Source organism: Rousettus aegyptiacus, unplaced genomic scaffold (genome assembly GCF_014176215.1).
Source record: "Rousettus aegyptiacus isolate mRouAeg1 unplaced genomic scaffold, mRouAeg1.p scaffold_m13_p_14, whole genome shotgun sequence".
Classification (NCBI taxonomy): Eukaryota; Metazoa; Chordata; class Mammalia; order Chiroptera; family Pteropodidae; genus Rousettus; species Rousettus aegyptiacus.
The window spans coordinates 26,405,958-26,547,452 of NW_023416289.1; the positions used below are offsets into that span (position 1 = coordinate 26,405,958).

General features: G+C 49.3%; 4 protein-coding genes across 11 annotated transcripts in view; 2 read left to right on the forward strand and 2 right to left on the reverse strand.

Moving 5' to 3' along the window:
- The first annotated feature begins 25,515 nt into the window (after positions 1-25,515).
- Positions 25,516-35,850, forward strand: OSGIN1 (oxidative stress induced growth inhibitor 1). The gene is made up of 6 exons (XM_016165935.2): positions 25,516-25,650; positions 29,244-29,348; positions 30,633-30,769; positions 31,620-31,811; positions 32,067-32,158; positions 34,541-35,850. The coding sequence occupies exons 2-6, from the start codon at positions 29,282-29,284 to the stop codon at positions 35,487-35,489; spliced, it is 1,437 nt and encodes a 478-aa protein (XP_016021421.2). The 5' UTR covers positions 25,516-25,650; positions 29,244-29,281; the 3' UTR covers positions 35,490-35,850.
- A 1,313-nt stretch (positions 35,851-37,163) lies between these two features.
- On the forward strand, positions 37,164-66,320 carry NECAB2 (N-terminal EF-hand calcium binding protein 2). 7 transcript variants are annotated; one of them, XM_016165956.2, is made up of 13 exons: positions 37,164-37,388; positions 39,979-40,003; positions 44,949-45,057; positions 47,145-47,170; positions 47,327-47,424; positions 54,954-55,096; positions 57,558-57,676; positions 57,890-57,960; positions 60,925-60,978; positions 61,620-61,732; positions 64,399-64,476; positions 65,021-65,112; positions 65,766-66,320. In XM_016165956.2, the coding sequence occupies exons 1-13, from the start codon at positions 37,164-37,166 to the stop codon at positions 65,792-65,794; spliced, it is 1,182 nt and encodes a 393-aa protein (XP_016021442.2). In that variant the 3' UTR covers positions 65,795-66,320. The 7 variants fall into 7 exon arrangements, with proteins under 7 accessions (XP_016021442.2, XP_036087411.1, XP_036087409.1 ...); XM_036231518.1 differs by lacking the exon at positions 65,766-66,320 and adding an exon at positions 58,403-58,462 and having other exon boundaries at positions 65,021-65,266; XM_036231519.1 differs by lacking the exon at positions 37,164-37,388 and adding an exon at positions 58,403-58,462 and having other exon boundaries at positions 38,412-40,003.
- On the reverse strand, positions 64,044-91,143 carry SLC38A8 (solute carrier family 38 member 8). Its single transcript, XM_016165954.2, has 15 exons — positions 90,882-91,143; positions 90,267-90,461; positions 87,989-88,187; positions 84,781-84,922; positions 83,840-83,941; positions 80,681-80,738; positions 76,727-76,841; positions 75,193-75,340; positions 74,573-74,781; positions 73,247-73,298; positions 70,805-71,876; positions 69,637-69,757; positions 68,903-69,004; positions 65,000-65,138; positions 64,044-64,579 (listed from the first exon to the last, which is right to left on the reverse strand). The coding sequence occupies exons 2-11, from the start codon at positions 90,447-90,449 to the stop codon at positions 71,783-71,785; spliced, it is 1,302 nt and encodes a 433-aa protein (XP_016021440.2). The 5' UTR covers positions 90,450-90,461; positions 90,882-91,143; the 3' UTR covers positions 64,044-64,579; positions 65,000-65,138; positions 68,903-69,004; positions 69,637-69,757; positions 70,805-71,782.
- An 8,595-nt stretch (positions 91,144-99,738) lies between these two features.
- The window catches only part of MBTPS1 (membrane bound transcription factor peptidase, site 1), a 49,667-nt gene continuing 7,910 nt past the window's right edge, over positions 99,739-141,495 (reverse strand). Inside the window, exons 2-23 of one of the 2 annotated variants that reach the window (XM_016165930.2) lie at positions 138,879-139,362; positions 137,939-138,196; positions 134,896-135,099; positions 133,187-133,297; positions 132,615-132,724; positions 131,171-131,287; positions 130,635-130,702; positions 126,744-126,846; positions 124,929-125,080; positions 122,187-122,348; positions 118,046-118,190; positions 115,192-115,377; positions 114,487-114,659; positions 113,017-113,132; positions 112,307-112,463; positions 111,442-111,566; positions 110,637-110,714; positions 108,692-108,832; positions 106,629-106,760; positions 105,271-105,397; positions 102,044-102,174; positions 99,739-100,630 (exon numbers count right to left, since the gene is read on the reverse strand). In XM_016165930.2, coding sequence (XP_016021416.1) covers positions 100,434-100,630; positions 102,044-102,174; positions 105,271-105,397; positions 106,629-106,760; positions 108,692-108,832; positions 110,637-110,714; positions 111,442-111,566; positions 112,307-112,463; positions 113,017-113,132; positions 114,487-114,659; positions 115,192-115,377; positions 118,046-118,190; positions 122,187-122,348; positions 124,929-125,080; positions 126,744-126,846; positions 130,635-130,702; positions 131,171-131,287; positions 132,615-132,724; positions 133,187-133,297; positions 134,896-135,099; positions 137,939-138,196; positions 138,879-139,047 — 3,162 coding nt within the window. In that variant the 5' untranslated portion in view covers positions 139,048-139,362 and the 3' untranslated portion in view covers positions 99,739-100,433. Of the gene's footprint in view, positions 100,631-102,043; positions 102,175-105,270; positions 105,398-106,628; positions 106,761-108,691; positions 108,833-110,636; positions 110,715-111,441; positions 111,567-112,306; positions 112,464-113,016; positions 113,133-114,486; positions 114,660-115,191; positions 115,378-118,045; positions 118,191-122,186; positions 122,349-124,928; positions 125,081-126,743; positions 126,847-130,634; positions 130,703-131,170; positions 131,288-132,614; positions 132,725-133,186; positions 133,298-134,895; positions 135,139-137,938; positions 138,197-138,878; positions 139,363-141,495 lie in introns of those variants that run through there. The other variant, XM_016165933.2, reaches the window with a different exon arrangement.

Sequence of the window (141,495 nt, forward strand, 5' to 3'; positions counted from 1 at the left end):
ATTTTCAGACACCAGAACCATAAGCAGTAAATTTCTGCTATTTATAAGCCACCCATCCTGTGGTATTTTATTATACCAGCCAGAATGGACATGGATGAATGGACAAGCATGGATAGATAAGGATGGACGGGGCTCTCTTTTCCATGCCTCAGTCCAAATCACTGAAGGAAAAGAGCTGATGAGGCCCCTTTGTACTGCTCTTGAGCCAAAACCCCCCTTGCGTCGTGAATGTCACAGGAAACCCCTCATTGCTTACTTCTCATCTGACAGCTCCTAGAAGGCAGAAGGTGGCTGAAATGGCCCGGCTTCCCACTTCCTCTGAGGGATGATCAGAACGCCCAGTGTACATATGTTGTCCTTCGCACAATGACCATGGCAGAGCAGGACGCAAAAGCAGGCAGCAGCTGGGTTTAGAGGTGACAAAAAGTTATTCTCTGGATAGCGTGAATTTACATTCTACGGGAGAGCTACCTGCTGCCCAGGTGATGTCACTGCAAAGGGGAGGCTATGGCTCTGCCTCCCAGGCCTGGTTTACATTCTCCTTGCTCCTAGGGGACCCTGGCAACCACTCTGACCACAGTATCATCCTCTGGAAAGTGCCCCGCAATGTGGCAGGCTTCCAGTAGGTGCTCAGTAAATTGTCATCGTCAGTAGTCAGTTCACATAGCGCCCCAGACTCAAGGCTGAAGCTATTCTCTACCCCCCTCATGGAGCCAGCTCCTCGGTCCCCCCAAGCGCACCGCCTCCCCAACACACACACACACCATGACTGTTCTCATCTCTCACAGCTTTGCTGTCTGTGATTCAGGCAAACCTCAGATCTTTTCATGCCATTCAAAAGAGTTTCACCGGAGGCTCAGTCTTGGGCTCTGCTGGAATTTAGAATAATCCTGATTTAAGAGCGGCTAATGGACCTGGGGCTAACCTGCTCCGACTCGTTCATGGGCCCCTTTTTGTTCTGGAAGGCAATGCGTGGCATGAATGGTTGAGGCTACCGGCTTTGGCTCCAGCCACTTCCCAGCTGGCTGTCCTGTAGCAACCCACCTGCCCCCACTTTGCCTCAGTTTTCCCATCTGTAAATGGAGTTAACCACAGCACCTACCTCAGGGGCTGCTGAGAGGCTCAAAGGAGATGAAGTATGTAAGGCACTTAAAGCACACTAGTTATCATCTTTATTACAAATGTTCCTGCATTTGGACTTTGACTGGGGAGCACTGCTGAGCTTACCTTAAGGTAGGTTCTGGAATCGATCATATCCTTATTTGGCGATTACGGTGTTCGGCAGTTTCCTGGCTTCTGCTCGCAATTTCTACAAGGTGACTAGGTGGAGTAATTTTTTCCCAGAAATTTCTACTTTGAGTACTGTGTGAATGCTTGAGGCATCCTCTCCACCTAAGCAGCACCCCTCTTCCATTTGAGGAGCCCTAGGCTCAGCAGCATGGCCCAAGGTCTCCCAACGCCCAGAACCAGCTCTGCCTTGCTGGCTGGAGTCACTCTGATTCCCGCCTTCTCCCTCTTCCCCGCCTTCCTTCCCTTTCTGAGGGCTGGGTCTTCACTGCCTCCAGATCTAGAGCTACTATAGCTACTATAGCTCTGCCCTCTTTTGGTCATTTGAGGGCATAACACTCCTGCAACGGGGCCACTTTTTCCTCGTTCTGTGCTTGAAAGGGGTGGGGGTATGGCTCTCTTAACATTTTGCAAGCATCAGCTTATTCTGGGCTTTGATATTAAGCCTAAGGAGCATTTAAGACTTAAACGGAGTGAACTTCTCTTTCTGATTTTTAATTCTAAGACATTCATTAGAATATGAAATTCTTTTTGATCTATTCTTAGAAACAAAAGCCACTGGATGGTTTCTATTCACCACAGAAAGTTTCTGCATTATTTGCACCTTAGCAAAATCAATTGAGGTGAACACAGGTCTCTTTCTTGCCTTTGATTTTTTTTTCTGAATTACATTTGCATTTCTTAAATAGCTAATACTTAATCATCAAGGAAAGGAGAAAGAAACCGCATTTATCTCTGCTCTGGGCCAGATGTTCCCCCACTAACGCCTGAGGGAGGCTTCAGTTTATTTTTCATTGGCACATGAGGAAACTGAGGCTCTGAGAGGGCTGAGCAGCTGGTGAGGTTGGAGCTGGGACAGGAGCCCAGGCCTAACCAGCATCAGAGCCTGTGCTTTGCCACCACACTGACCTGGGTCCCGACAAGACAGTCCAACAACGCTGCAGAGAGGAGGAGCCCAGAGAGGCTGGCTCGGGAACTCCTGCTCTCACAGCACTGCTGTGTGACCCAAGACCTATCGGGGACATTCCCTTGAAACCCAAAGAGGGAAATTAAAAAGCCATGTTTCTCTTCAATGTGGTCCCACTCCCACCTCTCCTGAGCTAGACAGTGTCCCCAAATCCCCCTGAGGTTAAGTGGGGCTGCCCGCCCGGCTGTGAATGCTTGTCTGCATGTCACTGCCCTGCCCAGAATGCTAACATCAGTGGCCCTCTCCTGGGGCTATGAGAGGAGAATCCAGGAGAGTCCGGCATGGTGCCCACTGCACAGCAAGGTCTTATGTGTGGTGGCTCCTTGGGTGGTGACAATGCTGTGACTGGAAAGGCAAGAAGCCCATCAATCTGCCTGCTGTCTCAGGCCACCATCACATGGGATCAGAGAGACTCATTCTGATGCAAAAAATAGTTCTGAGCCTGGAACAACTGCATCCGAATCAGGGGCCGTCGTGGGTGCTATGCACCCCATTTGCCACTAGATAGCAGTGTTGCCTCTCCTTTACCTGAACTTGGAGTTTAACCTAAATTCTTAGCAAGAACAAACCCACCCTCATGTTAAACCTGTACCCAGATCCTGAACATCGGGCTCCCCGTTCTCTCACAGGAGCTAGATAACAATATGCAGAGCCTGCAGGGGCCTGGGGCTGCCCAAGTCTGCTGCTCTCCCGGCTTTCACATAATTTTCCCGCCCCCCCCCCCCGCCCCCCAGCCAGAGCTCACAGAATCAAAAAATCCTTAAAAGTCTTTTGAAAGAACAAGAATTAGAAAAGGATGAAATGAAATTATCACTTTGTCCAAGAACCACCAGATTAGCACACATCTCACATGGTAAACACTTTGAAGGATCCTGTCTCTGGACACACAGAGCAAACTTTTCCCTTGGGCTTTTAAGGCACTCTCTTCAGATACATTCTGGAGAACCCATCTGGCCAGAGGAACTCCCCTCCGTGGCCAGGAGGTGGCTCCACAGTGTGGCCTGGTGACTGCTTGACACAGTGAAGTTGGCCGACCGGCCAGGCTCTGTGGGCCTTCTGGAGCTCCAAAGATAAATTGTATTTGTAATTACTTTTAACTGCAAAAAAAAAAAAAAAAAACAAAAAAAACAAAAAACAAAAAACCTATTCATAACTGTGATATAGCGAATATTAGCGCAATGGCGCCACCTTCCTGTCAGTTTGTGGTGCAAGTTAATCTCAACTTCATTAAGCTCTCAGAATACCCCTGCTTCTCCCAAAATCTGTTGAGTTGAAGCACACACTGAGAGAACTGTCTAAAACTATGATAATCCACAGCGTTTTATCTGCGTGACTCAGAGCTCTCTCTCAGTCCTATATAACCACAGACACAGATCAGCTCGTCGAAACAAGCACTGGACATCCCAAACCCCTCGCTTCCAATTTTTGCTATTCTCAAAACAGCCTCGCTCCTGAAAGTTAAGATTTTTACCCAAGACCTCAGGATTGTGCAACCACCACCCTCCAAGGAAGCAGCTGAGAGCTGGAGTTCTGAAGAGGAATGTGATGTATTAAAAACAACCATGATAATAGTACTGGCCTCAGACCCAGGCAGGAGGGGGCCTGCACGTGCAAACACACGCGTGAGAAAACGACTAACGACCACGTGGCACCTACGTCCCTCCATACTAAACACGCCCCTCCATACTAAACCTCTACTTGGGCACTGACGTCAGTCGAGCCCAGAGGAACGCTCTCCACATCTTTCGTTTTAGGTCCTTGAATCAAGGCCAGTGTGTCCAGATGCGGGGGAGGTGGCGGGTGGTGCTGCCCCCATCAGACAGGGCCACCACTGCAGAGCGGAGGGAGGATTTGAGCACAGGACGAGGTCAGGTCAGGGGGAAGACGTATCCATTCAGTTGTCAGATCCAAGGGATTTCTTGCAGGACAAAACATTATTTCCCACAGAGCCTGTACAGTTTATGAATTATATCTGCCTGTACTTTATTACTCGTCCAAACTCACCAGCCCATCCACAGAACCCCCAGCTATGACTGGATGCAGTGACCTTTGTTATATTGATGACCTTCGGACATATAGGAACCGTTACACAGTTGTTTTCAATTTTGTCATTACAAAGGACTGCTTGTGACAATAGAGGCTAGAACATATTCTAACACAAATATGGGTCTTAATCCTGGCATCCTCGCTTATGAGATGTGTGGCCATTACTGAACTTACAATAAGTAATATATCCATTCTAATTTATAAAACAGGTGTAAACCAGTAAAACAACTTTTTAATTTAGAATTAATTGTTCATGTTGCTATTCCAACTGAGATTTTTGGTTTTTTATTAAAAGCTTCTGTGGCTGCTGGGGGGCGGGAGTTAGTCTGGAGTATTGGACGAGATGATTTGCAGGCCCTTCTGAATGGCAGTGGGCAGCTTCCTCCCCAGCTGATCCGTTGTCACTTCTGTCTTTTGGAGGCAGCTGCTTGGTGGTGGCCATGCTTCTGGGATCAACTGGCTCTGCCTCTTTCTGGAGTGCGCTGTGACCTTTGGCAGCTCCATCCAGAAAGCTCCAGTAAATAGAGAAGGGCACCTGCCCCATCACAGATGTGGAGGGCGGCCTGTCTGAGACGCCAAGGATGCCCACAGGCCTGGCCTCTGGGTGCGCCTCCACAGACAGAGGAGGGGACTGAGTCTTGCAGAGGTTCAGACCTTGGCCCCAGGCCAGGCTGCAAGCAGGTGGCGGCACTGCCTGGCCCACCTGACCGCTATAGCACCTGCCCCCAGATCAGAGTTCTGAAGCATTCAATGGCAGGGTCTCTACTCAGCAACTTCAGCCTCAGGCTCACCTGGGCAAGACGTGCTCATTTTCAAGGTGCCCCACTGAGGCTATGGGTGCTCCGGTGGAGGCAGTCCAGAAGGGGGGAGATAGGCCCAGCCAGGTCCCCCGGGCAGAGCCTCTCTGAGCCTTCCCTCCACTGACCCCCAGCCAGCCCAGGGCAGGACTTTGTGATGCGACAGACAGGCCGGCCCGGCCTCTTATCCTCCCACTTTTCTGTTGTCACATCCAAGTCTGTGGGGGTTTTCCCCCGGGGGAGGGCCAGCGCCACTGCGCCTGCTCCGTCACACTGGTCGCCCGTCAGCCCCACAGCACCCAGCCTGCTTGTCATCAGGTAAGGAGGAGGCCAGCGGCAGGAGTGGCCGGGCCTTTTGGGGGCAGCCGTGAGTCTGGTGTGGGGCCTGACCAGGCCAGAGAGGAGGAAGGAGTCCAGGGAGGTGGCCCTCTGGCCTGCTGGCCCTGGAGAACGGAGGGTCAAGCATGTGGGCTGCAGAGTCAGGGGGTGCAAGTGGGAACCCTAGTGCCGCACTTGCCGTCCTGAGAAATTGGCCAAGTGCCATGACCCCTGGGCCTCAGTCTCCCCAGCAGTGAAATGGGCTAACTGTGGTCCCCCACACCGGGCTGCTGGAGGCCCGGGGGAGTGCCTCTGGGCAGCCCAAGCACACACCCCCCGTGCAGAAGGAGCTCAAACACACCCTGGTTATTGTCATCAGGCCACATAAATGATGCTACCGACGACCTACCGTCTCAGATAGAAGCGGGGGCTTTCAGAGCTCCGGGCCCAATACCCCACTCACTGCCACACTGAGGCCAGGGAGAGAGGCTAGTACCCACCTTGGCTCTGCCAGGCCGACCAAGGCAGGCCATGGGTTTTCCGACTCAGAGGCCCTGGGAGTCAGGCCAGAGCCTGACATACGGCGAATGAGCCCCCACCGCACTCCCTTCCCGCATGGCCCCTCTGTGCCCTAATTCCCCCCTCCTGCAACCACGTGCTTCGCAGTGTGGGTCTGGGGTCCTGCAAAGGAACCGCAGACCTGGCAGACTCCCAAGGCCCCATCCCACGTCCCCACCCTTCCCCTCGCAGGGGGACATGGCAGCCTTGCTGAGTTCTCAAAGGTTCATGCCTGACTTTTACTCATGCTATTTCCCCAGCCTGAGTTTCTCTGTCCAGTTCACCCTGTTCAAGGCTCAACCCAGACACTGCCCCGCTGCCCCGCCAGGGAGGGCAGGGCTCTGGTCTGAGTCTGGATTTCTCTGGAGCCACCACCACCCCTGGCTGCCCATGAGTCACCTGGGGAGCAGTGAACAAGCCTTAAACCCAGCTCCCACCCCGAGGCCGGAATCAGAGTCCTACCCAGCTCGTCATTCCAGTTCCGCCCCACAGGACACACTGTGTCCAGCCCTGGATTACCCTTGTCCCTGTGGGTTACAGTTAGCCTACTCCCACGCCTCCCAACCCTTGGCCTCTGTTCCACCCAGATCTTGACCTCGATGTCCCCTGAGCCCTTGGCCTCTGCTCCCCTCCCCTTAGCCCTTGATCTCTGTTTCACTCCTGGAGCCTTGACCTCTGCCCTCCCCACCCTGGGCCCTCGGCTTGGTCAGAAGCCCCTTGTATGCCTTCTTAGCTGCTCTGCCGACACTGGTCTCCCCAGGGTTCTAAGCCTAGCCCCCCCACCACTTACGAAGGGTGGGGGGTAACCCTGGGAAGGTCGTGTTGCCTCCGTTTCCTCACTAAGAAGGAAGCTGAAACGCCCCTGATGTAATGCAGGTGGCGTGCTAAGCTCTGCAGGCGTGGCGAATGCTCCGTAAATGGCGCCCCCCATTTCTCATCCTTGGCCTTTCGGTCCTCCCACCACCTTCCTAGGGAGCAGCATGCCTCCTTGTACTCAGGTTCAGGGTTCACCCTGGGAGCCCGGGACCTCTCCCAGGACTGGCGAAACGTCACTACCAATTAGTAGAACAATCTGTTTTCCTGCTTTAAGTGGCCTCCAAGGTTGACAGCAAATTCCCAGGGCTTCCAGGCTACAGCAACAGGTAGGTCAGGTCAGGCAAAGCCAGGCTACACCTCACACACTGCCTTGTGAACCTGGGACTCATATGACTCTGCCTTGGGCAAACTGGAAGCCCAGGCTCTGGGAGCAAGGAGGTGTGGGCACCGTGGCCACGCCCCGCAGAACCGCATTCTCCTGACTGGTGAAGCGCCCGCCCCCCAACTCTGAGGACAGGGTGCAGGGTGTGTGGCTGGGTGGAAACTGCACTTAAAGTGCAAACCTGAAACTTGGAAGGAAGGGTAATCCTAAATGAAATCCCCTTGCAGGCGGGTTTTGATCCCCTTGCAGTCCTTCCTGTATGAGTGTCCCAGGGCTATTGTAGCAAATGACCACAAACTGAGCAGCTTAAAACAACCAACTTTATTCTCTCACAGTTCTGGAGGCCAGAGGTCCTACATGGAGGTGTGGACAGGGCCGCCCTCCCTCCGGAGGCTCTAGGGGAGGGTTCTTCCTGCCTCTTCCAGCTCTGGTGGCCCCAGGCTTTCCTGGCTTATGACTGTGTGGCTCCGGTCTCTGCCTCCTTCCCTGTGTCTTGAATCTCCCTCTCTCTTAAGAACCCTTAACTTGTTAACATCTGCAAAGACCCCTTTTCCCAATAAGGTCACATTCACAGGTTCCTGGAATTAGGACGTTGACATATCTGTTGGGGGCCACAACGGCCTGTCTCTCTAAGATATGATGGTGTCAGGAAGAAGCCCAGCTCCATCCAGCCTCCTGCCTGCCACTCTAGAGTTCTCCTGGGGCTCTGACTAAGAGAGAGCCAGCATTTTAAAGGCATCATCTGACATAATGTCACCAGGGACAGAAAGGTCCGTCCTAGAGGAAGGAGCCCAGGAGGTCATGATCCTAGTGGTCTCTTGCTTAGGATATGCTTGCAATTCAATTCATGCAGTAGTATTTATTGAGCACATACTATGTGCCAGGCCCTGTAGGAGACTTGAGATCTACCAGGGAACAGAACAGTAAACAGCCTGCCCTGCGCTAACTTGCATTCCAGTATTGGGATCCACACAAACAAATGAACAAGTGAGCATGCAATAAGTAAAGTGTGGTGAGGCCATGTAGAAACGCAGGGGGCGAAGGAGGATAGAAGCTACTGTTTATAGCCGCTGAGAAGACATTTGAGCTCAGAGACCTGAATGAGTGAGGGCATGAGTCACGTGGCAGTCTGAGGGACATGCAGTCTAGGCTCGGGGAGGGAGGCAGCGAGGGGCCTAGAGGGCCAAGGTGGAAGGAGCCAGACAGGACTGGTTTACACCTGGGTGAGAGGGACATCCCTGCAGGGCCAGGGGTGCCACCTGGCTTCGCGGGGTATGATTATCCCAGCTGCTGGGTAAAGGGTGGGCTGTGGCGAGGAGGTCTTGTGGCTGTCCATGCTGACCAAAGGCACAGTGGGCATGGTGCCAAGTGGTCAAAGTCCAAATACCTTTACAAGTAAAGTTGGTAGAGTCTGCTGATGGGTTGGAATGCAAACAAACAAAGAGTCAAGGTTGAGTCTGAGCAGCTGGGAGGCAGGAAGAGTCATTCCAGGGGGCTGGCTTTGGCACCCCGACAGGAGCGGGCTTCCTGATGCAGGCTCTAGGCAAGTCCTACCTCTGAGTCTCCCTTTCTCCACTTGGCTGCACCTTCCCTCTGCCAGTCGCTGCCTGTCCTGAACCAGCAGGTCATGCCAGCGAGTAGGCACCGGCCCAGGGCCCAGCCCCACCCAGTACCTGCCAGAGCCCGGAGGATCATGCAGAGAGGCACCATGTCCCTGAGAATCAGAGAGGCCTCCACACTGCCTTCAGCCCCAGCACGGGCCCCGTGGTCCTGCAGCCAGCGCCCCATTGCCGCACAGCCCGGAGCCACTCTCCGGCTCCTTCCCATTTGGAGCAGGAGGCGGCAAGCCTGCAGGGCACCCACAGCTGAGCCCTCTTTCCAGGGATGTGGTCACAGTGTAAGAGACACAGAAGCTCCCAGTTAGGAGCCTGAACAGGATACAGACCCTGGGCTCCCGCCAGCTGCAGATTCTTCTCAACTGGGGTGTGTGCAGGAAGAGGTGGGAGGGAGTGGTCTGAATGGAGAAGACTCAGAACCCCGAGGCAGTTGACATAGTTTCTAGGCCTGGCTCTGTTTCCTGGGATCCGTCATTAATAATAATAATAATAATAATAATAATAATAGTAATAATAATGGCAGCTAGCATTCTGCAGAGCTCACCATGTGCCAGGTGCAGATCTCAGTGTGACGCACCATTCCTGACCCTCTGCAGTGGTTCCTATTTTCACCCCCATTTTACCCACGAGGAAACAGGCACAGCTGAGAAGTGGCCTCTGAGGCCAGTTCCTGACCACACTCAAGGTCCTGTGTGGTCAGCCCTCTGCCCACCTTTCCAAAATCCCCTGTTTCTTACCCCAAAGTTTAGAACCTTTGTCCCACCGCCCCCATCACACACACCGGCCCTTCCAGCCCCAGAGCCTTTGCCCAGTCTGTCCTCCATGCTCTTCCCGTGGCTGGCTCCTCATACATTCTTCAGGTCTCAGTGGAAATGTCACTTCTTCAGAGAGGCCTCCCTGACCACACCACACCCAAGTCTAGACCTATTCTTTCTCCTCCCATGCCACATGCACCCAGTGAAGCCCTCCTGGGCTGGGAATGCACCAGTGACCAGAGAACAGGGCTGCTCCTCATCGCCTGCCCAGGGAAGCGAGCTCCACCCGCATCCCATTTTCAGATGCGATCATGGAGAACCTTTCATACCATTGCACAAAAAACGGTTGCAAAATATTCCATTGTAAGAATGTGCCAGAACCTAGTTAATGAGTCTCTTAATGATTGATACTTGGTTTGTGTCCATTTGCAGCTCTTCTAAACAATATTGTAATGAATAACTTTTGACAGACATCATTTCACAGGGGGCTGAGTCTGTCTCTGAGCAAACACCTCTCAAGCCATTGCCAGGTCCAAGGACATGTGCATTGTTATCATGACAGACATGGCAACATTGCCTCCCAAGAAAGCAATCCAACTGCTATGCCCTCTGACCATGCCTGCGGGATGCAGTCACTTTTACTGAGTACCTTTCTGTCCTAGAGAGCTTGCCATGTCCTCACAGGTTTCTGGTTTCTAGTCTTAGAATCATTTCTTTCAATGGCATCTTATGCGGAAGGTCAATAAGTAAAAGAAATGGACATGAGGCTGGGGTTTAAGAAGGGGCAGGCATCTTCTCAGTTGTCCCCCACCCCCAGGATGCACCTTTGGGGTACCCAACAAAGAGGCAAGGAGAGCCATTAAGGCACCCTGAAATAGCAGAGCAGGAAGCCAGTTCTGCCCCAAGCCGAAGAGACAAGGGGAGAGAGTGTCACTGGAGCCAAGCGAGAGTCAGACCAGGTGGAGGAATCACAGGGCTGGAGTGGGCCACAGAGGTCCTCCAGACAGGCATAACCAAGGGGTGCCGCCTGCCCCAGGAGTGTGCCCCAACAGGCTCATTGAAGTTTCAGGAATTTTGTGAGCCAGTCGTTAAACACATTCTTTATTAAAAATTAAATTATGTAAACTTGTGATTAATACATTGTATTCGGAACAAAGATAATACATATTCAAAACACATCACCCCCCCCCCCCAATGATTTTGCTACATTTCACTACTAGCTATGGTCATGAGGTTATCCAAATCTATGCATCTATGTGGCGGAAATACTCCTGGAAATCTCTTTACACCACAGAATTGAGCAAACTGCAAATTAGGGCTTTCCACGACACCTTCCCGAAGCCGGCTGTTAAACGTTTGCCAGCACACCACTGTCCTGATCACTCTGTCTTCCTGATCTCTGACCTCATTTCCTCTGACTTCCTGCACCCTGATCTCCTGCCACCATTTCCCATTGATCAAACCCAATTGAAAGCCTGCTGTCCAGGGCACCAGCCTCCCATGGCTGAGCGGGGCAGAGAGGGCAGGAATGGATCTGAGAGAAGTCAGTGGAAAGTAATGGGCATGCCAGGCCACGACTCTCAGGGAGCTAGGACACACCCTGTGGTCCACATCTCCCTCCATGTGGGGCAGGCATTTACGCTGGGTCTAAACACTCATCAGCGCTGACGCAGGCAGCCAGCTGAGAACTAGCTGGTGCATACCGGCGGGCTCGGGCTGGAGCTCTGATTGCTATCAGACCGCATCAGCCTCGCATACAGGACCCCTCTGCATTTTTTAGAGCGATGATAACATACTTCTACTCAAAGAAAGTGACGTTCCCATTTTGATTGAACGTTCATCACCAACACGTTCCCGTGCTGTAAGTCAGTGGTTCTCACACTTGAGCTGCATTAGAACACCTGGAGGGTTTATGGGAACACAGATTGCCAGGTGCGAACCCCCGAGTTTCTGAGTCAGTGAGTGTGATACTGTGGTAGAATAAGAAATACGTATTTTGGTGATCATCGCCAGCTCCCCACCGGAGCTCCTTAAGCCTTTGTGATTTCCTAAATGATGACAGTGCTTGGCACATCTTTTATTCTAATAGTTGATCTTTGACCCCAGGTCCTGACACAGAGCTCCTAAACCCCTTAAGCTTTCCTGGGTGATAGGAGCATCTTTCGTTCTCATGAGGTGACTCAGTGGTTCCCACAAAGCTTCAGGATGGGGGTTCATCACCAGAAAACTGGGATTAAAAGCTTAGATGTTTCAATTCCATCCCCAATCCCCCTGGGAAGGGAGAGAGCTGGAGACTGAGTAATAATTGATCATATCTACATGACGAAGCTGCCATAAAACCCCTCAAGTACGAGGTTCCAGGTTGGTGAACACATAGAGGTGCTGGGCGGGTAATGCACCCCAGCTCCGCAGGGACAGAGCTCTTGAGCTCAGGACCCTTGCAGACCTCACCCTATGTATCTCCTCATCTGGCTGTTCGTTTGTATCTGTTAAAATAACCTTTGTAATGAATCGGCAATAATAAGTAACTTTTCCTGGATTCTGAGAGCTGCTCTAGCCAATTAATGAATCAGAGGAGGGGTTCATGGGAACCTCGGATTTAAAGCCAGATCAGACAGAAGTGTGGGTAACCTGAGGACGCACTACTTGTGATTGGCATCTGAAGTGGGGACGGTCTTGTGGGACTGAGTCCCCAACGTGTGGGGTCTGTGCCAACTCTGATTAGTGTTGAATTGAATTGAATTGGAGGACACCCCGCTAGTGTCTGAGAATCATTCAGAGTGGAAAAACACCCCACATCTGTTGTCAGAAGTGCTGTAAGTGTGAGAGTAGAGTGAAGAAATAGTTTTTCCTAGACAGACAGTGAGTCTCGAGTGAAATCCAAGAACTTGCATTTCTAAGATCCCAGGTGGTGCTGATGCTGCTGGCCTGGAGACCCCATTTTGAGAATTCATTACTTGGGGTTGGCTGGCCTGTAAGACCCTCCTCTGACAAATATAGAGTGCCTCACTGCATTATCACACCAACAAGCCTGGAGGTGCGGCCAGGTGGACCAAGGGGCCATGTGGACCAGATTTTGCAGTGATTGAAAGGCCAGGTGTTTGCAAAGAGGGAACAGAGCGAGGCACGGGAAACAGGGAGGCCTAGACAAAGTGCTGGGGAGTCGTCTGTGAGTGAGACCAAGGCAGTGCCATAGCTCAGGCCCCTGAATTTCAAAAATAACTGGATAACAGGAAGAAGTGGCCTCACCCATTCAGGACTCAGGAACTTGCCTATAAAGCCTATACCCAGGCTGAGGATGGAAACAAGAAGTGAGAAGAGAAATCTCGAGAGAGAGAGGGTAACACGCAACATAGAGGCTGCTAAAGACGCCGGCCACCGAGGCAGAGGGGTTCGGGCCCAGAGAGTGCTTCTCCGAGCAGGAGTCTGGAGCAAGCGGAGGAAGGTGGGTACAAGAGAGAGCATTTCTGTAATACCTTTCGTAGAAAGTTCAAGATCGGGCAACACTAATCTATGGGGACGAAAATCATACAGAGAGCTGGGCATGTTTCAAGTCTGGACCTGGTGATGGTCACACAGGCATGCGCGCCTGCAACAACTCACCAGGCTGCACACTTAAGAAAAGTGTGCCTTACCAGACGGAAGTCACACCTCTGCATGTGTCCACCGGACCCGGCCTCACTGATTCATTTATTGCACATCTGCCAAGGCTTCCTGTATGCCGGGCATCCTGCTAGGCTGTGAGGACACGGTCGGGAGGAAAAAGCCACCATTCCTTCCCTGCTCGTATGGCATCTCCACCACAGTGCAAGCCAGGTGTGCTCAGAAGGTGGCCAGAAGAGGGTGGCGGATGCTGGCCAAAGGGCATAGATCAGGACCTGGGAAATGTCAGCAGCTCATCAAGATGCTCCAGTGAAGTCTTAGAAGACAAGGAGGCTGTCCCCAGGAGGGCGCTGCTGGAAGGATGTGTGCTCCAGGCAGAAAGGATAGTTCATGCAGGACAGAAATGATGTGTGTTCAGCTGTGGGCCTCAATATGGCTGGCGTGTGAGGTTCAAGGTGAAAGAAAGCCAGGGATATGGTTGAGAGATAAGCAGGGATGGGGTGGAGGGCTGGGCGGTACTGCTGGGCTTCAAATCCAGTGGGGCCAGCCAGGAGGAGGCGGCTGCAGGAACCCACACGCCCCTCTGGAAAGCCGTGGGCCGTTTCTCACAAACTCACAGATTCGCCTTCTCTGTGACCTGGTGGTCCAATCTCTAGGCATTTACTCCAAATAAATGATAGCAGCTGTGCACGCTGCTATCAGCCAAGTGCTTGGGAAACAGATAAACAAGCTGTGGTGCTGGCGGACGGTGCGACTCTGCTCAGTAAGACGAGGGAGGGACCACCGACCCACACCTCGGCGTGGCGACCCTGGAGTCACAATGTCGAGCAAAAGATCCAGACACGAGGGAGAACGTTCTGAGTGATGCCATTGATGTCAAGATCAAGAGCAGGAACACTAACGTATGGGGACGAAAGCCAGAAAAGGGGGCCTCCAGGGGCGGGTAAGTTCCACGTTTCTGCCTGGGCGTGGTCACATGGCCGGCACATCTGCCACCTTAAGAGGCGTGTACTGTGCTGTGCGTGAGTTCCAGGTTATACCTCATTGATAAAGCGATGATGTTAATGCAGGCGAGGGATGAAGGGGACTGAGGGGGGAGGCAGATGGAGGGGTGTGGAGGGTGAGGAAACAACAGGACTTCATGCCCCATTGTGTGGGGGTCTCCTCCTGGGGAACAACGCGTTCAGCCATCGAGCCTCACGCACATGGACCGGACCACGCTAGGGGAGGTGCCCAGCAGAGTGCTCTGGGCTGGGCAGGTGCTGGGAGGCCAGGTGAGGAGGGGTCGTGGAAACCTGGGATGTGCGGTGCTCGTCCAAGGCCAGCACAGAGTTGGCACCGATGGATCTCCAATCTCATGGCCTCAACGGAACTTAGTGCTTAGCAGGAGTTCAGAACCTGATCATGGCATAAACAGATGAGTGGATAAGGCGATGAATGAATGAGAGAAGGAGGCCAGGGCCAGACTCCTGGTCAGTTCTTTCGCTGTGAGGCATTTCTCACCCCGAAAATGATGCTGGCGGGCTCACTCCCATCCTCTAAATGGGCCCCGGCCGAGGCGTTCTCAGAAGGGCCCCGTGCTGGATTTGACGCTCTGCCATCGCCGTCTTGTCATTCTTAATAATTGTTGACCAAGGGGCACCGCGCTTTCGCTTTGCACTGGGCCTGCATGTTCTGGGCCTGTCCTGGTTCTGGCCGAGAGAGAAGGGTCTCTGGGCAGTTTGAGGCAGGGTAGAGGATGCCAAGACTGAGCCAGAATGGCCGTGGGGGAAATTTGGGGCTCCCAGACACACACAGCCAGACAACACTGCTGGAGACAGTGGGGAGGTTCAAGGTACAGTTATGTAGATGTCAGGGTAGGAGACCCACAAGGACCAGATCCTGCCAGAACCCGAGCTACTCTCCTCTGCATGAGGTCCCTGAGGAGGTGCCAGCACAGGAGCAAAGGGACACTTGCTATCAGTGGGCACTCCACCTACTTCACCCCACCCCGAGACCCAGGCCTTAATGCCCCTGAAGCCACACATGCCAGTTCCGGAAGAAGGAAGAGGGAGCTCATGGGGGTGGCTGCCCTGGCCCAGGATGGGCCACATAGACTGGGGGCAGAGCAAACCTTAGGGCCTTGGGAAAGAGGTGAGGCCACACCTATGTACCCTTGACTTTTATCCCCACGGCAAGCTTCATCCATTGCAACTGTGATCTCTCTGATCTGCTCTTCACATACTGCAACACACACACACACACACACACACACACACACACACACACACTCATACACATACACAGACATGCGCACGCGCGCGCGCACACACACACACACATGCACACAGAGCATCCTGGAATCTGGCCTGTCCCAGTGGAGCATCCTCCTGGGCATAGGAAACGACCATGGCCTTGATGCCTCCTTAGGACAGCTGCCGCAGCTCCTGACCCACGCTTGCCCTCATTCTCCCCACCATCTTCTCAAAATGCAGGTCCGATCCTGTCGCCCTCCTCTGGCGTATTCTCTTTGCTCTTAGGAGAAAGACAAACTCCTTCCACAGCCACCAAGTCCTAGGTGATTTGGCTGCTGTCAGCCTCTCCAGCCTCAACTGATACCCTCAAATGATACACACCCCTTTCCATTTCTCAAAGACTCTGTCCAACCTCAGGGCCTTTGTACCTGCCATTGGCCTCACCTGAAAGGCCTTTTCTAAGCAAATCAGTCCTTATCCACTTTCCTTTTGGAGCCCAGGTGTCCCTCTCAGGGTGGCTTTTCCGGACGTGGACAGGCTGGTCAGTTAGCAACAGTACATTATTCACATGCTTATTCGTTCACTTCCCTCCTGGATCATCATCCCCTTAAGGGCAAGACCTGTGTCTTTTCCTCCACCATCTTATGCCCACCTCTGAGCACAACAAGGGACATAAATTCCTACTGATTGAGTCATTGAAGGGGGGAGGAGCAGGGGGCCAAATTCCAAGGCACATTCCTATGTGTGACCCTGGATGAACCACTCCCTCTCTCTGGACCTCAGCATCTACACTGGGAAATGGGGCATTGGTCTCCTGGGACAGCCCCTCTCAAGCACAGACATCCTGTACCCAGGATTCTGTGCTGACTGTTCAGGAGATGGCTAGGCTCTCTCCCCATGGGCCACAGAGACCCCAGAGTGAGGGAGGGCACAGGAGCAGGGGGAGATCTGACCCTGCCCCTGGCTGGGGAGACAGGGACCACCCACTAGCGGGTAGGGGTCGGGGGTGGGGTACCAGAAGAGAAAGAAGGCCACAGTGGCATCGAGTCAGGTCTGGAACATTTGACAGACAGATGTGGACAAGCCTATCTTTGCACAGACTTGTGAGGAGAGTGGAGCCAGGCCCAGCTTGATGATGTTTTGCCCTCGGATTCCACCATTCGAGCATCATTGTCTATAGTGCAGGAATTGTTTTGAGATGGGGGAGGCTGGGGATCCCTGCTCATGAAGGAGACATTTTAGCAACTCTTCCCTCCACGCCCAGAAAGCCAGGTTGCTCCTGCATCTCCACCTGTGCCCCAAACACACAGAGCCTCCAAGGCCCTGCCTGGACCTGACCGTGCCCGCTGGCGGCACCCCCGCGCTGCAGAGGGCAGGCCACAGTGGGGGTCAGATGGCAGGCTGCCCAGCCTGCTGGAGAGAAGTCAGCCCAGAGGGCCCGGGGCCTGTCAGGTCCTGCTGGGTGCGGCCCTGTGAGCGAGGCGGGGCTCTGGCCTATTCAGACAGGCATCCCCTCGTCCCAGCTGTCCTCACAGTGCCTCAGTGCCACCATCACACTGCCCTGCTCTTAAAATGCACAAGCAGTGTTTGGTCATGGCAGAAAACTTGGAAATACAGATAAAGAACAATCCCCTGTTATCCTGCTATCCGGCGATGCTGATGGCGAAGGTAACGGTGATGGTGATGATGAGGATAATGGTGGAAAGCCGACAATGGTGACTGGCCAGAAGCCAGCTGTGGTTCAGTCTGGCCTCGACTCAGGGAGGTATCAAGGGGGACCAGACAGGTCTCGTTTCCTCAGAAACCAAAACCACTCACAAAGGAGGCTCCGTCTTGTGTTGGGGAAGGAACTAGGTGAAATCGCGGAGAGAGGCTGCCATCGGACTGCCTGGCTCCGCCCATTGCTGTCCCTTTGTTTACCCATCCGTAGATGTGCTAATAACACTACCTGCAGTGGGGGGTGATGTGAAGATTAATTTTACACAAAGCTCTGAGCACCGGCCTGGCATCTGGTGAGGATGTAATAAGTCATAGCTTTCATGATTATCATTTTATCCCAGTTTCTCTATTCTCTCTGGCTCGCCCGCTCTCTGCCTGTGGTCCCAGTCCTCCCTTCCTGTCTGGATTGACCTGTAACCTTGACCCCGAGCCAGTAGGGCCTCTAAGCTGCTTTGCAAGGTCCTCGCAGGGTTTGCCTATAGTCCATGAGGCTCCAGAGTCACAGCCAGAAGCGGGCAGTCACCCACCCTGTGAAGATGCATCCGCTTAACACTGCTGAGCTCCAAGAAGGAGCAAGCCTGCTTCCTCACGGGCCAGGGGGTGCGAGCAGCTAAACAGGCTGGTAGGATGAAGCCATTCCTCTCGGCTCCATTTTGGCCTCTGCTCCATCTGCCTCCCCTTCCTCCTCTGATCCCCAGGCTTTTAGCATCAACTCTTTGCTAATAGCACCCACACTTACACCCCAACCAAGATCCGTTGGACCCCATGTTCCAACCTCTGTACCTAGCTGGAGAAGTCTACAGGCATCTCAGCATGGAAGGACAACTCTTGGTCCACGTGCACCCAGCCTCTCCCCCTCCAAATCTTCTCCACCAGTAGATGCCTCTCCTCACCCACTGCACTGCTCAGGCCAGAGGAATGGCTGACATTCTTGCTTCTTCCCTCCCCTCTCGCTCACCCCCTGTGGCGGCTGGAGCAGGCTTAACGTGGTGAGAGTCAGCTGTGCACATCTCTTCCCAACTCTGCACATCACATTGGTGTTGAAATATGGCATGGCAGGAATATTTACATCACAGGAATTGGCAGATGCTACAAACCGAGCTCCAATTTTGGAAGAATCAGTTGTTTCGCATTTAGCAAGCCACACCGCTCATTCTCCAGTTTCAGTCCATCACCAAGTCTCACTGACACTTGCTCCAAAATGGGTCAAGAAACCACCCATTCTCTGCCTAAACCTCCAGCATCCTGGTGCAAGGCCCTGCCAACTCACACTGAACAGCCGCCATGCCTTCCACATGCTCACTACTTCACTCTGCCGGGTCCTGCCACTCCCCAGCCTGAAGCCGTGCCGGGCTCCCAGTGCAGCCCCAATAACAGCCAAGGTTGTCTCTCTGGCCTCCAAGGCTCTGCATGGCCTGGCCTGGCTTTGGCCTTGGCCAGCCCCTCAGGGCTCCTCCCGCCTAGCTCCAGTTCCTTAAGGAACTAACCCCATTCCTGCCCTCGGGTTTCTGCCTATGAGTCTCTGCCCTGCCTTTCCTCACCTTGCTTCCCAATTCTCTAGGGACCAAGCCTACCTCAACTGAAGTGCCACCTCTTCAGAGGGGCTTCCGTGACACTCACCGCTCCCCCCCCCCCCCGCACTCTTATTTTTTTCACTCTAACTTGGGACACTTGGCTGTCAAGCGGTTGTTGGCTTGTCTGCTCTGGTTCATGGGAGCAGGGACCCCCATCCATTAACAGAAGATCATTCTTATAAAGTCCTTAGTATAAACCCAGCACACCGTAGGGCTCAGGAAATGCAGGCTCCAGGTAACTCCACTTTGTCTGAGCAGCAGAGAATTGGAGATGAATCTAGAGAGATCTGCCCAGAAGCAGCAGAAAGCAAGCAAGGCAGGACATCGCAGGCTGAGCAGGGAGGCAGCAGGTGAGGACCGCATCGTGCGAATGGGCTCCTGGAGGAGGCTAGTGAGAGGCAGGTGAGAAAGGCCCTTCCAGCTCATCTCCTGCTGGCTGTCAGCAGGCCACCAGGTCCATGAGGATGGGGTGGGCCTAAGGGCAGAGGGAGCCCCTGTAGGTGGTCTAGACCTTGCTGCCCAGGGCAATAGGACCCGAAGCCCTTCCAAAGCCCTCTTCCTGGGACTTCCAGGACTTCACTGCTGGGCAAAAGTGCTCTTCTGCACTGGGGTTATTCTTCAGTCCTGTTGCTGGGGAAAGGTCTAGCTCGCATGGCACTGAAGTAGCGCACTTAGGCCCTGACCACCCCTGCCGGAGACAGCAAGGCTCAAAGGGTTTACGGAGCCTGGTAACAGTGGCAAACAGGGAATTTTAGCAGTGTATAGGGCAAAACAAACCAAGAAAGTGATGCCTTTGCCCACAGAGCCAAAGGGCAACGGACAAGTGCCAAAGAGAGAGAACAGGTTGGGCAGCCCCGGGGCTGCTTCCAACCTCTCTGTTGAGGGCAACGAACTTGAACCAAATACCTCCTAGGAGGTTCCTGGAAGCAGGGGCTGATTGGGCAGCCCCTGGAAGCTTGGAGTCTACAGGTCTCCTCATGCTGCAAAACCACGTCTCAGAACGCTGAGGGGCCTGGGAGAAGCCCTTAGAGGAATCAAAGGTCCAGGAAAGGTCTCCAGTGGTGTGACATAGGGCTCTGTGTTCAACTCTGGCCAATTCAAAAAATTGTCATCAAAGATTTAAATGTATGGAAGGCATGCCAATCCATATGCACATGATACAAAAGCTAAGAGAAGCCATTCATGCTCAAAAATGTTTCAAGAATCTATCAGGAAAGTCTCAAAGCAACGAGAGTCCTATTCACTCATTTGATTAATATTTGTTGAGCTATTAGTGTGTTCCAGGCCCTGGGCTAAACTTTTGCAATACATCAGCGAACAAAACACAACGCAGAAAACCCTCGTCTCAAATTACATGTACTTATGATTATTATTGATTGTTATATAGATAATAGAAGTTAGAATTTTAAAAATCCATCTAAGATTCCTTAGCCCTGGCACTCATTCTACCTTCCTTATCTTTTTTTCCTGATCCCTTTCCAGTTTCTGCCCATAGGCTCACACTTCAAGCACAGCATCTCCCGTAATTTCGTTTATATGTAGAGTTGCCACACTGCCTCCTAGCTCTGTAACCATTTCCAAAGGCTACAGAATAGTCCTTCCTCTCTGACCATTTACTGAACGGTTCTCAGTAGTCAGCACGGAAGTTGCAGAAGTTGAACCAAGTCAGGGAAACTAAGTAGCAGTAAATGAGCAAGGTGACATTGAGGTTCACCCAGTTGGCCCAGTCAATGGTTCTTTGTCATGAGGCCCTGGTGGTCTGGCTCTTCTGCAGACATATTTTTTCTTTAGACCTCATGACTTTCTGTGACAGCATCAAGAATGTGTCTTACAAAAAGGCAGGCTAGTAGGGTGGAAGGAGGTCTAACGTGCTGACCACCTCTGTAGGTCACGTGGTTTCCACACTGTATCTCAGCTCACCCTCCGACAGCAGCAGGGACAGAGACGCCCAGCCCCACAGCACGTAGGAATCGCCAGTGAAAATCCCCATCGTCCAGCTATACTGCAGCCCAGTGATGTCAGAATCTCTGAGATGGGGGCCCGGGTGTTAGTGTATCTTAAAATTCTCCCCCAAGTGGTTCTGATATGCAGCAGGAACGATGACCCCTGAGCCATGAACCAAGCCCCGGCAGCTCAGATCAGTGTCTTGGGGCAGCACGCACAGGCTGTGCCACGAGGCAGACTGAAGTCTGAATCTCTGTTTTCCGTCATTGCCTGTGGCCTTGGCCAAGTCCCTCTGGGTTTCTTCATCTGTAAACTAAACTCGTTATCTAAAACATTTGCCCACCTCTCTGGTTGTCCGGAAGATAAATGAGATAAGGCGGATGACAAGGCTCTGTCAACAAGGCACAGAGCAAATATTACTTCTCCTGCCATGTACTGCAGGGCCTAGCCTTGTCATACCAGGACGCTGGGCAGCGCCTAGTTACGACCCCAGCTCAGCCACTCACCATGACTTGGGGCTGCATCTGGCATTCTCAGGGACTCAGTCTCCTCCCTTGTAGAGCAGGAGGATAATCACACCATGCTGTTTTCACTGGATGTGTACGGATCAAATGTATGGGTCCATGAGACACCTTACAGTGCAGACACCTCATAAAGAGGGTGGCCAAGGGGGATGGGTGGGCCATTCAGGAGAGTCCCTGGGCCATGTCTTTGCACCTGAGACAGGAAGGAGCTTTGTTCCTTCATTAGTTCTTTGTCTTTTCCCTGGAGGTTCCCAGACTCTACAATAGTGACCCTGGGTTCGAACTCCAGCACTGCTGCTTATGCTATGGACCTCAGGGTCCAGTTTGGCCTCTCTGAGCCTCGGCTGTATGTAAAGAACCTTGTGTCCACAGTGCCCATCTCCTGGAAGGGCCCAGCAAGTGGCAGAGCTGTGGGAGCCGCTACAGGGGAGAAGGGATGAGGAAGAACAGAAGGGAGGAGGGAGAAGGAAGAGCCAGGAGCCATTCCTTTGAATGCTTCTGCGATTTCTTAAGGAGGGAGGAATGGTGGTTTTGATATGGGGGCAGAAGGGACCCATTTCAATACCAGGACCCCCAAGAAAGCACCCCGAGTCTACCCTACTGTTTCTTCCACTGGTTTCCAGCTCCTGAGCACCTGCAGGAGCTGGGGGAGGCCTGGCGGGTGGGGCTAGAGGGCCCCCATACCACGCAGGACAGACTGCTACATTTGAGCTCCCCCTCTGTGCCAGGCCCCTTCCCTCAGCTGCACTAATCAGCCGTCACCATCTTGCGAGCTTCACGTTGGCAAAACCAGTGCACAAACGGGGAAACTGAGGCTCCGAAGGGCAGCGTCTCTCCCATGTCGCACTGTCCAGCCCTTGCAATGCTTCTGGGTGACCAACCATCCTGGTTTACTCAGGACAGAGGGGGTCCTGGACCACAGTGAGGGCTGCCTTTCGGTGCTAACCCCGGGAATGTGCCAGTTTGCGTGAGCAGCAAGCAGCCGGTGCCAACATCCGGTAGAAACTCAATGCGGGCGGAATGTGTAACTAAGTGTTCCAGTAGCCACATTAAACGAAAAGAAACAGGTGGCATTGATTTTAATAGTATATCTTATTAAACCCCAGACATCCAAAGTATTTTCATTTTCATTTTAACATGCAATCCATGTAGAAATTATTGACATTTTATTTTATTTTATTTTATTTTATTTTATTTTATTTTATTTTGTACTAACCCATCAAATCTAGTGTGTATTTAACACTTAGAGCTAGATTGCCAAATGAAATACAGGCTGCCTAGGTAACTTTGAATAGCAGATAAACAATGAAACACTTTTTTTTTTTTTTAGTATAAGTATATCCCAAATGTTGCATGGGATATACTTATACCAAAAGTTTATTTCTTATTTATCTGAAATTCCAAGTTACCTGGGCAGCCTGTATTTTTATTTGCTCCATCCACAGCCCTCCTTACAGAATATCTGAACTTGGAGGCTCACGTTTCAGGTACTTAATAGCCACTTGGACTCACAGAGTCTTGAGAAGGGGACAGGGCAGGTAGAGAGGACCTCAGTCACCCAGTGAAGTCCAAGAGCACAGGTCCCCCGAAGGCAACTTACAAAGGATCCGCCTTGCTCCTTCTCCCTCAGTGGCCCACCTAACCGCTGCCTCTTTATCTGCCTGGGACTTTATCCATCAAGCTTTCTGGAAGGAACTCAACACATTCTATTTCCGACAATCTCCTGGCAGGTGAACGAGTGACAAGAAAGTTTCCCATCTCACCCACAATTCTCCATATCAGCAAATTTTCAAAATCCAGATAAAGGGTCAAGGCTAGCAGGTCAGGGAGGAATAACAGGCGAGGCCCAGGAGATGGGGGTCTCAGAAGCCTCCTCCTTCCTGGGTTCTCTCCTCTGGGACCCCCTCCTCAGGCCTCCCTGAACCTTAGCCACACCCTCTGGATGGGGTCTCTGACTTTAGGGTGTCTCTCTCTGCCTCAGTTTACACATCTAAAACCCTGGGAAGTTGCAGACCAGAGCCCTGGAATGGGGAAGTGGAGTCGGCGAGGCCACTGCTGGGGAAAGATGCAGCTTGCACAAGAGGTACGTCATGTCCCCAGAAGCTGCACTCCCTGGCCCTCACGGGGCCCTCCGTGTGGTCGAAATTCCCACTGGGTCCTGGTGAGAGGCACCTTTCCCCAGGCTCCACCCCCTGGCCCCCAAAGAGCCCTGCAGTCACACAGCACCCCTGCAGCAGAGCTGAGGCCTGGAGCAGTGAGCTTCCCTCTGCCCCACCCCCTACACAATGCGTATGTGACCTGGAGGGAGGTGGTTACTGCTGCTGGGAGTCCCCAAAAGAAAGGACTATGAGTATTATTTTACCCTAGGTGTCATAAGGCTCCAAGGGTGCAGCACCTCACCCAGCCCATAGGGCTGAGTCCAGAGACCAGTTCTCACCTGCCACACCAGGACACACCACTGGGTGGTGCCCAGCCTGAACCAGTCATGTGATTTGTGGAGGCCAGGGCAAAATAAAAATGGAGGATTGCTTATCCAGAATTCATAAAGAATTATAAGGTGGCGACAATAAAGCATTAAACCAAGTGCAGGGCCTTTCTGAGGGTGGGGTCCTGGGCACAAGGCACATGCCCGGGAGCCCCCAGGGAGCAGGGCGGATGGGAGGGCAGGACCCAGGTCAGGCCTGGCTCTGTGCTGGGCACCCTCCTTGGCCCTTGGCCCCAGCCCCTGAGACCTTTGGCCATGGACTCAACGGTGCCTGACCTCTTCCCTAAGCCCAGGACCTCCCTTCTCACCCCAGTAGTTTATGGTGCCCCCAAATCCTCACTGCACTCACCACCAGCCACCAGTCCTTCCCTGCACCAGCTTCCCCCTCCTCTCTCTCTCTCTCTCTCTCTCTCTCTCTCTCTCTCTCTCTCTCTCACTTTGCAGGTCCCAACAGGTCTCTGCATCCTTAGAGGCATCTTTCACCAGGCCCCCACCCCCTGTCCCCCAAAGAGCCCTGCAGTCAGACCTGGTCCCCGATGACCACCAGGGCCGGGACGAGGATGGCTACATGCAAGTGGCACCAAAGCCCTCCAATAATCAAGGCTCGTAGTGCGTTCATGCAACATTTTTAAAAATCAGAAGTAATGCCCAAATCCAGGATAAATAAAACAGCAAAATAAATAAATAAATAAGTTTTAAATAAAGACAGAATCAGTATTCTGATTTTTTGACCTCAGGCTTCAGTGTACGGCTTAGCGTGGCACTGCTACAGATCCTGTCTTTCTTTGAAATTTTAAAGTTTTGTTTATCCTGGATAATTTGCATTAATTTGGATTTTTTAAAATTGCGTTAAGATATTTTCTTGAGCTCTTAGTGTTTTGGGCACACTCTTAAGTTTTACATGCAAGGTGCATGCCTCACTTGCTACCCACAGGCCTTCCAGTCACAGGGTGGGGCTGGCAAGAGAGGACACACGACAGGGACAATCACAGTGCTGATGAAAAATAACAGCTAAGATGCACACTGAGGTCTACAGGCCAAATGCATTCCCAGCTCCATCCCTTCCTTCCTTCCTTCCTTCCTTGCTTCCTGAGCATGTGTTATTATGCGCTAAGTACTATTCGAGACAGGATAAAGCAGACACAATTACACTTCCCTACCCACACAGAACCCACATCCTGATTTGGAGAGAGTGACAATAAAATAGTAAAATAAATAAGAACCAGCAAAACGTGAGGTGTGCAATGCTACATGCTAAGGAGAAAAACTAACAAAGGAAAAAGATAGGAACCAGGAAGCGAGCTTCATGTTCTTGGTGTGGTAACCATGGCGGAGGTTACGTAAAAGCCGCACCCACCCCCAGAGAGGGAGTCTGTTACTTGGCCCCATTTTTCAGTTGAGGAAACTGAGGCAGGTTGCCCAGGAAGTGTCAGTGCTGAATTCTCAGCTTGGGCAGGCTGGTGCCAGAGGGCTTTTTACGGAGGGGAGAGGGGCTGCGGAGTGGAGGCACTGTGAAGAACCAGGTGGAATGAGGGAACGGGACTCTTTCTCCACTTAAAGGGGCCTCTTCTTAAGATGGGCAAAGCTATCTCCACCTCCCTAGGGGAAAAGGCCAGGTTGGATTATTCAGAGGTCCTCAGTTCCTTCATTTACTGACGGAGCCCCAGGAGTGGAGGCCAACTCGTCACCCTCCAGTCCCTCTGCTACAAGGACTGCCCTGCGGGGGCAGGGGGCGGTCCTTTAAGGCCAGCCCTGGGGCAGGCAACGTGATCGGGGATCGCCAAGTTCATTCATCCTGGGGCTCCTGCTGACTCACGCTTATGAAAGTGATTTTTCTGACCCCGCCTGCTGCCCGCCTCTTCCCAACTCTTGAAATACCCTCGCTTGCCTTAGCTTCTCACAGTCTCTTGGATCCCCACGGGGTAATGGGAGTCCTGCTCCTTTGTCAGGCACCTTGATTTCCTGGCTTTCCTAGTGTCCAATCAGGCCAGGCTCACCGGTCTCCGTTAACCCCCTGCCAGTCAGGTGAGTGGCCCGGGCAAGGCATGGGGAGGGTGGGAGACCACAGGACATCTTGGGCAGGGGTGGCCCACAGGGCCCGGGAGCCAGGCAGGGGGACACCCAGGTGATCCAGAGAGAAGGCCTACCTGGCTTCCCGGGGACGAGAACAATTCTCCCTCACATCCAGGTTCCTCCTCCACCCCTCTGGCCATGTGCATCTCCAGGTGCCTGGCGCCCTTATCCCTCCCAGCAGCTGCCCTGCCCAGCAGTGGAGCACACCTTGGTCATGTGACACAGCTCTAGGCAGGAAAGTAAGAGAGGTGTGGCCAGTCCGGGCGTGCTGCCTGGAGTTGGAGGAGGCTCCTGGGTCCCGCAGCCGGGCTGGTGCTTCCCTTAGAGCCTCCCTGTCCCCCGCCCCCAGTCATCCTGTTCAAGTTGGGCATAGCCCCCAAGGTCCCAGGGACTTACTTGGCTTCTCACAGAAGGCTGGGGTGCTGAGAATTGGAGCATCTGGGGAACCTCAGAACTCTCAGGGCTCCAGGTGGGGAGGCTCGGTTGACAGAATGCCTCTTCATCCTCACCTTGCCACAGCCTCATGTCGCTTTCTTGATGGCACTGTTATCGTGCTGTTTTACTCAGACGGGGCTCACCTGCCCTCACACAGGTACCAAGGGGGAAGATTTGCGCTTGTGAGCGTGGTCTCAGACATTCCTGGGCCACCCAGGCAAGCCACCTCCCTGTCCTGACCGCCTTCCTGTCTCTGTGCAAAGGGGATAAGAAAACCCACCTCCAGGGGCTGCCATCGGTCGAAGTCACATGAGCAAAGAGCCACCAGAGGTGCTCAATAAATGCAGCCATGCAGGTTCCCAAACACTTAGGGCCATTTGAAACATAATGACCTCAGATGTTCCAATGCTACAAGCATAAGAGGAACAGCATCTGAAGGTGTAATTATTTCCGTTTTTTATGCTTATCTGCTTTTGTGAATCAGTTTTTAATGTTAACTTTTTTCAGTTGACATTTGCCTCTTCAACCAAAAGGACTTAAAATGTTAACATTAAAAATGGACCATTTGATCTCCACAAAACAAAACGCAAAAAGCATAAAAGAAGTGGAATTATAACTTTCAAGCTATCTGTTGTAAATTGGCAGCTTCTGTTTCTCTGAGGTAATGAGAGCTTTAAGCTACTCAGGACTTTGAGACATCTGTATAGATATACAGGGAGTGACCTATCAGGTCGGCCCTGGGTGGTGACCTCATGTGTGTGGCATCCAGAAGCTTCTGGAAGAGAGCACTGGATTTGGAGTCCAAAAGCCCTGGTGCCCTGTGCTCCCCATGAAACAGTATAAGGGGCCATCGGTTCTGATTTCTCATCTTTCGGTGAGGGATCCTGCAAGTACCTTCCTACTGAGAAGTGGGAGGATTCGAAGGGACAAGGGAGATGAAGGAAATGGCCTGAGGTGGCCTAGGGTAGGTGTGCTGGGGGAGCTCAGAGCAAAATCTAGATGGTCTCAGCCCATGGGGCTCAAACTCTAGTTCTATCACCAGCTAGCTCTGTGGCCTCGGGGACATGGCCTCACCTCTCCAAGCCTCTTTTCTTTTCTGTAAAGTGGGTTACTATGCGGATTAAAGGAGCATTTAACCAGGACATCACGTGCATCCCCTTCGCTGTTATTCCTGGGGTCAGTGATGGCAAGGAGTAGGCACCCTGGGGCTGTTCGAAGGTACAGAGAGGAAGGGGGTGAAAGAGCTCTGGGAACTACAGCCCTATTCCCCAGGGCCTCTAGGCACACCCAGCACCGGGTAGTTAGTGAGAAACTGTCCCTACCCAGTTGGGAACATCATCCCCTGGCCTCCCTCCCCACCACCAGCTCTGAGACAGAGCAGCAGGGAGAGCGGGGACAGATGTGCATGCGCGTGCTATACCTTCAGCATGGCCAGGAAAGGCCTCTGGAAGGAGCCGTCACATCCTGTCACACTGCATTCTGGAACAGGGTGCCCTGGGCTCAATCCACCTCGGCCCATGCAAGCTGGGGCAAACTCCTCACACACTGCACAGGGCCGTGAGAAGCGACCTGGATCTCAAGTTTCTCCATCTGTAATGTGGGAGTGATTGTAGGAGCACTTATAATAACCCAGCTAAATGAAGATTGAATTAGTTAATATGCACGAATGTTTAAAACATGCCTGGCGCCTAGCCAACTCTGCAGATGAACAGAAACTTTAGGTGGCTGTTGTCATGAATGGTAGTAGTGTCACCCCAAAATCCTGTCCCCAGACAGACAGCACAGGCCCTGAAAGGAATCAGGCATGGAGAAGACCATGCATCTTGATGTCAGCTGGATGTCACCTTTCGTCTCCCCAGGGAGATGCTACGGGACACGGAGCTCACCCAGACAAGAGGGGAAGGCTGTCCCGGGCCCCAAGTCCCAGCCGAGGCGAGCAGCCCCAGGTCTCACCAGGCGACAGGCCGAGTGGCATGGTCATAGTCAAAGCCTTGACACCAGTCAGCTCTGGGTTTAAAAGTCTGCTGCATGACAGACAGCAACTTGTAGCGACTCTCTGAGCCCCAGTTTATACATCTGCAAAGTGGGGTAGTTGCATTGATAGTACTTTCTGCACAGAGTCTATATGAGGACTTGAGAAAAGGTATGTCAAACACCCGGTAGATAGCAACGGCTAAATGCCCACCTGCTTTGCACACACTCACATAGATGTTGCCTTGTGGCTCTCATGACTAAGGCTTCTGGACAGTGGGTGAGGCAGGGGCCCTGTTAGAGAGCTTGAGGGATATGGAGAAGTTGAGTCTGAAATCTCCAAGAAATCTACAGCCCTAAGATTTCTTTGGGTCCCTTTGAGTGATTTGGGCCTATGACCAGAAGGGAGCGCTGGTGCTCCAGACATAAGCAAGTTTACAGGCATTTCTCCTAAACTAAATTACTCCAGGCTTCCAGTTTCCCCAGGTCGGAATGTTCCAGCCTAGACCCTGCGGCAGGCAATGAGCTCTGGTCTTTTCCCAGTGGCAGATTTGCTGCAGGCAGGCACTTTACATATGTGACCTCATTGTGTCACCAATAGCCCTGCAGGGTAGAGACTTTATTCCCATTTCATAGTTGAGGAAGCTGAGACCCAGAGAGGCCCAGAAACAGGCCCATGGTAACCAGCTATAAAGCACCTCCCTAGGGCCAGGTGATGGCTTCAAAGTCCAGCAGGCTACACCCAAGACCTGAGTGCTAGATTTCAGGCTGGGGGCTGTGGCCAGCACAGAAGTGCTGGGCAGGCCTTGTCCTGAAGCTTAAGCAGAGGAGGCCTCATGGAAGATAAGTAATAGACTTTGAGTCTTGTTGCCACCTCACTGGTGAGATAAGGAAAGTGGAGCGAAGCTCAGAGAGATGAAGGTGACCAGGCTGGGGAAGGGACCTTACATAACTGGGAGAGGAAAGATGACTCGACTGGAATGGAGCAGGTATGGGGAGGGGAGAAGGGAGAGCTGAATACCATTCTGATATGCCTCAGGGGGGACCTTGGATTCAACCTTGAGGGCCACAGAAAGACACTCTACATGTGGGAAGGAACCTTGTGACACCCAGTGGCCCTTCCTCCTCTGTGCCCCTAGGTCAGCTGCCGGTCCCCAACCCCCCGCCAGCGACAGCCATGAGCAACTGGAGGAAGGACCACCTTGGTGCCAGTAGTTCAGAGCCTCTCAAGGTCATCATCATCGGTGAGTGCTACCCTGGGCTGGAGAAAGGCTGAACTGAGCCCTCCAGGTGTCCCCAGCATCAGAGGTCAGGAGCCAGGCAGGGCCAGGCTTGGCCTTTCTTTACAATTGTTGTCTTTAAAATTGGCCACTGAATGGTCAGTGTGTGCCCAGTGCTATGCTTAGCAATTTATACAATATGATTCCACATAATCTTTCTAAGAACCTGCAAAGCAAAAACAGCGAAGATATAGGGGCCTGATCATAAGCCCATGTGGTCCTGTGTTCATGCTGTGCCTGGCACCATGCTGGGTGCCTACGTGGCAGGGGGCAGGGGGCAGGGGGTAGACAGCCAAAGCATGTGGTCCTGTCCTCAGGTCTGCATAAATGGGAGGCAGATGGTCCCTCCTCTATGCAAGTATCAGGTGGAGCCATATGAAATGTCCATTTTCGCAAGTCAAAAACAGTTGAACATCAGCAATTTCCTGTGGCTCATCCTAATAGTCATCTACATCTGGGTGATATTCTGTACAATAAACGATGAAGAGGGGAAAAGACAGATAAGAATAGAAGGAATGTCATGAGGTTAATTACCCAAGAAATGCCACGGGTAAGTGGTGTGATTTGTTTAGACTTGGGGGCAGGAGGCCCACAAGCGGCTCAGTACCCCTCTCGAGCCCCAAGCTCACCCCGCCAGAGCACATAGCAATCTGTCCTATAATATTTCACTTGTCCATCTTACCTACCAGGCTGTTAGTTCTGGGAAGACAGGACTAGCTCCTTAGTGATCTCTGAATCTCGGTCATGTTACTGTGTGACCACAGGCAAGTTACTTAACCTCTCTGTGCCCCCAGCTTCCTCTAGTATAAAAGGAGGAAAAGAGTAGCATGTACCTCGCTAAAGTCATAGGGAGAGCTCAATGGGATAATGCAGGCACTTCAGGGCTTTATATGGGGCCTAGAACAGCAGCAGCATGTCAGTTTATTATTATTTGTTATTACTTAAATTCCTTGACACAAAGCTTGACACATAGTAAGCACTCAGATATCAGTGGTTATTACCACAACTTTATTGTTATTCAAGTAGTATAGTAGCTGGCACCTAGTAGGCTCTCAACAATTGTTTATTACTTTGTTAGTGATTGTTCTTATGCACGGTGCCTGACACATGCTAAGAGTTTGATAAATGTTTTATTTTTATGAATGAAGAGCAAATCAATGAACGAGTCGGATCAAGACCAAAGCTGTCAGCTGTGGTGGTCTCTTGAACCCAAAAGTGCTCCCCTCTGACCCCACCCTCTCTCCCCAGGCAATGGTCCCTCCGGCATCTGCTTGTCCTACCTGCTCTCTGGCTACACCCCCTATGTGAAGCCAGACTCCGTCCACCCACACCCCCTGCTGCACAGGAAGCTCACTGAGGTGCCAGGGGTCTCCATCCTGGACCAGGTAGGCCAGAGCTCCGGGAGGGACACACCCCTCTGGGGAAACTCTCTCAGCTTTCCCAGGGCAAAACCAAAGTATGCATTTGTTAGACACAAAACCAAACACAAGAGAGGCCATGAAATCAGCCACGGGAACTGTGAGAGAGAAACCAGGGCCGTCTTTTGAGACCTACAGATGCCACATCAGCATGTCTCCCCTCCTTTAGACCAGTGGTTCTAAACCTAGGGACAACTTTGCTCTCCAGGGACACTCGGCAATTCCTGGAGATAATGTCAGTTGTCACGGTTAGAGGGGTGGTACTATTGGCTTGAAAGTGGTGACCAGGAATATTGTTAAACATCCTACAATGCACAGGACAGCACCCCCCACAAAGAATGGTCTGGCCCAGATGTCAAGAGAGCCGAAGTTGCAAAACACTGCCCTAGGCGCTGCGGTTCCACTGCTCCCTGCCCCAGAGGGCTCACAGATTCCCTCCTCTGTGCCCCTTCAGGCAGCATCTATCCTCCCAGTCACCAGCCGCCCCACCCACCCCCCTCAAGCTGGTGCATGAGGAAGTAAGCTGACATTTGGTCTCGACCAGCATTTTTCAAAATGCCATCTACATGACACCAGTTCCTTGGCATAATATGAAAAGAAAATGTTCCTACTTTAGTAAGTCTGAGACACTGGGTTTAGCTAATTAAACAGGTAAATGACAGCTGCAGGACTTGTCAGAGCCTTTAATACGCCATTGTAGATTGTCTCCTGAGAGGCAGCGTTTCCCAGCTTCTCTAACCACCTGATATTAGGGTGGGAATCGTAGGACCAGGCATCCTTCCTCTGGTGGCCCCTCTGACCTGCGCACCCTCTCCAGGACCTGAGCTACCTGTCTGAAGGCCTCGAAGGCCGATGCGAAAGCCCGGTGGCCCTGCTCTTTGATGCCCTCCTGCGCCCAGACACAGACTTTGGGGGAAACATGGAGTCCGTCCTCATGTGGAAGCACCAGAAGGAGCGAGCCATCCCCCATGTGGTCCTGGGCCGAAACCTGCCCGGGGGAGCCTGGCATGTAAGTGGGGCCAGGAGGGGTGCAAGGGGATTTGGGCCAAATCTACGTGGCCTTCTGGAGAGTTCCTCCCTAACTCGAGGTTAGGGCTGTTCCACTTCCTACCTTTCCCTATTCGCCAGACTCCCCTGCCTCCCTCTCCTCTCACTCCCCTCCCCCTCCCTTTTCTCTGAGTGAGCCCAGGCCTCCAGCGCCCTCCAGCCCAAGCAGGTTGGGGGCTAGCAAAGGCCTGAACCAGAAGACACCTTTTCCGCACAGTCCATTGAAGGCTCCATGGTGACCCTGAGTCAAGGCCAGTGGATGGGGCTCCCGGACCTGCAGGTCAAGGACTGGATGCGCAGGAAGAGAAGGTGAGGCAGCCCTAGAGAGCCCAGGGTGGGACACTGAGCCCAGGAGCTGGAAGTAAAGGGGCTTTGGGGACCATCTAGCCTGGCTTCCTCTTACTCCAGGAGGGGAAACTGAGGCTTGGATGGGGAAGAGACTTGCACAGGACCACAAAGAGTGCGAACGGCAGAGCCTCCTTATCCAGTGCTCCCTCCTCTGCCATATGACCCCTGACTTGGCCTTCACATAGCACCCCAGTCTCCAAGGAGGAAGTGACAGCTGACCTCTGGTTCTATGACCTCCCTGCTGCCCCTCCTACAATGCTGAGCCTGGCCTGGAACAATCTCTTTCCTTCTAGGTCAGCTAAATAGAGTGCACTTCCTTTTTTTCCTTTTAATGCTCTTGCATTAAAAACATAACCACACTATAGGAAATTGAAAATTGAGAAAAGGAAGACAACTCACCCCACACTTCTACCTATGGCGGTCACATCTTGGGGTATTTTCTCCCCATCTTTTTTTTTTCCTCGCCATCGCGTTTCCATCTCTTTAATGACCACACTGCATACTTCTGAGCGCCTTGGAGAAACAGATCACCAAATGAACGAATTCCAGCCCCTGCTCATCCTGGAGCACGAGGCATAAGTTGCCCAGTGCTCCGAGCAGAGGGTAGCCCCCTCCCTGCGTGGTGTCTGCTCCCCACTCCCCCCCACCCCCGCCCTCAGTGCTGTGACACAGCACCTTCGTGCCCACCCAGCAGGCACTCAGCCTCTCCCGGCAACTTAGTTTCTGCCTCTCCAGGGTTCACCATCTGTTTCTTTGACACAAAAGATTTTTTGTACCTGCAGATTCTGTAGGAAGGCATCCAACACATAGTGATGTATTAACAGACAGACAGGAACTTAAATTTCACTTGTAGACATATCTTTTACATCCTACTTTTAAAACTTAACATTATGTCATAGCATTCATTTCACGTGGTGATTACGCAGAGTTGGCAACCATCCTTTTACATGGCCACAAAGTATTTCCCAGGGAAGGTGATCTCTGCATTGAAAATATCCCACGTGCAGGTCCTTGGGCCTAGATGTTGGAGCCAAAAGCCAGACAGATGTGCTCCCTGACCTTGAAGGGCTGTCACAGCTCCGAAACCACTGCCTAGTTCTGGAGCTTCCGTTCTTTCCAATGTGCCACTTCTCCAAGTAACCCCCTGTGTGGCATCTTAAAACGATCCTTTAAAACAATTTTTACTAAAATAGAGAAGGGGAAATGGGAAACCCACAGAAATAAGTTCCAGAGTTCCAGTTTCAGTAGCAGACTAACAAGCTGGGTTGGACGGAGTAGCCTGGCGGGATGTGGTCTGAGCTCACACTGTAGCCGGTCGTGTTGACATGCCACTTAGGTTTCCCACTGAGTTCACCCCTAACAATGTGTCCACAGTTGGAGAAAGCAACTCACCTAAGGTCACATCGCCAGATACGGGGAGGAGCCCAAAGGGAGCCAAGGCCTGTACCTCAGCCACCAGCAACACTGGCCCTCAGTCATTGTCCCAGAAAGGGTGGTGAACATAGTAATAACAATAATAATAATAATAATAGTAATAGTAATAATAATAAAATAGCTCCTGCTGTTACCGTGTATGCTAAGGACTATGCTAAGTGCTTTACATGAGTTATTTTTCATCAACTTCTTTACTGAAATATATCATATGTATAGAAAAGTCCACAACTCATGTGTGTACAAGTGGACAAAATTTATCAAAATGGACACAGCTGTGTTCAGTCACCCAGACTCGAGACATAGATCCCCTGTCCTCAGAAGCCCCCTTAGACCCTGCCCAATCCCCTCTCCCTACTTCTCCCCAGAGGCAGCCACGCTCTTGACGTCCAACTCCATGGGTTAATTATGTCTGTCTCTGAACTTTATAAAAATGAAATCCTACCATATTTATGTATGATATTACTGAGTCCTTTGAGGTAATATTAATAGTGGCTGACCTTTATGTGTCACTTACCACCTCAGGTTTTATTCTAAGCTCTTCATTTATATCATCATCTAATCCTCTCAACAATCACATGAAATAGGTACTATCACCATCGTCATCCTCACTTTGCAAATTAAGAAACTGAGGCAGAGTTTCAGGAAATAGCTCGCCAATGGCATAGTCTAGATTTAAACCCAGGCCATCTGCCTCTGGAGGACACATTCTCAACCCCACCCTAATAAGATACTCTATCAGCTTCAGAAGAGGGACTGAGGCTCTGAGAAGTTAAACAGCTTGGACAAGTTTTACAGCTAGTGGGTGGCGCAGCCACAGTTGGCTCCAACCTGGTCATCCTCTGTTTTCCCTGATAGTCCCCCACCCCACTCCATTATCTGACACCCACCCTTTTGCATCATTCCCCCCAGAGGTCTTCGTAACAGCCGGGCCACAGCCGGGGACATTGCTCACTACTACAGGGACTATGTGACCAAGAAGGGTCTGGGCCACAACTTCGTGTCTGGTGCAGTGGTCACAGCTGTGGAGTGGGGGACATCTGAACCCAGTGGCTCTGAGGTCCAGAGCCCCAGACCCCTCTTCCAGGTGAGCGGCTTCCTGACCTCTAAGGACCAGAGCCAGCGGCCCTTTTCCCTGTGTGCCCACAATGTGGTCCTGGCCACTGGCACATCCGACAGCCCGACCCAGCTGGGCATCCCCGGGGAGACGCTGCCTTTCGTCTACCACGAGCTGTCAGCCCTGGAGGCCGCCAGGAGAGCAGGCACAGTGACGCCGACCTCGGACCCCGTCCTCATCATCGGCGCAGGGCTGTCCGCGGCCGACGCAGTCCTCTACGCCCGCCACTACAACATCCCTGTGATCCATGCCTTCCGCCGGACTGTGGATGACCCTGGCCTGGTCTTTAACCAGCTGCCTAAGATGCTGTACCCCGAGTACCACAAGGTGCACCAGATGATGCGGGAGCAGTCCATCCTCTCACCCAGCCCCTACGAGGGCTACCGCAGCCTCCCTGAGCACCAGCCACTCCTCTTCAAGGAGGACCACCAGGCTGTGTTCCGAGACCCCAAGGGCCTCCAGAAGGTCTTTGGCATCTCCCTGGTGCTGGTCCTCATCGGCTCCCACCCAGACCTCTCCTTCCTCCCGGGGGCAGGCGCTGACCTCGCCATGGACCCCAACCAGCCACTGAGTGCCAAGAGGAACCCCATTGATGTGGAGCCCTTCACCTACCAGAGCACACAGCAGGAGGGCCTGTATGCTGTGGGGCCACTGGCTGGGGACAACTTTGTTCGGTTTGTGCAGGGTGGGGCCCTGGCCGTGGCCAGCTCCCTGCTGAGGAAGGAGGCCAGGAAGCCACCCTAGCCCTTGGCCTGACATCCTCGCACCCGTGCCCTAAAGAGGAAGGGAGATCACCACAGCCCTGTTGGACACGAGATGCCTCAGTGAGGGAAGCTGGCCTCTCCTAACAGGAGACAGGAGCAGGCATGAGCCCATGCAACAGGCTTCTCAGGTGAAGGGTAGTGGGAAACCCAGGCTGCCTGAACTCAGACCAGTGCCCAGGGAAGAGTGGCTGCAGGTCAGCAGAGGCCCAGACCTGTGATTTGGGGCAAATGCTGCCATTATGAGCGGGGATCACCAGAGCCAATTGAGCGCTGAGCCAGGAGGAATCCAGGCCCCGTTCCTTCCAGAATCAAGTCCCAAATAAAATCAGCACCTGCCTCCACCTGTGTATCTGAGTATTATGTGCTTGGGGAGGGGTGGGGTGCCCAGGAGCCTGCTCTGGGTTTGTGGAGGGCGTGCGGGGAAAGGGGGTGTGGTGCGGGGGTCAGGGGGCGGTAAAGCACAGGGTCAAGTGAGAGGCAGTCCTTGGGCTGGGGTTTGGGAAACAAGGGATAGTGCCCCAAGTGCGGCAGATGAGAGGGTAACTATGTTAGAGAAGTGAGGGGAGGGTGCGTGCGTGTGGAATGGGGTGCTGGGGAGGCTTTCCAAGCGCCCTCCCACCCTCCCTCGCAGCACACACCAGCCCCTCATGCTCACCACCCTTCACCTGCTGCAGGGCCTTTGTACATGCAGGTCTCTAGCCCACTTTCCTCTCTTTAACTCTTCCTCTTCCTCCCACTCCTCTCTTAGCATAAGAATCACTTCCTCTAGGACACACCTTTTGCCACAGACCCCTCCAAGGGCACTAGGGCAAGTTACCAACTCATGACCCAAGATGACACCTCTTCATAGCAGTTTGGTTTTAATGATTCATTTATTTGTGTAATCTGTCCAGTCAGTATCTGGGCTTCGCCCACTTGGATGTAAGCTCCAGGAGGTAAAGGACCCCCATTCGTATTGCCTATTTTTGAGACGCAGGGCCTAGCTAGCACCTCGCGGTGCTCCTTAACTGAGGGGAAGAGGGTGTTCTGGGCGTTGCGTAATAGTTGGGAAGGTCTGAGAGGGCCTCATGCCCGAGGGAGGGAAGGATGGGTGTCGGTGGAGTGGTGGTGGAAGCCCAGAGTAAGAGCATCGGTCCCGGGAGCTGGAACCAGCAGAGGGCGCTCCGGACTCGCTGGACACCACGCTTCGGCCCTGCAGAGGCGCCACGGGTCAAGTGGGGGGACATTGGGGAAGGCAGCGAGAGACTTTTGGGGGGATACCCCAGGGACGCCCCCGCCGTGGCCAGACCCCTACCAAACTCGCGCCTACTGGACAGCCCCCTCCCTGGCCTGGCCGAGGTCCAGCCCCCAGATCAGCGCCCCAGCGGACAGCCCCTGACGCCGCGCCCCGCCGCGGAGAAAGGGGCGGGGGGTGGGTCGGTGGACACTGGGCACGTGGCTCGGGGTCCGGGCGGAGCGCACCCACCCCCCGCCGCGCGCCCGGTCCCTGGCGCCGGCTAGTCCCCGCGGCGGCCGCGGCCGCGGGGGCAGAGGGAGGGCGGGGCGGCGGCACCAGGGAGGGGGTCGCGCGGGGGCGGGCCGCGGGCGGGCGGGGGTCGGCGGGCTTCCGGGCGGCGGCGGCGGCGGCGGCGGCGGCGACGGCGGGCGCGGCGCGATGTGCGAGCGGGCGGCGCGCCTGTGCAGGGCCGGCGCGCACAGGCTGCTCCGGGAGCCGCCGCCGCAGGGCCGGGCGTTGGGCGGGCTGCTGCGCTGGGTGGGCGCCAGGATGGGCGAGCCCCGGGCACCGCTGGCCCCCGACGCCCCCGACGCCCCCGCCGTGGACTCGAGCCCCTGCCCCGGCCCCGCCTCGCCGCGCGGGGGCACCGCTGTCATCCTGGACGTGAGTACGCGCCGGCCGGGACCCCGAGCCCCCCACTCCTACGGGGAGACCCCGACGCCGCCCTACCCGGTCCCGGCCGGGACCTGCGAGATCCCTTCTTCCCTGAGCAGGGAACCCGGGGGCTCGTCGCCCTCGGCAGCTCGGAGCCGGACCCGCACCCGGCCCCTCTGAGTCCCGGCGCGCGAGCCCCCAGCCCCTCCACGTCCCGGCAGGTCTCCATCCCAGCTTCATCCTTGAACCAAGACGACACCCTCTCCTGTCCTCTCCCTCAGTTTCCCGGGATCCCCACCTTCTTGGAGCCAGGACCGTGGAGCCCCCTTGGCTCGGCCACCGCCCCGCACGTTTGTTCTGGCCAAACCCTCATCTTTCCCCAGCCCTGCTTCTCACCCTTTACCCTCGTGCCTTCCCAGGACGGGAGTCCCTGAGCGCCTGCAGACCCTTTCTCTTCCCCATACCGGGTACCCGCCCTAGTAGCTACTTTTCTGACACCACCTTTCTCTTCCTCGCTAGACCCTGAGCCCTTGTATTCCCATCCCTAATCGCCCTGCCACCCCCTCTTTGAAAGTGAAGTTTCCTCCCCACCTCTGTCTTCCCCTTTCCTAGAGCTGGACCAGCCCCCATCCGCCCTGAGCTGGACCCCTGTGGGGTCCCCCATCACCACCCCCACTCCACTCTGAGCCCCCTCTGTCTTCTGCTCACTCGCCACCCCCTCTCTTTACCCCTCCCCCATCTTCTCTGGAACCCACACTGCCTGGCCTCTGGGAAGCCCACCTCCTCCACCCATTCCCCGAGTGGGAGGGAGATTCCAGGGTGCCGATGGCAAGAGATGGGGGGCTTCCCCTGTGGAGTGCCAGGAGAAGGTGGAGGGGCTTGATCCTCACCGCCCCCCATCCTGGTGACAGCATGGAGGTGGGATGTTAATATCCCAGGGAGGGTCCTGTGTGGTGGGTGGCAGGGGGATGGGGGTGCTTCATGATGGGTTTCTGGGAGGGATGTGTGTGTGTGTGTGTGTGTGTGTGTGTGTGTGTGTGTGTACATGTACCTGAGTACCTCACATCCCTGTGAGTGTGGGTGAGCATGGATTTCTTCTTTCCTTCCTTCTCTCCTGGAACCCATAGCTGGCTCTGGGCAAAGAGAGCTGGGCAGGGCAGGGAAGGTGGACGTGTGCCGGGAGGGTTTGTGGTGCTGGTGTCCCAGACACACATATACGCAGCCCAACACACTGGACCCGCTCTCTCAAGACCACAGCAGAGTTCAGGGCTGAAAGCCCTGGGCGGGTGGGCCTGCAGACCTACGCCTGCCTTTATACTGCCTTTATACAGAAGAAAGGAAGCGCTGTCCAGACCCCTCTTGAGGTCGGCTCCAGGGTCCTAGAGTGCCACGTGAGGGCTCTGAGCCCCCATTTCCTCATCTCTGAAAAGGGGTGATGCAAGGAGATCGGGGCCCACAGTGCTCGTCCAGACTCCTGGAGCTACATCATATGGTCGTGTCATTCACTAGGCTAACACCTGAGGGTGGGACCCCAGCCTCAAGGAACCTTGCAGTCAGGAGCAGGGGTGTGGAGTGCCCAGGCTGAGGCTTTGAGGAGGGTCTGGGGCACTTCAGTAACTGCTCCGTTTCCTGCCCCGGCCATGGTGGCTCTTGCCCAGTACCCCAGACTCAGGGTTCAGCTAAGGAGGAGGGTAATATCTGAGAAGTCCTCTGAGCTGCTGCTTGAGTTCGTCACAGCCCCAGGCACCCAAAGATGGATGCCTGCCTGCCCCATTGCTTAGAGGAACGGGAGGGCATCTGTCCTTTTCCCCAGGGAAGGACCAAAGGTGGGATGGTGAGAGGGGGTGGTGCCTCCCCTCCTCTTCCACTAGTGTGGCTTACCTGGTCCCAGAATACCAGGAGGAGGAGTGATCTGGTCTCTAAGCTCCGGCTGGGGGTGGGGAGTAGGGGCTGGGGCTGTCTCCTCCTCATCCCTGCCTGATGCAGCAACTGGTTTTTTTAGCTTCTGGTGACCTGCTTCTACCTACTCCCTCACCCCCCAGAAACCTAGTCCTGCCCGCTGCTGGTCCAGTTGCCAAGCCTTGAGGTTCCCTTAGCAGATAACTCTGTTTGGACTTAACTCAACCTCCCTATAGAAAACTGGGGCCCTCAGAGGGTTCTTGGAGGGGTGCAATGGTCTAAGACATGTGGCCGCATCCATGGGACACAAATTCTGAGTGTGCGACAGTGGGTGGAGCTGCGTGGAGCGATGGCCCTGGGAACGCACCCCCAAGCATGTGGATGGGTGTGAGCGAGAGTGTCCACACACGTGTGCATGTGTCTGTCAGTGTGGCCGTGGGCAGGCTGTGGCACAGAAGGGAGAGTGTGGGTGGCTGCTTCCGTGAGGGCGGCTGGGAGGGCCTCTGCCTGGAATATCCCTCGCCTGCCCCTGGATCCCAGCCAGGCGGAGGTCTCCTCCCTGGAGGGGAAGGGAGGGGCGGGGCTCAGTTTCCCAGGCCCACCTGGGAAGGAGTGGGATCTCAGTACCAGGTCAGGAGCCGCAGGAAGGCACCTGCTCCCCTTCCCCAGGGCTGACTTGACCGACCTCTCTTCTCTGCAGATTTTCCGCCGTGCGGACAAAAATGGTGAGTTTCCATCCCAGGCTCTCCCTGAAGAGGACCTGGCTCTTTCTATCCTGATGCTTCAGGGGGAAGGGATGGAGAGCAAGGGGAGTAGAGTCTGGACAACCTTGAACCAGAAGGTTAAGAGTGCAGGTCTCTGAAGTCTGAAGTCCAAATCTTGGCTCTTCCCTCTGCCTCAGTTCCCCTCTGAACAATGGGGCTCCCATAGTTCCCGTGGAGTGGGGATGTCGTGAGGATTCAGTGAGTCGATGCCTGTGATGCCAGGATGTCTTGCTGATGGTAAATGCTTGATGTGCTTTAACTCTCATGCCCCCGGGCCGGATCAGGGCGGTCCAGGCAGAAGCCCCACTTCACTCTGGGCCTTCCCAGTCCCTGGCACACGTCCTCCTCACAGCAACCCGATGTGCTGTAGCCCCTGTTCTGTCAACTCTGCAGTGGCCCAGAGGGGTTACGTGACTTGCCCAGAGTAGCACAGCTGTGTCAAGGCAGTCAAGGCTCTGCCGCAGACCCCAGCCTTTTCCCCATGTCACACAGACTCCCTAACCATGTGAGCAACACGTGGTTTGGCCAGAGAACTCTTTACGCTCCACTTCTGACTGCTTGGAGGGTCTCTGTCCCATATGAGGAAGGCTAGAGGCCGAAGATAACCAAGTTTCCGAAAGCCCGTCTGAGCCTTGCGGGAGTAGCAGAGCAGCACGACTTCCTGTAAATACCGTAGTCATCATTCTCTGGCCCAAAGCAACCCCACGTGGACTTTAATTAAGGCACATTTCCTATCCAGCCCTCAGTTTCCCCACCTGTAAAGCAAGGTGATAACCTGTCTACTTTCCTGGGCTGTTGGGAATATCCAGGGGGGAGATGTGGGGATAGATGTTTTTAAAGAGAATTAAGCAGTGCGCAGTGTTTATTTGTTCATTCGTGGAAAAATGCTGATTGTGTATCAAGGCCTGTGCTGAGGGAAAAGTGGGGAACAGACGGTGCTTGTCATGGGCCTGATACCCGGCACACAGTAGGTCCTCAGTAAATGCCTGTAAACTTCAGGTAAAGGATTTATTCATGGATGAGAGTGAGGCCGTGTGGCACTGGGGCGTGGCGGTGTGTCTGGCCGTGGTCTCCCGCGTCCTGCAGGGGGTATGTGCGTGTGTGTATCTGCACGAGTTTGTGTCTCTAACTGTTGCTGTGCGTTCTCAAGTCTGTGTGTGCATGTTTCTGAGTGTGTGCTCTGTAGAGACCTTTGCAGTGTGTGGGTGGTGAGTGGCACCCTGGTCTCCATTCAGACATAGATGGGGTTTTGTCTTCCTTACTTATTCCCCATCGGAGGCCATGTTCCCACCCCCTGAGCATAGCTGCAGGGACCCTCAACTCCTGTGGCCCCCACAGAGGCTGAACCTACTCCTGTTCTTGGGGTGGTAAGCCTTCCCAGCCACCACTGAGTGACTGTGGGGGGTTGTCACCAGGGTTAATGTGTGTGCGGGATGTGGAGCCTGTGGAGGGGAGGTGGGGTTCCTCCTCTGTCACAGAGACTGCCTCGGCTTGAGCCCTCGGTCAGCCACTTCCCAGGTTCGTGACCTTAGGCCAGTCACCAAACTCTCGTAGCTCAGTTTCCCCACCTACAAGTGGGGATAATGAAACTAGTTCCCAGCTCGGAGGGCTGTCATGAGGATGGGGAGTGGAGCTCCGGCCCACTGTGAGGAATCAGCCCTGTCCCAGCTGCCGAGTATTGAGCACCTTGGAAAAAAGGCCTTGGTTTGTCAGCAGGCGTCTGGTCTCCTCCCTGTGGCGTCTGCTGGCTGGTGGAGGCTGCCAGCGGCCAGCGAGCATCAGTTAGACACTAAGACTTTCGTGGACCTTCTGATTTAGTCTTCACACTGCTCCCACAGAGAGGAAGCACCATCCTCCTTACTACAGATGACAAAAGCAAGGCTCAGAGAGGACCAGTGACAGACTGCAGTGGGGAGGGGGCAGCCGGGCTCAGATTCATCCCAGCACAGTTTGAAAACATAACGTGGGTGGGGGATGGGAGTGCCCTGGACATAAGGATGAGTATGGGTGTAGACACAGAGACACACACGGGCACAAGCACACACTTGTTCAACACCAGTGGGTCCCGGCCCTGCCCAGGTGACCATGGGAGTGAGGTTCCTGGGGCTGGAAGATGGGCATGTGGTCTCAGGCCCTGGGCTGAGGTTGGAGGGGAAGAGGTCCTCGGGATCTCAGGAGCAGGGTCTCGCGCTGGCCCGTCCTCGTGGCTCCTAGGACGGAGACTTCTTCACGCAGATGGAGACCGGGCACGGCTGCAGAGGGGCAGCTGAGAGGCAGGCCTGCCTAACAGCCTGGGTTACAAAACCCGGCGGGTGGTAGGTGGCGGCCGGTGGAGGGCTAAGTGCCGATTGCATTTCTCTCTGGGGATCCAGACGCTAGCAGACTCCTGGCATTTGAAAGGTCACTGCGACAGAGGCTGAGCTCATGCTAATTAGGGAAGACACCCACAAATGGCCCACTCGGGGTCCTTCCCGGACATGGAGATGCTAGGCCTACTGGTCTAATTGTGCAAGGGCCTGGGTAGGAGAGGTCGCTTTCCTCATTAGCTGCTTTGGGTTCATTAGGGCTGTGGTGGACATTTAAGGTAAATGTCAGCCAGGAAGCCTTTGTGCTCAGGGGGCCTGGCGAGCCTCTCTCTGCCTGCTCTCCCTAGTACAGACTGGGCAGAGGTGCCCAGACAGGCAGGAGCAAATGGGGGCAGGGAGACACCCCAGCTGTGCCCATGGCAGGCATGACTAATCAATCATAGCACGCTTCCACTGAGTCCGGACTTGGCCTCAGCTTTTCCATGTAGCCCTGTGGCTGGAGGTGTCGCCATAAGACCCCACCCTGGGTTGGGTTGAGAGCATGGACTTGGGAGCCAGATGGCCTGCATTCAAGCTCCAGCTGTGGGGCCTGGGCAAGTCCGTTAACCGCTCTGCCTCGGTTTACTGCTCTGTAAGATGGGGGTCAAGGCACTACATGTGCCATGGGGTGTGGTGGACACGCAGTAAGAGCCGCAAGTGTCTCCCCTGGTTCTGCACTGTGGTTCCTGATTTTTATCACCAAACTTGCCGAAGGGAGCTTGGAAAGTCTCCTCCTGCACAGAACGCAGAGCCGCGACCTAGACTTTATGTATTTCATAGCCGGTATCATGTACTGTTCAGGGTTGGTTTCTGGGTCATGTGTGTGTATGTGTGTGTGTATTGGGGGGACGCGTGGTTTTTTTGGAAGTTACAAATTCATTCTCCCTCTGTGACCTTGAAGCCTGGGCTAGGGTGCTGGAAGCATCCCGGGACGCCTCCCCTAGCCCCCGTGCGCATGCCTGTGCGCATGCCTGTGCGCACATATCAGTGTGCTCCCGCCCTCCCAGCCGCTGGTACTTTGTGCTTGATGAGGTCCGAGTGAAGGTGGGTAGAGGGAAGTCATGGCAGGTGTGAGGGTCTCCCTCCCCTGAGCTCGTCCTTTTGCCTCCTTCGAGTCCCCCCGCAGAGCTGCTGGGAGCAGATGTAGAAGCTGCAGAGCCTTTAGAATGTAAGAGTGACATCCGCTCTGGACTCAAGTAGGTCTGCCAAGTATGGCTGGGCTACTTGTGCGTGCACAGGGCCACCTACCTGAGGGAGCTGAGGGCTTCAGCTCCAGTGTGCACTCTGCTCCCAGCCCATGTGCCCTGAGGCTCGGTTACATCCCCCCCTCCCCCGCCCCGCAAAGGGGCAGCTCTTTGTAACCCACACAGAGGGATCATGTAGGCTGGCAGGAGCTTGGATTACAGACTGGTAGGAAGTAATGGAAGGGAGTCTGTGTAGAGGGTCTGGGGGCTGTGAAATGTCCCAGGCTTGCCCTTCTCCCTGACCTCCACTGCCTCCCACAGGTGTGGCTCCTTTAAGGAGGAGCACGAATGGGTCTGAGATCATTGAGGAGGGGGTGGTGGCTGCAAAGGGCTGGAGATAAGCTGGCAGGAGTTTGCTCAGCAGGTGTGCCCAGGTGGGAGGAGCTGAGGATGGAAGCTTGGGGATTGTTTCTCCAGGAGTTCGTGGTGTTTTATTGTGAGCCCCTCCCTCAGTGGCCCCTCTGCCCCTAACCCACAACAGCTTCCCAGCAGATGCTGGTGCCAGGGCGACTACAGAGGGAGAAGAGGTGAGGCAAAGAGAGGGAAGCGGATGGGACAGGTGGCGCGCATCAGCTGTGGTGGCCCCTCGTACAGAGCCCCGCCCCGCCCCCATCCCAGAAGCACAGCCTCCAGCCCCGAGCGCTCCGGCCAGTGCTGGGGCCGGCACCTCCTTTCCTTGTGGTTTGGCATCTTTATGGCCACATCTGTGGCATGCTGAGAACTCCGTGCCAACTGTTGGCAGCCGACTCACGTCAGACCAAAGGTTTGGACCCGAAGTTTGCCAAGTGGATGGGGCAGGGTAGAAAGGGGTGCTGGCTTTGGACATGCTATGAGTGTGAAGAGACTATCTGGACATTTGGAAGCAAGAGAAAGTGGTCATCAGACTGCCCGGCTTCAGACCTCCCTCTTCCAGGTGCGGTGCTAATGAAAATGGTGCCGACCCCAGGTAGCCAGGCCAATCAGGTGAGAGGAGGCTGCCTGTCAGGGAGCCCGTGCTCTGTTAACTGCGTGCAGAGTGAGCCCCAGCAGACCAGCTACTACTTGTTATATTTGTCGGTTTGGGGATTATCTCTAAATAGGTGTTGGTCTGTTGGTTTGGGAATTTGCTGGATGAGTCAGTGATTTTCTGCAAACCGAACCGGAGTTTATCCTTAGTTTGGGAATTAGCTGGGCGGGCAGGGCTTAGTTTGGGAATTAGCTGGGCGAGCAGGGATTAGCTGACCGGACTTTATCTGTTAGTTTGGGAATCATCTGGATTTGGGCATGTCCTATCACTCAGACACCAGCTGCTCTCCCTCCTTCCTCTCTTCCTTGCAGACGATGGGAAGTTGTCCTTGGAGGAATTCCAGCTCTTCTTTGCAGATGGCGTTCTCAACGAGAAAGAACTGGAGGATCTCTTCCACACAATCGACTCCGACAACACCAAGTGAGTTGAGTCCTGGTCGCTGGAGCAGGGCCCGCTGGGTCTGGGAGGAAGCACCTTCCTGCTCCCCCGGGGGCCAGCCTCCACTGTCCACTCCCCTGGAGGGACAGGGCCCCTGAAATCCCCCAACTCGCTAATCCAAGTCAGAGGCCCCACCCGCGGGGTGACTTGGGGAGTGGGCAGATGGACATTGCATTGGCAAGTTGGTCTTTTCAGAGCACACGTGGCTAAGCAGAGCGAGAGCCTGGGTTTTGCAGAATGTACACAGGGTAAAGAAGTTGGCGCTGATAGCCCAGCTCAGTCCTGGCCTGGTACCTTGTGCGGATTCCCGGTCCCAGCATTTACTCTGTCATCTTGATCCTCACCGGCTCCCATCTTAAACCAAACAAACCAAATACTAATCCTAACTCTACTTAACCCTAACCCTACTTCTAACTCTGTACCTAACTAAACCTTTTCTCCAACTTACTCATAACTCTAACCTGCATCTCAGAATCAACCCAAAACTCTGGCCTCAACCTTATCTCCACCCCTTCCCTTTCCCTGAGGTTCCCCAAGCAGGACGAGCCCCCTTCTCCACCCTACACCTTCCTCAGGTCCACTCCGGTGATGAGGACCAGAGTTCCTGGGGGACTGCTTGGAGCAGATTTGATAAGTTGGGGATCCCCTGAGACAGGCATGAGATGGCCTAGACAAGGAGCTACCACCAGGCCCTTTTGCAAGGTGCGCAGCTGAGTGGTGGCGTGGACCAGAGATTGGGTTTGAGAGTGTCCTAGGAGGCACGGGCTGGGCACCAGGGTGGGGCCTGGTGGAACAGGCCTCGTTCTGGGGAAGTCCACTTGAAAGAAAAGGCTTCCTGCCACCGGCTCCAGTGAGGGGCTTTGTATCTGGAGCCAGATGGAGGATTCTGAGAGAGAGGTTCCTGCAGCCCCGCGGAGCTCTGAAAGGGCTGTCGCAGGTGTCCATTGATTATTCATTCTCATCTGATGCCTTTTGTGTTGGGCCAGCTGGGTGGGGGGAGATGCAGGAGCTGGTATGAGAGTTTAACCACGAGGGAATGTGAGCCGGGAGCAAGGTACACTCACTATTGTAGAAAGTCAAGACTCTAAGAACCTTTAGGATTATTTTCTCCAACATTCCTCAGTGCAGGAGCTGTAAACATGCGCTCCTGGGCATACTGAATAGGCTTTCTGCCCAAAACAATTCACACGGGTCAGAGAGACTGCTGAAATGCTAGTTTAAGCCCAACTAAACAGGTTTCCTTCCTGCAGGACTTGTCAGAACTTTTGCTATGTGACGCAGATTAGGGGAACCTCCAAGACCGAGCTCGCAAAGCCTCTGAACCCAGGTTTAATTGGCCACGGGAGCCTTTTCTCAGAAACGTCTCACCGAACCCGGGTTGTGAGGAGCCCACTATTCTAGGCCAGCCCCTCCTCTCTCAGTGAGGAAACTGGGTCCCAGAAAGGGAAGGTTTCAGAACGTGCCCAGACGCTCAGGTCCCACGGCGTCCCCGCTGGCGCACTGCACCGCCTGCGCCTTCGCCCCGGGCAGCTGGCGTCCTCGTGCGCAGCCTCCTCCGAGGAAGGACAGGATGCTTCTCTATCTGCGCTGTAGGGATGGGGGTGCAGACCGTGGGGCTAGGGTGGGAACACGAGGGCCATCCCAGGGCCTGGGTCCCACCACCCTGCAAATAGGAATGCCCAGAGGCAGTGTGTCACATGAGAGTTTTGTTTCAGCCTATAATAGTCATGCCCTTGCCTTCATCCCTTTTCCCTTTTTTTCTAGGCCACTGCCTTGGCCCCATCTGCTCACGCAGTCGGTAGACTTGGCAAGGAGATAGAGTGGGTGGCGTGGCGATGGGGTCAGACAGGTGCAGACATGGATGCCTGCTTGGTTCTTAAGAGGGGGTAGTGCCATTTACCTGCTGCAATCTCACCTGTGCAGTGGGGTCGTGGTGCCAGAGCAGAGCGCCGAGAGAGAAGGCGCAGCAGGTGTTTACCCAGCTGCACGGGGCTGTGCATGCTGCAGGGGTTGGGGGGGGGGCAGGGCAGGCTGGCTTCTGAGTCCCCCTCTCCCTTTTCTCTCTGCAGCCATGTGGACACCAAGGAGCTATGTGGTAGGTGCCCAGCTCTGTGGTTCAGGAGTGGGGTGTGGTGGCGGGAGATGAGACTAGGGACGGCAGTCGGGGACACAAGGTGGGATTGGTGGGAGGGCCCAGGGGCAGGGGCAGAATCCTCCTGTGACCCCTGACTTTTGTTTCCCCCTCCCCCAGATTACTTTGTGGACCATATGGGGGACTATGAGGACGTCTTGGCCTCCCTGGAGACCTTGAATCACTCTGTCCTAAAGGCCATGGGCTACACTAAGAAGGTCAGTGAGTGCGGATGGCCCCTGGGGAAATGGGGTTCAAGGCCTGAGTGCTGGTTTGGTTACAGATTTTCTCCTAGGCATCCTTACCCAAGGGTGCCTGGATTCGTGATGACAAGTTTGGATGGGCTCTGGGGTGGGCTTTGCGTGGGGCTCCCAGAGGGAGCCGAGATAGACTGGGAAGTGAGTAGAGTGGCTCTATGAATGGCCCTATCCATCCAGTGTCTGGTGTCTGGTTTGGAGGGTGAGACCCTTTCCCAGAATCGGGCATGGTCCCGGGATAGAGTTCTGGAAAAGGAACAGCAGGCATCCCAAGCCCTCTGGGATCCTTGGCAAACGTCTACCTGATGATCTCATGCCCTTCTACAACAGGGTTACCAGATGGGAAGGGGAGGGAGAGGGGCAGGTTCACGCATCTGACCTAGACCGAGGAGTTAGATGGTGTCTTGTATGAGAACGCAAGTTCAGGCAGGGAGCTGTGTGCGGGGCATTGGAACCATCAGGAATGTTGGGAGGCGCCAAGAGCAGGGACCGCCCCCCACACATGTGTGTCCTGCAGGGAGGCCTCTGATGTGGCTCCAGAGTTTCTGCCCACAGTCCTGTCACTTCCTTGTTTGTATTTGTGGCCTAGAGGTGGACAGAAGGCAGAGAGATGGAGCCAGGTCGTGCGATGGATGTCATTGTACCGTCTTCATTGTAGCTTGGATGGGCTTATTTCCCACCTCTGAGTCTGTACCCCCACTGGGTCAGCAGTTTCCAGAGGAGACAGGTGGAATGTGTTCTTTCTCTGCATCCACAGAGAAGACGCACAGTAAATTTTCTGAGGGCATATGATGGCCAGGATTAAATGTTCAGTTTAATCCTCACAGCAACCCTGTGTGTGGCTACTCTCACTTCCCCCATCACATAGATGTGGAAACAGAGGCTCAGAAGGGTAAATCCTGCAGAGTCATAGCTATACAGCTGGCTGAAACGAGATGGGAAGTTGAGTCAGGGACCTGCGAGGAGGTATGAAGCACAGTGTGGGACTCTAGGCCGGCTCAGGGGCGAGTGGAGTGTCAGTCAGCCAGGAGTAAGGGCAACTACTTCGGCACACTGACCAAGGCACACGGGGAGGAAGCTGGGAGTGGGTCATGCTGTGAGGGTCACCTAGGCACTCAAGAGCTTGCAGCCTATCGGCGACCTTGAGCGACCTGAAAAGACCAGCCCTGTCTGTGTGGGTGAGGCCAAGGAGCCTAACTGATAAAGTCAGCCAGACCTGGCGGAAGGACCCCAAACCAATCACTTCTCCTTTTGAGGCTCAATTTCTCCATCTGTAGAATGGGAGCCTTCACCTTACAGGGTTCTTATGAGGATAGAATGAAGTAAGGTCTATAAAGTGCTTAGCGCAGGACCTGGCACAGAGCAAGCGTGACGACTAGTTTTTATACTGATAAAACTAAGCTTCTGTCTGTTTTTTCAAATGCTAGTCATTTACTCCTCTTTGGCACATTTGGAGCCTCTTTCTTCCCGTATCCAGAAATAGCCAGGACTAACCCTGAGCTTCCACTGCTCACATTCTCATTTCTGTCCCAGCGTCATGCTGTTTTGAGTCTTGGTGTTTTAAAGTCTGTTTTAATAACGTGGAAACCCGGTTCCCTTTCATTGTTTATCCTTGTAGACTATTTAATATTTGAAACTGTCAGAGCAGATGGTGGATTAGAATGGAGCATGGGAAGACCCCAGACTCCAGACTCCGAGTCACCCAGACAAGGGTGTCAGCCCCAGCTCTGCATCTAACAGGCTGTGGGAGGCGTGAATGGGACTCCTCGCTATTGAAACCACCTCCTTCAGCCTCAGTTTTCTCATCTTTGAATGGGGCCACTTCTCAGCAATGTTGTCACGAGCCGTTGACAGCATCCGTAGTTGCTTCTTGGCCTTCGGTTATAACTGTTCAGAGATGCGACCTAATTCTCCATCCACGAAAGGATTTTAACATCTAACCCTACAACTTGGACCAGTTTTGGAAATCTTGCTCTCAGAAATTACGCATATGTGATGTTGAGTGTGGCCTTTGGTGTGTTTTTAGTGGTGGTGGCGGTGATGGTAGGTGGTTGCTGGCATTTCTTTGTCTTGCACAGTTTCCAACCAATTTTTGTTTGTAGAAATGCAGCTCATTGATGATTTCAAATGCATCTCTTGCATCCATTGGTATTAGTTGACTCAGTTGCCTTTGTCGACGTGCAGTCATAGCAACAGCAGTAGTTATCGTCTTCATTTCTGGTATGTGTTCTTCCTATTTCTCTGTTGTGTCCTGCTGCATCTCCCCCAAGCCCTGAACATCGCAGTGATTCTAAGTCAGGCATCCTTGTTTGGCTCCTGATTTCCAAGTGCATCTCTCGAGTATTTCTCCAATAATTACAATATTAATACCACCTCTTATTTTAGAATCCTCTGCAGCCTGTTAAAAAAAAATTATTTTTGCATTCCCTTCATTAAATTTTGTCTTCGGAGGTGGTAGTGAATTTTTTCACATACCGTTTTGGTCCTTTTTAAATGTTCATATGATTTTTTTCATAAGCTATTGATGGGGTGGATTCTATTATTAGATTCTCTTCGATTGAACAATCCTTAGCTTCCTGTGGTAAACCCTAATTGATGCATTATTCTTTTATTACATTGCTGAATTCTGTCACTAGCTGAGCATTTTATCTCTGTCTTAATCGGGAATTGAGAATTGATGTTAGTTTGGGAATTAATTGTAGGTGGTTTTGAATATTTTCTGTGTGTGAATCAGTTTTTCTAACAGAATTATTTTTCTATTCAAAAATAGAAAGAATTTATAAGGCTTGGGTTGAGGTACTAAACGAGCTTGGATTATTTTTGATAGTTATTTTAAGGTCAGTCCTAATTTTAGTTAAGTTTTTCATTTTGTCCATTTTGGTATAGTTTAAAACAAAACTGTAATAGCCATGATCAGTTTTATGATTCATTATGCATAATATGTTATGCTTTTTTAAAAAATCTAAAACATTAACACAAAGCAGGCACCGAATATAGATTAAGTTCAATGAAACATCTGTTACAGTTCAATTCTTGTGTCAGTTTCGTCCTATTTTGCTTCATTTTAAAAACGTATACTTGACAGTTTTGCCTGTTTTAATTTGTTGTTTCTAATGACCAGACCTTTACACGTTTAAATTTCATGATACATTTTCTACTGTATTTACAGTTTTTACCATTATCATTGTCTTCCTCCTAGTTCCTGATGTGTGTTGCTGTTGCTCTTCTTTTTCGTATGGTAAATAGAATGCTTAAATTTTTTTGAAAATAAAGTTTGGAGTTTTACTTTTGATTATTTTCACTGCAGCTATAGATCGATAACGTAGTATATTCTCTCACAGTCTTCTCTAACAGCCTATGTTGTCATTCATTTCTCATTTCATGGTGTTTGGGTGAAACCAAATGACCGATAAGGTTTCCACTGTCTTTTTAGTGTGTTGTAATTTCTCCATTACTTATTATTTAATTTGCTTTTACAATTATCTCATGGATGCTTGAGAAGATATGGGTCATACTTTCAGAAAGTAAAATTTGGAAATAGCTATCATTTCTTTGTTATGGATTCTGTGCTGTTACAACTTTGTAAAAAGGTAAAATCATGTCTTTTATATGAAATGTATAAAAATACAAAATGCACACACAGCAAAGATCTTATTTAACTCATTCATTAATGTGAGAACAGTAGGATGTTACAACTGCCTCAAAGGAAACTTTAAGGAACACACGCCATGTATATAGGCAACCAGGAATCCTAAAATGAATTTGTGAGTAAATACAAAATTGGTCACTGCCCACAGGGCAACGGCCAGTGGCATTCTACCAGGCGAAATTCATATGCGTTTCTCTGCATGAGGATTATTAGCATTATAATTTTTTTTATATCTTAGAGTTCTAAAAGTAGGTCCAACGCAAAGAAAGACCTATATAAACCAGAAGGGTATGCTAGACAAGAAACCCAGTGATTATTTTTGCCCATTTTAAAGATTTTCATGTTTTCTTTTTTTTCCCCCAACAATGCCTTTTGCATCCCTATTTATTATTATGGCCTGGTGCCCACTATCCTTTGAGCCAATGATGAGCTAATTTCTCACACCAACCTTTAACCTTTAACCTTTACATCTTTATGTTTTTTTCTTTCCATATTTTTAGCCATGTTGTTTGCTACCTATAGAATATTTTTATTATGTAAATAGTACATATTCCATATGAAATATTTAGGAAGTAGAGAAAAGTATAAAGAAAAATTTCAAATCACTTCTAATTCCCACTATCCCTAAATATTAACATTTTAGTTTATTACTTTTCTTTCCATCTGTATTTCTTTAAAATATTTAATATCATCCTGTGTACAAAAGTTTGCCTGAACCAGTAAGATTTCAAGAAACACTTTTCCCATGTTCTTAAAACTGTTCAGAAGCATCAATTTAAATATTCTTATTTAAATTTACTTACTATTCCTCTGCTGTTGGTCATATTAGACTATTTCCAGGTTTTTGCTATTATGAATAATGTTGGGACATAAATATTTGTCCACATTTTGCATTATTTCTTAAGGATAGATTATCAAAAGTGGAGAATTGCTGGGTCAAAGAGTATAAGCAGTGTAAGGCTCTTGTTATAAGGCAAAATTGCTTTCTAAAGTGGCTGTGGCCATCTGAACCCCCGTAGTCATGTTTAGCAATATCCTCTCCCACTGCACGAAGATTTAATAAATGTTTCATCCTTGTTATGCATCTTGCCTTTTGCCATTATGTTCTTATCCTTTTTGTGTAATACTTTCTCACCGATAGTCTACCTTGATAGTGATATTGCAGCTTATCCTGTCCATTCGATCAAATTTGGTTACAGAATCTTTGCATACTTTGTAAGTCCTTTGGTGCTGCTTTGGCTTCTGAGCGCATCTACCTGGATCTCATTTAATCATATCCAGGACTATGTCTTTACATGGGGGAAGTTCGGCTGCTTTTCTTTATTGTTCCGATGTATCTGGTTTGACCTCTGTCATTATTTGTGCTTCTCACGTTTTTATGCTTTTTTGTCTCTTTGACATTTTATCTTCTGATGGTTTCTTTTGTTTACTGAATCGATTATGATTTTAAAAAGTGAACATTCTAGTTTTCATTTCACTAGTGATTTCTAAAACATACACTGTTAATGTTCATAATCCTATTTTTAGATTAGCTAATAAAAACACTTCCTATTTTGGGGGGCGGGGAGAGTGGAGAGAATTATAGGAATTTTTAGATTTTGGGCTCTTTTTCTCATACTCTCACACTCCTCATTGACTTCATCCAGTGTAATTAAAATTTAATGATTGGTGATTAATATTTTTAATTCCTGACTTCTATAACCTTAATGCTTAATCTGGGTAATCACCATTATTTCACAACTTCCCTATTCAAGAATTCTCTCTGACTCAACCCTAGGTGGTTTGGGAGAAATTCCTAGGCATTCTTTGCAGTAAAAGTGCTCATCTGGTAAAATTTCATAGATCTGAAGATTTCTAAGTATCTCCCTATTATTCAGCAAACAAGTAATTTGTCCACACAATGCAAAATTCCTAGATCTCATCCTTTTCCTCTGAAATATGTGGAGCTGCCTCTCGGCTGAGGCATTGATTGTGGCAGAGAAAAAAATGTGAAAAAGCTCCATTTTTACTCCTTTGAAAATAACTCGTCTTTTTGAAATTCAACTAATCAGTTACACTATTGACCCCTGACCAGACATACATCCCCAGTCACTGATCTGGGTACTTTTAACATACTTACTTCAGCTCAATTTTCTGCATAATGGCTCCTAGCAGCCTTTCTCTTTGTGTTTACATTTTTTTTTTTTTACCACATTATATCTTCTTGTTTGTTTTTGGCCATTTGTTTGTCCAGAGCCCACTGATCACTGGATTGTGTGTGAGTTCAGTTGTCTGCTAGGAAGGATAATCGATAATTGCAATGCATTAGGCTACCAGAAACTCACATACTTTTTGCCACTAATTTATTCTGTGTCAGGGCCCCTCTCCAGCAGGCCTGGTCTGGTGTTGGGCACAGAATGTCCACTTCCACTACACCCCATCTGTGAATGCCCCTGCTTTTGGCCTCTCCCCTCCCCTTCCTTATTCCTCTCCCCCTCCTCCCCATTCCTGCCTCTGTTTCTCAGTCTGTCTCTAGCCATGTTTCCAATTGCGCAATTATTGCTAATTAATTCCTAGTCAGCATGATGGATGGTTTAATATGCTTTCCTTGAGAGCTCTGTTTTCCCTTGCCTTGCCAGAGACTGGGCAGAATTCCAAGATTCCCTAGAGCAGGTGGCTCTGTAAGATCAAGTCTTGGAGGAAGAGGCCAGGATAGCAGCACAGGGTCTGTGGGATCAGCCTCTCCCAACACAGTGTCATCTTGGTGGTTAGCACCCTTGAGCAACCTGGCTAAACCAGGCCTCTGCCTTCCACTAGAAAGTCTTCTGCAGCCAAAACAAACTCAAGGATCCAGAAACCTTAAGAAACGTCTTTGCTGCTGTCTCTTGACAAAAGGGGGAAACTCTGTCTCCCATCACAGGGCAAAACTTGTAGAAAACCCTCTATCTGTCCTCTCCTTGTGCCCTCTAAGTCTCTTCCTCAGTTTTCCCCCAGATTCCCCTCTCGCCCCTTCCTCCGAGGACTGAGTCTTAGGCACTTTCCTTGGGGAGCCAGTTTAAGTTCTGGCTGCTTTTAATTCTTGTCTTTAATTTCTCTAAGTAGCAGCATGAAGGCCCAGGGGGCCAAAGAATCCTCCTTGGAAGAAGAAAGGAGCAGAGGAGGTTGTGAATTTTTCTTTCCTCATACTTCATCCCTGTCACCAACAATATCAGGAAAACACCACTAATCACCATATCACCACCACTGTCTTCTTCACCATCATCGTCACCACCACCATCTTCTTCATCATCCTCTTCACTATCACCACCACTACCATCTTCTTCACCATCATCTTCACCACCACCATCATCACCATCATCACTGCCATCTTCAACACCTCATCACCACCATCATATCATCACTATAAGTACCATCACCACTGTCATCACCGCCACCGTCATCACCACTGTCATTACCACCATATTCGCTGTCATCTTTATCATAGCAGCTACTGTTTATCGAGTATTTGCTATGTGACAGGCACTGTGCTGAGTGTTTTATATGCATTTTCTCATTTAATCCTGACTATGACCTTGTAAGGTAGATATGACAGTGACTCCTGGTATGGCCATAGAGATCACTTAGCTAGTAAGTGGTGAAGCCAGGATTCAAACCTTGATCTCTGAGTCCACAGCCCCCACCTCGATCCAGGAGATTTATAGCCTCCAAGATGCAGAAGGCAGTGGAGTGGGGTCCCCCCTTCCCACTGCAAGGCAAAGACACCAACTCCAGGTGTCCCTCAGTTCTGTGCCAGATCTATACTCTGTGCCAGGCTCGCTCCCCAGCCCCTTTCCCCTTCGTTCCCCTTCCCTTCCCTGCACAGGTATACGAGGGCGAGGGCGGGAGCAACGTGGACCAGTTCGTGACCCGCTTCCTCCTGAAGGAGACAGCCAACCAGATCCAGTCACTGCTGAGCTCCGTGGAGAGTGCGGTGGAGGCCATTGAAGAGCAGACCAGCCAGATCCGGTATGTCCAGGGGACCTTGCACGGTCACATGGGGGTATGCCACACACCTGCACGTGCCAACTTGCCGCTCGGTCAGGACATTTGTACACTTGAGAGCTGGGTGACCTTGGGCAAGCTGCTGCACCCTTCTGCACCTCTATTTCCTGAACTGTAAAATGGGGATGATTATCTGTCTACTTCGGTGATTGTGAGGCTTGAACGAGATCATCCATGCTTAGAAGAATACCTTGTGTACGTGAACTAAATACACACAATGCATACATACATAATACATACAGGTACGACCGTCTCCAAATCAGTTCTCCCACATCCCCTCTCACATTATTGTTTACCAAAGACTATTCTATTACTTGACTCGTTTTTGAAAACCGGAAATAAATTTAGGAAACCGTATGTGGTTACCACAACTGGAAAATAATAATCATATGCCATAAATGAAGTAAAACTAAGCACCTGTTGTTGCCAGGTGGGATCCCGAGGCCTGTTAGGGACGGGGAGGGGAGATCATAGAGAAGCATTGAAGACAGATTAGCCCCAAAGCAGAGCTTCCCAGGAGGATTGATTGAAGCAGAAGTGAAATAGTTATTTTCTCACCATGTTATTTAGTATTATTTAAGGCCTCGTTTGCATGTCCTTGGAGCCATGGGAAAGTATCTGGAGTCCCCCCGCTTTGCTGGGGGGCGCGGTGAGCCTGGTGTCTAGAGGGGAGCAGTCCTCCTGGCTTGGTGCCAGTTCTGGAGGGCATCACGAGCCCTCTCATTTACTGCCCCAAGTTGAGACAAACTCTCCTTTGCGTATTCTTTCCCGAACAGTTGATGTGCCTGGTATAAAGGAGGAATAAAGAAATACAGATAGATAGGAGCAAGAGCCCACTGTCTGGGCCTGAGCATTACTGAGCCTTGAATTTCTGTTTGTGGCCACAGGTTTCCCAGACAGAGGCCTGGCATGGCAGGGCATTGGTGGCTGTGGGGTGGGACTTTGAGTGTGTATTTTAGTTGCCGAGGGGCTGGTTTTAGTCAGATGTGACTGCAAAGCCGCTCGATGATACTGTTCCCAAAACGGTTCATTCTGAGCACCTGCAGCCAAATCACCTGGGACATGCAGATCCCTGGGCCCCAGGCTATGTCTGCTGGATCAGGGTCTCTGGGAGCTGAGCCCAGAGCTCTGCATCCATGACCAGTCTTGTGATTCTGAGGGTGCTGAAAATTAACAGCCATAGCTCTAGAAGTTGACACTGAGATTTCCTCCCTTTTCTGTCACTATCTTGATTGAAAAGTTGCTGTTTTTATCCTGCCATAGAACAGATAACACTGCTGCATGATTTTCATAGCCGATTTCCTGCACTTTGCCAGTTCCAGCACGTGTCAGCCGTTACCCCTGCCTGCCCCCACGTTGGGGCCTTACTTTGGGACTGGTGGCACATGGCGGCGGGGAGACATGTCTGTTCCGCACTTCAAGCCGCCCCAGATCTCACCCGTTTTGGCTCCTGGCTGCAAGTCCCCTGAGGCCATCCTGGTTCCCAGTCCCTAGAGTGTGCCACCTGCTGAGGGCCACCTCTGATTTGCTGCTGGTGTGTAGAGCCTCCAGGACTGACACCTCAAGGACTCCGCCAGCCTTTCCAGCACCGCAGGGGAGTCAGTTTGCCCTTCTGCTCAGGGGAGAGGCTTGTGAGCTGTCAGGTTCACGAATTCCAGAACACACCGAGGCAGTGCTGCCCACAGGCGGAGGTCTGGGGACCGTGCACATGAGAGTGTGCGTGTGTTGTGTGTGGACACGCATGTTGGTGCCGGTCCGTGTGCCTCTGCGGAGTTTCCCGGCGTGTCTGCGCGCGGCTGTTCAGACGTTCACCGAGCACTGGTCGGGTCCCGCCTGTTGTGCCAGGCACAGTGCTTGGTGAGCCGTGAGTGCCCGTCGGGAGACTGTGCACGTGTGGGCATGGCAGTGTGCGTCAGTCGGGGGGATACGGGGCCTGGAGACGGGGCCTGGCCCCTCTCTCTAGGGCTGGCTGAGGTCAGGATCACAGATTTCGCTGTCCTGTTATATGCCTACTCTTAACTGTATCTTAGAGCTCCATTTTTCAGAGAAGGTACAAACCAAGGTCCCCCACCCCCACCCCAGTGGGCACCGGGCACCAAATTGGCTCCTAGTGAGGCAGGCAGGGAGGAGTAGCGGAAGCTGTGAGCCTTAGGTGGGTGGGGTGAGGGGCCTGGAATTGAACCTCTGGGGAACGGGGCTGGGTTCACGTCCCAACGTGGCCCTGCTAGCTGCACAGTCTTGGCCGTGTCACTTGCCTGTGGGCCTCGTTTCCTCCTCTGAAACAGAGGCCACAGGACCCAGTCCACAGGGTAAACGGCACATTTCATCCCACAGTGAGTGTTTAAGGCTTTAAAGCTGCTACCGGTGATCAGGGCCCTCCGGCTGCCCCCTCACAGTTCATGTGTTTCCCCCACTGACGCTGCAGACAGAACCACAGCGCACCTGGCCATGGCGCGGTGGAGACGTGGTACGGAAGCCCCGCTCCCTCCTACGTCCCCAACCACAAGCTCATGGCCACGGAACAGGAGAAGAGCCTGCCGTCTGGTGAGAGGGCGTGGTGGCCGGGATGGGGGGCACAGGGCGGGGGTTCCGGAGGAATTCCGACAGTGGCCCAGATGGGGCCCGGGCCTCCCAGGGGACTGGCACTAGGAAAATGGGGGGTGGGTCTTGGCCCCTGAGGAGGCTGGGAGCTACCCCCTCCCAGGCTGGGCCCTGGCCCCCATCAGCATCTCTGTCCCTCTTTTCCACTCACCTCAGACCCCAAGAAGGAGGGCCTGGAAGCCCAGGTCAGTCGTCTGGCAGAGCTAATAGGACGGCTGGAAAACAAGGTAAGGTCGCTGAGCCCCTGCCTCCGTCCCTCCACGCCCCTCCGCCCCCAGGGAGGGCAGAGTTAGGCCAGGAGTTCGGGGCAGAAGTCAGGAAGCCTTGGAAAGGCATCACCAGTGGGTGGTGGAAGTGGAGGACAGGCGGCGGACAGACCCCGGAGCTATGTCCATTGCGCAGGCCCAAGGAGAGGTGCCTGGGGGGAGAGGGAGCCACAGAGGGCCGAGTGGGCAGCCGGGAGGGGCATCTCAAGGAGTAAGTAGTAGCCAGTAGGGCCATTGATGGCAAGGGCACAAAGCTTCAAGGAGGCTTTGAGGCAGCCCGGGCAGGTGGAGCCCGGATGCAGCGTGGTGGTGAGGAAGGTTGGTGGCGTCCTAGGAAAGACCAACAACAACCTGAGTGCCCAGTGGCACGCAGGCTTTTAAATCCAACATGGCACATCCACAGGTAAGTGGGAACGACCCAGCCTTCACAGAATCATGTTTGCAGAGAACGTTCCAGGACTCAGTAAGTACTCGCAATATGGCTCTATGAGTTTCCCAGGGCTGCCGTCCCCACGTGTCCCCACAGGCTGGGGGCTTGAAGAACAGGCATCTATTCTCTCACAGCTCAAGGCTAGAAGTCTGAGATCAGGACGTGGGCTGAGCTGCTTTCCTCTGAGACCCCTGTCCTTGGCTTGTAGGCTCCTCCCTTGGTGGTCCCTCTGTGTTTGTCTATGTCCTAATTTCTTCTTAGAAGGACACCTGTCATATTGGATTAGGGCCCGCCTGTGTCACCTCTTTTTAACTTAAATACCTCTTCAAAAACCCTATTTCCAAATATACTCCATTCTGCAGTACTGGGAATCGAAATTTCGATTTGGGGAAGACACATAACAGTTCAGCCCATAACAATGACTGTTTCTTGGAAGAAAGAGAACAGGTTGCCTTAAAGTTTACCAATGGGCTCAGGTATCAGACTGGCCCATCCTGGCTAATCCACTTAACAGCTGTGTGACCTTAGGCCAGTGACTTACCCTCTCTGAGCCTCAGATTCCTCCTTTAATGACAGAGAAAATAATCAAAATAGTACCCCTCATAGGGTCGTTATGAGGAGTAAATAAAATGATGCCTTAATGGCTTAGCACAGAGCCTGCCATGTAGTTAGCATCTAACATTAGCAATATTAGCAATTATTAAACATTCTGGGTGCCCAGACCTACGCAGATACACACATCATATCCGTATACCTGCGTAAACCAAGATAGCAGGTAGCTCAGAGCCCTGAATTTCTCACATCTTTTGTAAAAGAACAAAAAAAAAGTACTTTGATGGGTTTGGGGTTAGTTCTCGGATTCGTGGGGGCAGGGGGAGACCAAGGCAGAGCCTTGGAGTGGAGTAGGAGGCAGCAGCAATCCCACCTGCAGGGCTGAGGCCAAGGTGGGATCCCGCCCCACCCGCCCCACCCGTCCCCCGTTTAGAGCTGGCTGCTGGGTGGGATCAGCTCCCAGAGACCCTATGGCCTGGTTGTCATAACAACTACACAGGCGCCTCCAGAGGGAGGCTCTTTGAAGTTTATTTTTAGTGCCTCAGTCGCCTTAACAACCGGCTGGCTGGAAACCAGGGAGCACCTAGGCGTCCTGGAGACAGGGCGGGGCCCACCTCGCTGGCCTCTGATTGGCCCAGGGTGCAATCAGGACCCACCCTCTGAGGGCCAACCTGAGCCATTCCTAAGCCTGGAGGATGGAGCGCTGGGGAGGCCAGGCTGGGGGAGGGAAGGGCAGGTGGGGTGCCACCGTGCCTCTGCCATCCTCATCCCCAGGTGGCCCTGCTGGCCTGGAGAAGCCAAGGCAACCAGTTGCAGGCCCTGCCCTCTCAAAGCCCACCTATACCTTCACACCTTGGCTATCTACAAAGGTCGTTTACACGTTGTATCCCCCCAAAAGTCAGAACCCGCTCTAGGACCAGCTGTGTAGGGTCCAGCGCAAAATGAGCATGCAGGGCCTCTTGTTCAAACGTTATTAAGAATGTCAAGGTGCTGACAGCACTGATCACAGGCCGACACACCTGCTGCTGCTTTCCTTAAAAACCAGCCAGTACGCTCACGAAGGAGGGAAGGCCTCACCGGAGACACAGGCTGTCCCTGGGCGGTGGACAGGGAGGTGCCCAAGTTAAAGGAAGGAGGATGGTGATTCTGTGTGACGGGAGGAAAGAGGCCTCAGGTCCGAACCCTGGCTCAGCACTTACCCAACTTTTGTGGCCTTTGAAGCCCAGGGTTCTCTGCTGCGAAATAGTGACCACTGAGTGTTTGTGAGAGTCTGATTCGCGTTCTGGGCACCAGCATGAGGCTGTGAGCAGCACAGGGAAGCTGCTCCCTGGAACTTACAGTGGGGTAGCACCTACCTTGGGTTTCTGGAAAGTCGGATGTATTTGTAAAGCATTGAGCCAAGGGCCCATGGAAGGCCAGTGAGAACAGACCACCCCCCATTCAGACCATTCGATTCAGGGGTCATCCAGGCTTGAAATTGGGGGCGATTTGTAAATTGATGGAGAATCTCAGGACTGTTGCCAGCGGTTGTGGCAAACACCAGCATCCCGGATTCAGGATTCCTGGGTCCCCGTTGCTGCCTCTCCCAAGAATCCCACCCCCTAGCAAAATGGAGTCACCTTCCTGTCCTCTGCAATAGGTTTGCTTGGCCTCTGTGGCTCCTGGTGCCCCCAGATGTCAGGGCCAGAAGGGATCGCTGCCACTTCCTATGGTTGGTCTCCCAGCCTGGCTCCCTGGGTCCCCTCTGAGCCAGCACTGTGCATGGAGGGTAGACTGAGTCCTGTCCAGCGAGGCCTGGCCCCTGGGAGCTCCCACTAGCCCGGGGGACTCCAGAGACCCTGGGACCTTGGGGTGGAGAAGCTGGAACTCTGTGGTGGCCCTGGACACCTCCCTGACAGAGATGGCCTTTGTCTCCAGTGTCACTTTCTGCTTTGCTGTTTCAGACCCTCTGGTTTGACCTGCAGCAGCGCCTCTCAGATGAAGAAGGCACCAACATGGTGAGGGCTCCCTCTCCCAAGGCCTCTCTCTCCTTCTCCTGTGGCCTCATCCCTGCTTGGGCCAGGACTCAAGATGCAGGTGGCTTGATGGCCCTGCCCCCAGGGACCACTATGAAGCGATGCAGCCCCAGCACTGGTCACCCTCCCCTTCTAGGGGTATTCTTCACGACACCAGGGCTGTGATCAAAACGTTTGACTTGGTGCAAGGGATGATGATGTCTGACACTAATGTGATCAGAAACAAATTTTGCTGGTCACCGTTCTGTGGTGTCTGACCTGGATGCCTTGCAGGCAGCTCCGGACATCCCGAGAGGCTTCGTAAACTCCCCTGTCTGTGTTTCAGCATTTGTGGGACTACTTCCTGCATTTGGCATTCTAACTTCGAGTTCTTTTTTAGCCAATTTTTATCTGTAAGAATGAAAAGTGTTTGTGCGTTTTGGATTTTTTGGTTTAATTTTGACCAAATTATCCTGTCCTCTCTGAAGGGATGTCTGGGGAGGCTGAGTCTTGGACTCTGCCCCTGGGGTTGAAAGGTCCTGCCGGGGAGAGGGGGTCCGGGGAGAGGGAGGTTAGGGACCCCAAGGGGCAGCTGGTTGCCTGGCCCACAGGCACCCACGCTCGCTCGCCCTGTGGCCCCACAGTACCTGCAGCTGGTCCGGCAGGAGATGGCCGTGTGCCCTGAGCAGCTGAGCGAGTTCCTAGACTCCCTGCGGCAGTACCTGCGGGGCACCGCGGGGGCCCGGAACTGCTTCCAGTGAGTACGCTCGGGGCTCGGGGCTGGGCGGGGTGGTGGCAGAGAGCTCTGCCTGGGGGTAGAGGACTGGGCAAGACCAGCCTCAACCTGTACCCCAGGGAGGCACACAGGAAGGTGGCCGCGAGAGTAGGGTTCAAGTCCCAGCCAGGCTCCTCCACTGCGCAGATGGGCGAGTGGCTTCACGTCTCAGACCTCAGCTAACTCAGCTGGAGAGCAGGGCCACTGCTTGGACCCACTCCCTGGGGTCTTTGGAGGCGTAGATGGAATAATGAATGTGACGGGCTCGGACCAGTGCCTGGTGCAGTCAGTGTTTGCCGGGTGTCAGCTGCTGCTCCTGCTGTGCGGCTGCCCCTCGGCGGCCTCACCCGGCATTGCTCCTTGGCAGAGCCGAGCCAGGTGGCCATGGCCACATCTGAGCGAGTGGCAAAAGACAACAGCCCTTGCACTTGGGAGTGGTCCCAGAGGGCTGATGGCACGAGCCTCCAGACCCTCTCCCGTCCCTGTCTCAGGCCCACCCATCCGTGCCCAGGACGATAACTGTCGTCTCCCACATTCTCTGCCTCGATTCTCTCCCTCTCCAGTTTGCTTTTACCACCTTGAGAGCGCGTGCGCCTTTACCCTGCTTTGGGGGCGCCTCCTCAGGGCCAGGCTCTGAGGATACCGCCATGAATCGGGTGGCTGCTGCTCTTGAACATTTATTCTAGGTGGTGGGAGGGGGACAGGCAGAGATGATTCTGAATGGTGATGGGTGCTGTGAGGCCAGGAAGAAGGGTCCTGCAAGAGGCAGGCTTTGGGGAGGGGCCGCGTGTGTACTGAGGCCCGAGGGCTGAGGGTCCGGACCACAGAATCTATGGAAGGGCAGTCTGGGCAGGGATCAGTTGGTGCCAAGGCCTCAGCCGTGGCAAGAGTGCCATGTTTGAGAAAAAGGGAGCTGCTGGTGCTCCTGGACAACCCAAGGGTGACAAGGGAGGCGAGGGCCAGAGGCGGCGGGCAGGACCCACTCCCCTCTGCCCAGCTCGTTTGGAGCTGTGGCCCGTACTGGAGATGCATGAGTGAGACATGGTCCAGTCTCCTCTGTGTGCAGAAGGGATGGGAGGGGAGCGAGGTGCAGCAGGGTGGCCAGGGAGAGGGCTGGGCCTTGGCGTGACAGTGGTAGAGCTGGGATCTGTTTGGGAGTACGGTTGACCAGACCTGCTGGTGGCTGGGAGAAGTGGATGTGGAAAGAGAAGGCAAGGTAGAATCTGAGGTTCTCTGGCTTCAGAAACTTGAGAGAGGCTGGTGCCATGTACTGAGCTAGAGGAGCTGGGGAGGTCAGGCGTGCTGGTGTGGGGGAGTCAATCAGGCCGTTTGGGCCACATTAAATCTGAGATGCCGTTGTAGGAGTATGGAGTTCCTGGGCATGCAGATGGCACCAAAAGCCACAGAAGCAGTGTGCTCACGGCAGGAGAGTGTGGCAGGAGAAAGGGGGCCGGGTGGGTAGGGTAGAGCCGTGAGGGCCCAGCTGCCCCTTCCCTGTACACAGGCAGCACACAGTAGGTCTCCACACTCTGTGTCCTCCCTGTACCACAAGCCTGCCTGGTGCCCGTCCAGAGGCACCTCCCCAAAAACAATCAGTTCATTGCATCGTCAGCTGAGCAAATGCAATCACCATGATTGCTTTCATCTCACTGCCATAACCAACCTCAGATGCACCAAATTGCTCTGATGACCTTTGTCTGTCACAGAGAGAAAAGGCCCCATACACAGCACCTTCTGAATCTGGCGAAGGGCCATAGTTCTGTCTGATTAGTGGGTGGCACACATTCCCAATCCTCTCATCGAATTACGAGCCTGTAGCTCCACGTGTAATTTTAGCCGGGGCATAATGAACTAATGGTACTACTAGCGGCCTTGTTTCCTGGCTTCTTTCCTGCGTGGCAAAACCTAGAATTGCCTGTAATTATGCAGCAGACGCTACCCATGACGGAATCCTCCGTGAGAACATTCATGGATTTTGTTCTGCTGAGCATGTAAAAACACAATCTTGGAGGTCAGCCCTCAGTGCCCCCCAGGTCTGCCACGTTCTTGGAAGCATCCCCTTGCCCCCTTCCTCCCTGGGCCAGGTAGCACTCGTCCTATTTAAAATGAGTGGCCTGCCACTGTCACACAGGTAACACAGGAGTGACCTGGTGTCTGACCTGCACGACTGACCCAGGACAGGGCCCTCCATCCCCCGGCCTCGGGTGTGCTAATTCTCACAGGATTGTTTTAAGGGTTAAATGAGGCAAAGCTTATGAAGGAGAAGGTGGCGGGAGGAAATGAATATTAAGCCTTTAAGATGACATTTCATTCTGATTCATTCGACAAACACGTATTGGCCACTAGCTGGGGCCAGGTCTTACTCTGGGTGGTGGGTGCTGAACGGATCCGACGAGATGGCTGGTCCCACAGACTCTGGCTCGTTCCGATCAGAAAAGCAGCAGCATTATAGAGCGTGGCCTCGGGGAGGCGACACGCCGGCTGCCCCAGCTTCTGCCAGGCTTGCATTTACCAGGGTCTTACTGTATCCTCTAGACTGGTGGGGACTCTAGGTTCATTTAAGGGCAGGGAACACAGTTCCAGCGGGGACAGGCCCATGGATGGCCCACGCTAGTCCACTGACTCTGGCCTCCCCTCCCCGCTTGTAGCATCGCCGCCGTGAGGCTGTCGGATGGCTTTACCTTCGTGGTCTACGAGTTCTGGGAGACGGAGGAGGAATGGAAGAGGTAAGCACAGCCGTGTCCTCTGGCACCAGCCCGCAGCAGCTGGTTAGGTGATGGGAGGTGGGCCCGCCCCAGCCCCCCAGCACCTTTCCTTGTCCTGGATATCCTGCCGGGGGTAATAGGGGGAAGACAATAGTGAGCCCAGGTTCCAGCCGCATCCACCACCGGATTGCTGGCCTCATCGGCTAATGCGCACCCTCCAGCCAGTGGGAGGCAGCATTTCTGCACGGAGTGTGACCCCCCCTTGTCAGCTGGGCTCTGAGGCCAAGGCCCAAGGGATTGTAATCCAGGAGTAAGTTATTAACTACACTCACTAGGATACAAGAAACAGGCTGTTCCTTTCCCCAAACCTGCCACTCACTCTTTGGGGCCCCCTTCTTACCTTTACATTATGGCTCTGAGCCCCAAGATTGGCTGACTGGTGTTTAAGCTCTCATCCCAGGCAGAGCCAGGATTAGAATTGGACCACATCCCGAGCCCTTGTCCCCAAGCCTCCCCTAACCACCCAGGGGCCTCAAGGGCTCACCAGCATCCTCCTGTGTTGCAGGCACCTGCAGAGCCCCGTGTGCAAGGCGTTCCGGCACGTCAAGGTGGACACGCTGAGCCAGCCTGAGGCCCTCTCCAGGATCTCGGTGCCAGGTAGAGGGAGGAGCAGGGAGGAGGGCCTGGAACGGCGATGGGGAATGCCACCAGTCCTTGGTTTCCCCAGGAGTAGTAGCCCTCTCCAGACAGATGGCAGAGTTCGAGGGAAGAGCAAGACCCACATCTTCCCATGACTCTTTATTCTGCTCCCTTAGCTGCCAGGCGTTACATTCCACAAGTGGCACCTAGTTTTGATGCCAGGTGTACAGAGGTGGGGAGACCAAGGGCAAGAACATCAGAGTAGCTGCAACATGGAAGGACAGGGCCCCAGACAAGAACAAAGATGGGATCACTGGGGAGGTTGGCCTGTGCCGGAGGCTGAGGAAATGTCCCCCAGGGCAGGCCTACAGTGGTCCCCCCACCCACAGCCCGACTGACACCATGTGACTCACCAGAAATGTGATTCGCGAGCAGGACAAGCAGCAAGCACCTCCCACCCCACGAAAGGGTCCAAAGCCCCCCTCTGCCACGTGCAGGCCCGCGCCAGCCTGGCACCCACAGAGTTGGCACTGGATGAATGAGGGGCTGTGGGTGCAGGAGAGGGGAAGCCTGCGCTGCCCTCGCCGCAGCCCCCATGGGACACGGAAGGGGCTGCCCATCCCCTCGGTCTTCTCTGCTTAACGTGTCTCTCTCTCCTGCCCCCTCGTTAGCTGCCTGGTGCACAGTGGGCCGAGACTGACCAGCTTCCTGATGCCCCGTGGATGAGCCTGGCACCCTGTCCTCTCTTCTTATAAAGGCATCCCCTCTTTTCTAGAAACTTTGGTATATGAGCTGTCTTTTCAACGTACTTCCAAATAAGAATGTATTTTCCCGTTGTTTGAAGTGAAGGCAAAGCTGCCTCTCTGGCATCCCCCACGACCCCCACCCTTGTTGGCAGAGCAGCGTCTGAGCTGCTGGGGCCCTGCTGAAGAGGTGACGGGGAGGCTTCCCAGAGCAGCACCCCTACTCCTCACCCCACCGGCATGCCCAGCCCCCCACCACACTGGCCTACTCTGGCCTCAGCAAGACTCACCCCTCTACCGGCCACCACCTCCTCCTCCTCCACTCCTGGTCAACATTTCTCTCCCCAGTAGGAGCCAAGACCTTGTAGTGCTCAACCTAGGCCCAGTGTCCATGGCAGTAGAGCCCACATAGCCAGTGTCATACGAGGCCAACAGCCGTTGCTGGGACAGGCACCAAATAAACTCTGGTTGGGACCAGCGTCATGCTGTGTGTGTTTCCCGTTTTCTAGCTGGTAAGAGCTGGAGGAGTGAAACTTCGGGGCGCATGGGGCCCTGGGCCCCTCCTTATTAGTCGTGAAACCTGGACCGCATCGCCCAGAGCCTTAGCTTTCTTATTTACAAAATGGAGGTGCTAACCATGACGTATGTATTTTGACAAATAAGTTTGTGGCTATTGCAAAATTCAGGGATCCCCAAGACCACTCTCAGGCTCAGTAATTCACTGGAAGGATTCACAGAAGCATTATAGTCATGACCACAGATTATGGCAGCAAAAGGATAAACTAAAATCAGAAAAAAAGGAGGCGACGCATGTGGCCGGAAAGACCAGACGTAGATATTACACTTGTCCCCTCCCCATGGAATCATGCAGATAGCACCTATTTCTCCTGGCACTGATGGGTGACATTATGCATAGGGTGTTCCCAACCAGGGACACCCACCAGAGTCTCAGTGATCAGAGCTTTCCTTGAGGGTCAGTGATATAGATGTGGCTGACCTTGACTTCTGCCCCTCTGAAGATCAGGCTGATATGGCCCAAGGCCCTAGGTAAACAAAGACACTCATATCAGGCAGGACATGCCAGGATCCGAGACGTCACTTTCCAGATGCTGAGTGCAAAGGCCAGACCTCTGGGCACTGTTGGTCCTCTCCTGCATACTTGTCAATGAGTTCTTTCAACAAGACAAAAGACCAAGACCCTGGACTCGAAATAATGTTTAAGTCCTGTTCTGGAACCTTCGTGACGTCCCCACTCCTATCCCCCTGTCCTGGTTAACAGGCAAGACATCACGCGCAAAAGTCTAAAAGGATAAGGAAGGAGAGAGCCACGGTCCCTCTCCTAAGACAGGGAGCAGGTGGGGGACAGCGACCAGGAGCAGCCAAGGCCTGGGGAGGAGGGAGGGAGGAGACAGGCTCTGAAACAAGGCAGCAGCGGTCCAGGGCCAGTGGGAGCTCCGGGGTGGCAGCACCCAGGATGAGCATCTTTCCTGCCCGAGCCTGGAGCCACCAGCCTGCGAGATGGGTGTCATTATTAAAGCCATCGCATTGGGCAAGGGCTCCGCCCACACTGTCCTGCCTCCTCCGGCTGCCTGGAACCTTGACACCCATGTACTTCGAGGCAGTCCCACCCTCCTGCATTGGGTCCTGCCACCTCCCAGCCACCTCCTCGTAGGGTTTGATGCCAGCTGCTCATGCAAAACCAACGAAACACAACGTGGGCTTGTAAGAGAGTAAAATGCAGATTCAGGCCCCAGCTGTGCCTCTCTCAGCTGAATGTCCTTGTAACTACCCTCTCAGAGACTATTTCTCATCTGTAAAGCAGGGAGAAGACCCCCTACTTTGTAGCTCAAGAACCACCTGGTTCATGAGACTACAACTTAACTGGGGCCTGCTGGCGGCATCAGCAAGCGTAAGAGCCACCCCCATCCCGCCCCACCCCAAAGCTGGTACCGTTCCAACCAGCTCAGCTATTTAAAAATAAGATTCTCAGGGAGCTGAGGCTCTTTGGGGTGCAACTGAAGAACCCTATCAGCTGGGCATGTGACACTCCTGCCACACATCACGCCCGCTTGCCCGAGCTCCCCCCACACTGTAGCATCTCTGCTGACTGCAGCCCACAAGCACTTAGAGCCTTTTCAATTCTGAGTGGGTGGGAACGGGCTCTGAAGAGAACAAATTTCAACCCTAAAAGGTATGAGAGCTCCCATTTAATTTACACTTCGGTGCCAGGCACGGAGTCGGGCACTTGGCAGGCACCGTCTCCCTCAGCGCTGCCTATGCTGTCCTGTGATCAGCAGGTGGAGAGAGGGAGGCACAGAGAGGGCGAATAAGTCACCAGAGGTCAAACAGTACATGGCCTCACCTATATCCAAACCCAGAGCGACTTGCCCTCAATCCTATGCCCTGACCACTACACCACACAGCATGGACACATGGAGAGACCAGCTCCGGATTAGTACGTTTAGATCCCAGTTTCCTCAAACAATTAAAGACCCAGCAATTCCACTCCTCGGTATATCCGTACGTCCTATGCCCAAAAGAATCAAAAAGGTACATTTAAGCAAATACTTGTGCATGAATGTTCATAGCAGCACTTATCACAAGAGCTAAAAGGTGGAAACAGCCCAAACGTCCATCGGTGGATGAATGGACAGATGAAATGTGCTCTATATCTACAATGGAATACTATTCAGCCATAAAAAGGAATGAAACACAAAGCACTGATACACACTATGACATGGATGACTCTGAAGACATTATTCCGAATGGAAGAAGCCAGTCACAAAGGACCACCAATGTATAATCCCATTCATACAAAATATCTAGAATAGTTAAATATGTAGAAACAGAAAGATTCTTGGTTGCTAGGGGCTACGGGGAAGAGGGAGTGACTGCTCATGGGATGCGGCTTCCTTTTGGGGTGACAAAAATGTTTCGGAACTAGATAGAGGTAGCGGTTACACAACACTGTGAGTGTACTAAATGTCACCGAATGGCACGCTTTAAAATGGTTAATTTTATGTTACATGAATTTCACCTCGATTAACAAAAATATCTTAACTCACCTGCCCAGAGAAGTTCACCATTTGCATGCAGAGGCCAGCCTGCATCCTTGCCATGTCCTGGTCGAAATCCAAACTGTCCTCGGGAGGATCGCTCGGGCAATCCTGTGTGGGAGGCGGACAACTCTGCAGGCGCTGGGGCCAGCACTAGGGCTGGTGCAGTTACTCGGGGAGCCCCTCGCAGCCCATCCTGCTTAGAGCAGAATAAGCCACTTATAATGCAAAGTGTCACTTGGTCACATTCATAGCTGTTCTGAGATATACAGGGCTCTACACTTAAGCACAGTTATCACCATTGACCAGGAACCTGTGACAGGCCAAGTTCTGTGCCATGGGCTTTGCAGGTAAATCTCAGCTCATCCTCATGGCTATCCTGGGAGGGAGGGGCTGTTCTCAGCTTTGCATTAGAGGAAAATGAAGAGGACCTAAACCATAGTTCCGGAAGGAAGAAGGGAAAAGGGTGGCTACTGACCTAGGACTGAGGAAGGATGCTGAGGCTAAGAAAAGCACTAAATTTTTCCTGTGTTCGCAACCTGAGGACAAGGGGCTGTTCAGAAGGGGGACAAGGCCTGCCCAAGGTCACACAGCTGGTAAGTGACAGGCAATCGGCTCAGACCCAAAGCCCATGCTTAAAGTCCAAGGATAACACTTTAGCCCTTCCTTTGTTTAAGCTGCTGTCAAAAACTTGAGGGCGCCACTTAGTATTGGAGCAGGGCAGTCCAAGGGAGAGCTCATACCTTCCTTTACTGGGTCAGACATCAGAGGATGACATCCCGGCCTGCATTTCTTTGGCTGCATTATGTCCTTGCATTTCGAGCGTTGATTTGAGCCTTATTCCTCTAAGGATCACATCGGTACCTGTCACAGATCAAGATGGAAACTATGGATCCCATTGGTGATATTTGTCACCCTTTAAAGAGCTCCACTTACTGCCTTCTTAGCACTTAGTGCCTCCACTTTCTTCTTGGTGTACTATCCTGCTTTGGGGTGAGCCTTAGTGTCCTATTTCCCTTTTATTCTTGGCTGCCAGGAAGCTCAGGAAGCTTACCTGCTATCAACCTAGGTTTTCTAGAAATAAAACTATTGCTTGGGTCCCCCACTAGCTGCTGTAGATACATTATCACCTTTAATCCTCACAGTAAGCCCACATCACAGCATACATAAGCCTGCTTCATTTGCTGACTTGCTCAGAGCACACTTGGAGAAGGGTCCCGTGTCCCCCTCCCTGGGTCAGGGTCTACACCTGCAGCCACAACTTCCCACCTCCACCAGCAGCCAGGGCGGAGGAGGGCACAGGGTCCATCCCTGCCCTGGGGGGTTGGACGCACCAGTTCCCATCCCCTTTGCCACTCAAAGAGTGGAGTGTGGAGGGGAAAGAAAAATGGACAAGGGAACTTAACCCAAAGTTGGTCCCTACCTCCACTCTGTACCTCTCAGGACAGGCAGCCCTGACTTTTCCAAGTCTCAGTTGACTTACCTTTGTAAAATGGACAAGCTTGAAAACATCATGCTAAGTCAAAGGAGCCAGATGCACAAGGCCACACAGTGTATGAGTCCATTTATGTGAACTGACCAGAGAGGCTCATCCACAGAGGCGGAAAGCAGACTCATGGTCGCGGGTGCTGCTGGGGCAGGGGGTGGGAGTGACTGCTAATGGGCTCAGGGCTGCTTCGGGAGTGATGTACTGGATTTAGACGCTGGTGACAGCTTCATAACTCTGTGCATCGGCTAATACCCACTAAATTACACACTTTAAGAGGGTGAATTTCATGGTATGTGAATTATATCTTTTAACAAATGCAGGTGGACAGGCTGGACAAAAACAAACAAACAAAAAAGCAGTTCTATCACCACCGACCTCGCACAGTCCTATATACATTATGCAACAGAACAAACAGAACCTACCCAGAGGGAGGCGACCTCGAACGTCGGCCCCAGGCTCAGGCACCACTGGCTTCTATCAGGCGTCCCAAGGCAGGGGGAGAGTGGCGCGAATCCAGCAACATCCAGGGCGTGCCGGCCTGTGCAGGGTCAGTGCCAGCGAGCACAGCAACGCGGGGCAGCAGCCGGGCCCTGTCTGCCTCCCCACCTCCGCCCCACCCTGTCCACTTTCCCCTACCTCGGCCTGAATCCACCTGGATCCCCAGTGAACATCCCCTGAAATCCCCTTCCGGGCTCCCATTCACTGCATACGGCCCTCGCCCCATGTCTCTGATCCTGGCGCCCCAAAGCAGTGCTCTCTGGGACTCAGCCCCACCTTCTATCATGAATGGAATTGTGTACCCCGGAAATATTCAGCAGAATGTGAATGTCACCATATTTGGAAACAGGATTTTTGCAGACCCTAATTAAGTCATTTCAGACGAGGTCATATTGAATTGAGCTGAGCCCTAATCCAATGACTCGTGAACTTTTAAGAAGAAGGAAATTTGGATACAGACGCACAGAGAAGACAGCCATGTACAGACGAAGGCAGAGACCGGAATGATGCGTCTGCCAGCCAAGGAGCACCAAGGATTGCCGGCAACCCCGGGAGCCGAAGGAAGCAAAAAGGGTCCTTCCCCGGAGCCTTCGGAGGGAGCCTGGCCCTGCTGATACCCCGACCTCTGACTCCTGGCCTCCAGGACTGTGAGATGATTCAAAGCCACCAGTTGGTGTCATTTGTTATGGCGGCCCCGGCACTCTCCTCCCCATTGCACCAGAAACCCTTTGAACTGGCAGAGGCTCCAATGACCAGCCTGAGAAGACAGAATGTATTGGTTTCTCCACCATCTTTATGTATAATAGAATTACGTTGGTTCACAGCTGGATCCAGGCAGCCGCCCCCCAGGGTGGCCTGTGGATGCCATGGAGGCCCCATCCTGCTCAGGCATGGGCCACCCCTCAGAAGAGCTCCAAGACAGCTGCCACCGTGCTCTGCCCGAAGATGAAGGTGCCCACGAGCACGGACACCACTCCCCAGACCTCCAAGCAGCACCTGCCAAGTCAACAAATCTATGTCAACACACACTTTTCTGGAGTTTCACACAGATAAGCCGAGCACACACAGAAAACATTATTTGAAGCCCAGTAGTGTCATCAGTATGGGAGAAATTCAGAGCATCCTCCATGACCTGACAGGCTGCAGGTCAGGGAGAAAAAAGTACCCAAGGCAATTTTAAAAAACCTCTCATTCTGTCTGATATTTTATAACCTCATTCCTCCCCAGTATTTTATCAAAGCCAAAGAAATGGGGGGAGAGAGACGCTAGTTTCAAACTCCCTTCCCTCTTGCTCTTTTTCCTTTTGGGGTGAGGGGAGGAAGCCCCCCATAAAATGAGGAAGGAGAAGAAAGCCCTCAGTCACTCGTGATCAGAACGGTGACGAGGAACAGTGCGCAGGAGGCAGAGGTGGCTGGAATTGGCCACCGCAGCTGCGTCTGCAGGCTTCAGGGTGTAACCAACCAGAAGAGACGGTACAGACAATGAGACAAGAGCAAATGACAATAAGATCTCCACAAAATGGCAGGGCTGCCAGGGATATTTCCAGCCCTGTTATTGAAGGCCACAAGGATCCGTTGTCATGGAAAGACCATCTCTAGTCAAGCAGCATCTCAGAGCACAACTCGGTGCCATAAACACCCACCCATCTGTCGCGGGAGAGCGAGGTGAATGAGCCCAGAAGCTGCAGTGTTCCTCTGAGCAGCTCTGCCGGATCCGCAGGCCCTCAGGCAGTTCCAGAATTAAAAATAGCTTGAAAGCCCATCAGTAAAACTGTTGTGAGTTTGGATCAAGGCACAAAACAAAAGCAGCAGGACTTCAAAGAAAGCTCCAGAGAATGAACCATGGAGGGGGGCCCCCAGACAATCGGGGTCCAGCTCTCAGCCCAAGGCAAGCTCGCAGAAACATCCAGAAAAACTCTTTTCAACTCAGCAGGGACCCAAGCGGAGGCCGCTGCTTTGGGAAAACCAAGCTTGGGCTCAATGTGCCTGGAGAAGGGAAAGGCACTGGCCTGCAGGGGAGACCCCAGTCCACGGCCACTGTAACTTAAGAGCTTCTGTACTGGGCTGAATGGGGGTCCCCAGAATTCACGTCTACCAGGAACCTGTGAATGTGACCTTATTTGCAAACAGGGCCTTTGTCGGGACCTTAAATCCACATAAAGCTTCAATCACAGATCACACCCCTAGGAGTGGAAGGGAGGGCCCTGCACAGACTGAAAGATCAAAGGCCTTGCTGTCGCTGGCCTGGGTTCGAGTCCTGGCTCAGACCCTCTTGCTGGGTGGACATGGCCACACCCCCGTGGCCAGCAGCATTCCCATCCTCCTCACTCTGGGGCCAAGTTGCCGCCCTCCTTTGGAGATACTTACTTAAATCGTGCCCCTATGGGCTCGGTGCTGATGGCACAGATGAGACACAGACCTGCAAAGGAGACAGGGGGTCACTCCACCCGCTTCATTGTCAAACCCAAAGCAGCCCTGAGCTTGTGAGAACTCAGGCATCACCCAGCAGGCCCCAGGGACCCGAGGGGCCAGCAAGACTTTTGCCCAAAATGGCCCCCGGCTCGCCCTGCTTGTGACAAGGCACAGTATGGTGGCGAAGGGCCCACTGTGGGGTCCCAGCTCAGCATCTCCCTAACACTTTGACCTTTCCAAGCCTAAGTCTTTCAATGACAGTGACAACGCACCAGGGTCTCCATGATGAAGATGTTCAGGGCCAGACTCGGGCCTGACGTCTGGGATACATTCAACAGCTGGTAGCTGCCGTTGTTACCTTTTCCCTTCTTTTTACTTTTTCTATTTTTTAATAGTTCTGCTGGGCTTTGAAGCCAGGGAGCTTTGCCTAAAATTCCCATGGCATCGCCCCTTTCCCAAACCTGTCCCAGCCGGTCCTTCCCAGGACCCAGCACCTAGGCACTGAGCCTAACTTAACGTATGTTTCAGAATCCAAGGAAGCACGACCGAGCCAGCAGCCCGGGACCGGGAGGCTGAAGGAGGAGGCTGTCTGCCCTCAAAACGGCCATGTGAAAGTGCTTCCCAGAGCCAGGGGGGAGCGGGGCCGGGGTGTCTGCCCTGGGCACCAGCGGCCCCTCCAGGTCTCCTGCTCCGGGTGCACCCACTAGCCTTGGCCTCTGGCTGTCCCAGTCCGGGATGACCCTCAGGCCATTTGGACCAGAACATCTCATCGCTCGTTAATGCTGAGAAGGTTTCCTAACAAACCAACCATCGGGGAAACCGTGTTTGCCTCCCAGGTCAGGGGACAAAGTGGGAGGAGGATGTTCATGCGGTGCCTCTGAACCACATGCATCTCACGTAACTGAAAACATTTTTAAAAAGTAAACAAAACCCTGCGGCGAGCAGTAGCAGTGGGAGGTGGGCAACGCAGAGAGGCGGATCCTGCTGCACGCGCTCCCTGTATCACCACCCAGGAGGCCTTGGGCCTCCGTCTTCTCACCTGCAGGGTGAGATGCTAATGGAGCTCCATCAGGCACGACCATGAAGGCCACGGAGACGTCTGGCAAGGGAAGGTTTATAAAGCCCCCAGCCCCTGCCTAGCTCAGTAAACAGGGCTGGGAGCCATCCTACTTACATGGGGGCCCCTACCCTCCCGAGCCTTGACCCCCAACACAGGTGCTCCCTGCAGAGGGGTTGGGGGGAGGACGAGCAGGCGGGAGGCCGGGGAGGCGGCAGCCTCACCTGGGAAGATGAAGATGAAGAAGGAACTGATGCCGCCGATGATGCCGATGATCTTGCTAAGGTCTGGCAGGAACAGGGCCATGGCGAGCGTCACGGCGACCCACAGGACAGTCAGTGACATCCGGACCCCCAGGCCGGAGGGGTCGGCCAGGGCCCTGGGCACACACACCTGGCAGCAGCTCCTCCTCCAGAAATCTTGCATCACTGACCTGGGGGCACACACAGGCTCCCAGGGGCTTGAGCCCCGCACCCGCCCACTTGCCATCGGGGGCCCCTCGTCGCCTCTCCGTTGCCCCGCACACCTGGCGGGGCTCCCGTTCCACCCCAGGAGCTTATTTCCTGGGGGCCGTGGCAGCCCTCAGGTGGGTCAGTCCATGTCAGGCAGCTGACAGTGAGCGGCCACTCAGTGCGTGGTCAAAGGCAGGCTGGGAGCCAGGCTCCAGTCCTGACACTACCTGCTGGGTGATGCTGGGCCAGTCACCTAACTCCCTCCCCTGTGTCCCTCTCCATGACACAGAGGTGACGGCAGTCCCAAAACGCGCCAGCTGGCAGCGCTGGGTACGCGCCATAAACCGCCATAAACCCTGCGCTGGGCGGTGTTCCCAGCGAGCCAGGCTCACCTCCCCAGGAAGAGCACGATGGGGTAGACGGTCACAATGGAGACGGCGAAGAGGACTCGGGCGACAATGATGACTCCGTCATTGCCTGGATAGGACATCAAGATGTCCGCAGAAACTTCTGTCCGGAAGGTCAGGAAGCCGTAAAGGCCTGGGAGGTGGGGAGGGCGGAAGCCAGGAGAGCTGGTTAGAAAGTGCCGCACCCACCCCCAGCTCTGACACCCTGACAGCACCTGGCTCCCACCACCTCTCAGGTTTCCCTAGAAGCTGATGGAAGGTTCTGGAAGAGGTCCCCATTCTGCCACTTCCCAAGGCTTTCCTGTCCTCCGCCTGTGGGATAGGCTGTTCTTCTGACTCAAATCTCCCACTGGGCAGAACTCTTTCATCCTTCCTTCACATAGCTCAGTGTCCTGGCGTGAGCAGCCTGTTTGCAGAATGGGCATTTACTGGAGGCACACAGTGCCCTGAAACTGTGTCGATGGCTTCCTCGCCCTCTCCCTCCCATGCACAGTAAGAAGGCTGCCAGGGCCTTTGGAGCCACGCTTCTCTTGCTCAGGCCCGTTTCCACATCTGGAAGTGTACTTTCCCTTCTAATAAAACTTTCCTTTTCTACTGTAAAAAAAAATAATAATAAATAAATAAATAAATAAATAAATAAATAAATAAATAAGTAGCTGGCAGTGTGCCCATTTTCCAGATGGGGAAAAACAAGACCCAGAGCGTCAACAACTGCCAGAATCACACAGACAGCTAGTTACCACAGAATCGGGTCCAGCATGCCAGGCCCCGTCCCCACAACCCATCGCTGCCTCTCGGCATCCTGGTCCCCCATCCTGAGACACCCATCTCTGACCGAGGACTAATCTGGTCCCGTGATCCTGCTGGCCCTGGACCTGAACTGTCTGGAGGTGACTCTCAATCGCTGGTTCACAGCCCTCCAACCCAGGGGCCACAGACTGACAGAGACCTCCCCTGCTTGAGGGAGGTCACCCAGCAAATTTCTTAGGTAACCACAGGCATCTAGGGCACCTGACATATTCACTATAGCCCACGGGCTTCCTGAGTCAGAGGCTCCAATGAACAGGCAAAAGAACAAGGAGTCGCAAGGCGGGCGGTCAAGGGCGTGCTGTGTGACCTTGGGCATGTCACAGCATCTCTCTGAGCCATACTTCCACCACCTTAGAAGACCCGCCTGCCTACAGCACAGGTTTGTGAGCACCCAAATCCACTGACGACATGAGAGCATTTTGTAAACCACGACCCAGATGTAATGCCATGATGACCATCGTTACTGCGACATCATTAGGGCAGAGGCACAGTGTGCAAGAGTAGCGGCTTTGGAGAGAGCTGGGCCAGGGTTAGGGTCTCAGCTTTGCCACCCCTAGATGGGAGACCTTGGGAAAACCATAGAAGCCTTCTGAGCCTCAGTTTCCTCATCTATGAAATAAGGACTCTCCTACGTTACGGATTACATGAGTGAAGGCACTCAAATCGTGTAGCGCTACGCCTAGCATGCCCCAGGCGGGGCCTTCCTTACCTGTCAGTGAGTAGACAAGGCAGCAGCCCAGCAAGGACAGGACAGAGACCAGGGCCCAGTGGGACAGGCTCTGGCTGCGCATGCTGCAGTAGATGGAGACAGCGGCTTCGTGACACTGGAAGACAGGGGCACAGTGGGACTCGGGCCGGTTTGGCATTAGAATCACTTCGCGCGATCTCAGAAGTATCAGTGTCCCAAAATACAGGAAACAACCCAAATGTCTGTCAACCATGGAAGACATAGGTAAATCATCAGAGCTTCATTTGGTGGACTATTACACAGCACTGAAAAGGGATGAGCACATTACACGTCTCGACGTGGGAGAAACTCCAGCTCTAAAATTCAGCAAAAGAAACCAGACACAAAAGAATGTTTCCACGTATGAGAAGTTCAAGTTATAAGCCAAACGAGCCAGAGCAGGGGTTCCCAACTGCCGCACTACTGATACTTGGCGGCCGTTCGGTGCATTGCAGGACACTGAACAGCATTCTTGGCCCCAACCCTAGGGACATCGGTCTCTACTTGTTAAAACAAAAAATGTCTCAGCATTGCCCAATGTCCTCTGGGGGACAAAATCACCCCTCATTTAAGAACCACCACTTACGGTGACAGAAGGTAAAATCATGCTGTGAGTGGGGTAGTTGCCCCTCAGGGGGCTGATACTGTTCTATATCTTAACTGGGGTGATGGTTACATGGGAGAACACGTACTTATGGTTTATATACTTTATATGTACTTATTATATTGCCATAAAAATTTAACATCTCTCCTGGTCCAGCCAGCTCGTACTCATCCTCTAGGAAAGCCTTCCCCATCTGGGCCAACTTCCTCTCCCGCGTGTCCCTGTGCCCCCAATGTGAGCAGGTTTGGGTTTGCTTATTCAGCATCTGACTGTCAGCTGCATGATGGCGAGGACTACAGCTACCTCACTCATGCCAAACACATGCCTGGCCCACAGCTGAAGAACACTCCACAGGTTACTCATTTATCCATCCCTGTAGCCCACCCGCAACCACGGGTCTGCCCTCCACCCCAGCTCTCCAGCACGCAAATGCTTATCAGTCTGACTCAGTGCAAGTCTAGGGTACCACATAAACTAGCCCAGCATGGTCCCCAGCCCCACAGAGCACACATTCCCCTGATTCTGGCTGCCGTGGTGGTGGCAGCCAGCCCAGGTGAGTTCACACATACCTCAGGGACAGACTAGCCTCAGGGAGCCAAAGCACCTTTGGCTTTCTGCCCTGGGTCTTCTTTAATGTCACTGGAGCCCACTGGTCTGCCTACCAGCTCAGCCGGACAATCGGTGCCCTAACACCCCTGGTAACCCTCGACCCACTGGCAGTGGAACACTGAGGATCAGTGCTTCCCCCTCCTGTCTCCCCAGCTTGGAATTGGGGAATACGCTTGGTGGTTGGAGCCCTGGTTTATGTTTTCATTGGTTTTATAGGGGAAATAAAGCGGGTCTCTCGAGGGCAGTGCTGCCCTGCTGGGAGAGCGACCGTGACGCGGCCTACTGCCCGCAGGCTCTCCGCTCTCCACTCGCTCCTGGACGGAAGGCAGGGCAGAGGCGCAAGTACAGGCTAAGAAGGGGAGACAGCTCGATGCCCACCGGCTAAGGGATGGGTAAACACAATGCGCTACCCACACGGTGGAATATGATTCAGCCATAAAAAGGAACGAAATACCAACACACGCTACAACATGGATGAACCTCGAAAACATGACACTGTGTGAAACAAGCCAGGCTCAAAGGACCACATATCGGAGAACTCTGTTCAGATGAAATGTCCACAACAGGCAAACCCTCAGACACAGAAAGATTCGTGGTTGCCCAGGGCTGGGGGAGGGATGAGGGGGATGGGGAGTGACTGGCAATAGGTACAGATTTCCTTTTGGGGGTGATGAAAAATGTTCTAAAATTGACTGTGGCTGAACACGCCTGATCCCATCTGATCTCAGAAACTACGCAGGGTTGGTCCTGGTTAGTACTTGGATGGGAGACCACCTAGGAAGACCAGGTGATGTAGGCATAAAAAATAAAAAATAAGGGTTTGTAAGCTGACAAGGTCCTTGCAATCTGTGAGCCTCACCTAAAAAGAAATAAAATAAAATCGACTGTGACGATGGTTACACAACTCTGTGGTCAAACTAAACACCACTGAATTATACACGTTAAATGGGTATGTCAGGTGAGTAATATCTCAATAAAGCTGTTTAAAAAACCAACAGCAGAAGAGTCCCGAGTGCGGCCAGGATGGCTGGGAGCAGAGCCCGCACCCCCCAGGCCCCTCTTACCAATGCTGTGCAGGCTGGAGAGGGTACAAGTTGCTAAATGGAGGGGGAGGGGGATGTCTGAACCAGCTCGGAGCTCCTTATGACAGACACCAGCTGCCTTCCCCTTCCCTGCAAAGCCTCTCCAGCCTTGCCCCGCTCCTCACCCATCTTCATCTACACCTGCTCTGCTGACTCCCGGACTCCTGAGTCTCCAAGCAGGATCCTGGCAGCCCTGCCTCTGGCCTCAGCCCCACCCATAGCCTTGCAGTTTATATCTCTTCCCAACTCCCCATCACCACATCCCGTGTCCCTGGAAACCGCAGCTCAGGCCTCGGTTGCTAGGAGAATTGAATGAGGCAAAGGTGAGGGGGGCACCTCTTGTAAGCTTCTGGAAAGCACCCCCTCCCCCAGCACGAGCCTGCCACACCATATGGTGCTGGAGCTTGGGAGAGAAGGATGGTTAAACTACATGCAAACAGTTGACAGCAAAATCATCACTTTGGATCTTTCAAAATATTGGGTGTGCAAGAAGAAACGTGAGAAATTCCTGTAAGTGGCTTGCTAAACCCCAGAAGCGATACCATCAACTCATTTATAAAGAAGAAAAATGGAAACGTTTCAGGGTTTTTTCAAAAATGTTTCTCAAGGAAAATGCAGGATGAAACAGGAGCAGGAGCTAGTTGGTGGATGAAGGAAGAAACACTCAGGCTTTGCTGAGATATCATCAGTCCTGAACCACACTCCCCTGAGAACGCGATTTTGCTTTGGGGCTGTTCGGTTGTTGATGTGGTACGTAGGTTATTTTTTAGGAACGAGACAAATCTTTTCTAAAATAAACAATGAAAGAATGGAGTCGGCTGCCACCTGCTAGAAGCCTGGAAAACCCCAAGTGCGACAGAAGGCAGGGAGCAGAGCCCTTACCCTCCACAGCACCCTCCGGCACCCCATGGAGCACCCGCCTAGCCAAGCCCTTTATAGCTCTCAAGCTGCACCTGGGACCCTCTCCCCTCCATGGCTCACCTGTGCTGTCCTCTCTAGCTGGAATGCCCCCGCTTCACCTGGCCGCTTCCCACATTCTTCAAGATGCTTTCAGTCATCAGTGCCTAAAAAAGGGTGTCTCTGAATCTGCCCCACCCGGGGCTACATCAGAAGCCCCTCTGTTGGATTGCACACACACAACCCATCCTCACTCCATGAATCCTCTCAGAAACTCTGTATATTCTGTGCTGTACCCTTGCCATGCAGCCGCTTGCATACCTTCCAGCCCTCCTAGCCTGCAAGCCTCCTGAGGAAGCAGCAAGACCCTGGGGCAGAATCCACCAGGCCTCCTGCATGAGGAAGTGAGCAGCTCTGGGCCTCCAGGTATGGCAACAGCCATGTGAGGATTTTGCAGGGGAGAGGACAGATGCCAGATCCCCACCCTTTACTTTGGACCCAACAACTCCGTTGCTGCTGCTGCTGGCTGTCCATGGGGGCAGGGCTCCCCCATTTTAATGGCAATTCACACCTCACTGAACCCAGGAGCCAACCCGCAGGCATAGTCTCCAGAAGACAACCCACTGCATCCTCAAACGAGTCTTCACACTTCTCTCCTGACAGGGAGGCCACACTCTCCCAAGGGAGCTTGGAGTCACCACAGCCTGCAAAGGCCACACTCTTCAACGCAGGTGCTAAGATTACCTGAAATCCGAAGCAGATGGTGGGGAAGACACTAAATACAGAGGTCCAGGAGGAAGGACTGCAAACAGATGAGAACAGGTGTTTAGTACAAAAAGTGAAACCAAAACAACTTTCAGCTTAAAGATGAATTTTAAATAACACTAGGAAGGTGTAACTAAGCATGACAGTTAAATATTTTTTAATGGTCATGCTTAACTACCAGGTTTGGGGGGATGGAAAAGATGCGTGTTCAATGCTGTGCTTTCTAAATACATCAGCGCTGACATTTTGGTAACTTGATATTCTCTATACAGGCAGAACTCAGTGGGACGTGGCTAGCAGAACTCCCAACCTCCCTCTGAAGCTGCCTGTTCCCAGTGAGGTCAGGGGCTGGGGACCGCAGGCAGCATCCATCAAACAGACCCCCCGAGTGCAAGGATGGTTTGATCTCTGTCCAAGCTGCCTGAAAGGACTGAGGTGTGCACGGGGCAGAATTTTTGGCATGGTGGCCCTCCAGCTTCCTTTGACAAGCAGCTGTCGGTGCCAGCCCTGGAAGCTTTGGAGACATATAGTCGAGTTGGGTATACACAACACCTGCTATAGAATCAGGGCTTCCTGGTTGTACCAGAATAATGGCCCCCAAAGAGGTCCTCATCCCAGGAACCTGGGAACACGTGACCTGACATGACAAAAGGGACTCTGCAGATGTGATTAAGGGGTAAGGGCTTTGAGATGAAGAGATTATCTTGGATTATCTAGGCCCAATGTATCACATGATTCCTTGAAATCAGAGAACCTTTCCTAGCTGTGGCCAGAAGGACAGAGGTAAGGTCGGAGAGAAAAAATATTGCTGGCTTTGAAGATGGAGGAAGGGGCCATTAGCCAAGGAATGTGAGTGCTTCTAGAAGGTGGAGAACGCAAGGAGACAAATTCTCCCCTAGAGCTTCCGAAAAGGAGCGTGGCCTTGCCAACACCTTGATTTGGGCCCGGTGAGACTCATTTTGGACTCCTGAACCCCAGAACTATAAGATAATAAATTTGTGTTGTTTTAAGCCAGCAAGTTGATGGTAATTTGTCACTAACACAGTGGTGTCTCCTGTTCTGTGCTATGTCCCAGCTGACTCTCACGACACCCCTCAGCCAAGCCCCGCCTCCCCTGACTTTGCTCAGCACCATCTCCTGATGCCCAGCTTCCTATAGCAACCAGGAACAAAGTACCCATGTTTGCAACACTCCGTCTGCATGGCTGCCTGTGTCCTCTGAGTCCACATGTGCTGTACTTTCCTAGCCCTGTGGATGAGACGGTCTGAGCTCCAGACTCGGGTTGAGTCCCCAGAGCACAGGAGCCAGCTCCACCGACTGACTGCGGGCCTGAGATCAGCGGGGATCGGCGCTCCCATCAACGGTTTTTCCTTCTTTGTGGGATTATCCCATCGGCGCAGACATGGGCTGTCCCTGCTTAGCTCTTGCCCATTCCCCTCCTCCACTCAGCAAAATTCTTTCCTGCCTCCTTTCCTCTCTCCTGATCCCAATCCACCTGGGCCTTTGCTCTTCTCTTGCCCTGACCAAGCTGGTCACATCACCGGCAGCCTACATGGCAAAACTGATACCCATGGCTCAGTCCCATGTGACCCAGGAGCATCATGTGGTGGCAATCAAACCAACCTTCCTGAAATCTTGTTCATTGACTTCTGAGAACCACCTTCTAATGCCCTCTATCCTAAGTTGAATAGTGTCCCCTGGTCGCCCGCCCCCAATTTACATCCACTGGGAACCTCAGAATAAAGCCTTATTTGGAAAGAGGGCCTCTGTTGATGCAATTAGTTACATTAAAATGAGGTCGTATGAACCAGAGACCACTGAATGTTAATGCAACAACTAGTGTCCTTACAGGAAGAGAAAACAGACGCACAAGGCCTGTGACGATGGAGGCAGAGACCAGAGTGAGGCATCCATCTGTCACCCAAGGAACGCCAAGGGTCACTGGCAACCACTGGAGGCTGAGGATGCAGGGAGGAGACTCCCCAGAGCCTCAGAGGGAGTGCAGCCCTGCCCACACCTTGATTTTGGACTTCTGGCCTCCAGAACTGAGAGAGGATGACTTTCTGTTGTGTTAAGCCGCCAGGTCTGCGGTAATTTGTCGCAGCAGCTCCAGGAGGCTAACACATCCCCCTGACACCCCATTCCTCTCCGTCTTTCCCCAGCTCCTCCTCCCCTCTACTTGCCCCACCTCCCAGGGCCAGAGGGAGTACCACAGGCTCTGAGTACTTGTCACGCCTGAGCTCCTGGCCTTAAATGCCATCTCTGGGCCAGTCCCAACCACATTTCTCTCTAGCCTGGGCATCTCTGAACTCCAGACACACAGGTTTGACCTGCCACTTGTCATCTCCACCTGACCTTCTTCCCTAACCACCTGCTCCTGTCCATCCTGCCCATCCCAGGGGACAGCATCACCACCCTTCCCGTGCTCAGGCCCAGAGCTCAGTCACCCTGGACTCTTCTCTCTCTCACATTCCACTTCCAATCCATCAACCAGAAGGGGCCACATAATTTGTGGGGCCCAGTGCAAACTGAATGGGCTGATCCCTTGTTCAACAGTAATTAAGAATGTTGGCATGGTGGCATAGGGCCTGGGTGACGTCACAGGTCACACACCCGCGGAGCTGGCCTGCCACTAGCAGATCTGATTTTAAACCCCTGCTGTGCTCAAAACCCTGCAGTGGCTTCCCAGCAAAGCTGAAGTCCATGCTGCAGCTCTGTGTCCCCACAGGGCACCCCCAACCCCCACTCTCAGTCTCGCTCAAGCTGGTCAGGCCACACCAGCCACAGGCCTCTGTGTATCCCTGTTCCCTCTGCCTGGCACCTGTGTCTTTCTTCCTGGTCAGTTCGGCTGCCTCCAGGCTGTAGGGGCACTTCTGCAACAGCCTAGGAGCCCTAAGCTAATGCGGCATCTAGTGCTTTGGTATCCTCGGCCTGTCCCTGGCCCTTACGAGCAACAGCTGTGTCCATTCTGGAGGAGGAGAGCAGTCTTTGCTGGGCCCTATGGTACCAGAGACATAGAAGATTTCACGGAGAAGAGACAGGGCTCTGTGCAAACCACGGGGGAGGACAAGCATCCTTCCTTCGAGGATCCCCTTGAAGCTCTCAGGAAGCCATGAGAGGCCATCCTCTCAGACTCACCTCGGTTCGGGGCGGGGCTCATGAACAAGGCCCTGGGGCCCGAGGTAGTACTGCACCACGATGACCAGGGCCAGGTAGCAGGCAGCCAGGGTGCCTAGAATGCTAACACATTGACAGCGAGTGATCAGAAACACACAGGGGCACCAGCCCCGCCAGGCAGGGCCTGGGAGCCACACAGAGTGGGGTCTGAATGCCAGCTCTGCCCACCCTAGCAAGGCGTCAGGCAAAGTTCTCACGGCTGAGCCTCGATTTCCTTCTCCGCACTATGGGGACAGCAGGAAGGCCATTTCAGGCAGGGCTGTTGTCGAGTTAGTAACAGGGCCAGCACCTGTGAGGCTGTGACAGCTACTGGCGCCCCTGTCTCTCCAACAGCCACACAGCCACTCGGATTTGGCATCTAAGTTGGGACACCGTTCATGGCAAAGGTGGACTCGTCTTGGCCGGGCGTGACAAGAGAGACTGGCAAGGGCTGGGGACACCGAGGGGGCTCGGGTCTCCTGCCTGCTGCTTCTTTATTTCCAAAGCGAAAAATCCATCGTTGCCCTCAACACAATAGGGAAAGGCGGGTTGCTAATTTGCATGAATACTTTTATCAGGCTTTATGTTTTCAAAAGTATACATAAAGCCAGAGAGCATAAAACGGTGTATTTGTCTGTGTCTCTCTGTGCTTGCATGTGCACGTGTGTGCGTGCATATAAAGTCCGTAATAATAAAATAACAAAATGTCAGAAGCAAATTATGTCATTATGGTAGTTTCCCCTTTTGCTTATCTCTATTTTCTATCACACATGTGTACTTTTTAATCTTTCTCCCCTCCTGCAAATGGGAAGGCCAGTGCTGGCGGCGCCCTGTCCCAGGTGGATGAAAGGCTTCCACGAATGCCAGCCGGCAGGGACCCAGGCGGAGCCACTTTCCCGCCAGGAAGCACCTCCAGCGCGTACCTTGTGTATTTCTGGAACCCGATCTCCTTCGGGGCGGACAGGGGCAGGATGACCAGCACGGAGAGCAGGGTCAGGGTGAAGCGCTGGTCGGTGTACCAGGGCTGCAGGGCCGGCGGGGCGCTGGACAGGAGGAAGTCACACACTGGCGGGAAGGAGGTAGGACCTGCAGTGAGCCCTGCATGGCCTTCACCCAGGGGCCCGCCATGTGTTCCAGGCTCCCGGTCCCTGGGTGGGGCCTGTCATGGGTGCTAAGTCAGTCCTGCGAGTCTACAGGGATGGGATGACAAGCCTGATAGGGACTCTGTCTCCTGCCACCACAAAAGAAGGAATCCCACTGGTGGTATTTATTCAATAGAGATTCAAGATCCTCCAGGCGCTGCTCAAAGTGCCTGAATCCAGCAACAAAGGGGACAAAATGACCTACCTTTGACCTTGAGGCACCTGGGCCCTTCTGTTCTCGCAAAAGATCCTTTTGTTTCTGCTCAAGACCTCAGTGGGTACGTGGGGTCGAGCTGGGGCTCGGAGCAGCCTTTGTGGGGCTGGGGCCGGGGAGAGCCGAGCTGTTCTGCACCAGTGCCGCCACGCTCTGTCACTGCTCCGTGACAAACTACCCCAAACGGTGGCCCAGAACAACCACTTGATTTTCTGCCTCCAACGGGAGGTGAAGAACTGGGCTGGGCTGAGCCAGCCACTTCTGCTCCACATGGGACCAGTTAGGGTCACTTGGGTGTATTCGGCTGGTGGGAAGCCTGCTGTGGAGGGGCTTCGATGGCTCCATCCACAACTGGTACCTGGTGGGGACACCTGAGCTCAGCCAGGCCTTCCCTGTAGTCTTGGGGCCTCTCCATATGAACCCCTCAGTAGTCTAGCCCATGGTGTTTGGGGCTCCTGAAGACCAAGGAGGAAAGTGCCCATCCTCTTAAAGGCCAGGCCTGGAACTGGCATGGTGCCCTATCTGCCCTACTCTGCGGCGTCAAGCCATCAGCGTCTACCCTGAATCGGAGAGGCGACACAGACCCCACCGACCTCGCGGGGGAAGGAACACCAGAGAACCCTGGGCGCATTTTCATTCCACCACAGTAAGATGGAGAATTCGAAGTTGATATCAGAGATAAGACGGCTGGGGAGGGGAGGGCAAAGGGGAGGTGGCTTGAGGCGAGAACCCGTGAGGTGAGGCGGCCCCTTCGACCGAATGGGGGTGGCTGAGAGCGGGGTCATGGCCCACCTGGGGATACCTGCACTGCTCTTTCTTTGTTCTCACCAAATGTTCAATAAAGCCAGGCATACAAAGAAATCTCTTAGGAGAATAGATTGTTTCTACTGAAATCACGCAGAGGGACGGACAGTTCCACATCGTGGGCATTGTACAAAGGCACCCACGTGGGATAGTGAAGCAAGTGTTTGGGCCAGAGATGCCAAGAGAAGGTATGCACCAGAGGCACCCAGAGATCTCAGTGAGTGACAGACCCCAGGTGGCATGGAAGGGGGTGCCAGCCCTGCTCATCCATCTGTATCTCCTGCAGCCAGGAAACCCCAGCTCTGACATTAGGGCTACACCCACTCTGTGCCGAACCCACACTTTCTAAGATGTCCTTGATGTCCTCAGTACCAGTCACTTATAGTTAAGTACATGCAGTGACTTCCCCAACCTCTTCCCAAGAAGCCTGCACTTGCCTACAGAAAGACCCATCCCCAAATACCTAACCAGAAACAGGCAAACAATGCTCTCTCCACTCTAGTCAATACGGAGCCAAGGGGCCTGTGTTCTAATCAGTGCTCTGCTCATTTCACACACTCTGCTATTGAGCCTGAAGGCAACCTCAGAATCCTTCTTAGCACAGCACCACTACCAGGTGACCGGAATTGAAACCGACACGATCTCGACTTGCCACTGGCAAGCAGGACATTTTTGTACCCATTTACCCACTGCGAGGTTCAGATCTACCAACCTCAATGCTTTTTGAGATATGAGTGGTCCCCAAAACATGGACGATTTTACTTCAATATTCCAGAGCCAGGGACCTTTTCATGCATGTTTCCAGTGACAGAACAAACAAAAGAAATAGCAAAATGGGAGACTGAAATCTAATCATATCAATAATTACATTCCAATTAAACATCTGAGGTCATCGAGATGATAAAACAGCAAGACCCGACCATATGCTGTCTACATGAGATGCATTTTAAAATCCCGAGCCACAGCTAGATTCACAGTGAAAGAACGAGAATGATAATGTTGCACAAACACTAATCTTAGGGCAGCTGGAGTGGCTACATTCATAGCAGAGAAGGTAGATTTAATGACGAGATATTATTTCATAATAAGAAAAGGGCAATTCACGTGTGTGTGCCTAACGACAGAGCTTCAAAAGTCATGAGCAAAAAATGGACAGATTAAAGAGAGAAACAGATAAATCTGCAATCACAGCTGGAGATTTTAATATCCCTCTCTCAGACCAACAGAATAACTAGACCAAAAAATTCAACAAGGCTGTGGAAGATGATATGGCCAAAGCCGGACTGCCTTGACCTGATAGAGAATCCTAGAACAATGCAGGTAACAACTGCAGACTACACATCCTGTAGGCGCACATGGACGCTCACCAGGACGGAATATGTGGGGAGCCATACGACAGATCTCAAATGCCAGGAAACTGAAACCACGTCGAGTGTGTTCTCTGACCACGATGCAATTAAGGTAGAAACCAAAACCTATGAACATGTCCACATACTTAGAAGTCAAACCACGATGCTAAACATCCCATGAGCCAAAGGAGAAATCAGAGTGAAAGTTAGCAAATGTTTTAAAGAGAATAAAAATGAAAATGGAACATATGGAAATTGGTGGGATGCAGCCAAAGCAGTGCTTAGAGGGAAATTGTTATGGGCGGGGCTGGCGGCCAAGGTGCTCGAGGTTAGTGCGCTGCAAGTCTTCAACATCCCAAAATTCAAGACATTACTGGTTATCTCTCGTGAGGGCTTCTTTGTACTTGGCTGCACTTTCCCGTTTGTAAAACCACTAGACATTTGACCCCATTCGACATCCCAGCTACGGCATCCCTCGATTCCAAGTCTCCTTTCCCTGTGATGTTAGGAGCTCAGGGTGGTCTCGGGCTCTGCCGTCCCAGTGTCCATGTCCTGCTCATCACCCAGGAGCATAACGGGCTCCAGCCCCAGGACCACCCCCCACTCCAGGAAAGGTACTTACACTTCTCGAGCTGGTCCCCGATCACCCTGAGGAAGGCCACAGAGATCATGAGCAGGTTGATGATGAAGCAGACCTCGCATAGCTTCCCGATGGCAGGGCCACACAGCCCTCCAACCACGCCCTGGTAGGTGTCCTGGCCACTGACGGAGGCAGCATAAGCCAGGATGACCAGCCCACTGATCAAGAAGACCAAGGAGACCTGCAGAGGGGGATCGTGGGCCAGGGCATGCCCACCACCGCAGCCCAAGCCAGCTGCTCCCGGGACTTCAATATGGTCCCCTCCATTGGGCGCCTCACTTGCAGAGGTCACAGCTGCCTACAGCCTGGGGGCACCCCCTCCTGTCCTGAAACCAGAGCTGCAAAGCAGGTGGATTGTCGAGGACTTGCTGGCTGTCAATCCGTGAATCTGGGATTCATACCATTCTACCTAGTTGGACAAATGAGGCATCGGAAACCAAGTCTAAATGACTCTTGAAAAATTGCTTGGGCTGTGTGTTACCTGTGTAAAGGCATCACTGGGGGAGGCACAACAAACGTACCCCTAAGAGATACAGAACACACTACCACATCCCTGATGTCCCCTCCTGCCCCTTCCCGATCACTTTCTGTACCCATCCTGTCTCCCGGAAGAAACCACTGATCTAACATTTTTCTACTTTCACACGTTTTGTATCTGGCTTCGCCCACTCAGTGTCACATTCTTGGGCACACCTGTGCCTGCAGTGGGCTGAACAGTGGTCTCTCAGAAGATAAGGCCACATCCTCAGCTCCAGAACTTGTGTGAGTGACTTCCTGGGCACAGTCTTTGCAGTCGTAAGTAATAAAGATGGCGTTAAATGAGGAAGGGTCTTTACAGGTATAATCTGGGTGGGCCCGATATCCAATGACAACTGGCCTTAGAAGAGAAGAGAAGACACAGAGAAGAGGAGGCAGTGTGATGACGGAGAAGAGATTAGAGTGATGCAGCCATAAGACACGGTACGCCCGGGGCCACCAAGCTGGAGGAGGCGCGAAGGACCCTTTCCTAGAGCCTCTGGAGGAAGCAGGGCCCTGCTGACTCCTTGATTTCAGACTGCTGGTGTGCAGGGTCGTGAGAGGTTACACTTCTGTTGTTTTAAGCTCCCCGGGTTATGGTCCTTTGGTCCTGCAGCCCGAGGACACACGCTCACAACTGCACATATATTACAGAGGTCTCTCACTCACAGACTCCGAGCTCTGTGAAGACTGGGGCTGTGTCTTTTATTGCTTACCATTTAGCTCCCAGAGAAGTGCCCGGCAGCCTTTCTGCTGCATGCGTCCAAACACGGCTCTATTGCCCCTCGCATGCGCCTGGACCAGTTCCTCCACTTCCACTGGGCCCAGCTCAATGCCACCTCCTCAGAAAGTCCTCCCCTGACCACCTGCATCATGCCATTCCTTGGTCACATGACCCTCGAGCACTACACACTGTCTGAAACTATCTTATTTGACTTCTTGTATCTTATTTGAGTTCTCTATTAGAACAAGCTTTATGGGGACAGAGCCCACACTGTCAGCCCTCCAATGTCAGAGCAAGTGCTCAGCTGACAGTGGTGATGGCTCAGGTTACACTGGACACCATGTAGCCCAGAATTAGGCAGTTTCCAAAAGGTCACAAAAGGCTCTGTGGCCCACAGACAGTTAGAACCGCCTGTTATCAGCTGGCTGCCATTAAAAAATCATTTGAGATAATGTCCGTCGAAGAGCTTACCACAAAACACAGCGGCTCCCATTGGCCAGGGAAAGGGATCTTTGCAAACAAAATGAAGCCGCGCTAATCAGCAGCTCTTTTCCAAGGACACTCAGCCCCTGGACTGTCTGGAAAGGGAATTCGGGCTCTGCACAGCCAGGAGCTGTGGTCGAAGGACTCTGACATCGAGGAGGGCCTGGCCCAGCCTGGTGTGTGGGTGTCACAGGGAGTCTTAGTCCTGATCTGATCTGCACACGGACTGACGCTTCGGTTATGGAGCTGAGACCAGCAGGCAAGAGAAGCCAGTTGACCAGGTGGTTGCTCAGAGACTGTATCTTCCCGGCCCCCTCCCGGCTGAAATGCCATCATCACTGGATCCTCCCCAGCCCTGGCTGGCAGCAGACCTCAGCAGGTGGAGGCTGTTCTCTGCCTGAGGGTTATCTTCTCTCCTCCTGAGCTGAGCAGGGCAGAAAATCCAACCCCACAGATACAGTTTCTAAGACAGGCAGCTCTGCAGAAGGTCCTGCTCCAGGAGACCCCCCCACCCCCAACCACTCCCCAGGGGCTTACCAGCTCCACCAGGAAGGCGGGGGCCACCCCACCCGCCTTGTAGAAGGCCCAGGGGAAGTTGAGCAGGCCAGCCCCCAGCGCAGATTTCAGGAGAATGAAGACAGCGCCCAGCGAGGACAGACCTGGGCTGGCGGCTGCGGGCTTTCCTGAAAGGCCTCTGCTTCCAGACGTCTGTCCCTCCATGGCTAGAAGCAGCTGAGGGTCAGGGAGAGGGGGCAGTCTTCGTACTTTCTTCCCAGTTCACAGCATCATTCCCGACCTGTGACAGGTCTCTCTCCCCACTTCAGCCAGAGCCACCTCATGTGTCTCAGTGTCCCCAAGCCACCATCTTCCTCTTCCTGTACCTCTGCTCCCCCTTTACATTATATGCTCAGTGGCTCGTAACTTATGGTCCTCGCCACTTTCCTCCCTTGCTCTCCCTCTAACTTTCAAACTCTGTCTATTATCACTCCGGCTCTCCCACCCTGCCCCAAAGCCACTGGCCCCCTTCCTCCTTCCCCCTTCAAACCTCCAACTCTTCCTGCCCATCACCGCCCTCACCCCTCCACTTCCCCCCCACCCCTCGGCCTCCAGCCAGACTTCTGCACTGACAGTGCTCCACCCCACAATCCTTACCACCAAATGCAAACTTCAAGGCGGGAGACAGTCCTTGACCACCACAGAACAGGACTCAGGCTTGTCCCAGGTGGTTCAGCTGCATTTCTTGTGCCCAGGAGAGATGGAAGAAGGAAGGTTCTAGTTTTGCTGGAGTGAATAATGAGTCATGAATTAAGGGAGCCCTAAAGAGCATGTGTCGGGGTCATGTCCAAAAACCTAGGTAGACAAGGACATGAGGTCAGAGCCATCTGTCCCAAGAACTTGCAGTTTCTGAGACTTCAGGCCTGAGAAAGGAAGTCTTAAGATTACCCACCTCCCCCACCCAGCCCAGGCCCCTCCCAGGGGCGGGGCTTTTCCTGACTGCCAGAGGGTTAGAGCGAGCTCAGCTTGGAGCGATCAAGGGGGCACACCTGATTTCAAGCAGTAACCTGTGTCAGTTTATCCAATGCCTTCTCCTTCTGAGGCCCCCAGTCTGAGGAATGGGGCATGGAAAGAGCTTGGAGCTCAGTGTCTTATCACCCGCTAGCAGTGTGTGAAGGAAGGCCACACACTGTACGCCCACCCTACAGGGGATGAGGAAAGCTGCAGACTGAGGTAGAGGCCCAGGCAGGGGGCTGGCGTTTCATCGAGATGCTCCCCAACTGAATGTGCACAAGAATCACCTGGGTCTTGTTAAAGTGCAGATTCCAATTCATTCCACCTTGAGAGGAGCTGAGATTCCACATTTCTCACAAACTCTGGGAAGGCAGGAGCCGCTGGCCCCACACTTTGAGACCACCTCTGCAGGCCCACACATTGTCAGCTAACTTGGCAGAGTACCAAAAATGGCCCCATTCCAGAAAATGCAGGCCCATGAAGGTCAGTCAGATCTTGAATTCAGATGCGCCCCTGTTTATCCCTGACATGCAGGCTCAAAGCCCCTCAAGTGTGTTAAAACAGACTGTGGGGCCATCCCCAGCATTTGTTTCTGACCCAGTGGGTCTGGGACAGAGTCTGAGGATCTGCTCCTCTCACCTGCTCCCAGGTGGTGCTGCTGCTGTGGGGCCAGGGACTCCACTTTGAGAATCGCTTTCAGTTAAACATCTTCAGTGCCCAGAGCATCAATCAGCCCTTATCTGTAGGACACTAGATGGCCCCCACACTTTTTCTCCATGTGGTTTCTAACGGTCTCAACCCCCGACTGCGTCACTTCCTCGAGGCAGACTCTGTTCATACCTTTTCAGGCTCCGCACAGCAGGTAGTCAATAAATGCTTGACCGGCTGGACCATGTGGCCAGCCTCCCGGCATGCACCAGTCAGAAGGGAGCGGGATTGTGGCTGAGTTGTTCAGAGCTGGACCACGTCTCCGGCAGCATTACGCTGCTACCACAAGAGCGGTGCTCGCCGGGAACCTGTGTTCACAGCAAGTGCCGGACACCCCCACACCGAATCCCAGGGGAGTGTCACCACCATCCTCGCACTGCTCAGCGCAGGAACTGGGCTCAGGCAGGTGAAGCCAGTGGCTCAGAAGGTCACTGCTGGCAAGTGACAGGACTGGGAGTCAGCCCCGAGTGTGTGTCATCTCAGTCTGTGACATCATGCTGTCTCCCACACCCTGCCCTGACTCTGACAGCGCCCGGACAGGAAGCGCTGAGCGAACGAATGAGTGAATGAATGAGTGAATGAGTGAGTGAATGAATGAATGCATGAATGAATAGATGGAGGATGAATACACAGACTCCAGAAAAGAGAGAAAAAGGAAAGTCGCATGATTTCCCCCACGCAGTAATCTGAATCTGCTGTCACAAATTGCCACAAGCTGCGGGGCTTAATGCAGCAGAAATTCATCCTCTCATGGTCAGAGTCTGAACCACGGTGCCAGCAAGGCTGAGCTCTTGCCAAAGGCTGTGGGTGAGGACCCTGCCTGCCTCCTCCCGCTCCTGGGGACTCCAAGCGTCCCTTGGCTCGTGGCTGTGTCCCTCGACTCTGCCTCCATCTGCACGCGGCCTGCTCCCGTGCCTGGGCCCTCTCCTCATCATTGGATACAGGCCGCCTCAGATATTCCAGGATGATTTCATCTCAGGACCTTGATTTAATTACATCTCTAAAGACGCTTTTTCTAAATAAGGTCTCATTCATAGGCTCTGGGGGCACGAACAATCTTTGAGGGGCCACCATTCAGTCCGCGACGTCCCATGTATCTGGAGTCTGATTGTGTTCTCGATCGCTCTGTCAGACAGGCAGCCGTTTGACAAACACAGATTGACTGGGCACCTACGGCATGCGAGGCCCTAGGGATTCAGAGGTGAAAGAGAAGGTCTCTGCTCTGGAGGAGGCAGACTGTGGGGTGGGGAGGTCAAGACCAGACAACCTCGGTCCAATGGGAGAGGGAGTGAACCGTGAGACTGGGTGGTGGGGAGGGGCTGGAGGAGGCACAGGAGCTGAGAAGTCTGTGCGCCTTTGGTAGAAGCGGAGGGAGGGGCCGACATTCAGGGGAGTGGGGAGTCTCAGTGCGAAGGCTCAGCCAGGGGGACCGCCAATGCTCCCAGGACAGGCTGGGGCACCTGGGAAAGCCCCGTCTCGCTGCGGCGGGGGCTGAGGCCAGTGTGGGGCGCGGTGGGGGCGGGGAGGGGCTGGGCGGCAGCAGCGGGAGCCAGCACAGCGGCCGCAAGTGTAAGGCCCCCCGGCCCTCCGATGCCGCCAACCACCTACTTCCTTCCCCCGAACCGCCCCTAAGGCAGGGAGAAAGACCAGCGGGCTGTGGCTTTGTACTCCTTAATCTCCGTTCCCCACACCTCCCTGTCCCTGCCTGGGTCCCTCATTAGCTGCCTATTAATGTGCATGACTTGGAAATTGGCCACTGGGCTGTGAAATTCCACTCAATGGGAAAACCTCTTAATTCTGAGGGGCTTTGATATTCTCTCTCTGCCAGCATCCCAGGGCTGCTGACCTTTCTGGCAGCAGAAAGGCACCACGCAGGGCGGCATGTCTGTGGGCGGCGGGCCCTCTGGTGCACAGTTAGGCAGTGAGGTGGCACACTGGTGCACTCGAGGACGAAGCCGGTGGTGGCTTAGCCCAGTGCCCAAACTCCGGAGCTGTCTCCCTGCTCCTGTGTTTAGCCACCAGGCAAGCAACTGTCATCAAGTTGTTTCCAGGGTCCTTCTTTTCCTTCTCCACAGAGTATGGGTCACATGACAGGTTAAGAACTTTCAGAAGTGACCTTGGCTTGTTTTCCTGGAGGGTGATAGGAAGTTCTAGAAGACAAATAAGAGCCAGCACATGTGGCACCTGGGACTGAACGGTGACCTTTTCACTCACTGATTCTGATCTGGGCCTCACTGGAGTCACCTGTGCAATGAATGGGTTGACAACAGTTCCTACCCTCTAGGGCCGTTAGGAGGGTTCAGTGAGCTGTGTGTTAGCTGCTGTTAAAACAAGTACACAGCAAATTCCATCACCAGCATTTACGTGTTTTTCCCTCTGCCTGATTCTGAACTTCTAGAACAGCATTTTGAACCTTGGCCACATGAGAACATCCGAGGAACTCTTCAAACTGCCAGCGCCTGACCCGCCTGCAGGGCTGCGGATGTTGACCTGGGGCTGGCTGGCTGCAGGATTTCTGTAAAGCTCCCTTGGAGATGGAACGTGCTGTGCGGTGGACACAGCGGTTCTGAGCGGGTAGGGACCCTACCCTGTCTGGCCCCCGTGTCCCTGAGCCCACCTCCCTCTTTTCTCTGCAGCTTTCTGCCCCAGGGCTGGCTACAAAAGGCAACTTAATAGTGCTGGGTGGAGTGAACCAGAACAAAGGGGTAAAGCCTCAAGGTCTTCAGATGACAGGAACCATGGATTTTTTAAGGCAGCCCTACCTGTGGCAGCTAACCAGGGCCCCATGTCCTCCTGCGGGAAACGTATACAGCTCAGGGACAGAAAAACCCAGCGTGGTCAGCTGAATGACAGCGCCTAAAGATGTTTTCATCCTAATCCCAGAATCTGTACACATTATCACCTGGAATGGCAAAAGGGAATTCGCAGATAAGAGCACGTTAAGGATCTGGGGATGGGCCCGATAGCCTGGATGATCCAGGTGGCTCTAAATGTGACCGCAGCGGCCTCAAAACAGGGACACAGGAGGGGTCGGAGAGAAGGTGATGTGATGACAGAAGCAGAGGTTGGAGCGATGAACTTTGAAGACGGAAGAAGGGGCCATGAGCCGAGGAATTCGGGAAACCTCTAGAAACTGGAAAAGGCAGAGAAGCAGCCCTGCTGACCACACCTGAGTGTAGCCTAGTGAGACTGACTGACTTTGGACTTCCAACCTCTCTAGCTGTAGGAGAATAAATGTGTTGTTTTCAGACACATATTTGTGGTAACATCTATCAGCAGCAACAGAAAACTGATACACCTGCACCCTGAGTCCCGACCACTGGAAGCCCACAGGCACCCCACTCCCCACGCCCAACCCCAGGCTCTACGATAGAGGACCCTCCAGGTGACATGGCCCAAGGGCCGTGACAAGTTCTGCTGTGCCCTCCCTCTAATGAGAGGCTGGTGAGTTATGATCAGGTCCCGCTCTGGGTGAAGGAAGAGTGAATCGCACCTGGGAAGGGAAAGGAAACGTCTTCAAATAATCTTAATGCTGACCGTCCTCCTGTCCCTGCATCCTAAGGAGGACACTCCATGGAGGTCTCAGCAGCCGGACCACAGGCTGCATCACAGGGCCCTAAGCACCCAGGCACAGCTAAGGGACAGGGAGCCCCCTGCAGGGGCTTCATCACCTGGGTCCCAACCCCCAAACAGCCTCCCAGTCTCCAATCCAGGGTCTCCCACCCTGCCTTTGTGTAAGAATCCCCTGTTGAGATTTGGTGCTAAAATTCACAGAACATAAAATTCACTATTTTAACCATTTTTAAGTAGACAGTTCAGTAGCATTTAGCATGTTTGCAATGTTATGAAACCACCACCATCCAGTTCTAGAACATTTTCATCACTCCAAAAAGTAACCCTGTACCCATTAGCTCTCACTCCTCATCTGCCCCTCTGCCAGCCCTTAAGCAACCATGGAGATGCTCTCTGTCTCTGAATTTGCCTCTTCTCACATAGAGGGACTCATACGCCATGTGGTCTTTTGCATCTGGCTCCTGGACTTAGCACGATGTTTTCAAGTTCGTCCATTTTATGGGTGAGCGCTCGGCAGACGTAGTGCGATGGTTGCTGGGGCAGGTTTACCCACCGAAGGGCCGTTCCCGTCTCCTCGGGGCCATCATGCCTGGGGTCTGCTCTCCTGCAGGAGCACAGGAAGGATAAGTGCACGTGCACGGGAGACCTCAGGCCTGCGTGTAACACAGTGGGTCTGATGGAGGGGCAAGGGTACCCAGCTGTCCCCATTTCTGACGCATCTCCGTGCAGAACCTTTAAGTTCTCTGCAGTCAGGGCCCCGCCCTACCCTTGAGGAACAGTGTGGTTAGGGATGAGTCCTGGGGCCCAACCTCAGTGTCTGTCCCCTCCTGGTTCCCCCAGGGCCTCCATGAACTCCCAGGTCCATCTGTGCTTATGGTGGGTTGGTTAGCTGCTTTTTTTTTTTGAATCTTAAAAAAGGTGTAACTGTTCACTAGGACAAGGAGATTCCACTCAGTAGAATAGGTCCCTGCAAAGTAGGGAGTTGGCCAGGCCCAGGACCACAGCCTCTAGGCACATCGGTCACCATGCAGTGATCTACCATTGGCAACAGCTGACATAACATGGCACTGGCCCTGTGTCAGGCACATGGCTGTACGATGGCACACGGTCCCATGCCTGCTCAGTGAAGCACCATGGGCCAGAACTAGACCTCAGGCAGTCTGAGTCTAGGTCCAGGGCTATAGCTCATCATCTGCGCCCTGGATGGTGACATGCCCTCTAGAACATTCTTCCCAGATGGGCTGGGGTATCCCATGGCAACCATCAACAAGGCCTCTCTCCTTAGATAGTACATCGTACTGGACCCACCGGTTGGGTCTTCCCAGAGACTGACTCCCCTTGCTGTGGAAGCTCTCCCCACCTGAGACCTCTCTCTAGCTCAGTCTCACCTGCTCTTTTGTTCACCACCACATTCCTCCTATGGCTGTCCCAAGGCCCCTTTATCCAGTCATTCTCCCAGGGGGTCACTGTCCCTAAAGTGAGACAGACGTAGGACAACCATGCAGACACCAGCAGGAGGGACAAAGGTTAGGCATTCAGGCTTTGTTCCAATCCTGTCTGCACTACTAGTTGTGTGATTCCAGCAGGCACCTGAGATCATTATCTGGGCTGCCACTTCCTCCATGAAATGGGGCGCACGATGCCTCCCTGCCAGTGTTTTTGCACAGATGAAAATAATGCACTTGTTATACTTAGCACAGTGAGTCTGGCACCCAGCTAATAGTACCATTCTGGCTGCAGACAGGAAAGGGTCCACCTTCCTTTTCTATGTTACACCTCTATTAATGCGGCCCCTTTGGCAGGCATATTACACTGCTGCCTTTTGGGTCCCCTGTCCGTGCCCCAGGCCTGCAGAATTGCACAAAGCTGCTCTTTATTCAAAACCAACCACAGTCTTTAAGTGCTGCTATCGAACTTTACCTTGTCAGTTATTCCTCATTCAGGGTCCCTTCATGACGCTGCAGTAACCACAGGTTCCTAAAAATCTTGGTACCTTAACAACTCCCTTGGTTCCTGACTTAACCTCAATGTCTGAGTGTCTGTGCTTGTCCATCTCTGTCCTCTCCTATCCCAACTATGTGACCCTTCAAATACCCAAATCCAAAATGAGTACCCTGAGATTGCCCTGAGTATGCTCGGCCCTGGGCTGGCAGAGCCACCCCATCTAAACGGGGGGACCCATCTCTGGAGAGAGCAAGCAGGGCAATGAGTAGCCTTGGGACAGAGAAAAGACAGGACAGGAGAGTGGGTCCCGAAGGCAAGTGACACACATAGATGCAGACCTCAGGTCGGAACACAGACACCCCAGGTCTAAGCTCCATCTTTCAGGGGTGAGGTATCCAAGACCCAGAGAGACAACCGAACCTGAGGCTGCAGCCGGCGTGGAGACTAACAGCCCAGCTCACAGCATGGGGTCTAGAACTTCATTCTGCAATCACCTCGCCTACAGTGTTTGGATGACTGCAAGATGGAGATGGAGCAGCTTTGACTAGTTCACACACAACTTCTGTAATTCAGTCATTTGCCAGCATTAAAACTGGGAGATTTCACATAATCCAGATTTTAGGCTTCCCTAGAAAAATCAAGATGTGTCGTCCCTAAGACAGGGTCTGGGCACTCAAGCATGTCCCAATTTGGTGACCTGCTGTCTTAGGCCAGGGCCATGTCCTCATTTCCTGGTGGGACAAGGATGCGCCTTGACCCCGATCTTCATGGTGCTGAGGAGCGGAGCAGATGGTCGGTTGTCCACCAGTGTGGAGGGTGACAGAAGGCTCCACAACAAACAAGCCCTCATTCTGACACCCTGAAGCTGCGCTCAGGTCCACGGCCCATCTCCGAGGAGCCGAAAGGGCAACACTCTCAGGGCTGTTTGGGATGGGGAGAGCTTTGTGGGGCCCTTGGCAAATTCTCCAAAGCCTTAAGCAATAGCGGCCATGAACAGAGTACATTTAAAAGTGCAAGGTCACCAACGTGACCTGTCACAGAAAACCCATCACAGGAGAATTGGGCCTTAGTAGCTCCTCTCTCATCTCTTGGCCTAGGCCTTTTTCTTTTCAGAATCCCCTCAGCACCCTAATCCCACATGGTCTCTGTCCGCCTCCTTTCCAGTCAGTCTGTCCTCACCTGTAATGTGACGGCTGATGTTCAGTCAGTCAGCATAGGGAAAACAGACTGATCAGCTGATCAGCTGGGGGTTAAAATTAAGAGGCTGTCTTGCATTGGCTTCTTAGAAATGATACCTAGCAGATAAAATGGACTTCATCAGAACGAAAACCTTTTATGCCTCAAGAGATACTATCAGGAAAGTTAAAGACTTATATCTAGAAAATATAAAGAACTCTTACAAGTCAATAACATAAAATGGGCAAAGGCTCTGAATAGACATTTCTCCAAAGATACACGAATGGCCAAGAAGCACATAAAAAGATGTTCCACATCATTGGTCTTTAGGGAAATACCAAACAAAACCGTAATGAGATACCACTTCACACCCACTAATACGATTATCATCAAAAAGATGATCGGCAATAAGCATTGGTGAGGATGTGGAGAAACCGACCCCTCACACATGGCTGATGGAACCGTAAGATGGGGTAGCCACTTTGGAAACAAAAGAGTTTGGAAGTTCCTCAAAAAGTTAGACCCAAGAGCTGTATGATTTTACTCCTAGGTGTCTACCCAACAGAAATGAAAACATATGTCCACATGAAAACTTGTACACAATTGCTCAGAGCAGCATTATTACAATAGCCAAAAAGTGGAAACAACTCAGATGTGTATCAACTGAGGAACAGATCAACACAACGAGGTCTATCCATACAACTGACTGTTATTCCACCATAAAAAGGAACTAAGTACTGACCTGCTACAACATGGATGAGTCTTAAAAACATGCTGACCATGTTATATGGTTCCTTTTACATAAAATGTTCAGAATAAGTTAATCCATACATAGCAAATCAGTGGTTGACACAGGTTTTAGGGGAGGGAAGAGGCTGACTTGCTAACAGGTACAGGGCTTCTTTTGGGGGGTTATGAAAATATTCTGGAATTATGGGGGTGACGGTTGCACAACCTTGTGAATATACTAAAAAACACTGAATTGCATACTTCAAAATGAAGATTTTTATAGTATGTGAATTACACCTCAACAAAATAGAACCTAATCCAGGTTGCCATCAAAGAGAAACGAGACAGGTGGCCAAGAACCACTGACACATTCTTTCGGCTTCATACAGGTAATGCATATTTATTGAAAATTTCCTTCACCGACAATGGTGAAATCAAGACCCCAAATTACAAAACATGATGGCAGTTGAGACTTATAAAAATAAAGCGAAGGTCTATGTTTCACAGATCTGTGCAATTTGCCTTCAAATCTCAGTCTGTCCTTTCATCAAAAAGGAGATCATGGAATCTGTGTTATTCCTCATGATGGAATAGTAAAAACTGCATTCCATTGACAAAAAAAATAGCTTTGCTTCCAAATAGCACAAGTCTTTAAAGTGACTTTTTCCCAACAATAAATATAGAAAATAGCCTTAATGAGCATATCTTAGCTTGGTCAGAGTTGTGTCATTGTTTAAAAGCACATCCTCCCTCTTGGATCAGGAGGCCCCGGGCAGCCTTTTGAAGTTCTCCAAGTCTTTGGTGCACGCAGTGGCTGGATGAAATCCCACCTGAAGCTGATCCACGGAGCCCCTCCTGTGGGCCCCTGGCCACGAGACACTTAAAGATGCACGCGAACCTTCAGGCATCACAGGGGAAGGCCACTCAGAACAGACGGCCAGACCCCTGCAGATGAAGACTCAGTCCCTTTAAGCAGGCAGCCCCTCTGGAAATCCCACAGCTCCGCCTGCCCAACGAGACCATTCAGAAAGGCTCGCTCTGGCTCTCATGGTCAGCAGTCAGACGTTACACAGAAGGGGTCTTTGGTGGGTGAACCTGCTGCATGAGCTGTGGGCGCTTCACCCTGGGTTTCCTCCGCTTCGGCCTGCTTTTGGCTTTGTTGATTTGTACCACGAAGAAGGCCAGCACCACCATGGCTCCCAGGAAGGCGAAGACGGGGATAGTCTGGCCCACCTCCTGGTTGTACCGCCCGGGCATGATCCCTGCAAGAGGGCAGCAGTGGACGATGAGCAACACCACAGCCACTCCTCCCACGAGAGGCTGGCTCATCGCAAACGAAATGCTAACTAATTTCATTAGCTGGGCTGGCAGGGCAAACATAATTTTTAAATCCTAGCTAAAGTAAACTAAGCCATTAGTAGAGAATGAATGAGGGTGACCTGCAGCTTGTCCTCAGAGCAGCAGCTTCCTTGTGAATGTGTGTGTTGTGGAGAGGTGCAGAGAGGTCTTTGCCCTTTTTCCCTGTGCTCACCTCAGAGACCAGAACTGGCCTTTCTTCTGTCACAGTCTAAAACAGCACTGCCCGGAGCTGCTTTTTGTTTAAAAACAATGGAAGGTGGACAAATCTGAATGCTGGGGAGGAGGGGGAGAGCTGGTGTCCTACTAGCTGCACGGGGGGAAGGGGAAGCAGGCCAGGCAGGGAGGTAAGGACAGCTGGCCACACCCTCGCCCACCTGAGAAAGCCTTCCACAGATGGGACATGTGGTCAGAAACTAGGAATGGCCACTAGAGAACCCTGGATTTACAGTCAGCATAACCCTGTAACTGAATAATGCTGAGATTCCAGGATTAACTGTTTTCAGGGTACCCTAAGACCTTGAGGAAAGACCCTCAGGAGCTTGGCATCATCACACAAAGTCCCCAAGATTGGGTCTCATGGGCTGGTGAATCCCTTTCTGATCCCAAGTTATTGGCCAATTTCTGGAACCAGGAGAACACCCCCTTGGGAGCTGCACTGGAAGAGCATGGGGGTTTCCAGAGCAAGAGCTGCCCACACTATGGGAATGATGTGGCAGCAGGCATCCCAGGCAGGGAAGAACCTGTCCTAGACAGGTCAATCAGACCAAACACCATTATCTGTAGCAAGTATATCTGATGTCTCTCAGAGTAAAGGGACAAAACTGGAGCACCCGAATTTAACTGAGAATCCCAGCCCAGTGACGTCCCACCTAGATGGGGCAGGGTGGAGAATCAGTGGAGACCTCCAGGCTGACAGTTCAGGGGCCAGGTGGCTACAACCACCGGCTCAGACCAAAACCAACTGATGACAGGCATGCCCTGGGGTGTATAATATGTTTGTTTGCAGAACTTATATATGAATGCACAAATTACTCTTGGAAAATTTTAAGTATAATATCAGGCCATCATAAAAGAAATTCAAATTTGAAAATAATGGTAGAATTTTCTGAGAGACGATGGTGTGTTAACCTCTTAGGCCTGCATTTGGCCTTACTGATTCATACCACAAGCAAAACCAGGACCACCATGGCTCTCAGGAAGGCAAAGATAGGCCTGGCCCACTGCCTGAGAGAGAGAGGGAGGGAGGGATGGAGGGAGGTGACTTTAAATAAACTACAGTATGATTGAGCACAGCAATAAGGCACCTAAGAACTGACCTCCAGGAATGTCCCAGGCACCACTTTCTCCAGGAGACAAGGGTCTCACTTGGGGACGATTTGATCGAAAGTTGGGTAATACCACTTTGTCCAGGTCGATGGAGAGTAATTTCTGATGTTTCCAAAGATTACTGCAGGAAAATGGATTAAAACAAAATAAAAATAAGTAACAGTAGTAGCCTAGGAAGCTTAGCCAATACCTAAGAAACAGCAATTTAAAGAGAAAGGTGAAATAATGTCCCATCTACATTTGCCTAAACACAACTATATAACAACTGTAGTGACGACTTCCAGGTCCTGAGACAGAAATGTTAAAATCCAGTCCACACCCATGATCGTGAGCAGGGATCAGTTCTACTGGGTTTATAACACTGGGAAATTCACCAAGACTGGGAGAGGAAACTTCATGTTAACCTCTGAAAGGAGTTTGTGGATGGCAGGGGCAGAAGCCAGGACTACATGGCCATGGGCCAGGCTGAAGGTGAATGAAGGTCTCGCCTCGAGATACTGGACCCGCAGAGCCTGCTTTCTGTTGAATGCAAACCAATGTAGGTGGCTACAGTGGTACTGGAGCCAGGCACCATCTCTGTCCTCAAGGGCACCACCATGAGAAAGGAGAAAGGAAGGCAAAGAATAGGAGCCAAGGAGCTGAGAGAGGCAAATGGGGATGAGCATCTATTTGCCTTGCTGCTGGGCTAGGATGATGTGGAAACACATGTGCTCTGTGAAATGAGCTCGACTCATTACTACAGTGCTGTCATTATTAATTGTGAGATCCAAAGAACTCATTCAGGCCAATACAACGTACACATCTGAAGTACAGAGAGACTTATATACTACAAAGAGCAGTAGACAGCTTGGGAGGATACCCAGGTAAGAGCAAATAAGGCAAATGGAAAATCTGAAGACTGTTCTGGCTAAATGAGGGAAGAGAATTAAATGTGTTTGCAAACTATGAATTCCTCATTTTTCTGGTGCTTATTCTTTTGGAAATGGTTGGCCTGACTCTTACTATGGCCAAGTGAAAGCAAAGATATTCAGTTGTATCAGCGGTTGGGTGAAGGTCAGCAGGAAGTCAGGAGATGCTGGGTCTGTGGAGGATTTCTGTGTAGGAAAGAGATAAACTACTATCATGTACTTCCACCTGGGCGACTGTCTAGAAAATGCCGAGTATTACAATCTGTTTTACTTTATATGATTTAACTTTCCATTTCAGGTTTAAGCAGTCTGAAAATTAAACTGACAATGTTAAATTATGAATTCAATGACATTTAAGCTTTATGACTCTGTAGCCGATTATATATGGGGCTACATTTTAATTCTAATAGGTAATATCCTGTTCTGAAATTTAATTATCTGGGGATGGCACTGTCTAGTAAGGCAATCATGGGAACAGCACACTACGTTATCATTTGAGAATTTCACAATGCTCTGATGGAAGGACAGAAAGGTTAGCCTTGCTCAGGGGTGCCCAGTGGGTGTGATACTCCTGCAACTGCTCTAAGGACACCTGATGCTCAACAAAGACACTGGGAACAAGAGCCCTTGTTCTCGAGATGGACTGGAAACTTGCTCTCAGCAGATACTCTGGGCCTTTTAAGGGCTGTCAATAGTTGTCTGACATTGTCTCAAATCTCTTCAGAGATGCAGAATGTAGACCTATATTCAACAAAATGTGAAATGTGGAATAAACGTGAAGCCTGGTGGGTGTATTAGGAAGGAATTTCTGAGCAAGACAGCGAAAATCAAATTCTAGGAGCTGTACATTATCAACACCCTTGAAGGGCCAGGACGGCATTTGATGGATTATCTGATGTGGACGTGCAGAGACCAAGGATGTTGTTATCTGTTTCTCAGAATCCTGAACAGCACAACACCGTGGAGAATAATTGGATGTTCAGGACTTTAGCCAACAATGACTATCCAATGAGTATGAATTGCTGATCATGGCTGGAAGTGAAGTCTGGTTTGAATGCTGGAATAATGGTGGTTTATAAATAGATGGGATAAAAAATGGAATCTTATCAGAAATTTTTAAATGATGGGATGTTAACTGCAATGGAAAAGTACTCAGTAATTAGTTTCAGGAAGAAAATTACTGATGAAGAGACGACGTGATGATGCTACAAATCCACCGTTTTCTGAGTGCGTTCTAAATGAGGACATATGGTCAGCAAGTGGCACATTCAGTGCTTCTGTCCATGACAGCAGTAAAGCAGAAGAGGCTTCCAGGCCTTCCTTCAGGCATCTTCCTTTTGGTGGCTCGCAGCAGAGACAGTGGCCCTCTGCCCCCACCATATGCCCCTGGCCATACCAACACCTGCACACACTGAGACCTGAGCAGAGTGAGCAGCCTGGTAGGGGAGAGAAGACATGTACCTCCCTACAGTGGAGCCTGCTGCCTGAGAACTGCGGGCAGGGGGCAGGGAGCAGCCACCAGTGTTTGTGCAGTGTGGTGAGAGGCGGGGACAGTTTTCCACAAGGACAAAGAGTGAGAGGAATGCCCTATAGTTGTCCCTGGGATATGGGCCCCTGCTTCACAGTGCCAGGACCCCCAGACAGGAAAAACCCCTATTCTCCTTAACAGAACGGGATACTGTCCACACATAAAAAGTTTGGGCTTCTGAAAGGAAATGATGCGAATTAGAAGGTCGAGTTAGATATTAAGATGGACAAGCAGGAAAATCAACGATGTCTGGGCGCCGCATATAGAAGGGCGCCAACAAGGACCCTGTCTACTGTGGTAGGAGGTCTCTTTGCCAGGCACAACACTCAGCAGGGGAGGAAGGGCACAGACAAACATTCTGGACCAGGCTATGACCAAGAACTAGATGTACTCCGAGCAGTCCCAGCCCTTGGGCACGACAGAAGAAAAGAACCTGTCTATATTTCAGAATCGACATCACGAACAGGGAACACTCAGCTCCCGAACCCCAAACCCAAGGAGTCAGAGCTTCTGTTCAAATAACATCACTGTCAGATCACAGCTTTTTAAACAACAGTCAACCAAACCTTATGAAATGCTAATTACCCAAAGAATACCACTAGAGACCATAATTCTAAAGGTCAATATGGGGGCTCACTAATTTAAATAACCACCACAAAATGACAAGCTAAAAGATTTGATTATTCGATAATAACGTCAGGAAAATTCCATTCTCTTACTTAAAAAAGTAATGAATCATAAACCCTGCAGAAGAAGTGGAAAAGAACAGGAAGATGCTAACCTGGGAGCGGTCTCATTTAAAGGCTGTGGCTTGGCCCATGACAGGTGTGGACAGGCTGGCAGAGCCCGAGGCTCCGGGCCTCCCAAACGGGCCTCCAAGACCTTGGAATACCGGTGTAGGTGGTTCCCTGCGGCAGCATCAACACCGACAGCAGGAAACAATTGTTGATATGAAGATGCAAGGGAAAAAAAGAAGCTTCATTAGTTTGTGTATTTTCCTGCTGATAGGCCCACCACACGCTGTTAACCTGTCTTCCAGGTGCTTCAGGAGCAAGACCTGACTAGTGCTGTCCTGGGGACATGCGCTCACTGCAGAAAGGGAGTGAAAAGAACAGCTGTTCCCTTTCACGTGGCCATGTTGTACACAAGGCAGTGGCTGGGCAACTTTTACTGACCATAATCGCAAGCATCAGGTCATACTTTAGAAATCTAACTTGTAGATATGCTTCACAGAAAAATCTTTCTATTTTGAAGTATTTAATTCTCAGGCAAAAAAAAATATCTGTAGTTTCAAACTTCAAAATCTCTTTTATTTCTTAGATCTGTGTTATCCAATACTGTAGCCGATAGACACATGTAGCTACCGAGCAAATGAAATAAGGTGAGTGCCACATGTTAAATAACAATATGTGGTGTACTGGTCTAAAGTATTTAATTGAAGTGAATTTCACCTCTTTCTTTTTACTTTTTTAATGTGGCTCCTGGAAAATTTAGAATTCTATCTGTGGCTCACTCTGCACTTCTATGGACAGTGCTGTGAAGATCACAACACTTGGGCCGTGAGCACGCAGGCCAGCCCCGCCACATACAAAGTGGGGGAGGCTGCAGGTCTCCACGGAACCTTCTCTTCAGGTGCAACCGTATAATCACCAGTGGTCTTGTACAGTTAATTAATGTCCCTCAGTGCCTGTTTCTTCATTGATGAACATGAAAGAATCCTATATATTTTCCAGGATTCTGAGTGGACTTAGGGAATTTGTGTAAAGCGCCCCCAACCTGGTGCCTTGATAGCTAGTGAGAGCTCAAAACTGTTGGCTATTCTTCCCAAAGACCCCCGGGAGCCAGGGTCTTCACAGAGTGGGACAAGAAACATTAATTCGGAGTGCTGTGAGGATCTAGGAGTAAGCATGGGAAAGCACGTGGCACCTGAGGCCCTCGGTACACGTCCATCCTGTCATGAGAGAACTGTCTTTTCTGCAGGTTAGAGCTACGGGCTGCCACCCTGCTGCAGTCGGTAAGAAAAACAATCAGTTGTACCGCAAACTGGCTCCATTCTCTGGCAGGCACAACTATTTCCTGAAGCAGCCTGAGCCAGGCTTCAACCAACTGCCCCTACTAAGTGCCCATGGGCCCACTCACCTTCCATCCTCTCCGGAGTGACCAAGCCCACGCCGCTGGGAGGACGCTGCCGGTTCCCAGAATGACTGAGGCTGGGAGGTGTCACTCCATATGACGTGTACTGAAGGAGAGCATCCAGGAGCCAAAAGCAGTCTGTGGGTTCAACAAGCATGCTGCTTAGGAATTAAGATTTTTTTTAAAGGAATTTCCACAGGAAAATAAGTTAGTCCCAAAAATGAGAGGAAGTGAGATTAGGTCAAAGCAAACCCCTATCTTGAGAAACAGGCCCTCTTCATGGTCAGCGTTAGCCAGAGACCAGCCGCAAAGATGACCTGGTTGTGGGCTTCACCCCTGGCCCAGGGCTCAGGCAAGTCAGTACCACTGTGCACTGGCTGAACAAGCTGTCCGAGCACCACTGGGCTCTGGGCCCCTCATAAAGAGGACAGAACAATGCTCCATCAGGGACAGCAAGACTCTGTGACACCTACTGAAAGAAAAGCCCAGAAATGGGGCTCCAGGGAAGAAGAGAAGAGAATGGGGCGCCGAAGCTTCTGCCAACACCAGAAGGCTGTCCTGGGGAAAGGATCTAGATGTACATCCTGAGGGCAGAGCCAGGACCACTGTGTGTGCTCCATAGGGAGGTGGAAGGTTCAAGGTCAATACAAGTGCAGAGTCTAGTAATCTAGCTGCCTTCTGAGTCAGTGGGCCCCAATAACAAAGTATGAAAGCAGAAAACAGTTTTCTGGGACACATCACAGGGAGTCTAGGTGCTGGGCTGCTTTCACAGCTCCCATCAAAGACTCACATGGATGGTCCCTTTCTATCAGGAGGCAGAGATGTTGCACTGTCTTTAATTCTAGAACCACCACGTGCAGTCGTGCAGTTTCTCCCCATACCTGGCACTCCAGTCCCATCAAAACCAGCCCGGACCAGATAAGACTCATGAGGTACAACACCAGGAAGCACTTCTTGCACTGAAGAGCACTTCTGGTGAAGGGCTTAAAGCCCCTGAAAGGTCCTTTATGCTGTCATTTGACGTTTAAGGACCAGGACAGTCCTCTCAGGCATTTAAAATTTTAATAAAGAATCTTACCAGATTTCAGGCCTTAAAAAAATCTCTATGGAAATAAAATATTAACCTTCTTTCAACTAGGACTTTAACCTTCACTTTCGATTTTTAGAAAGACCAATCCTATTCTAAGGATTTATATAAGATACCAGGAATTTAGTCAGCTTCAGTCAAAGAGAGAGAGGTACACTATACAACTCCCAATTCATGCTGTCATGGCCTCATTCTTTCCAGGTAACGCTGTTCACTGTTTGTTTGCAAATACGAAGACATAACCCACCACCCTCTTCTCCACCCCGTTCTCCAGGGAGGGAGAAGACTAGGTTTCAGTCCTGGTTTTGTCATCATCTGACCAGGCAAAAAATACTTTCAGCATTTCATTTCCTTCGTTACGAAATAAGAAAAATAAACTTGTGTGAAACCTCAAAAACCCCAAATTTGAAGGATGCACCGAAAGATGCTGAAAAAGAGGAGGGCTGCTAAGAACTAGTTCCCCCGCTCTGGCCCCCACCAATGAAACCAAATGCCCATCCTGGTGAAGGCTCAAACGGCCAAAATAACCACGCCTGGGAGGAGAGCCAAGTGTTGGCCCTCCAGGAAAGAGTGGGGCTCATCCAAGAAGGGGCACCCACATAGCAGTGCCAGCGACATACAGACTCCAGAAGGATAAACCAAGGTGAGTAGACCAGAAAAATCAGTAAAGGGTCTCTTCACTAAGACTTGGCAGTGCTGGCACCCACTGGCCCTAGGATGACCAACGTGCAGGGAAAGGCAGCGGAGGCAATAAGTGCAGTTTTGTTTTGCTTATTAAATGTTCCAGGATTAAATACCTGTCAAAATAGTCTAAGCAATCAAAGCAGCAGGAACTTCCCCAGTGGTACCTGGCCCTCGTGAGCAGGTTTCTGTTAATCTACCAGCACCTCACCAGTGCCTTCTCAGGGACTAGGGGTAGAAAGGATTCGAATGTCTAATCAGGAAGCACAATCTACTTTTCCACCACACCATCGGTTCGCACCCTTCTGTCGGTGACTGTCGTCCAAGCAATTGGAGTCTCCGTACAGCACAATCCGGCCTCCACCCTCAGCTGGAATCTGATAAAGTCCCAAAATGGGGACATTTTCAACAACTGCTGTCTCCTGCTTTAAAACCTCCAATCCTAAAACAACACAACAAAAACAGCAGTGAGAATTTTTGCCACCTAACTTGATATTCAGTCCATGACACAACAAAATTTACTTTTTAATCACAACAGTACAAAATTTTAGGATAGGAAAACAACGCCTTAAGTAGCATTAACTGGGGTTTTAGCAAAATTCACTTACATACGTGATAGTTCCATATCCATCTTCTTTCATGTTCACTTGAAATGATGGTACATGGTATCTACAATTTCCCTTTTCATACTAAAAACACAAATTTCTATCCATTCTTACTATGCTGGAAGGCTATGCCCTGAGACTGCATTTGCTAGGGGCAGCAGCCAGGCAGCTCTTCCTAAACACATGAGAACTTCCACGGATATCGTCATAGATGCCAATACCCAGTTTTGTGTCTTATCATGCAAAGCTAGGACAAACATAACTAACTTTTAAAATATATGCCCACGTTTTAAATTAAGATTTAAGATATTTGTTACATTAATCTCATAAATATAAATGTTCCAAAGCTGAGTCTTCTTATCTCTGCCCAAATGGCACCATTCACAATGTTTAATAAATCAAGAAATCAAAAGTGCATAAATGCCATGGGCAGCACCTGCCAGTGACATCAACACATAATCTAAGAGCCTCTACTTCTGCAGCAAATGCATTCCTCAGCACTAGACGATGCACATCATCAGAATCAGTATTTACCACGTTGGTAACATCTAAAATGTCTGTGGCCATAAAAATGCAGTCTTTCCTTCTCTCTGTGTATACTTCTAGTAGGAACTGAGTAGAAAAGAAAGCAAGATTTTCTTGGTGGGGACGGAAAGACAGAGCAGTGAAACAGATGAAACAGGGAAAGTGCACACTGCATTGTCACTTGGCCTCATGGTTTGACAGTTTTGTTTCTGACAATAAAGTCCTTTTTGATCCTATATAACCCAGATTTTCACATTCTTATTTTGTACCCAAAAGATTATTCAACTTAAAGCCTGTGTGGAGATAAAAATCCCCTTAAAAGGATTTCAAAGTAATTAACTTTATTTTCAGATTAGCAGAACCCCCAAATAAAGTATACATCTTTAAATCTACTTTTGATTCCTACTCCCCCAACAAAACAAGAAGCTACCAGTTAGCTACAATCCAAGGAAACCACTGTCACCTCTGTGTAGACCTGTACCAGAAGAGATACTGCCCTTTGAGAAACTGATTTCGGAAAGAATCACCAACCCACAGTCAATTGTGCCAAGTAACCGAGAAGACATGATTATCTATGTGCTTAAAGTTAAAATCTAATCCCATGAATGCAGATCTATTGATTGACTTTGCCTTGATAAAGGGGAAAAAAACCCTTCTAAGTAATAAAAAAATAAATTCTATTTTGCAGTGCTAATCTGGCAATCAAGGAAGCAGAACAATTCACAAATAGTACAAAAATTGTAAGCAACTTTAAGAGTAATTTTTAAAAAATCTACTAATATACATGAGCAAGAGGCTGTCTTATCTATCTTTGCATCTCCCAGAGCAACCACCAGAAGCCTTGCCTAAAGTAGGTACCATACAGACAGTACTGCAATATATCATAAAAACAGAACTGCTAATGGATACAGGGATTTCTTTTCAGGGTGATGAAAATGTTCTGAAAGTAGGTAGTGGTAATGAATGCACAACTGTGAATACACTAAAACTCACTAAATTGTACACTTCAAAAGGGGGGATATAGTTACGGAACATGAATTATATGCAATAAAACTGTTGCTGAAAAGAAAAAAAAGAAAGGAGGAAAACAAAAAGGATATGAATAGCATTCTTTACCTTGGTCTTTAAAAGTCTGTGTTATCACTATGCCATCTTCTGGAAATTTAGCGATGCTGCACCCTGACGCATAATACACTGGAAAAAAATTGTTCAAAGTTATGAGAACATAGAAACACTGAACATTTTATTAACAGCTACTCATTTACCTAAAATGTATTCTTTAGACATTACATGTTTTCTAAAATTGTTTTTAATCTTAAGATTAAAAAGAAGAGCTGCTATTATTGCCTATTATGCCTTGTAGACTATAAGGAATTACCTCAAAATTCAAGTTTAAAAATGCTATTAATACAAGGTTTCCGAATAGATTTCAGAAGTAAGAGATGTCATAGACTTGAAACGACTACGTCAGGACGAAAAGAATCAGTAGCAATAGTGCTTAAGATGTTGTTCTAGAAACTAGCTCCCAAAACTAATCTGTGGAGAAAATTGTAAAGTTATTTCATATGATTTATACAATTTCAATAGAATTGTATAATCAGGAACCTATGAGATATTTCTTATTTGGAGACATACAGGACATAGAGCACCTTACAGGTGACACTAAAACTAGAAATGCTTGCATAAAATATTTTCATTTGAAAGTTTGGACACAACTAGAGTGGTTAAAACCCAGCTTCCCAGACATACTTTGTGAATCTACTCAATTATTCTCTCCATAGACTCTACCTTCTTTAGGAATCACACCAGTCTCTAAAACTCAAATTTCAAAGACGTACTGTATCTGTTCTTGCATTCCCTAGAATAACGTGCTCTATTAAAAAGCACACACACACACACACACACACACACAAAACCTTACTGTCATGGCTTGCCAAGGTAAAATCCCCTTCATACAGGCCATCACTGAACCCCATGTTCCAGACAGACAGAAGTTCATTCAGAGCTGGGATATTGGCTCCTCCAGTGTCCGGCATCCACCACTGCCTATGAAAGTGGTAAAGAGGAACGAAGAAGGCAGGAATTAAAACACTCCATACACATTTACTCTCTTCATGACAAAACTAAATTTCCTCTGCCAGAATCAAGCACAACCACACTAAGGTTTCAGCTGAAACTATCTGGGTTTGAACAATACTATAATGTAAATGCTTTAGCTAGGGCGCAGGGTAAACCAAAGCTAAATTTATTTCATGAAATGTACTCCTTATGACATAAATACACTGCATATAGAGCCTAGACTTCAAGAGGGCCAGTGAAGGGAAAAAAATACAAAAGAAGCTTATACAGTAATCACAGACTCTAAAAGAAAAATTCAAAACATATTCATAATACACTGAGAGTTGTTGACTGCTAAAATTTACTGGATGGTTTCTTTAAATAACAGTTATTCTGGTTCATTTACATCTGTATAGATTTGTAACAGAACAATGGGAGAATGAAAAAGAACTAATCAGAAACTTAAAGCACAAGTATCTAAGATCACCAAGGAAAGACAATGAACCTTTAAATTAGTACTTGGAATCGAGGAGCATTTTACTTACTTTATAAGCAGCTTTCAAAAACATCTCTACTACATGAAGAGAATGCTTTCTCTAACCAAGTGTCTAAAACTGTCTCCGATAGCTAAGAAAATCACCAATGGACCACTCGCTTGAAGCATCTGTTAGGTAGAAATTAATTCTCAAAAAGTCAAATTTCTTATCCAACTACCAGCTCATCAGTACCTCGTATTTTCATCATAAAACTTGACTTTTCTCATAACAGATGTATTGTACCAATCACTGAAGACAATCAGTGAAAGGCCATTGTCCACGTCCCGCCTCAGTTTGGCGACCTCCTCAGGGAAGTACTCCTCTTCGCTATCCACCATGAGCAAAGTTCCTGAGGGACAAAGTGCCAAGTTGTGAGAAACTTCACCTCTGAATGACAGGATATTACGGTTTCAGACAAACAGTTTTTACTAGCATCTGCATCTCAAGTTACTGACTTCTAACATTTTGATTTGTGCCCCCGAACTCACTTCAGAACAGAGGGAAAAAGAAAGGGTCAGGCCTGCAGTCACACCACAGCTGGCTGTGGCCTTGTGTTCCATTTGTGAACACCAATATAAAGATATTTCACTTACTCGAGGAGGAGTAAAATACAGTGCTAGAGTTTCTTCTATTTAAAATTAATAAAAATGTACAAATGTCCTTGTCCCCAATCATTGTGACAGTCGCATTTTAGCTGAACATTACCACCACCATCACCAACCACTAAGCAGGGCCATGCACCTCTCTGCTTGGCGCCTCATTCCAACCTCCACTAGGACCAGGAGACCCCGCATATGCTCCCCTTGCCGGCCTCTCATTTAAACTGTGATTCCCTTTTCAAACTTTTCACGAACACTAACAGAGTGGAAAGAACACCTGGCTAGCTCCTCATTGTTACTCACCATACTGATTAGCATCAAAGCACGTGAAGGGGGAGCCGAGGACTTCAACGAAGTAGCCCATGCTTCTCAAGTGTTGGTACATGTCTCTGAAATTGGTGTGGATGTGGTCACCGTTCCTGAAAAACAGCAAGCCCCGGCACTAAAATGATCAATCTTTACTCATAATACAGGTTACCTAACCACAGAGTCAACTCCTTAAATCCAGTCATCTCTGTAGGAGCACAGCTCCATCCCAGCAGAGGCCTGGGGAATCCAGCCCTCAGGCTCAGAAGTCAGACTTTCAGACTTGCTTTCTCTGGGCCAGCAAGTAAAATGGGTAATACTAGGAAATAATGCACATGACACGAACAAGAAGAAGATAAAATGACAAGAAGAAACGGCCAAAGAAATGCACTGAACCTTCACTCCAGTGGTGGCATATATGTCTACACTTGACAGATGGAGCATGGGCACACAGACATGCTGAGATGATGATGTAGCACTGCTGATGATCACCTTTTCATCCTTCATCCTCCTAAAGGTGCTCATTTTCCTACCGTACACTCCACATAAGCCTCCTACCTAAACGCCCCACGGAAACAGACAGGGGTCATTCTATCTGCCACCCACCACGGTCCACCTCCTCAGTAAGGATGAACCCATGCGCTCCTCTCCAGACCCATGGCCACTACCTTGGTCTATCAACATCTCCCCACTTCTTGTCCATCTGCCTCTGCTAAGCCCCTTCAATCTGCCTTCCAGAGACATCTTAATAAAAAGCAGATATGACCTTGTAAGTGCACTGCTCAAATCTTTCAATGTTCTTTCTTCCTCCTACTTTCAGAGTTAAGTCCAAACTCTTTATTTATACTAAGGCAGAAATGAAGTTGGAGTATGGGCTAGGAGAGTCAGCCTAGCTTCACTAGGGCTGTGATGGGGGCATGGCCAGGAGACTTGAGGACACGCCAGGCACCTGAAGAAGTCCTGACAGGCAGCACTGGAGTTTGAAGCAAATTGTGACAGAGTGTTTTTAGGGGACCGGGGCTGCTGCATGGATAATGGGATTTAAGGGAGCAAGAGTGGCAGCAGTGACTTGTCAGGTTACCAGCACTGTTCAGGAAAGAGATGACAATGGCCTGAATGAGAATAGAAGCAGAGGTGGCAGCCAGATAAGGCAGGAGTCAGGACATGTTCTGGAAGGAGGACTAACAGGACTTGCTGGCTGATTCAACAAGAGAAGTAAGGGAAAGAGAGCAGGTAAGGATGTGTTCAAGATTTTTACTGCACAATAGTTAAAGTCTGAAAGAAGTGCAGGGTGCCCTAAGAGCCCCAAAAGTCTAGGGGGGGTGGTCACAGAAGTCCAGGCTCACTGAGAAGCAACACCTGCTCCCCAAAGGAACAACACCCCTAGTCCTGCTGTGGAAGGAAGGGCGGAGGTGGGGGGGTTAGGGGGGAGGGGAGTAATGAGCATTGTGTCTGGCAGCTGCTCACCAGTCTAAAGGGTCATTCTTCATTCTCAGATTGTCCCTGGGGAAGTAACCAGGCGGATAGCGGAGGTTGTGGTACTGGTCCCAGAGAACTCTCTTGCTTCGAGGAGGAGCAGGAATTATCTTCACCTTAATTGGGAGCTTCACTGTTGAAGTCTGTTCTGCACCATTTTTTGACTAAAGGAAAAAAAACATGGAACGCCCCCCCCTTTGCTCAGGAGAAATTTTCAGGTTTTTGGGTTGAAAAATTTATTTCTATCAATTTAACCCTAATAATTTGAATGCAAGAATCTCCAAAAATAAATATAGAAAGGATTTTCATGTATCATAATTAATTCCATTCAAAATCTTCTTTTAAGAGCTTGAGACTTAAATTTTAAAGCACCTCATTCCTGAAACACTAGTGTTACACAGGATTAACCCTACATTCACTTTCAAAGAATACGTATTTTCTGCAATCATTTTGAGCTTGAAATTGGCATAAAACAGTCCTATCTACCGTTGCTCAGCAACAGAAGAGGAGGCACCATCACCACTACTGAGCGGGCTTTTACAGGCCCTGCAATCATCAATCACGGCCTTCATCAAAACTAATTACATCTGCCAACTATGCTTCAAATCTGAGACCCTAGGCATTTAGCCAGTCCATCCCTTCCTGGCAGGTGACAGTGAAAGGTTAAGAGACACAAGCCCCTCCCTGCCCACTTACTTCCTCTGCTGGGGAAGCTACGGTGATCATGACATGCCCTTGTGCAATGCCTTCCCAGGAAGCCGCTTTCTTCGTGACGGAAATCGATATGGCCAGGTACCCTGACCAAGGCCATAACACCGAGGAGTAAGAGAAAGCCACTTCAATGTTGTCTCCGTTCTGTGGTAAATAGGGCTGCCAGTCAGGCTGCAGAAGAGAAATAAGCAAAGGCTAAGGTGAAATGTTCCATTCCTAAATTACCTATAGCAGTTTTTGAGAAAAACATATTTTAAGTAAGGCAAAATGAAATTTATACAGATACTAAGCAACCTGTAACCAAAACTGCCTATGGACTGTCTAGAACATCATCCATTAGAAAAGTCTAGAATCCATTATTTCTGACAGCTTTCAATTTTAGAGAATTTATTTCCATGTTTAAAAAAAGCGGGGGGGGGGACATGGTTTGATGAAGAACTTTTATCTGATAGAGAACTTAAATAAATGACAATTCTCAGATTTGAGGTTAGATCCCAATTAGTTGCATGCTTAGAGAATTAACATTAACTGAAAGAAGTCAAACAGTAAAATGACATGGATGCAAATTCTAAATGACATGGTCACCAAGTTCTAAAGCCAGTAATTGGGCAGGCAGAGATTTAAGGGACTTCCAGAGGAAAAGCTGGCTCAGCTGTCAGGATGACTGCTCTTCCAGTCTCTTCCAGATTTGAGGAAAGAGAAAAAAGGAAAGCATGAGAGGAGACCGTCTAGAAGAAACATAGGTTAGCTTTTACACTATTTCAATTTTTCAATACTTCAATAACTAATATTTTTCAAACTAACCTAAAGTACTCATTTCCCTCACAAGCCAGATAGCAGCAATATACTTCCCAAGCAAGTCATGATATTAAAAAACAATTCTGAAAAAGAAGAAAAATATTTGTAGGATATAGTACCATAAACAATGAGGAAAGAAAGGGATTTTTAATAAATCTTCTTGAAGATGACTGTTTAGCAATTGAGAAAATCTGCGTTAATTTTCACTATCTCTTATTCCATGTATCAAATTAAATCAACACAAATGAAAAAATTACATATTTAACATGCATAAAAGGAAAAAGCAGTAGAAGATAAAATTGAGATTTCATTATATCTGTGAAAGGATAAGTTTCTAATTTTTGAAACGAAATCACAAAAGATCAAAAATGAACTACAGGAAAATGTGAAATTTTTACATTTTGAAAAGAAAATTAAACAATAACCTGTGAGAACTTTCTGCACAAAACACAACAATGGTTAATGTCTAGGGGAAACCTAAATTCCAGTATAAAAATGGGCCAAGGCAATGAAAAGCTAATTCGCATAAGAGAAAATACAATTAGTAAACAATCCAGGAGACAGTCACCTCACAAATAATTGAAGAAGTGTTTGGTAAATAAGGTACCTATTTTATTCCCTCTAAATTTAAAGTTAATAGATGAACCACCCAGAAATAAACCAAATGTCCATCAAGTGATGAATAAACAAAATGAGGTCTAGATGGAAAATGGAATATTATTCAGCCATAAAAAAAGAATAAAGCACGGATACATGGTATAACACAATGAACCTTAAAGATGCTAGGTAAAAGAGGCCAGCCACAAAAGACCACATGTTGCAGGATTCCATTTATATGAACTATCCAGAATAGATTAACCCAGAGAGACAGAAAGTATGTTAGTGGTTGCCAGGGGCTGGGTGGGGGCGGGGGGAAGGAGGATGAAGAGTGACTGTTCAATAGCTGTTTCTTTTGGAGGTGATGAAAATGTTCTAGAATTATGCAGTGGTGATGGTTGCATCACTACTCATGAATACACTAAAAACAACTAAATTGCACAATTTAAAAGGGTAAATTTTATGGTATATAAATTTTACCTCATTTTTTAAAAACCTCATGGAATTAAAAAAAAGACGTACCACCTAGGACAGGCATAGTGGAAACACTGCCCCTGGGTATACCAGCAGCAGCAGTGTAAGGTGGCCTAACTCTTCTCTGAAAGAACTCTGTAGTATGTACCAAGAGCCATAATAATGTCTAGGCCCTCTGATTCAGGATTCCAGTCTAGGGAGTTTATGTCAAGGAAATAATTCTGAAGAAAACTACATATATATATATGTAAAGCTATTCTGTGAAATATTTCTATGATAATCACCTATTTGCAAGCAAATTATGGAAACAGTAAGCAAATTATGAGACGTGATAGTTCTATGTATTATTAACCATTAAAAAGTACATTGATGCTATGTATACAGTTATATTTTTAAATGTTTACATCAAAGTGAGAACTGGAAAAAAAAGGCTAAATTTTTGCCTACCACACAAATTTAATAAAAAATATGTATTTCAAATAAGGGCTGAAAAAGAACATTAAAAACTAGTGACAATATTAGTGTGCTCAGGATAGAAGTGACTTTTCTGTTTTCTTTCCCTACCTTTTATTGTTGTGATAATGTTTATGAAGTATACAAATATTATGAAACACAATTCAAAAAGACCATGCCTTCTAAACCCTAAGGTCCATAAACGCTCATTAAAAAATAAAATAATTCTAAGTGGGCCTTTAATTATAGGTGGAAAATAATAAGGATAAAGAATCAATTGTAATTAGTTGACTCGGGAGTTAAACTCTAGATGCCAAAGTAAAAAAAGAGCAAATTGGTTTCATTAATTTATCCCTAATGTGTAGAGGACTTAGGGGAAAACACATGACTGCTTCCAATACCCCAGCACCCTGGACAGGAGGAGAGAACTGTTCCTGTTTTAACTTCAAGAGAAAGAGCTAAGCCACAAAGGTCTGGGCCAGGTCTAAGTTTACCACAAGCCAGAGTGCAGTTTCACCTTGTCTACAATTCTTCCTGTGACGCCCATGCCATTGAGGATCGTGACATTGACGATTGTCGGCATTCCTCCATAGTAGATGGGCTGGGAGCAGTAGGGCCACATGTAGGGACACTCAGTCAGATCGATGTAGCTGGGGCTCAAACTGAAACAAAGAATATAGCGTTAGAGCAGAGTGTGTTAGAAAATGACACTGAAGTGACACAACTGTACAAAAAGAGTCAACAAAGTGGATGGACCTGAGCCTCAGAAGGGCCTGCTTGCAGGGCTGCCCTCGGATGGCATCTGGGAACCTGGCTTTGAAATGCTTCCTATGCTGAGAAGACCACTGGGCCAGGCTGCCTAGACTGTACAAACAACAGAATGTGTGGGGAACATCTCCTTCCTTCTGCAAGTTTAGAACTTTGGTGGTTGTGGCTGGCAGAAAATGATGAAGCGACCAGCCGCAGTGAATGCTTTGAACGCAAGAGTCTCAAATTACGAAATCTCAAATCGCTTTTTAATAGACGCAGGAGTGACTAATGGATTGATCATTTGGCACAAGATAAAATTCGATCCATACCTCACACTATCCACAAGAATAAACCCCAAATGGATCAGGGAGTCTCAAGTAAATAAAAGGAAATAAAAGGAAAGGAAACAAGTATTAAAAGGAGACCTAGGTGAATTTCTCTTTTACCTCATATTGAAAAAGGCTTTCTGTGACTCAAAATCCAAGAGCAACAACAAAAGACTATCAAAGTTGGCTATTTAAAGAAAACTGCATAGCAAAAAACACTTTACACAAAATCAAAAAACTGACAAACTGAGAAAAATATCTGCAACATATATCACCAGCAAATATATATATAAAGAACTCTTAACAACTGAGAGACAAATAAAACTCAGAGAAAAAGGAAAAAGAAATGAACAGACACTTCCCAAGAAAGGTGTAAAAATGGCCTCTGACCATATACAAAGTGTTTGAACTTACTCACAACTTGAAAAATGCAAATTACAACAATACTGAGAGACCATGTCTCATCTATCACAGTGGCAGAAAGTAACTGCATGACAGAACATTCTGCTGGTGAGGCTCTGGGGAGGCGGGCCCTCTCACACAGCACCATGGAATGCAAACAGATACAACCCTTCTGGAAGGGAATGGACTGGTACCTAACAAAGCTCCTATGCTCTTAACTTTGACCTAACAGTACCACTTCTAGGAATTTTTCCTGAAGACACACCTCCAACAAAACTAAAATACTAGGCATAAGATTATTCATAGCAACAGTTTATAACTGCGAAACACTGGAAACAATAAAAATGCCAAAATATAGATTAAGTGGTGGAATAAACAATGGTACATCCATACTATATAGCCATAAAAAGATCTCTATGAATTGATATAGAACGATTTCCAGGATACTGTTAAGTGAAAAAAGCAAAGTACAAAAGAATATTTGTAGTAATCCTATCCTTCGTGTAAGAAAGGGGATATAAGAAAATATATATGTATCTGCTCATTTGTGCAAAAAGAAATAAAAGAAAGATAAACCAACAACTAATGAGATTGTTACCTACAGGGATAGGTGGAGATAGGAAAGAATGGGGAGTGGGAATGGGGACCAAAGGTTGAGAGAAGTGACACTTCTCCAGGTGTACTTTTATGTGCAGTTATGACTTTAGGGTCATGGGTATGCTTCACATACCCAACACATACCTAGGTGAAATCAACCAGGAGGCAGGAGGAATCTAAAAAGAGATCTAAACACTAACGAGTGAATTCAACTATATTAAAACTAAATAGCAAAACCACACTGATGGAGTGGAAAAAGAAAAGATTTAACCCAAGTAACTTTGGAAAATAATATGACTATATTCTGTAAAGCTAAAAAGAACTATACATAAATATTGTACTCTAGTTGATAAATTTGTTTTTTTCCAAGGGTATAGGTTAACAATTCTAAAACTACTCAATATGCATATAATAGGACTGAACAAATAAGCAAAAATATTGTGGATAATGATAGCCAGGTTTCTTACTGTTGGAGAAGAGTTACAAATAAGGAGAGGGAAGACTAGTCCGACAGCTGTGGTGTTAGGTGCCACTAGGAGACAGATGAACTATGTTTTTAATATATCTACAAATGGACACACAGAGAAATAGGTACAGGTGTGTGTGCGTGTGCGTGTGTTTATACAGACATTTCCTAGCTCTGTCTGCTAAAAAGGCCTAGAAAAAACTCTGAGTACACCTAGCTGCCAAGAGCACACCTAGTGCCCAGGTCTTGATTTCTAAATACCACTCTCCAATTAAAGGACTCAGGCTGCCGGGACAAAGTACTGACACCAAGGCTGGGGCACGGAAATGCTGTGCTGCCAAAAAGTAAGAAAGTTCGCTAGAAATGAAGGCATGCTGAAAAGACAGGAGCCAACGAGAAGGAGCTCCCAATAGCCAAATCCAAGACAATGTGAGTAACAACAAGAAAATGATATTATTGGATTATAACCCAGAGTCAAATAAATATCCATGTGCTCATACTGATATAAATAACTGAATAAATAAATAAATGGAAGAGAAGGGACAGCTCTTCCTTACAGCAGATTTCCAATTAATAAACATAGAAAGAATGAGAGAAACGAAAAATCACCATGGGGCAATTTCTGTAGTAATAATTACTGCAGGCAAGAACCATCAGTGGATGCTAAAATTAGTGAAAGTATATTAAGAAGCAAGATCATTTCAAAGCGCATCCCCACAAATGATACTTAGTAGTCGCAAGAGACAAACAGTAACTGCAGTAAAGAAACCCAGCAGACACCACCTAAAGTAGGCACCATGAGCCATGCTGCTCAGATCTCCCACCACAAAAACATAGCTCTGGACACCTGCAGCTGCTGCCCCTCCAGCATCTCCGCCACGTTTTCCTAGGGCAGGCTCATCCCTGGGGGACACAGGCGCCTCTAATAGACAGCTATGGTTCAAGGATTTCCCCATTAGCAGAAACATTTTTAGACCTGTGTCGCAGTCTGACAGTCTTGCTTTGCAAACCTCCTTCCTCTATCCCTTTTCATAGGCATCAGGTCAGCATGATGGTCTTAAGATTACCACTGCCTCCTTCTCTTTTTCCTTCATAGGTTCCTTTCCCACAACGGATCTCTTGGATGGCAAATCCAATCCTGGAGTCTGATTCTTGGAGGGCCTGGACACATCACCTACCTTAAATGATGCAAATAAATTCCACCAGTAATAAGAGGAAGAAAACTGGTGAAGTGTCCTGATTGTAGATCAAGGAGATGTGACAACTAAATGCAACGTGGGATGCTGGACTGGCTCCCAGGCCAGGAAAAGGACAGGAGTGGGACAGTGGGTGAAATCTCAATACAGTTTGTAGATTATTCAATGGGCATATATCCATGTTAATTCATTCCCAGGCTCTGAGATTTGTACTATGGTTATGGGAGATGTCAACATTAGGGAAAGCTGGGTGAAAATTTTATGGATCCCCATGTACTATTTTTGGAACTCTGCTGTAAATCTAAACTCGCTTCAAAATAAAAAATGAAAAAGCTTCTTCTCCAAAATACATAACCTGACTAATCATGAGACAGCATCAGATAAAACTGCATGCAGAGACAGTCTACAAATAGTACCCAGCACTCCCAAAGGACTCAGAATCATGAAGTTGGAGGAGACCAAGAAGACAGACAACTAAACGCAATGTGGGGCCTGGATTCTGGACTAGACAAAGAATGCCAAGGGGGAAACTGGCAAACTAAATTAAATCTGCAGATTAATTACAGTACAACATCAGTGTTCATTTGTTAGTTTTAATAGTTGAACTACGGTCACCTAAGATGTTGGCATTAGAGAAAGCTAAATAAAGGGTATATGAGAACTCTATGCAATTTTTGCAAATTTCTGTAAACCTAAGGTCATTTCAGAAGAAAGTTTTAAAAAGTAAAAAAGAAAATCATTATTTTAAACTACTCATATTAAAAATAACAGAATACCAGCTAGCACCCCAGTAGAAGCTGCAGCATAAAGCTCTGCCCGAGATCCCTGAGTGTTATATGGTCAGTGATTGGTTCCTGTTCAGAGGCTACTATTTTGTGCAGAACCCAGTGAAAAGCCTACTCAAAAGGAGAGCATACTGACCTTGCCTGTGGTTTGTAGCTGTTGAGGATCTGATAGGCTCTGAGTAGATCCAGCTTGCCATGGCCTTGCTCAAACATATTGACACCAGGAAGCCTTCGGGCTGATGCAATCAGGGCCTGCTTCATACTGGCTGGATTTACCAGTTCACGTTTCTGGACTGTGCTGGGAGAGGTTGGGGAGGTAATCATGCATTTGTTCATTTTCTCATAAAAGAATAAAAATCAGATTATTCCTAACCTGCAAATGTGTAAACATGTGATTTCCAATATTGTTTTGTCTAACAAAAACTTTTTTGGTAGGGACCATGCGAGATAAGAATGAATGTGTTCTCATTTCTGCACCTGCCTCAGGACTGAAGAGTTATTAGCCTTCCACATGGCTTGTGAGAATACTTGCTCACGGGGCTAGTGCCTGTTTATACTACAGTGATCAGAAAAACATTTTTCCAGTAACTATGATTTCCAGAGGCAAGAATAGGTAAGAGGTATAGGCTCCTCACGGGAAGGCAGGAAGAAGGAGATAAGCTGAGACATGACTTAGCTGGGAAAAGCTAAAGAAGACAGCCAGGTCCTGGAGAGGGAAGTCAATGCAGGCAGGGAAAGAGGTACAGCATCTAAGTGAAGCCCACCATCTCCAGAGCAAAAACTTGCATTTTTTTGTATTGGAGTCCTGTGTGTGATGCATCACTCTGGTGGATAAAGCCTGATAAAACCATGTAGATCTGAGGCTACCTTGAGAGTTTCATCATCAGAATGCATTTGGACAAACTTGAATGCTCATCTCTACTTGGCTAGGAACTGAGTGATACCTAGCCACTATCAACTACTTAAAAACGCTAGCATTAAAACATTCATTCTTATATATCTATGCATTATAAACATAAGTAAATTTTAATCTCTAAATTCAAGAGAAAAAAATATAGTAAACAAAAAAAACCTCCTAAGATCCTAAACATTTCACTATAATGGCAGTTGTTCTTGAAGTGTACGCAGGTTTTTCTAACAGATCTAGATGGGAAATCTGACATAGGGAGAAGTAAGAGTGCATAAAGAGGGACTGATTCTCAATGACAAAAAGTCTTCCCCTCTTCCTGCTGATCAAGCAACACCAAAGGTTAGGTTCTAGTTCCTTACTGAACACTGGGAGGCTGGAAGCCAAGGAAGTGCTCCTTTGTTGCTCAGACTCTATTGTGAGCTATTTATCCGGCCATAAAAATATTTCTGAACTATCACAGTGGCATTTTAATCTGCTGCAGGGAGATGAAGGAAGTGAAAGGTTTCCTTGACACTGAAAATATCTATACTTAGAGATGCTACTGAAAATGGAGAACACACCCTCCTCACTTTCTTATTCATGTGACAGAAGGGAGTTGGGATGGGCTCAACAATGGAGCTGAAATCTCATCCCTGCTAACAATCACGGCAAATGGGAGACAGAGCCAGAATTTTTTGTTTCACAATCAACAAGAGTGGAAACAAGAGCCCTGGCTGAATTCTCTCCTCCTGGCAAATAGAGAAGCCTAAGTGAGCCAGGTAACTCCACAGTTTGCATTCCCTTCCCTCTTTTTTACTGTATATAAGGTGGGGGTGAAGAAAACAAGTGGAACAGAGAGACAATGTTTCTAACAGGCATATGGTTAGTCTCCAAAGAGAATATTACTCTGAGCAATGTCAACAATTTTAAGAATTTGGCTCTGAACTGTAAGGGAAGGATGGAAAAAGAACGAAACAAGTAAATATCCAGCTTTCTAAAAGACTATTAATAAAAGATGCCTCTGGCATTAGAAGTTAAAATCAACATAAATTTACTTGATTTTAAAGAGATATTTAAATATGAAAACATTTACTATCATTTGCCTATTTTAATTTTAAAATATAATAGAGTATAACTTTGAAATATGCTGTTTTATGTTAATACAACACATTACAGTTTTGTTTTGTTTTTTGAGGGGCGTTAAACTACAAAATAAGTGCTCGCTCCAAAGAAATCTTTTTAAAATTTTGGGAGTAAGGCACATGGCCCATTTGACTAAGAGCACATAAGCATCAATTCCAGTTGAATATATCTGAGAACTTTCTTCCAGCTTCATTAACAGCAAAATTAAAGGTTGACCACTAAGCTCCATTTCAATTGTAGATGGGATTCGACAAGACAAAAAGAGTAAGCAAATTACAAAGAGAAACTCCTCTCTCATAAAGGAGAGCTGACTGCCTGGTTTGACAGCTCCTTAGCTAAAATAAAATGTTAAAAGGTGAATTCCCAAGGAAATGAAGGCTATGGCAAGGAAATACCTTATTTTCTGTTCCATGCGTGATATACACACTTGCTTGGATATAACAAGTACAGCTGTAGCACCAAAAATGGTATAAAAACAAACAAGATGGGGGCACAGGGAACATGGGGGAATCTTTGTACTTTCCTCTTAATTTTGCTGTGACCTTAAAACTGCTCTAAAAAAAAAAGTCTTAAAAGACCCTCTAAGAAAACCAGACTTCAAACATAAAAAAATAGGTATTTTTCTTCACATAGTGCTATACTGTGGGTACCCACGTACACACAAGAATCAACTCTCACAAGCATCTTCTATGAAAGAATGGACTCTGACTTCTTTTGTAAAAATAAAGAAACAAAGACGAAGCAAGGTTGCGTGATGTGCTCCTGACCTCTAAACACAGTTGGTGAAAAGCAAGACTCAGCTCCTGGTCTGCTGGCACCACTTTCTCTCTGCTGAGCAACACTCACCTTACTAGCAAGGTGACAGCGCCGGCGACCACTGGAGAAGCCACGCTGGTCCCTGAGAGGGCCCGGCACCCTCCTTTCACACCAGAGCCCCTCACTCCAGCACCGTAGGTGACAATATCAGGTTTCACACGGCCATAGCCTCCTGGTAGCTCCTATGAATAAAAGCGGGTTGGTTTCCACCACGGCACACACACTGGCACACAGTTATACTGGGTTATCAGTGAATAGAACCAGAACAGAAATATGGGTTACTTAAATATAGTAACTTAAGTAAGTTACTGGTTTTAGTCTGAAATTCACTGCAGTACAGAAAATAAGCTTAAATTATAATGCAGAAAATGAAATTATTTTTGACATGTTTTATAATAACCAGTATACTAGTAATGACCTAAAGCAATCAAAAATATTTAAAATTTTGCTAACATGCAAGACTAGAAACTGCAAACTGACATATCTAGATAATTTAAAAATTAGAAATATTTTAGAAAAATCAGAAAATTAAAAGTTAGGGAAAAAAAGAAACATTTTCTTTACAAGGAAAAACATACATAACTGAAGATTTCAATCTGTCACCAGAGAATTAAGAAGAAACCATTCAGGTAAATGTAAATGATGAGCAACTTGAGATAAGATTTTAACTGAGTACTCAGAAATTTCCTGGAAATGAGGCTATATATCCATCTATGTGAGACACTGAGTAAAGATATCTTCATCTGCAGCTCTGTAATGATTCAGGAACATTTCTCAAAATACCATTAAAAAACAAGGCCATGACAAAAAACCAAGGACATAGCATTGCATTATAATTCCATGAAAGCATTTATGGGAGATCTAGACAGACATCAAGTGGTAGAGGCATCGGTTCCAAGTAATTTGACAGTACAAAGAAAGTGCTGAGGAAGCGCAAATGAACTGATATGAAACACGTCCCTGGGAATGACTTTTTCAGGGTAGGGTCCACCAGACTGTGGCGACAAGTCAATGAACATCACTGCAGTAGGAGGTGTCCGAGTGCCTCAGGCATGGATTCACGGTAGAGCTGAATGAAGAGGGCACCAGGAGAGGTGACAGTGTGAAGGGAGAAGGCTATCCCATAAAGTGGTGCCACTACAGACAAGGCCACAATGTTCTTAGGAGGCTATGACTCTTTTCTGGGACTTCCCAAGACCTCCAAGCTCAGCACCCTTGAGTAAGAGCACCCAAGAGGTGATCCGATCCAGACAACCATGAGGGGCAGGCAAGAGTGCCCAGTGCCACCTGACAGAGCACCTAACTTTGAATCCAACTCTGTTGTAATAAGTAGAGGAGGATGAATAAGCTGCATAATTAAACTCCGAGTAGCTGAGTTATTTAACTTCCTGGGTTATTTCAACTTTGTCCAGCTAAATACAATTACTTCTGTGTTACCACAGCTGATAGTAAGTTTTCCTCACTGGTTTCTCTTGTTTCTTAAGGCCCCCAAAAATCACCTCACCTAGCACCAAGGGAAGTGCTCATCTTCCTACTAGTTAGCACAAGTGGTCATGAATCTAACTGACTTAAGGAGTGAGTCACTCAGAAATAAGTTAAAAACTAGAACTGGGAAATACACTCAGAACCAGCCCTTGCCTGGCACTCCAGTGATGCACCAGATGTCAGTGGGGCCAGATCTCTCATCTCCATGGCCAGACAAGTACCCACAATCCTGGCTATGCCATCTGTGCGTACGAGGGTCAGGCTTACAAGCTGCTGTTACTTGTGCACTCATAAATATACCTCCAGACTCTCAGACAAATGGTTCCTTTAGGCACATTTGACTAATGAAGAAAAGCCTACCCATGTAGTCATTCCCCTTGAAGAGAAGCGGGCGATGTTATCCTCAAAATCAATGCCACCTACTCCAATCACATCCATTTGATCAGCAGGGTTATTCAGAGTGCTAAATTGAGGCACAAAAACAAAAGGGAAGAGAAATAATTTTAAATGAATAATTCAAATAAGGGCAAATACTCCCAGAAAAATCAAAGACTATACTAGGTTCTTCTGTGACAAAACGTGTGCAGCTGAGATGGACTGCTGCTCCTCAGAGCTGTCCTGTGAAAGGCCGTACTCACTACCATCTTTATACTGGGCTCAAATCATTTCCTTGCACCTGGAACACCCTTTCTTACTTTTCCTCCTTGTCAACTTCCCATACTTTGGTCCAAGACTCACTTTTTCCCTTACTACTTCCAATCTTAAAGGAACACCTACCCACCTTCTCTGAACTTCACAAGACTTAACACTATGACAATTCATCACCAACTTATACATTCTCACATCATTTTTAAACTATTCAAGTCTATTCATTTTGCCTCCCCATGTAGATTTAGCATTTCTCTGGGAAGGAATTGAGTCACACATTTGCATCTGTCATGGTCAGGAGTTAATGTTTTCAACTGATCTTTTGTAGGGTGTTCCACCTTCCTCACAGGCAACTGTGGAAGTGACTAACATCACTGTGTAATCTTGAGCTCCTTGGAGGGAAGACACAGATGCAAAGAATAAAACCATGTAATTCTCTTCCATACCTAAAGAATACTAGATCTGCAAGGAAATGATAGTGAAATAATGACAAAAATGTTTAAACTATAAAGTCAACATATGAATCAAGAGGCAGCTGAACTATCTGAAAGTATACAACAACCAGTAATGAAAATGCATTTTGAGCTTTATTATAACTCCATTACCAAAAAAAAAAAAAAAGAAATCTTTGATAATTCAGTAACCAAAACTGATTTCAAGTGGCTTACTAGTCTCTCTTGTTAAAGAGACTATAACAAGACTAAGAGAACCTGACTATAACCAACTATTTTAAACCATACGGAGAACCTTGGCACTGCCTTCTTAGCTCACTGGCCACTGATATGCTACTAGGTGGTTGTTTACAGACACCAACAGTGATATTTTATAGGCTGATGCTAAAAACGTATACATTTCTATAAAATCAAGAAGCAGAGATTAGTACAGAAGTCCCTGCTAAAACTTCCTATTGTAATTAACACACACAAAAAGCCACCTTCCCACCCTTCTTCTTTCTGTTAATCTCTATAATACTTAGTATGCTTTAACTCCATAAAATATGAGAAAGCATCAAAAAATTTTTGTTGGTGCTGAAAAGGGGGAAGCTGTACCTGCAAACTCCTTGTACCATGAAGTCTAAGTGTCAAGGATGCAGGACCTTGAGATAGCTCACAGCAAGAGCTATCTGGGGATTCGAGCATCATATCCAAAGTGGCTGGCAGCTCAACGCCTGTGATAAGTGACTCCAGCTCTTTGGGCACATTACAGTCATATGACCAGTCCTACCTGATGCCCAAGCAGTAAGCCAGAACAGTGCAAGCTATGTCTCAGTGGTTACATGCCATTCCCAGCACAAAGCAGCTGGCAGATACCTGATCTCTGTGTAGCTCTATGAGCTGACCCAAAAAGTCTGACACAGGGCCCTCCTCTCCAAGGTTCTCCTCTAATACACCGAAAATGAACAACACTTTAATTAGAAGCCATTGAGTGTGACTGCCCAGAGAAGTCACAGGATTTCAGAAGAATGACTAGTGTGTGGCAAAGCAGTCAGAACGGCACATGGAAGAGGTGTGAACAGAAGAAAGGTAGGAGGGACACCAGCAGTAACAGGTGATGGAAACCAGGATAAACATGGAGACCCAGGAGGAGAGAGGATCTGAAGAAAATGTGCATGCAGAAGAAGAAAATAAAGTGAAGCCAACAGCTGCATGCTACAGTCAGGGAGCTATGGTCTCCAGTGGTCACAACAGACCTACCACCTGTGTTTATAAGTGAAGTTTTACTGGAACACAGCCAGGCCTATTTGTTCACACACTCCAGGGCTGCCTTCACACCACAGGGGCAACTGAGTAGTTGTAACACCACATGGCCGGTGAAGCCTAAGTATTTACTATCTGATCCCTTACAGAAAAAGTAGAATAGTGAGAATTTTGAGAACCAAGAAGAAAAATCTGGATTTGATTTGGTGATAATGATCTACTGCAGATTCTGGAATGAGAAAACTGCTAGAACATGTGTTTTAATAAAAGCACAGAAAAGGGAAGAAAAAAAAAGACTACTTTTTATAGAGGCTCATTATTCATAAGCCTTTGCCTTTGTTGTCTAATTTCATCTTTGAAATAACTAACCAGGGTGGGTCTCATGCCTGCCTGTGACAGGTGGAGTCTGAGCCTTAAAGAGTGAAGGTCCCATAGCCCGTAAGGGGCAGGCCGTAGTCATCTGGCTCCACACCAGGGCTCTTTCCACAACCCCACATCACCCATGCAGGAAAAGCTGGATGGGAAAGACTGAAGCAGGACAACAAGATAGGAAATTGACTGATAACCTAGTGACTCAACTGACGAGGGCTTGGCCTTGAGTGGGGACATGGGAAATGGGAGAAGTGGTGAATAGGAGCAACATTTGAAAGGAAAAACAAGAAAATGTGATGAGATTATTCTGTAATTCGTGTTTTTCATGGTAGAGCTATAGTTAGAATGTTTATGTCACCTATGAGTCACGATGTATATTACTAATGACACAGAAAAATCCAGGACCTGGGACCCCTGAAAGAGATAGAATCACTGACTGAACAACTATTAGGTTGGAACCAAAACTGCCAATATACATGGTTTTTGACCTACAAAAACATTAATTACATATATTCAGTCTAACCCCTATGCCTGGACCCTTTAAGTAAGCTCACCCAGTCTTCAAGGTGGCTTGCTCTCCCCAGCATGCACTCCGAAGGATGTCACTGTTAGTGTTTCTGAAGGCACAAGTACACATCCTTGACATGTGCACCACAGAGACACACACATGTGGGAGGGAACGCATACATTTGTCTCTCTGTCTGCTGGGTTATGGTGCACTGAGGGCAGACTATACTTTCTTTTTCCTTCGTGGTACCTCAAACCCTTTGTCACAGAACCAAACTGCATACATCCCGGGTACCCAATAAAGGAGGGTAACAACCACCCTATAGCAAAAGCATTTTAGCACAAGAGATTATTTATATATGTTACCTGGAGAATAAAAATCAGAGCTGCAGGTAGAAAACTGAGATCTCTAACCAATGTTTACTGCCTGTGATTCAGTGACTAATGTTTCATATCTTGTGCTGCTTCAGTTCACCGTGACAGCACAGCACAAAGGAACGTTTCCATGACACTGTTCTCTCTGATTCCCCCATCTGATCCCTCTCCATCAATTCCCAGAGCACCATCTGCATCTGTTACATTGCTTCTTTTTGTGTTAGTTTCGCTGTGCTTGTGCCTTGTCTTTCCTAAAGAGGCGGACCCCTCATCTAATCTACCTCTTCACCCCATGCCTCGTAGAGTGGGTCTTATTAAATACTGCAGGATCCGTTTATTTCTAATAGATTTACTTTTCTGATTTTGAAAAGAAAAAGTAGAATAAAAACTTTAGGCACCCTACTGCTATTTTTAGCAAATTAAAATAATAAAATAAAAATTAAACAGAAACAAGATTGTCCTTGAGTTGATAACTGCTGACACGAGTAGTGAGGACCTGAGGTTCATTATAGTCTATTTTTTGGCATGCTGAAAATTTCAATATGCAGAGCTTTAGACAGATATAAACAGGTATAAATAAATAAAGAAATAAACAGTTATCTCAGGAAAACAAAAAAACACCTCTAAGTCCTTCCCTATTAGGGATACTCACCCATAAAGAGGACCATCATTGCCAATAGCAGAAACCATGATTACGTTGTTAGCCGTTAATTCCCATACCTACAAAATTAGCAAGCATTTATTTGTGAAAGTATACCACTTTTAAACAATCAACATATAATTGTCAAAAAATAACCAGAACTGTGAAAAGATCCTAAAAAAAAAAAGGTTCCCCCTGAAAATGTAACACTAGACCCTCACTGACACGAATGTGTTTGGCAGCCAGTATATTTAGATAAAAACCAGGATGTAGGCCTGTACAGTGCATGCAGCAGATACTGGCTTTCCAGGCAAGCTCAGAAAACAGGACATGTGTTTAGCTGAGAAGGAATCAACACAGCACCATGTACTACTCCCGATGCAAGTCACTAAAGCTCACATCATCACCCATTTGTCCTCACAAAGTAGTTACCTCACGGGTGACAAACCATTGGCACACTAAAGATGAAGCACTCAAAAGCGGGGGCATGCGAAAAAGCAGGAGCCATCATCAAATGCAAAGTCCTTCTGTGCAGTGACAAGACCAACCTTGTCGACAAAGGGATGGTCCATGAAGTCAGGGCCACCGATGCTGAGGTTGAGCACGTCAATCTTCTTTAAGATGGCGTAGTTGAAGGCGTCCAGGAACCAAGACGTGTAGGACACCTGGTTAATGTTAACACAGTCCTTCAGGCGTTTTAGAGAAAGTCTCGTCAAAGTGCCACAAGAGAGTTTTTAATTTTAAGAGAAAAGTATGGACTCCTAGCAGCATGAAGTGTTAACTTTCAGAAATAAATCCTAAGAACAAATAATGCTCTGAAATGTGAACTACTACACCCGGAAACTCTAAGTCCCTAGAGGGAGCTGGGTTCCAATGAGAGTGTGTGCTCTAAGGGCACCTGTCTCTCCAGGCCTAAGGTACAGCTCATTACTCTGAAGTACACCATCTGAGGCAAAATTCTAGACTTCTAACTAGTCCTCTTGCAGGAGCATTTACCTTAAGACACTTCTATTAAGTCAAGTGTTTCTAAATAGTTTAATATATTAGTCTTAACAATCTTTATTCCTAAACAGACTGAGAGATAAACAGCATCAATAAAGTTATTTACAGAATTATTTCTCTGATGTTCAATTCCTCCTAGTTTCCTGACAGAAGTTAAATTACTTTGTGTATCACTATTTAGTGTTTCTACAAAAAAAAAAAAAAAAAATTAAAGCTTACAGTAGAAATAGAATGAATATAACAATTAAGAATGTTCTTTAAAGGCTTTTAAAAATAAGACTACATATTTATATTTACTTATATATACACCAAAGGAATTCTAGGAAGGAGTATAAGAAATTAAACTCTCCCATCGGAGACAGAAGGAAGTAAGGTAAGCACCTGCTAGAGGGTGACAGATTAGGAAAATATCCCCTTGTTGCTTTTTATATAAATACGTAAAATTATGTATCACCTACACAAAAATTAAAATTTAAAAATAAATAAATACTAGGATCCTTCCCCCTTCCTATAGTTTCCAAATGAAGAGTAAGGGAATAAGCTCATACATCCATGTTAGCCAAAATGACACTAGGTACTGGGCTATGGAGGGGACCTTCAAAGTGGACACAGTCCAGGAGGGGTGGCAAGCACACAAACATGCAATTTTCTCTCATGCAGAAAGTGTAAGAACTGTGCCTGAGACACGGTGGCACAGGAGCCTCAGGCAGGCCTGAAGGAAAGAAGAAACACGTGGTAAAGGAATCCCTGTGTGCAGCTGCCTCCAGGCAGGGTCTAGGGTTCAAGTGAGGCTGATGATAGGGATGGTGGGAGAAAGGCAAAGCTACACAGAAGGAACAGTGAAGAGACAACACAGCACACATGGGACGCCAGTGGCAGGTCAGCCGACTGACGTGTACTCCATTTAAACCAATACGTATTTTCTACAGTTTTAACCTTTTACATTTTAATATCAATTCTGTGAGTTTCAGGGATCCTTAAAACACCTACCTGGTTGTTAGTAAAGACCCTGAAAATATGAAGTTCGGCATCTGGAGCAAATCCTTGGCATTCTCTCATGCTGGCAATCACACCTGCCACAAATGTGCCGTGGCCCAGCCCTGTTGCCCGCAAGAAAAAAATTTATAGAGTCAATGAAAATGTGTGCCGACATGCACATTTCACCACCAAATTCAAACTGGCTTATCCTCCAAGTCCTAGATACAGAATCTCTGTTCCTCTGTACTGTCTTCCACTCAGAGCTCATGCCATACCTGCCCACTTTTGAGTCTAGCCACTCCTGCTTTCTCCCAAACAGGGAGCTGCACCTCCACCAGGTATTCCTCTTTCTCCCCTCAAATGCTACTTCCTGACATCCTCCGAGACATTTAGAAAAGTTTCTGCCAAAAGGCACAATGACAACTTGGGTTCGTCTGAATAACTATTGCACATGAACTATTTAATCATTAACACACAGAAAAAAATACTTTAACTGACAAAATGGAGGATGGGAGTTACGTACGAAGTCCATATATGACCAGAAAATGCCACATTCATGGTCTCACCACGACACTGCCACCTACCATCATCCAGCGTTCGCTCATTGGTCCAGTTTGTTCTCTCCTTCACATTTTTGAAGTGGGGATGCTTCTCACTCAGCCCAGTGTCAAAAACAGCAACCCTAACGTTAGCACCTTATTCCAAAAAGAAAGCATACGCAATTAGGTTTGGAGAAATCATCTTTCTAGATTTTTGTCTATAAAACACACCTCTCTTTGGAACCCATAGAGAATGACATGTCACTGAGAGCCAAAGCCTGCCCAGGTTAGGTCAGATGTCCCAGAGGCCCTGACTGAGCTGAGACTAAGAAAAGGGGATAGCGCGGGAATTCCATCATTTGCTGCTACACAAGACTTGAGGACACAGAGAAAATCTCTCTGGACACCCTTTAACTGTCATCAGTGCTCAGGAATGAACCACCTCTCCCCATTCCTCCACCGATGACACTACAAGGTGAAGGGCACCCATAAAGCACACACCTCCGGGAGAGGGGGCTATTATCTCTATTTCTGGCAAGGATGACAACTTACTCACTACTGCTTATTCCTAACAGCTAACTCTGCAGAGAGGAGTTGTCAACAACACATTTCCATAATCGCATTTAAGGAAAACCAGTATATTATGCACTTTTCTAAAATGATGAGTCTATTTCAGATACTGGCTACAAGCCATCTGCACCAATGTAAAACTGATGGTGTCAGATCAAGAAATTCTAGAACACATGTAGAAAAAGATACAAGATACTTTTATTATTTCACATCTAATAGCTATAATGATGATAATGTCTTTCTGTTATGATTGTTTATGTATCAATACTACACTAAATAATCAATTACATTGAGATAACCATCAAAGTGTATTGCTTAATTTAAAAAAATGCACACATAAAATTGGAAAACACTTGGTTGGAGAGGAATAAAAAATGCTTTTCTGATGACTAGAGAATTTGTTTTGTGAAGGAGTTTTCACCCTAAAAAGATAAAACCACGGGGAGACAATCATTTTAATAAAATGTCAGTCTACCAGATGTTAAAAGTTTAAGTATCTCAGGCATTCTGAAGGGCGGGAGGCTGAGGAAGTCAAAGGAGAGGTAGGCGGTCTCTAAATCTGGTTCCTGGGGCTAAGGAAATGGGCTTACTTAAAAGTCAGGGTCTAAATCTTCACATTTAAACAGCAATTTTCAAACAGGAATTTTCTGCCATGATGTATCAGTAAGAAAAAAAATCTTACTGATTGTGAGTTTTGTTTCATAGGATATGGTCATTAATATTGTTTCCTGTTCTGAAACAAAAGAGCGACAAGTATGACAGTCAACTGCTTAGCCATTCTGCACACAGGGCACCACACTGGAGTGATAAACTCATTTTCATGAAATTGCCCAAATCAAGGTAAGTGTCTTTGAATTTGATCTCTTTCCCTGGGAAATGACAGAACTTTGCTGGACTGCCCATCAGCTGTGGGCAGTGCTGTGTATGTTCACATGTGTGTCTAGAGGAAAGAAATGCTTCACGATCTACCCCTTCTAACCTCAGAAATGATACAGAAAAACAAGACACAAAACATGAATAGATTAAACAATTAGAAAAGCCACAGAAATAGATGCCTAGTACAACAGGCGTCAAAGATGAAGGGAGCTGACTATTATCTAGCTCAACAAATAATGAGAAGGCACTCGAGAGGGAGGCCTCCTAGACACCAGACTCTATGCTGTTTCCAGATGCACATCACACACCTGTATATCCCATCTGCCACAACACGTCTGCCTGCAGTGTCTGGGCAACCTGGCGTGGAATGGCTCTCAGCAACCGTCGACTTGAATGTCTTCCTGTAGCATGCCAGAAACCAGAGCCCAGGGAAAGACTGGCTCTTCGCAGGGGACGGGATGACTGCCACTTCTGACTCCATCGGGTTTCATTACAGGGCACTACAGGGTCAGCTACAGCCATGGAAGAGGAAGATCAGAAGAGGAAAAACACTGAAATGACATGATACCTGTCAGGAAAAACAGTCATTCTAAACGGTACAATGATTACTTTTTAAAATCGTGTTTGAAGGAAAATGGAATTCTTTCCCCTTGCTAGGATTTTCTCAATGCAGTTATATTTATCAGATGTTATTTAGCCATAATGATTCCCAAACAGCTCTTTACTTGGAATTTTCTAACCATGTAAAGGCAGAGAAAGAATAAAATAATCATTTTTAAAGAAGTCAATTGTGATACTAAAACTGAAGACATGCCTGTTTTGTTTTGTTTTTTTAATTAGCAATTTCTCCTCACTGAACCAGAAAAAGGAGGAGAATGGCTGCTACCCAGTCACCAAGTTTTACAGCACCGGACTTCTGGGACAGGAAAAAACCATGTTATCCCATTATACCTATCTCCAGTCAAACATCATTATCTTTTCCAACTGTATATTGCTCGATATTCTCAATATGCTTATCTTCTAGAATGTCACCTTTCAGACAGCAAACAACTACAAAGGAGTTGGGGGCATTTCTGAGGGTGATAGAACTATGTTATATCTTGATTTTGTTGCCGGGTAACTGTACACTTTTATCAAAACTTGCCTAACCGTGTACTAAAAAGCAAGGATTTTACTATCTGTAAATACCTTACTTTTTTTAAAATGGAGGAGAAAACAAAAGAAATATCACAAGAGCTATCCCTTTACCTTTCAAAGATCATGCTATAATGAAGAAAAAACTTTATTTTAAATCAGTTTTGAGAGCAAATCTGTAATAATACTGAAGTTCTGTTTCTAAAGCAAATTACTATCATTTTTATTCCAGTTACATCAGGCTACACCCATGAAAGTACAAAGAACTGTAAAAATATATGTAGTCATGTCAATTCCATTAAGCAATTATTTGCACAGTCCGACTGAAATTATTCTGTACTGAACTTCCTGTGTTGATTCTGTTAAGTCAACAGCATGGGACAATACTGGAAGTACTAACTGAAGAACAATATTTCGAACAAGGGAGGGGTCTATTCTGCTTTACCTTAAGTACTGAATTCAGTTCTAGCTTCGTTATTTAAGAGCAATTTAGAAAAAATGAAAAATATTCAAAGGAAAGCAATTAAAATGGTAGGGGGACTTGAAAGCGTATCATATGAGTAACCACTGAAGGAACTGGAGATTTTTATTGTCCTGGAAGGAAAGTATTGCTGGGGGAGATAGCATGGATATCTTCAAAAAAAATCTTTAAGTACTGTCTTATAGAAAACAGGTTAGCTCTGTCTTATGGCCCATGGGATAGAGCCAGGGATGGGATCCAAAGTGAGACATGTCTCAGCCCAAAATAAAGCAAAACCTTCCAACAGCAGAGACAAAGAAATAATTAACATTAATGTTTACTTACAATACCCTAAAGACTCTGCTAAGCTCTCTTCACATGCACTATTTCTTTTTATCTTCATAATAACCCTATAAGGTAGGTAGTATTACCTTCATTTTTTTTGGATGAGAAAAGTTGAAATTTAAAGAAAAGCCGCTTACCATACAAGGTCACAAATAACAAGAGAAAACGGGCCCATCAGGAAGTAAACTGTCTCCTTAGTCAAGTGCAGTCAAGCACAGCACTAGACAGCCACGGTGGAGAGTGTATAAAGAAAGCCCAACCATGAGATTCTACAATTATTGTGCTAAAATTAGGTGTCTTGATATTTCCTAAAATATTCTGGTGCTCTTTAAGATAAAATAATAAAAAGAAACAACGTATAATGTTTGGCTAATTGTATAAGGTTTGATTTGTTTTTAATCTTCATGCATTGTTTTGAAGTTACTGCTTTTTAAAAAAGAAAAAAGCACTACGAAACATCTGGACTAGTAGAAAGAGCTCTAAAGAAGTCAGACACCTGAACTGTATAGCTGACTCCAGAACTGGCTGGTCACACTATGCAAATTAGCCTTTCCTCCGCGTGTTTTTTAAAGACCAAAGGCTCTGAGGCTAGTATAGGATGGACAAAGGAAGAAAAGCAAATTTTTCTTTTTCCTTCCAATGAAAAAATGATAGTAAATGATGAGAACTAATAATCTGTTAACCCAGTTTATGACAAATAGGAAAACAGAAAACCTTTCCTTTGGTAACATGTATGCTTTGGAAAATATGTAACAAATATGCAATTAATTTTTGAGGATAAACTCTATCTTGACAAGTCCAAGTTGCAAAGAAGTAGGAAAGATTAAGCCCTTGTTCTGAAAAGCCAATAATCAAAGTCTTTCCATCTTCACACCTGCACAGCTTAGGACTGAAATTAGCCCAGCTAAGGGATGATTTTGCATGGTCAAAAGACTGAGAAAACAAAATGAAACCCAAGAAAAAGATGTTTTGCAACATACCATAAAAAAAATGAAAACACATACTGACAGAAGTAAAAAGGAGACTCAAAGACTCCATATTTCATTTCAGAGTGTGAAGGGGTATCACACCCTCAAAGTATGAAGGCTCTGAGACAAACCTGGGTGAAAATCACTCCCAACAGAAAATAGATCATTATCATTCTTCACTCTAAACTTTGATTTTTTTTCCTACCAGAGTAAAATGAAGACTCTATTTTAAGTTCCTGCCAAAAAAACATTCACAACTGATGAAAGGACATGGGTATTCACTGTACTATTTTTCAACTATTCCACCAGTTTGAAATTTTTCAAAATAAAGTCAGGGTGGGGGTGGGGGAGAGTGGCGGATCTCATCATTGGTGAATATGCACATTCTCTCTAAATCCAAGTGACAGAAACTGACAGAGATTCCCCTGAGATTTCAGTACTCACACTCAGCGTACTTGAGGGAACGAAAGACTTTACGTTGGGGTGTTACTCGTTTGATGTTTGGATGATCTTCAAGTGTTAGCAGCCCCACTTTCTGTTTTTCTTTTATCTGAATCACTTCGAAATCACTAGGGTAGTCACTGGATGGATTCTTTCGAGGAATAATTCTCCAATTGTCTATTTCGCTGCTCTTCAGGGCACTTGAAATAAATGAATTTCTAGCTTTTGCTGTAAAGTATCCATTGAAAGCCACAATATATTCTGAAATCAATGACCACAAATAAAAATAAAATTTATATACATATATAACATAAGTTTATATCTAATCTAAAACTTCCCTAATAAAAGAAAAATTACGTATCTTAAAACCCACAATGAAAAGAGCAGTAAACAAAAAGATCTGTTTAAATGCTCTGGACAGCAGTTTACAGAGCTTTGAGTTAAGATGATTTGTATGAATCCCCTGATCACAGGACATATAACTCAAAATCAGATACCAGTGCTATTTTTTAAAAAGCATATATTAACAGAAGTTTGAATGTATGGCAAATAAATGCATGTAAGGTTTTCAAATAGGCAAAAGGAATCCAAAGAAGTGAAAGCTCAATTTTATTTTACTGAAAATGATAACAAAATTTGGAGAGTATATAAGACTATTTGCTAGTTTTTCAAATCTGGTCACCTGAATTTCAGAACGTAACACCCAGTACTTTCAAGCTCCCCACTCTAACTAGGCTACCATGGCATTGGTTCCATGGAATCAAATTTTATTTAAGCTAACTACACTGGGAAAACAAATAACATCCAAGTGTTATACACTCATCCCATTTGAAATTTATTATAGAAAGTAAATGTTTTGGGCAAAAGCTAATGTTTAAAGTAAGTCTGAAACAAAAACATGGGGGGCAGCGGGGTCACCTGACATTTAAAATAATATCATTACCATATTCCACAACTGTTGATGAGAATTCCACCTTCAAAGTCAGGTGGGAACAGCCAGGACATCGGACCTTTTCAAAAGTTCTCTTTTCCAGTCTGTCACCCAGATGTTTCTTCCCACAAAGCAAAACCACTAGCAGAAGCAGCCAGATGTTGACAAGCTTCATGGTCATAAGTGAATATGGTCATAAAATCGCAAAAATTCAAATCACAGTTTTCTTCCTTGATTATAAGTTAATTTTTGTTTCAGCAAAAAGCCAAAACATTACTGATCAGCCATTATACAGTCTTGTCCAATGTAAATAAAAGTTAAATTTCATGGCCTTTTGTGGTTTGGCCTGAAAAGAGGCTTTCATTTCTTTCTTCGTTTCTTTTCCATCTTGGACATCAGGCTTCTGTCACTCTGGCCCAGACAACTGAGTTCTACACTCCATTTGCACTACAGAACCAAAGTCCAACAGGGATGAGCAATTACTCTGTGAGCCAATCTACAATACAAAACAAGCATAGAGATATTAGTAGCACACTGACAGAACCACGTAGGATTTAGTTATAGGTGCAATTTAGATAAGAGGCTGAAAAAGATATGCCAGTTATAAGACAAAATAAGAATATGACACAACAATGGAACACTTCATTATTTCACTTTTAGTTACTCCTTACCTCTTTTGGGGGAAAAATAAAGTTTTAAGGCAGCTTCAAAATTAAAACAGGATAAAATAAATGAGAAAGCTGGAGAAAACTAAGGATAACACAGGACACCAGGAATATTAAGCACATTTGCCCTGAGCATCCTGGCAGCCGAAGAGGAGGAAGAATCATGATCTGTGGCTTATTACCCTTTGCTTCTTTTTCGGATTCTGTATTTTCCTATTTGCAAACTCTTCATCTCCTGGGCATTTCCCCAATCAGCACTTTAAATCTCCATAAATTTCACTAATTTTTCAGGTAAAAATTTGGTATATACACCCCTACTTTCTAGTGTAAAATTAATACCTAAAAACAAACTAATTTCTGTTCATGTACTTAACACCTTCTTTAAGAGACACTGTGCTTTAAAATTATTCAAACTACAGCTTATTTAGATTTTGAAATATTTTCTGCCAATTCTATGAAAAGAGCATAAAACAGTTTTTACTATCACTAAATTCATTTTACCTGATGTCTCAACTTAAAAGAAATTTAACCTGCTAAATATGTTATAAAACCAGATTATCTCTCTTTACTGGAAGCAATATGGGAGGAGAGTTACTGGAAGCTGCCCCAAGAAAACGTTAATTTGAGTGTTATATTACACATGGGTACATACATTTCAAAATATCTGAATGGTAGGAAAAATGATCATTCTTCACCATGAAAAATAAGCAGCAATAAAACAATGCTGGCTGTAGCTTTCCCGGAAAAATCAATTGCACAGATCACACTAGAAATGTAAGTAATCCAGCATGGGGAAGACAGAAAATGAGATAAGACAGGCCTTACATTGCTACTTGTCTCTAAAACGAAAACACTTAGGATAAGGAGTTAACTCGCTTTCAAGAGAGGTCTGCCACGGTGTTAAACTGATCTTCTAGCAGAAACTAGTGCTTTAGTGCAACAAGGAATTTGTGTTTCTGAGACCATTCATGTGTTTCTATAAAGAGAAAAACGTTGATAAAGTAACAGGTAAAGGGTCTACAGAATTTGAAAAAGTTTAATAATTAGGACTTTCATTGCTATAGTAACAAAGCATCCTGAAAAACAGGCCTATGTCTGAAACTACAAAAGTTAGTGAAAAAGAGCTCATCAGACAGAAACGAAATTTTAAGTTATGTGCACATCAACAGGAAGAATGAGAATGTCAACAATGAAAATGCCAATCACAAGAATAAAGAAATTAAAAACAAACACCAGATGGAAAGACTAAAGAAAAGGAACAGGCACACTAAAAGCCACTCCAATGTTTTCACAGTGATCCACCTGGGAGTGAGTCCCAATTTGTTGTTGTTGTTTACACTTGATACTTGCAGTGATGGAGCATCACAGAATATAACTACATGAAGCATATGTGTCACCTATTACAGCATCACTGATCAAAGAAGACAAAGCTAATCACTGGCAATATGAGTGATATTAAATGTTACATTAAATAAACTTAAAAGATTTAAATAGGTATCTCTCAATTAAGCTAAGTTTTTAAAAAAGTAAACAAATCTCTTAAATCTCTTCTACCTCAAGCTAAAGACTCTATAACATATTTGGGCTACATATAACACAGATATTAGTGAGTGATACTAGTGAGCAAATCTTAGACCTGTGTCAGATCAACTTTAATGAAATCTGTTCCAAAGGAATTCACACACAGGTTAAACAGTGAACTTACACCATAGCCTCTGTAGAAGAGATGGTTGATGTTCCCTTACAACTCAGGCAGGAGCCTGACTTTAAAAGAAAGAGAAATGAAAAGAAAAGGTTAGGGGTTTTTCAAATTTTAAAATGCCTCAAGTAATCAGTTCTCTCCCATTTGGGAGAAAAATAAAACTTTTAAGCTTTTAGAAAATAGGTCACAGCAATATCATAAGACATTCTACCTTAATTTACTCATTAAATCATATGAGTTAAGAGAGTGCTAGCCAAGTTTA

Coding starts and splice junctions, on each gene's coding strand:
- OSGIN1 (XM_016165935.2), top strand. CDS start 29,282: ATGAGCAACTGGAGGAAGGACCACCTTGGTGCCAGTAGTTCAGAGCCT. Junction 29,349..30,632: donor TCTCAAGGTCATCATCATCG/GTGAGTGCTACC, acceptor CTCTCTCCCCAG/GCAATGGTCCCTCCGGCATC. Junction 30,770..31,619: donor GGGTCTCCATCCTGGACCAG/GTAGGCCAGAGC, acceptor CACCCTCTCCAG/GACCTGAGCTACCTGTCTGA.
- NECAB2 (XM_036231516.1), top strand. CDS start 39,694: ATGTGTCTGTCAGTGTGGCCGTGGGCAGGCTGTGGCACAGAAGGGAGA. Junction 47,425..54,953: donor CCATGGGCTACACTAAGAAG/GTCAGTGAGTGC, acceptor TTCCCTGCACAG/GTATACGAGGGCGAGGGCGG. Junction 61,733..64,398: donor GGGGCCCGGAACTGCTTCCA/GTGAGTACGCTC, acceptor CCCCGCTTGTAG/CATCGCCGCCGTGAGGCTGT.
- SLC38A8 (XM_016165954.2), bottom strand. CDS start 90,449: ATGGAGGGACAGACGTCTGGAAGCAGAGGCCTTTCAGGAAAGCCCGCA. Junction 73,299..74,572: donor CTTCATCTTCATCTTCCCAG/GTGAGGCTGCCG, acceptor TCTCCTTTGCAG/GTCTGTGTCTCATCTGTGCC. Junction 71,877..73,246: donor CCCATAGGGGCACGATTTAA/GTAAGTATCTCC, acceptor TTGACTTGGCAG/GTGCTGCTTGGAGGTCTGGG.